Source organism: Amborella trichopoda, chromosome 6 (genome assembly GCF_054954075.1).
Source record: "Amborella trichopoda isolate Santa Cruz 75 chromosome 6, AtrichopodaSantaCruz75HAP2 v2.0, whole genome shotgun sequence".
NCBI lineage: Eukaryota > Viridiplantae > Streptophyta > Magnoliopsida > Amborellales > Amborellaceae > Amborella > Amborella trichopoda.
In genome coordinates this window covers 7459111-7603289 of record NC_142341.1, presented here as the reverse complement: position 1 = coordinate 7603289, position 144179 = coordinate 7459111, and the positions used below count along the sequence as shown (strand labels likewise).

The 144179-nt window shown below is 35.4% G+C and overlaps 4 protein-coding genes and 1 pseudogene across 31 annotated transcripts; 3 read left to right on the top strand and 2 right to left on the bottom strand.

The window, feature by feature from the left end:
- Window positions 1-2047: 2047 nt before the first annotated feature.
- Window positions 2048-9770, bottom strand: LOC18434285 (E3 ubiquitin-protein ligase At3g02290). Of its 5 annotated transcripts, XM_020667248.2 has the most exons (6): window positions 8834-9032; window positions 8194-8259; window positions 7226-7599; window positions 4064-4502; window positions 3084-3193; window positions 2048-2264 (listed from the first exon to the last, which is right to left on the bottom strand). In XM_020667248.2, the coding sequence occupies exons 3-6, from the start codon at window positions 7343-7345 to the stop codon at window positions 2238-2240; spliced, it is 696 nt and encodes a 231-aa protein (XP_020522907.1). In that variant the 5' UTR covers window positions 7346-7599; window positions 8194-8259; window positions 8834-9032; the 3' UTR covers window positions 2048-2237. The 5 variants fall into 5 exon arrangements, with proteins under 5 accessions (XP_020522907.1, XP_006844419.2, XP_088725706.1 ...); XM_006844356.4 differs by lacking the exon at window positions 8194-8259 and having other exon boundaries at window positions 8834-9770; XM_088869580.1 differs by lacking the exon at window positions 8194-8259 and having other exon boundaries at window positions 7226-7575; window positions 8834-9028.
- Window positions 9771-23570: 13800 nt separating this feature from the next.
- Window positions 23571-37309, bottom strand: LOC18434286 (Major facilitator superfamily protein). Of its 2 annotated transcripts, none has more exons than XM_088869578.1 (4): window positions 36832-37309; window positions 35162-35392; window positions 33834-34414; window positions 23571-24839 (listed from the first exon to the last, which is right to left on the bottom strand). In XM_088869578.1, exons 3-4 carry the CDS (start codon window positions 34382-34384, stop codon window positions 23963-23965), a joined length of 1428 nt encoding a protein of 475 aa, XP_088725704.1. In that variant the 5' UTR covers window positions 34385-34414; window positions 35162-35392; window positions 36832-37309; the 3' UTR covers window positions 23571-23962. The 2 variants fall into 2 exon arrangements, with proteins under 2 accessions (XP_088725704.1, XP_006844420.1); XM_006844357.4 differs by having other exon boundaries at window positions 35175-35392.
- Window positions 37310-40415: 3106 nt separating this feature from the next.
- On the top strand, window positions 40416-42159 carry LOC148781526 (transcription factor GTE3, chloroplastic-like; annotated as a pseudogene).
- Window positions 42160-49717: 7558 nt separating this feature from the next.
- LOC18434282 (uncharacterized) lies at window positions 49718-120001 on the top strand. 23 transcript variants are annotated; one of them, XR_016057607.1, is made up of 29 exons: window positions 49736-50116; window positions 51553-51727; window positions 57606-58304; window positions 65700-65843; window positions 67722-67820; window positions 67983-68108; window positions 69890-69952; window positions 70692-70784; window positions 75072-75182; window positions 78450-78613; window positions 82225-82303; window positions 85059-85160; window positions 88287-88343; window positions 90200-90244; window positions 96293-96383; window positions 97643-97714; window positions 97933-98007; window positions 98084-98171; window positions 103724-103796; window positions 103927-103986; window positions 104996-105089; window positions 107669-107767; window positions 110595-110705; window positions 111144-111212; window positions 111287-111463; window positions 117867-117947; window positions 118808-118867; window positions 118955-119044; window positions 119669-120001. XR_016057607.1 is itself a non-coding variant. In XM_006844359.4 (29 exons), the coding sequence occupies exons 1-29, from the start codon at window positions 49938-49940 to the stop codon at window positions 119777-119779; spliced, it is 3498 nt and encodes a 1165-aa protein (XP_006844422.2). In that variant the 5' UTR covers window positions 49736-49937; the 3' UTR covers window positions 119780-120001. The 23 variants fall into 23 exon arrangements, 6 of the variants coding, with proteins under 6 accessions (XP_088725701.1, XP_006844422.2, XP_088725700.1 ...); XR_016057610.1 differs by having other exon boundaries at window positions 98081-98171; window positions 103724-103789; XR_016057608.1 differs by having other exon boundaries at window positions 98081-98171.
- Window positions 120002-125101: 5100 nt separating this feature from the next.
- Window positions 125102-135473, top strand: LOC18434288 (protein neprosin). Its single transcript, XM_088869927.1, has 7 exons — window positions 125102-125122; window positions 125215-125298; window positions 126954-127193; window positions 131427-131588; window positions 132299-132352; window positions 132437-132565; window positions 135039-135473. Exons 1-7 carry the CDS (start codon window positions 125102-125104, stop codon window positions 135402-135404), a joined length of 1056 nt encoding a protein of 351 aa, XP_088726053.1. The 3' UTR covers window positions 135405-135473.
- The last annotated feature ends 8706 nt before the right edge of the window (window positions 135474-144179 follow it).

Here is a 144179-nt window from a genome sequence, read left to right as displayed (position 1 = left end):
CAACTGTTTCTCACCAATCAACCTACCAAAGGCTGGTTTCCAATCATTTCTATTAACAAGTTTGTGAAACATATAAAACAATCGGCTCCCGATCTTGATCGTCAAATTCTAACTCTAAACCACATTAGTGCCTATAGAGCGAGCCTTCCCCTTCACCTTACTATTTCCACGCGATTATGAGATAAATCTGACTACTCAAAGTCCAAATTGTCTAAGATCGTGTCGAAACTTAACATTTTAAAATAGGTCAAGATGGGTTTCAACAATTTATGATTTATGAATAAATCAGTTCAAAGAACATATTCTTCACAAATCATGGCTAGGGTGGGCTTAGGTTTGTGTAAATCCAAAATAAAAATATATATATAAAATTTTAAAAAAAAAACATATTGAACTAATTAAAAGAGATTTTCTAAAGAAACAAACGATCACAATACAGTAAACGAGAGATAATAGAGAAGACAAAATAAAAGAGTGAACATACCTGAAGACTGGGCCTTCAAGCTCGGTACCCGGAGTTGGGGCCAGATCAGACAACAAAGATTATAGAGTTTTTCCTGCTTAGTCTTTGAGATTGCATATTCCTCATTTATTTTACTCTAGGGAAGAGAGATGCCTAGGAATTTATATATAGAGCTTTTAACTTGAACGAAAATGTTGTTTTTGCTCTCTGAAGTGGGCTAAATTAGGATTCTTATATCTAGGTTTACAAAATTGGAGTTAGGCTAGGGCTTAGATTGCTTACTGCTTGTACATGTCTAAGAAGTCGCATATTTATCGAAAAATTCATCCCAAAATAAGCCGATGGCAGTCTGGATTAAAACTGTGTTGTCCACATGTCGATGACATGGGGCGGTTCCAACGATGAAGTCTATCTCGCTAAACCAAATCTGGTCTCAAATGCCATGAAAATCTTTGTATTTGCCATTTTTTGCGATATTTCTGTTTTAATTGAATATTTCCTCACTCACATTGAGACCTGAAAACATCCACTTTGTACATAAAAAACCAAAAGTTAAGACCGTTTCCAGGGAAGGGAGCATAGGTGGGACCAACACCAGGTTACAGCCCTTCATCGCCTTTACTCACATTGAGACCTGCCTATTTGAGATTATTTTCTCCTAAAATTGGTATTTCATAGCAGTATGGAAACATTTAGGAATATTCTAAGCTGGATTATAGTCTGGTTTTGGACTACGGTTCAATGTATCCTATGATGTAAGAGGATAGTGTGCTTCGGGGTTGTAGACTTCAAAAATGAACATAAATTCGGGGGGGGGGGGGGTTGTCTACTTTTTGGGTGCCAAATTATCAAAATAGTAATACAATTAAAAACTCTAGAAAAATAGTAGCAGTGGTAATGAGACTGGTAATTCATTGAGAGGGAGTAAATGCACATATTACTCCCACAGGAGTATAAAATCTTTTGGCAATTGGCATTCGTGGGATTTGCGTTTGCATATAGCTACTTCAATATCAAAGGTTCTAGGCAACACAACATCAAAGATGATTGACATATAATATACAAAACATTATTATTAATTACCAGGGTTTAAAAAGTACCATTTGAAAATAAAATGATAAGAATAAAATTGTTTCCAATTTTCATACTTCACGCCAACACACACACATGAAAAAACTACCAAAAGGCTGCGCCTATAATGAATAGTAATACGAGTACAATCCCAGTTGTCAGATCTTAATCGAGTAGTTGAAAATGTATGTTACAATTTGAATTTTAATCTTTTTTCTATAAATCAGATCAATGAAATTTTGGATATATATACTTAACACCATCGCACACCATATAAAGATAAAAAATATTTTTAAGATTTTAAAATGACCAAATATCCCATCATTTCAAATTTTAGAACACACACGCGCACACACACCCACTTCGACCAATGGGAGAGCTCCAGACTAAACTATATAATTCTTCGACCAATGGGAAAGATCCAGACTAAACTATCTAATTCTAAGGTAACTACTAAAAATAAATTTTTAGCAAAATAGATGAAAGCCACCTCCTAGAAAAGCAACACAAAAATAAAGAGAAAATATTCATATAAAATCGGACATAATATAGACTTTTTCTTGGTTGCTACATGAACAATGGATGGCCCAAATTTATTCACAAGCATATTTAGAAGACACAAAAAACAAATATGGTTCACTCTTGACTTTTATTCACAGAGAGGGCGCAGGAAGCTATTCAGCGCGACCTTACCCATTTGCAGTCAAGGGCTTTCACTGAACACCATCTCCTGTAAATCCAAAGAGAAATGGAAATTACATCAATGAAAACTAATTTGTTTTACGGGATAAGACATCCAGATGTATCAAAAAGCTAAGCATATCAATCACTAAATTATCATCGTTGAGTAAAAATAATTTTTAAAACATATTCTGGAATAATTAGTTATCATGAAATAAGGTGCTAAAGACTCGTAGTAGGTCTAGAAAATTACACAAACTCTTCCGATTAGAATAAAATACAGTTACTTTGTATTTGAGCAGGAGTGCTATATTTTACAGGACATTTATCGAAATTACCCATAGGAGATCAACTATATAACATTTTATTCATATCTTATTGGTCTAATTTCAAAACACCAATCAAAAAGACACAAGGCTTGGAATAGTTGCAAATCGGTAAAATGTTGAATAATTCATCTTCTTACGGGAATTTTGATAAATTTCCAATATTTAATTTAAAATGAACCAAGAACTCAAAAACAAACAAAAGTTCATTGTACTTAAAATGGTATAAATTATGTATAGGATGCTTAAATATGGCAAAGATATCTCCAATAACCGAATAGAAAAAAAAAAAAGCTTAATTATAAATGGCGAAGAGATTCCAGCAATATCAGAAATAGAGAAAATATTAAAATGGAAAATGCTAATCAATAAATAATAAATAGATTAAACAACCAAAAGTTACTTCATTTTAAACCACATAGGCCACACACTTCAACATCAAGATACACCTTTTAGTAATCCCCAGAGCACAAAAAAAAAGGAGGTACCGTGCAAAATGATGAAACGCTCACAAAAAGTACTTAGAAACATCACAAAGATACCTTGCCACAGATTGGACAACTTTCACTTCTCTCCATCCACTCGTATATACAGCCCAAGTGAAAATGATGAGAGCATTGTGTTGTGATCTTGGGGTTTTCAGGAGTGTATTCTGCACAAAAAAATAAGAAACCAAGAGCTGCTATGAAACAAACAATTTCTGTAATTCACATGTCCAAATTTCTTCGCCTTCAGTTAACCATAAAGAGATGATGGTTGTTATTATGTAGGAAATTTTAACCCAAATCCTTATCATAGGGAATTTTGACTCAAGGCCATTACCAAGGCCCTAAATATTGGGTTGGTCAATTTAACCTTCATGTCAATAATTAAAGTTAAAAAATAGTGTATGGAATAATATAAATATTAAAAAATTACAAGATTGCAACTTTTAAAATTAAATTGAAGGAATTCTATTGCCCTTAATGTTTTCAGCCATAATGGCCACAAGCAAAAGAAGACAGACAGTAGGGAGAAGACCCAGGAAGAACTGCCTGGATCCTTTGGAGCTTGTCTTTGGATCCAGAGGTCAAACCTATCTGATTTGATGATTTCAACCCAAGAGAAGTGAATTATGCAACACTGCACAAAAATTCTATTTTTATTTAGAATAAAAAAGACACCAAGATCGTTCCTTATTCCTTCAAAATAGTGAAATGACTCATAAAGCAGCAATTACTTGAGTAAATATTCAAATCTAAAACTATCTGTAATGGCCCTTGATAAAGAAGAATGAAAGAACATGATTCATGTAGCCGACCCCAAATAATTGAGAGAAGGTTGGATGATGATGATGATGAACTATTTGTAATTAGTTTGAAGTCGCAATGAAGAATGGAAAGCAGGATCCAGCCAACAAAAAGAAGCAAACTCACATGACATCCTCTTTTATAAATTATGCCTCGCGAAAATAAAAATTCAGATAAGTTTATATATTTGTGCCTTCCGTCTAACCATATTCTCTATAAAAAAAGCAATTTACCATCAAGACAAGTGGGGCAGACATCTTCATCTTCAGCGGAAGATAGACGATAAGCTATTCCACGTGCTGCTTTTACAAACAAACTCTTCTCTGCAGACTCAGAATGGCAAGACATAGAATGTCCTTCACTTTCCAACCCATTCACTTTGTCCATTGAACTCATAGTTTCAACACCAGCACTATTGTTGCCTCTTCTGAGTGGTTGCAATTCTTCGTTAAAACGGCTTGCAGATTTTTCACGTCTTAGGACCAATCCATCTCGTGGTAAACAAGAATACCTAGAATCAGCATCATAAGGCACAGTTCTTGAAGAAGAGTGATAAGAATCAGATGAACTTTCTGGGAAATTCAAGTCTGAACCAGCTGGTGCCAAAGAAGTTGCGCTGTGTGGGGATAAGGAGACACTCCTACCCTCAATCCTTCGAAACACAGCTGCATACTGCACATAAAAACACATGAATAAGGATAAATTGTCTATAAAAAATTGCTATTGCGTACATCATATAAAACAACTCAATGGATGACCATTCATTTATTTAAAATCATTTTATACGACTAGAAGTAGTTACGCACCAATAATTGATCTGGAAGCTAATAAATCTTTCTAGAATAATTCATTAAGTTTACATAGACAGAAAAAAGGCATATATGTAAATCCAGCTCAAAAGTGGAAAAAAAAATGAAAAATAAATATTACTAAATTGTGGATCAAACATCATCACACTTAATGTTGAAACAAACATGTATGCCTAGTTATTTCAGATTCAAGTTATAGCTATAGTTGTTTTAAATTTCCTTTTAGTTAATTAATTTGTCACAATAAAATCTTGAACAGCAAGAAATGCAATACCAGAGTAGAGAGCATTTGGGAGCTGGCAAAAACCATTATGTCAGGTGAAGCATCCTTTCCTGACTAGGCCAACAGAGGATTATAAGCCCTCAACAACTAATCGTGTGGCCAGGCAGGCACCTAGACAGCAAGCAACCACTCAACATTCACACACAGGCACACACTGGCATTCATGCACACAGTGCGCATGAGAGAGAGAGAGAGAGAGAGAGAGAGTAGGCAGCCACTTGACATAACCCACCTAGAAGTTAGGAGCAAAAATGTTTGAGTTCCCAATCAACACTGCGGAGTCACGATGCCAAGCATGGGTGTGTATGGATGAATGCTACTTTCAATTCTACTTCCTAGGGACCTCAGGCCTATTAGTTTGGTGGGAGGTATTTACAAGATAATTGTCATAATGGGTGGGTGAGAGAGAGAGAGAGATTGGTGGGGGTGGCAGCCACTTGACACCAAGGCATTCACCTAGAAGCTAGAAGCAAAGTACTTAAGTTCCCAAGCAGCACCGAGGAGGTCAAGATGGCAAATACGTGTGAACGTTATTTCAATTTCATGAATTCCTAAGGACCTCAGGACAACAATTTTGGCGGGAGTTGGGATTGTCAAAATTCTCCCATGGATTCAGAAGAAGTCATCACCAAGTTATCTCCCATTATCTAGGGGGTTGTGTGAGAAGCACACAGATTCTAGCTGGTTCCTGAGTGGCCCATGAGCCACTATATTCTGGGATTGACACGTTTAGCATTACACAATAGGAGAAAACTGGAGAACCCTTGTGTGGCTTTGGACCTAAAAGTGTTACATGATGAATAAGATGGATTTGGTAGATACTAGGGGCCTTTTTGGATGAGAATTAATTTTAACTGGAATAGACTATTTTATCTGAAATTAGTATACTTTGAATAATATGATTCTGTTAGTTTTTTACCTTGTATTTAAATAAAATATAATTTAATTATTTAACATTTTTGGGGCAATTTTTGGCTTTTTTAGCTATTCCTGGATAATAACATATGATTTTCAACAAATTACTTTGAATAAAGCAAAAGCAGTTTTTCAAAAAGATAAACTTATGTGTAAAACTGCCTATAAATTTATCTTTGATCATTTTATAATGGACACTGTCAGACACCAAATAATTCATTATTAGGATTCATTTCATTGAAAGAGTGAATTGTGGTGATAGTAAGTACATCCAAACATCCCTAGATGGTATGTTGATTGGCTTGATTTTCCACAACATCCTTCAATTCTGTGCTGGTGTTTGCGGTGCACCCATAAGGATCAAAATTGAGAACTACAGGCATAACCCCAATGGAATGTCAATCGACATTATATCCTTGACCCAAACTCTGGGGGATTATAAGAATCAAGGTAAGGCCCACCAAAATACAATTTTAGAAATGGATTTCCCTGGGTACATGTAACTGACCCATGAAGGTCTCAGGCAATCATGTACAAGTGTGATGAGATAATACAATAATGTAAAAAGAAGTAGGGAGCTGATACCGTTTACTTGTTCTGATAGGTCAACAAGATGAAATAATTTATAAGTAGAAAGGGTTCAACAGAAGTTCTAGATATACATGCAGCAGAAGATGCAAATTGTAACAGAAAGTCATAAGCAAATATTTCTTTAGATTCTTAAGTCTTAACTCAGCAAACTAATAATACAACCAACTAGAGATTGCCAACTAGTAACTACTACATGACAATACCAAACATTCGTAACATAAAAAAGCACATGCTTGAAACCAATTTATGCTATGGCATTTCTATTGTTTTTGTAATATTTCTTACTGGTAATTCCTCCCATTGCTCCCCGGTTTTAGTTCTTATATTGGAATAAGTATAAAATTTGTTCCCAAACAAATGGCCAAATAAATTGAAAATTATCCTTCAACTGGGAGGTCCTTTTCTCTAACCTCAACCTGTTGCTGGTCCATCACCCTATGCATGCTAAGCCATGCCAAATTTAAAGAAGTCCATAATTTTGAATAGAGTCATTTCTTTGTGTCAATGCGTCTCGCAGACCATTACAAACTGTTTGTAATATTACTTTTATAAGCATAACCACACATCACACAAGGTTACAAGATATAAAAAGCATGCATAAATTAATGGTTAATTGCTGTGTTTTCATAAAACCTAAACAAATATCTAGAAATTGGAAAGAAGATGGTATGATGGAATTCTTGAAGTTACTGTAGCAGGCAACACAAAAAGATTGGGCGCTTTAGAAAAATCAATCTATTGCCCAAAGAAATTTCGGAGAAGAAAATGACTAGTAAAAAGAAATTATTTAGCCATACCCCATTTAAGAGCTGGTGCAGGAGGTATGTGAGGGAGATGCAATGCCTAGATAAGGAACCATTGGAGTAAGTATATTCTTCAAACTCTTCTCGACTTGGGCAGCAGCAAAATGAGCCCATAACGCTATTTCTCCTACTGAGCAGTAACCCAACAAATCTTATAAAATTTGACACCGAATGATCAAGTAATTTTGCGTCCTAAACAAATTTCCACCGATTCTTCAGTAGCCAGATCTTCTAAAATAAAAGAAATCCACAACAAGCAGCTTCCACTATGCAAAACTCGGCTATAATCACATTTAGAACCTAACATTTCATAAAGTTAACAATTTGCTGGTGTGGAAGATGACCTAAAAGAAATCCGTTGCAATTGCCTGTCAATAATGAATAGCAGACAAAGGGCAGAGCATATTCAACCAAAGAAGTTAGCCAAAAATAATCAGATTGCCTTTCAAATTCAAAAAATAAAAGTTATAAACCAACTTCTTATCGATCAAAAAGGCTTACAAAACAACTAATGAGCTCATGAGATTAATAATTAAACACTAGATACTAAACAATACTGTTCTAAAATCCATCCAAGAACAGAAAATACTGCTACCAAGATAAACCTTAGAGGGTGAAAGAGATATTGCAGCCAAATTTGATATAGAAAATCAAGAGAATAGACCGAAACTAACCTGAATCAACAAGGAACCGGAAAATATGATGAAAAGGACGAAGAATATGAAACAAATCAAATAAAACCTAAATTTACAATAATAACATAAATTGAGCATCCACAACAGCCATGCAGAAGTTGCTGAAAGAGAAAACATGGAGGTAAACTTAAAAAAAAAGGAAAAATGAAGGAACCAAAAGCAAAATAAGAATAGAAACAACACAAAAGCACAAACCAGAAAACCCAAATAAACCCAGGACAAGTAGGATAAAGTACTAGCTAAAAGATGTTAATTATAGAAAATTACCTCAATTTCGTATCATTGCAAAAGGATGTCATTTCGATACGGCAATCCGAGAATTTGGAAGCAAACCTAATAATTAAAACTGTGACACCCCATCCTAGTCATAGAAGAAAATCCAAAACTATGCTTCTTTGCAATAAGAAATACAAAGTTTCTTTTTATTCACTAAGCCATATACTGTTTCCACCATAAATAGTGGGATTCAGCATCAAGATTCCACCATAAAGAGTGGGGTTCAGCATTGAATTCCAGGTACTTAGTCCTGACTCTTCACCACAGTAATGAAAAAAAACAAAAAAACACAAAAATAAATTACAATTTATAAAATAATCAAATTAAGGAAGTTCATATCCTGTTTATCGTTCAGATATACTTGTCGAAGGTTCTCCGTTTAATTAGAAATTACCTGAGTAATTCTCTCTCTTCCATTTCAACCAACAAAAACAAAAATGCAATCCAAATAACACAACAATGGATAACTAGCTAGAGAAATAGATACATAAAGAGAGGAGAGAAAATAAAAAGAAGCACCGGTGTTCGACAAGTCTAAACAAGCAAGGTCAATAAATGTGAAGACAGAGAGACCGCAAATTAAACATGGAAGAGAGATGGGAGAGAGAGATAGAGGCATGGATCGGCTCACCTGCAAGTGAGAATTGAGATTCTGCTCGATTTGAAGAGAGAGATTGGTGTTGCAGGTGGATGTGGGGGTAGAAAAGAAATAAAGGAGTGGGAAGAAGACTGAGGAAAGATGGGTGGAGATTTGCTGGGCAGCTCTCGCCGAATATAATATGGAAAATTGTTTCATGCTGGCTGGATCGCATGACTACGTGCTGTAAAAAAAAAAAAAAAAAATGTAAAGCACCTTAATGGAAATTAATGGTCCAAATATTTTTTAATATAATTATTATTTATAAAAGAAATGATTTTATAAGACCGATCACCATTAAATTTGACACGAAAAAATTCAAGTCCCATACCCATGTGTCAACTTTTTTAAATATGCATACCACTTTAAATGGTGATCCTTTAGAGTCCCACACACATGGGGGGAGGAAGCTGCTATAAAATCATTACTCTATTTATAATTCTTAAAATTTACTTAGTTTTTTATATTCATGATATCTATATTAGAGATTATATGTCTTTAAAATTTCAATCTAAACATCCATCTCAAAATTAAATTTATTAATAAGCCTGTATTTCTATATATACGGGCTTTGTCTACATAGAAATCGAGTCCATATAATATGACAAATTTAAATAAAAATTTTTTTTATAAAAGATTGGAATTTTAAAATGCAGAATTAAAAATACACTTCAAAAGTCCATCATAAAAAGCTGTTTGTATTTTGAAAAACTCTCTAATCGATCATCTAGACATCGAGATGTATGAATATGAAAAGACAAAAAGATTTTCAATCCGCAAAATAGTGTATCTTAAAACAAATTATATAGACCGTCTATTTTCAAGATTTACATGTATTTAAAATTATATAATAAAAAATAAAAATAGATTCTCAATCTATCCTAAAAAAAAAAGTTATATCAAAATTATAAATATAATAAAATTTAGGGGTGCGTCATACTTGAATTGTTTAAGGTTTAAATAAACAAAACACAATGACTCTCTCCCTTTATCTCTATAAAATTGCACTCGAGCGACATAAATCCATATCTACCGTCAAGTTGTTGTAAAGAAGAGTGTAAAGTAGTGCCCCTCCTGTTGCGGCGCCAGCCGGCCTTTCCCTGGAATATTCAGATGATGATGATTCCCCCGAGTCTTTCGGCAAAAAGCCACTGGTTTCATCAAAGTGGTCTCGAGTGGTTCGGTCGAGTGTTGAAAAGATAGACTCGAGGCCCAGTACTCCGCTCCGGGAGCTGGCCTAAGTCCGAGCACTAAGTTCGAGTTGGGCTGAGTTTTGGACGAGCTAAAAAGTGTTAAAAAAAAAAAAACATTTTAAAAATAAAAAAAATATATCATCTCAAAAAAATATTTAACTAATTGAAGTCAGTTATATGAATCTTGGTGTGTTATTCTCCTCTGTTATGGGTCATACCTTCAGTAAAATCATAACCCCCTCACTCTTTTTTAGTCTTCAATTTTGAACTAACTAAGACCTTTTAATAGATATTGTATTGGGTCTGCACTACACATGACTAGTCCACATAAGTCTACTATCTCTCTTCTTATTCTTTATTGGTGTAATATCAAACTTTATCCATTCTTGTCTTGCCACTCATCCATCTCAACATCCTCATATTTGCTATACTCATTCTATGAGTATATTGCTTTTTGACAGCTTAACATTCCGCTCCATAGAGCAAAGTTGGTTTCACAGCTACCCTATAGAACTTGTCCTTTAGCTTCATTGGTATGTGACGATCACATAAAATTCTGGTTACACATTTCCACTTCACCCACCTAGCAACTTTGCTCTATGGGGCAGAATATTGGGCAGTCAAAAAACAATATACTCATAGAATGAGTGTAGCAAATATTAGAATGTTAGACAGTCGAAAAACAATATACTCATAGAATGAGTGTAACAGATATGAGAATGTTGGGCAGTCAAAAAACAATATACTCATAGAATGAGTGCAGCATAGATGAAGATTATAAGATGGATGAGTGACAAGACAAGAAAGGATAGAATTCGAAATGAATACATTCGAAAAATTTTAGATGCAATATATTTAAAGTACAATTAAATAAACAAATCTAAGGTTAAAAAAATAGTGGCAAAATAGATTTTAAAAAATGAATTTGTAATGAAGGTATTTTAGAAATGATCTTTAAAAAAAAACAATGTAAAAATAAGTATGTATAGCCAAAACAGTTTACAATCTTTGCCAAAATGATAGAAAGCACAAAAAAAACATATTACAAATAAATATTTTATTTAAAAAATTTTTGTAATTATTTTGATTTTTTTGAAGAATTTTTAGTTGAACAACCCAACTCGGTATATTCAAGCTTGCGGTGACGAGTCCGAGTTAGCTCGCCCGAATAATCAAACATTGATTCAGTCTCTTTCTAGAAACTCTCCATCTAAAGTACTCTCTTTTATCTCTCTCTAATAACTGCTTTCTCTTAACAACTAATTCCCTTTAATTGCTCGCTTTATCTTGCAAACCCAAAAAAAATTGCTCCCTCTCTCTCTATAGTGATGTAAAAACTTCAATCCAGTTTGTGAAATTTCTATCAACTAGCTGCCAAGATAGTCACTTTTCGCCCAGTTTAACATCACTAAGAAAGTTACTTTTCACCCTGCGTGAAGCCTCCATGAGGTCTCAACTGCAAGCCCTGTTTGGGAAGACTAGTAAGCTCACTAATTTGGGAATTGTTCCGCAACAATTTATCTTCACCGATTTTTAAACCCCAATTGTCCTAAAAAAGGCCACATATATATCCGCTAAATCGATGTACGGTCGCACCGAAACATACTTTTTTGCTTTTTATTCGTGTTTAATGCTTGCTTTTATTCGTGTTTAATTCTCATCCACAATGTTAATTTCCACGGCTCCGGCAAGGTACTTGGCAATCAAAGGCTTGGGCTAGGCAAAACCCAGTCGAAGCCGGATTTTTAAAAATAATTTTATATATTTTACGTTCAAGTTTTACATTTGATAGCGTGTATTGTATTTTATTTTATTTTTTATGTACATTTGGATGAGCGCAAAATAGCAAGAGCATGTGGGTTCCACGTGTTATACAACAATATAACATGAGATAACATGATAACAATTTATATGATTTAAAGTAGGGATTGTACAATGTGATCATTTACTTTTGAAACAATGAGGTCACGATTATTGACAACCATTCGATGTGAAATTTGATAACTTGGATGTGTCATAAAGTTCGAAATTTTATTTTAAAAGTTTGAGCTTAGTTGATAGAATAAATGCAGCCACCTAATTTCAGATCCAATGGTCAAGATCAATGGTTTAAAAAGCGAATCGGTGACCCTGATCGGGCACCTCAAAAACCGATCCGGATCGGCGAATCGACGATCCAAATCGGGAATCTGCTGAATCGGTCGGATTAAAGCTTCAAAAAAATCCGAAAAAATTATTAAAATTCATTATAAATGTTGTTTTTTAGGAATCCAATAAAAAATGAGGGTACTACATTATTAACTTTCATTGTTTTATCAATTTGTGAATATTGTGATGTTCTTTCCCTATATAAATTTATTTTAACTATTAAATTTGCATCACATAAAAGAAAAATCATAGAATTATCATAGATAAAATATATAATTATATATGGACTATTATAAAGAGTAGACTAATCAATGAAAGAATGGCCATTAAAATCTCGTTTTGGCGAAAAACCCTAATCCGTTAAAAAAACCCAAACTATTATAGCCTAACTAACTATTATCCAAAATTATTACAACCTCACTAATTATAATATTATATATTGAAATTATAATTATTAGTTTACATTTTATAATTATTTTATTAGATAAATAATAATAAATTAAAAATATTTTATAATATTATCTAATTTAAAATGTATTATTGACAACTGTAAGAAAAATAGTACATTACATGATTTATAATGTAAAAATTCATAAATAAAATAAAAGATTTGATTATCAATGTAAAAATTAACAAAATGCATACAAATTTTGGAAATAACACTTCAATTTTTCAAAAATTTATTTTTTTAGGTTTCTATAATAAATTTAGTAAAAGATATTGTTAGTAGAAAGATGGAGATTTCAAATAGAATAAACTTTTTATTTTTATTTTTTTTATACCTTTCATATTATTTACAAAAATAATTATACCATTATATACAACAAAAATTAACTGTTATATAAAAAATTATTTTTTTTATTTTTTATTTTTTTATGTCTTTTATATTATTTACAAAAATATTTATATTTATACCAACCACTATATACACAACAAAAATATTTATATTTATACCAACCACTATATATACAACAAAAATGCAACACATGCCCAAGGGGATTCAAATACAACAAAAATATTTAGATTTATACCAACCACTATATACACAACAAAAATGCAACACATGCCCAAGGGGATTCGAATGCAACATGCCCAAGGGGATGCGCAAGGGGATTCGACCTTGGGACCTCAAGTAAAAAAATCAAAGTCATAACCATCCAACCATCTAACTACATGTAATTATAAATTGTTGATTAATAAACTATATTTACATTTCGTTTTCATTTAATGATGTTTGAGAATTATCCCACATCGAAAGATGAGTATTCAAATTTGGTATATAAATACCTATGCAATATGATCTATAAAATGTGTATAAGAATATTAGGGCAACCTCGTACGTGCGCTTGGACACACGTGTGTACGTGTGAGTGTGCGTGGGGCACACTCGCACTTGCGCTCGACACATGTGTGTGCGTGTGAGTGCGTGGGGCATGCTCGCACGTGTGCTCGGACACACGTGTGTACGTGTGAGTGTCACACACACTCACACGCGTGTTCGGACACACGTGTGCACGTTTGAGTATGCGTGGGGTGCGCTCGCACGTGCGCTTGGACACACGTGTGCCCGTGTGATTGTGCGTGGGGCACGCTCGTACATGCGTGTCATGCGTTACGTGTGTGAACCGTGCGAAAACCGGCGGTTCCACTCTAGAACCGGGCTGAACCGGATAGAACCATATGGGAACCGGCAGTTCCACTCTAGAACCGGGCGGTTCTCGATTTTTGGTTGAAACCGGTACAGGCACGCGTGTTCTCGCCATTTTTTAAAACACTAGTCAAGATTAATTGTACCACCTTGTATCAAAGGTAAATAGCCTCATTCTATACTTTTCCTATAAAGTAATACATGTCTATTTTTTCTTGCATGCCTATGCTTTTGGCTTGCATTGGATAGTATGTGGTGATTCAAGCTACCTCTTGAGATTTAATCTTTTATGATGAATAGAATGTAAGCAAAGGTAAATAGCCTCATTCTATACTTTTCCTATAAAGTAATACATGTCTATTTTTTCTTGCATGCCTATGCTTTTGGCTTGCATTGGATAGTATGGGGTGATTCAAGCTACCTCTTGAGATTTAATCTTTTATGATAAATAGAATGTAGGCAATTAAATACCAAAAATTTCGAAAAGAAATGACCATTCACTTGAATAATGTACATTATGCACAAATTAAAAATAAGCAATGTTGAAAAGAGTTGAATTTGAAAACATAATCAAGTTAAGATCTGATCTTGCAAGACTGATCAAATTTGCAGGACTGATCAAATTTGTCTATTTATGCTTGAACGCTTCCAATTATCCTTAAAACTTTTTGACAAGCTTCTGAAAGTATTTTTTATTTGGAGTTGATTTTGTTAGGGTATTTTGGTTGGTTACATGATGGAAAAAGTTTACATGAAGTGTCAACCTTGTACTATAGATGTAAGACATACCTTAAAAATCCATAAAAAATCTTCAAATTGATAATCTCAACCTCGATAAGTATAGATAAGAAAAAGAAAGGATTTCATGTTTTGAAAATAGTGAATTTTGGGTTTTTAAAACGCATGAACTTAGATTTTCAGGTATTATAGGGTTTCCGACAACAAAACTGTATCTTTTGGCAAGGGTACTCAAAATGGAATTATTCAATTCATACAACTCTCTCTCGTATCAATGATGAGCAATTTCTATGAGTTACCTCTTGTATAATATGATCTAAGTTGAAAAAGTCACATTGCCAAATTTGAGATTATAACAAAACTCCTAGATAAGATTTTGCTCCTGAGAGCGAGTGTACTAGACGCTCAAGCATGTTAACATCTTCTTCTTTTTTTTTCTCTAAATTCTTCAATGGGTATGGTTTGTATAAGGCCGAGGCCCTAAATAATCAAAGTAATCATCCAAACATGTAATATGCATTGTTTCCAAAACTTGAAATCTATTTTTTTTCGCATGTCTATGCATCTTGAGGTCGAGATGATCAATTTGAGAATATTAGCAACCTTTTCTTGTGAATTTTTTGAGGTGTGCCCTAATTTGATTGTTTAGAGCCTTACACTTATATAAACGTTCTCCTTCTTTGAATTGTTCTGACTGTGAATATTCAAAAGCAATACTTCAAACATGAGAGCTCCTAAAAATGGTCGGTCTCTTAGACCTTTGTCCTGTGGGAAGGACACGTACTTTGAATGAGGGAAAAGTGTGAAACCTTGAATTTTCTTCCTAAAAGAAGCAACATTTGTTGGGTTTATGTAGCATTTAAAGGCCTGATGAGTGTGTATTGAAATACTTTTATTATAGTAAAACATAAATTCAATGGGAGTGTGGTCCCTCGAAGACCATACTAAGCGAATGATATTTGCTTATACCGGACTGTGCTTATCGATCTAGGCCAGTCGGTTGGAAAACCCAAGGTACTTGGGCATAAAGAGAGAACCGATGAGGGTTTTGGGTTAGCCCTTGATGAGGTCGGAGCTTATGCCTAGATGAGAGAGCCGAGGGACTGTGTGATTCTTGTGTTCGATGGTAGGCATATTGAGATGGGGGCCAAAACGTCATCTATGTTCCACCACACGGCATGCATATTGATAGATCGTACGGGAAAACCAGATATTCACCTTTGGGTGAAGCGTATGCATATGCGAGAGATACTCTTATGTGCTATAGAGCTGTGGTCACATCAGGTCGTGGCGACCTTGACTCGTCTTTAGAGGAGGATCTGTAATCCACAAACTGGGATTGCGACCCCTTGATTTATCGACCTGACTTTGGTGACCCGCTAATGAGCCCCGGCTTGGACTGTGAGTCATGGAAAACACTGAGTCGGTTCGATAAAGCTAGTGTGGTCTGTAATCCACAGTTGAAGGTGGAGTACCCCATTATTACAGATTGAATTCCTAAAACCATATGGATCATTTTTCTATCATATTAATTTAATTGTGTTCATTTTATTATTGAAATGATTTTAATTTTATTATTCGAATTTTTATGAATCTCTCAATATTTTGATTATGATATTTGGACTTACAAAAATACACTTATTGATTTTACAACGTTGTAAAATTCAAATATATATTAATTAGTTTTATTTAATTTTAAATTGTTTTTATAAAATTTCATGGGGGCCCAAAGTGCACATAGGCCCACCATGTGGCATGTGGGTGGAGGGTCCACATGTGCCACAAAGGGGTGGCACGCCCCACCCTTTGGATTCTCTTTAATTGCGTTGTGTTCAAGACTTTAAGTTAAGGTAAGTTTGATTTGTGGCATGTGGTCAAATCTTGGAAGGGAAATATTGACCATGGCTTTATTTGTTTTATAGCAAGTTTGCTTTAAAGAAATATGGTCAATTTGAATATTGACCTTATCTTATTTATATTTGGTAGTATTTATTTACTTGATAATATTTGACATATCCTTATGGAATATGTGACATGGATCATGCAATTTTATGGAATGCATGATATTTATTTTATTTAAATATATTGATGAGAAAATAGTTTAAGAAAAAAGGGATAATGGTTCAAACACCTTCCATAATGTTGATGGCCCATCGATGAAATAGATGACTCAAATCTCTCACCTGACAAATCACCTTGATCAACGGTTTAGATTCAATCTCATGAAAGTATCAAACTATGGGAAAACCCTAAACGTAAATATCCACTATAAATAGGGATACTCTCTCCCCCAATCTCTACATACAACCTCTCTCTCTCTCCCATAACCTCTCTCCCTCTTAGAGGGGCACGCCCCACTCTCTCTCCTCTATATTTCTCTCTCTAATTTTCTCTATCCAAAACCTTAGGTAGTACTCTCTGTCCTCTCTAGACCTAAGTTAATTTTAAGGGTTAGAAAAACTAGAAGGGGGCCTAAGTTAATTTTGGAGGTTAATGTTTAGTAGAGATTTTAAAGGGTGGTTACCTAGTTTGACCGAAATCAGCTATCCCGATTCGAGATTGAAGCTAGACCACAAATCCCGCGCTATTGGATGTGATGACTCGGTGTGGGTTGTAAAAAGTCCGGTTGAGGAAATCTCCGGCATCTTTTCTTTTATTTGTTTGTTCTTTTATTTTATATTCTCAAGCACAGTATTAGGTTGTATGAATGGCATCAAGTAGTTCAGATTTATTTTATTGATGTGTTATTTTTTTTTGGAAATTCTATTGTTTGTAATAAGACCATCTGTGAGTGATCGTGTTGCCAAATTATATATTAAATAAAAAAATATCTTTATTTATCTGGCAAAAGATCACATAGGTCTTTCTTCCATTGGTATCAGAACTAGTTTTACTTGATTGCTATTAGGAATATTTTCTTATTTTTGCTTGAGAATAGAAATATATGGCTGCACGTATCTTCATCTCTGAGATCCTGAAAACTGAAAGGTTTGATGGGACCAACTTTGCTTCGTGGAAAAGAAAAATCAAATTTGTGCTCTATGAAGAAAACTTGCATGAGGTTCTCTTTGAGGACCGACCTCGTCGTTTAACTGATGACTCATCTCAAATAATCAAATATGAGTACGCCACTTGGAAGAGGAGGAACTTGATGTGCAAATACATTCTTTTATGTGCCATGACTGACTCGTATGCTTCTGAGTACGAGTCAACCTATACTGTAAGTGAGATTTTTGATAAACTTGAAAGAGAGTATGTTATACCATCTCTCATGAAGCAAACTATGGCTATGAGAAGGTACAATGATTTAAAAATGATAGAAGGTACCAAATTTGCAGATCATGTGTACGTATTTCGTGCGCTAGTCAGAGATTTGGAAGATACAGACATGAAGCCAAATAAATCTATGCAAGTGATTCATTTAATGAATTCTCTTCCTAATTCATATGAGACTTTCGTATCTTCTAACTCTGTTAGAAGAAAGACATCAAAATTGGAGGAACTCATCACGACCATCAAATCTGAAGAAGAAATGAAGAGTTCAAAGCAACCCAAGGGATGCTGTGTATGGTAAAATCTCAACAATCTTTTAAATTTAAGAAAAGAAAGGGAAGAAATACTTTTGAAAAGAAAAGATATTTCAAACTACGTGATTTTGGAAGAAGGTGGGCCACATTAGCCAATAGTTGTCAGTTCAACAAATATGGTGGAACTAATAAGGAATTGGCATGTGTGGTTTTCGAGTCCATGCTAGTTGACCCCAAGGGAGCTTCTTGGTGTCTTGACTCGAGGGCTACGACCCATGTCACAAACACTAAGGAAGGTTACCGTTCTTTTACTCCTATGGGGCTAGGACAACAACATATTTATATGGGAGGAAATCAAAAAACTAATGTCCTTGGAGTTGGAGATTTTGAGCTGAAACTGAAGCGTGAGAGCACGTTGATCCTAAAGCAAGCATTTTATGCTCCTGATATGAGGAAGTGCTTGGTTTCAGTTCCTAAGATGTCATGGTTGTATTCATAACCACTTTCATTAGGGAGAAAATGCTGGTCCAAAAGGGGAACGATGTGATCATGACTGGACGACTTGTAGACAAGTTATTTATTATTGAAATAAAAGAGAACGTTGTTTATGTCTCGTCCCCTAATGAATTACATGCTACCCTATGACATATGAGGTTATGACACATTAATATCAGACGAATGGAAATATTAAAAAGAGACGGAATTATTCAAAATTATAAGGGAGATTTATCGAACGTGTGCGAGTCCTGAGTGCAAGGAAAACTAATAAAGAAAAATACCACCAGGGCAAAAAGAGTTACAAGCATATTGAAAATCATTCATAATGACATATGTGGACTTATGAATGTAACCACCAAAAGTGAAAAAAGATATTTTATCTCTTTTATAGATGACCACTCGCGATATGACCGTGTGTACCTTATTCATGTAAAATCAGAAGCCTTAAAAAAATTCAAAGAATATAAGGCCTAGATAGAGAATCAAATCAACCTGAAAATTAAATTCCTTAGAACTGATAGAGGGGGGGGAATATTTATCTGACTTTTTCAAAGAATTGTGCATTGAAAATGGGATCATCCATCAGTACATCATGCCTTATACTCTTGAACAAAATGGTGTAGCTGAGAGAAAGAATAAGACCTTAGTGGAGATGGTAAAGAGTATGATGGGGCATGCAAATCTCTCATTGGAGTTTTGGAGAAAAGCCGTATTAACGGCATGTTACATCCTTAACCGGACTCCCACAAAAGCTGCCCCACTTGCTCCTCACGAAATTTTCACAGGTTGTACTCCCTCCCTTGAACACCTGAAAGTTTGGGATTGCTCAGCCCATATCCTTATCCCACATCAAAATAGAATCAAATTGCAACCCAAAACTGTCAAATATATTTTCATTGGTTACCCAGATCATGGTAAGGGGTATCGATTCTACAACCTTGAAACATGTACGGTTATTGAAAGTCACGATGCTCACTTCTTTGAGGTAGAGTTCCTTGAAGCAAGGTTGAGTAGAAAATAAGCCAACTTTTATGAGGAGGCTAAAAACAAAGATGTAGTTCGAGACCCTGAATCTGAAACTTCTAAACCAACCTAACTTATTCCTGTACTCCATAAAGAAAGTGAACATTTACCTGAATCAAGACAAAGTAACCGAGTCAGTAAACCACCTTTTTACTTAGAACATTTTGTCTACCTTGAAGAACATTTTGATAAGGTCGGGGAAGATCCAAATTCAAAACCTAGAACTCACCATGAAACATTGACCTGTCTTGAAAAGGAACACTGGGTAGAAGCCACGAAAGATGAGTATGCTTCCATTAACGAAAACCATGTATGAGAATTAGTACCTCTACCTAAAAAACGTAAGGCTATTGGTTACAAGTGGATTTTCAAAAAAAAGGTGAACTCTGAAAAGAAAACAAAAAAATACAAAGCTTGGTTGGTTGCAAAGGGTTTCACCCAGAAGAAGGGATAGATTATGAGGAAACTTTTTTCCATGTTGCTAAATTTCCATCCATCTGAATCCTTATAGCTATCGCAGCCCATTTTGACTTTGAGGTTCATCAAATGGATGTCAAAACAGCCTTTCTAAATGGGGATTTAGAAGAATAAATTTACATGACCCAACCTGAAGGATTTGGAAAGAAAGGGAAAGATAACATAATATGCAAACTTAATAAATCCCTTTATGGCCTGAAACAAGCATCGCGACAGTGGTATATAAAATTCTAAGAGACCCTTGCTCTTGCAGGGTTCTCCACAAATAATGAGGATTATTACATATATCAAAAGGTCAGTGGAAGTGATGTGGTCTTTATATTGTTATATGTGGATGATATGTTAATTGTTAGTAGCTCAATTGCCTTAGTAGTAGAGACGAAAAATTTTCTTGCACAACACTTCGATATGAAGGATCTTAGAGAAGTTTCATATGTGTTGGGCATCAAGATAATAAGAAACAGGAGAGATAAGACTATCCAACTTTCCCAAGCAACCTACATTAAGAGGATTTTGGAAAAGTTTGATATGAGTAAGTGTAAGCCCATGTCTACCCCAATTGACAAAAAAACGAAACTTAGTAATAAGATGTGTCCTACCAAAGACATGGATATAAGAGCCATAGAGGGAGTGCCATACAAGAGCGTAGTTGGGTCCCTTATGTATGCCATGAAGGGAACAAAGCCTGATTTGTCTTTCGTCATGAATCTGATGAGCCGTTTCCAAAGTAATCCAGGAGAGGTGCAGTGGAAAGCTGTAAAAAGAATTCTCAGATATTTAAAGGGGACCATGAACTATGCGCTCACATATAGGGGGGAACTGAAATAGCAATAGAGGAATATTCAGATGCAAGCTATCTCGCAGATCCAGATGATGCGAAGTCTACATCTAGGTATGTGTTTATGCTTGGAGGGGATGCGGTTTCTTGGAAGTCAAAGAAACAAGATATTGTGGCCTTGTCTACCATAGAATCCGAGTATGTGGCATGTTGTTTAGCAACCAAGGAGGTCATGTGGATTAAAAAGTTTCTTAATGAACTTAATTTTCATCATGTACGTTGTGAGGTAGTGAGAATTTTCTACGATAACACTGTGGCTATTTGTGTCTCTAAGGAGCCTCGGTTTCACAAGAACTCCAACCATATTAAGCTTTATTTTTATCACCTGAAAAATGAGGTGAGATTGAAGAGATCGAGATCAGCTACATATCTACAGATTTGATGATTTCATACCCTCTGACTAAGGGAGCTGTCCCTATTGTTTTTGTAAGACATGTGAGAGAAATGGGGATGAGAGAAAGCAAGGAAGAGAGAATGTTAGGCCTTCAAAGGCCAAATGGAAGATGTTGGGTTTATGTGGCCTTTAAAGGCCTTATGAGTGTGTAATGAAAAACATTTACTATAGTGGAACATAAACTCAGTGGGAGTGTGGTCCTTCGAAGACCAGACTAAGCAAATAATATTTGTGGATAACGGACTGTGCTTGACGATTTAGGCCAATCAGTTGAAAAACCCAAGGTACCTGAGCATAAAAAATTAACCGAGAAGGGTTTTTGGATTAGCCCTTGATGAGGCCGAAGGTTATGCCTAGATGAGTGAGCTGAGGAACTGTGTGACCCGTGTGTGTAATGGTATGCCTTCAGAGACGGGGGCCAAAACCTCATTCTTGTTCCATCACACGATATGCATATAGATAAATCGTTCGAAAAAGCTAGATATTTACCTTTGGGTGAAGCATATGCATGTGCGGGAGATACCCCTATGCGTCATAGAGCTGTGGTCGCATTAAGTTGTGGTGACATTGACTTGTCTTTAGGGGAGGACCTGTAATCCACAGACTGAGATTGCGACCCCTTGATTCATCGACCTGACTTTGGTAACCCGCTAATGAGCCCCTGCTTGGACTGTGGGTCATGGGAAACACTGGGTCGGTTCGATAAAGCTAGTGTGGTCTGTAGTCCACAGTTAAAGGTGGAGTACCCCCATTACATATTGAATTCTTAAAACCATATGGATCTTTTTCCCATCATATTAATTTAATTGTGTTTATTTTATTATTGAAATGATTTTAGTTTTATTATTTGAATTTTTATGAATCTCTCACTATTTTGATTATGATATTTGGACTTATAAAAATACAGTTATTGCTTTTACAATGTTATAAAAATTCAAATATATATTAATTCGTTTTATTTAATTTTAAAACTTTTTTATAAAATTCCATGGGGGCCCAAAGTGCACATAGGCCCACCATATGGCATGTGGGTGGGGGGCCCACATATGCCACAAAGGGGTGGCACACCCCACCCTTTGGATTCTCTTTAATTGCTTTGTGTTCAAGACTTTAAGTTAAGGTAAGTTTGATTTGTGGCATGTGGTCAAATCTTGGAAGGGAAATATTGACCATGGCTTTATTTGTTTTATAGCAAGTTTGCTTTAAAGAATATGATCAATTTGAATATTGACCTTATCTTATTTATATTTGGTAGTATTTATTTACTTGATAATATTTGACATATCCTTATGGAATATGTGACATAGATCATGCAATTTTATGGAATGCATGATATTTATTTTATTTAAATATATTGATGGGAAAATGGTTTAAAGAAAATGGGATAATGGTTCAAACACCTTCCATAATGTTGATGACACATCTATAGAATGGATGGCTCAGATCTCTCACCCGACAAGTCACCTTAATCAACGGTCTAGATTCAATCTCATGAAAGAGGCAAACTATGAAAAAACCCTAAAAACCCTAAACCTAAATATCCACTATAAATAAGGGTGCTCTCCCCACAATCTCTACACATAACATCTCTCTCTCCTATAACCTCTCTCTCAGCTCTCTCTCTACTCCATATTTCTCTCTCCAAAACCATAGGTAGTACTCTCTCTTCTCTTTAGACCTAAGTTAATTTTAAAGGTTAGAACGATTATAGGAGGGCCTAAGTTAATTTTGGAGTTTAAGGTTTAGTAGAGATTTTAAAAGGTGGTTACTTAGTTTGACCGAAATCTGTTACCAGTTCGAGATTGAAGCTAGACCACAGATCTCGTGCCATTAGATATGGTGACTCGGTGTAAGGTGTAAAAAACCCGGTTGAAGTAATATTCGACATCTTTTCTTTTATTTGTTTGTTCTTTTATTTTATATTCTCAAGCACAATATTAGGTTGTATCAATGGCATCAAGTAGTTAAGATTTATTTTATTGATGTGTTATTTATTTTTGGAATTTCTATTGTTTGTAATAAGACCATCTATGAGTGATCTTGTTGCCAAAATTACAAGTAGTGATTATTATTAAAAAAAAAAAAATTATATTTCCCTGACAAAAGATCACATAGGTCTTTCTTTCAACATTAACCTACTCTTTTATTGCGATTGAGGCTCTTAGCTCGGTGGTTGGGGCATTGGATCCGGATCAATGGCATTAAGAGCTTCTCATTTTTACTGTTATCGTAAAAGCAACAATCATCGAGTAAAAGTACCCTTCATATTGATGAATAACTAGGAGTCATATTCAACCACTTAGGGACCTACAAACATTAAATTTTCATAGTGAAACAGTTGGGAGTCAGCACCCTTTGTATAACTAGAAAATTGCCCAATAAGCCATTTCCATCATATCAAAACACATTGCTGGGGGGACATGACCTCCTTTTTCTAGTGTTACAGCCTGTTAGAGTCATATTCAACCCTTTATGGACCTACAAACATTAAATTTTCATACTGAAACAGTTGGGAGTCAGCTCCCTTTGTAGAACTAGAAAATTTGCAACACCAGAACATGGCCCAGTAAGCCATTTCCATCACATTAAAACACATTGCAGGGGACGACTTACCCCCTTTTTCAAAGAGTGACAGCCTGTTATATATCTTCCACTATCTTCACATGGGCCTTGGACCACAGCACTTCTGTCTCCATCGCAGGATGAGCCCTATACTTGTATCTCTTTGCTACGTAGACGAAAATCAAGAAGTTAATCAAGTTCAAAACAGCCAAGACCCAATAGAAGTAATCAAACCTCCCAAGATTTATGTTCTGAGTTAACCAAGACTCCTGTGAGATCTTCTTCGAAACCGAGTCTACAATGTTATTCAATAAAGTGGCAACAAAGCACCCCAAACCTCCGGCTATTGCGGCATAGGCAGAGCCCACGCTCCTCATAGCATCAGGGGCCTCTTGATAGAGAAATTCAAGCAAACCCACTAAGCAAAAAACTTCAGCTAAGCCAATAAAGCAATATTGGATCAAAAGCCAATATGAACTTAGATTTGGCATGGATTGTAAGAAATTGAATTCAAACCCATGTTGAATTGCATAATTCCTTCTATACCTCTCAAAAGCACCAGCCCAAGCCACTGATATTGTTGATAAAACAAGCCCAAACCCAACTCTTTGAAGCTGAGATGCTCCATGGGGGTGGCCAGTTATGCGCTGAGAGAAAGGGACGAAAGCCCAATAATAGAAGATTATCAGAAACAAGATGCTTAGACATGGGAATACAAGCATGCAAGGGATTGGGAGTTTGAAGTGGCCCAGATGGGTGTTAAGGGTATAAGCTTGTTGGACTGAGAGAGTGAGGTATTCTGTTAATACTGTGCTTAGAATGATTGTGCAGGTCGGTATGGGGATGATTTTCAACAGTATCTTCACCTCCTCTACTTGGGTTACAGTGCAAAGCCTCCACGGACTCGGATTAAATCCATCTTCTTCCGTCCTCAGTGCTGCCTTGTCTAGAAACCTGGATACCAAGGAAAGAAAATGGTTATTTTACTGGGATTATATATTCTTTCAGGCATAAAAGACAAGTAAGCTAAAGAAGATGCATGGTGAGGTAAACATAAGGCAAGGATTGATTCTAAAGGGATGCTAATGCATTTAGTGCACAAAGAAGAAAATGCAACTCTTGATCTGTGAATGACAATTTGAAATTGTATAAAGAGAACCGCAAGAGAAAAGATTTAGTGGAAGCTTCGACGATGTCAAACGACCAATAAACATAAGAACAGCGGAGAGATTATAGTAGAGCGTATAAAAGAAGTGCTTCCACTCTTAATTTTCATGAAGAAAATGCAGGTCTTAAATGTAATGTAAGAATTTAAACTGCATGAAAAATCCAAGAAACAAAAAAGCCATAGTAAAGCTAAACAAGAGAGAAAATGGTGGTAAGTGAGGTGCAAATAAAAGTATGGTAACAGCAGATACAAGTGGGGCACAATGAAGATATGCAGCTATTACAGAAGATAAGAAATTCATGCTATTCAAAAGCTCCAAGCCAGGACAAGGACATCATAGATTATGGAGAAGATGGTGTAAAGGAGAAAATAGAACAATGGTAACAGCAGTTATAAAGAAGTTACTGTTGTGAATTTCCATGAAGAAAATGCAGTTCTAAAAGAGGATGCAAGAGTTCAAACCATATCATAGCTACATCTAGAAAAAAATAAAATAAATAAAGCTAGACAATAGGGAAGATGGTGGTTTGGAAACCTTTAGTTACTTAGATAATTCAAGCTATACCAAAACTGCATTTGAAGGGAAAATAATGTAATCCCCCTTCTCCCTAATTAATAGGCCAAATAAACCCTTGGGTCCACCAAACCCCATGGAACCCCTTGTTGGGGTCACCCACTTAAAGCCCTCTTGCCCAGATGCAGATATGCACTGTGGAAACAGGATATATCGAACACAAAATATGCCAAAGTCGATGTGTCTGTTTGAGTGGGAAAACAAGCAATAAAGCAAATAACGAAATAAATCTTGCTGACACTGGATTTATGTGGTTCACCTTTTCAAGCTACGTCCACGGGAAAAAGAGACGCATCCACTATCAATTCAAAGGTTATAATAGTCTTCCAAGAAACAACATTTCTTGGGATCACCGATTTGTGAAGAGTCTAAGGCTTCTCTGAAGAGACTCCGTGTCCATTAATCGTATGAATATACAGATTTGTCTCTTATAGACAAATTATAGATCAGAAAATATAGAAATAAATCACAAATTCCTATATTATACCCAATTTTACCATAAATATAAGATATTGTATCTAACTTTTCCAAATATACAGATTACAATATACACCTTCCATATTAACCTTATAACAATATATACTTTCCTTTCATACTCCCCCTCAAACTCAAGATGCTATGAGAGAGAGCTGCTGGAGTTTGAACACTAATTCCGAAAGGTGTATAGCATGACTAGTAGATGCAACGGTTGTCATGCTCAGATTGCTTGATCAATAAGCACAAAAAACAACAGCGGATCAACAAGCCTCAGGAACATATGGCCTCAGGAACTCAAGGCCATATCAAAGTAGGCTCGATCAGACAAAAACTCCAAACAAAGCAGTCGAGACAGTTGAGAGAACAGAATGACACTTGGAACAGCCAATAGAACTTGGTGTGGATCTGAGACGGATTCAGCAGCTCGTAGACCAGAACAAACATGATCGAGTAACATGACAACAAACTCAATCAAACAACACAAAGACGAACTCAGAAAATCCACTCTCTTTTTTTACAAATTTAGAGGGGTTTACTAACAAATTTAGAGGGGTTTACTAACAGATCTGACTGGGACTGGGCGAATGGCTGATTTTAAAAAAAGGTTGTTCTTCAGAAGGGCAAAACACCTTATTTTATTTTTCTTTTTCTTTATTTTTGTAACAACGAAAATTGGGCGCCACGATATACAAAAGTGGTTCGTCAAAATTTCCACAATTTACCGACACAAGCATAAAGATTCAGACTTTTCATTGGGACGAGCAAGAAACCATAAGAACCATCAACAATTGCAAGACCAAATCAACATAGCGGACCACCAAGAAACAATAACGACACCAACACCTTTCCTTTAAGATATATGACTTTTTCAAAGAAACCCACTTTTTGATGGAAACGTACAAGCAAAACGTCCAAATATGCTCCAACAAAGACGGAGAGAGGCGATGGTAGTGGAGGCCAAGTGGTCGCATGACGAGATGACATCAAGACGGATCACAAGCAGGGGTAGAAAAATCCATGGAAGGGCATATTACAAGGGACTACTTCAGCAATTGGCACAACAGAATCAACAACATGTTAAATCAGAGCATGTAAAACCACCGCAGCTTGGTCGCAACAACAGAACAGAAATGCCTCCGAACCTCGCAACAACAAACAAAACAGAAATGCCTTTGAAACACAGCTGGCAGTAGTAGAATGTAGTCTTCAATCGTATGTCGAGCTTTGAGTTGGAAACAAAAGAACATACACCACTTATCTCTTACAAATCAGTCAGACAATCCCAGAGAGACAGTGGATCTGAGAAATTACTGAGAAAAAAAACTCAGAAAGAAAAACAGATAAGAGAGTCGAAAATGACTCGACAGAGAGACAGATCCGATAGTTGAAACACGACTCAACAAATAGTCGAAACACGACTCGACAGAAGTTGCACCAATTGGGTGAGCAACAGACTCGTCTTGAAAATCGGCGACAATGCTTCAGAGACGAGAAATGGACACAATGCTCTGATACCATGTGAAGAGTCGCAGGTTTCTTTGAAGAGACTCTGTGTCCATTAATCGTATGAATATACAGACTTGACTTTTATAGACAAATTATAAATAAGAAAATATAGAAATAAATCACAGATTCCTATACTATATCCAGTCTGACCATAAATATAAGATACTATATCTACCCTTCCCAAATATATAGATTACAATATACACATTCCATATTAACCTGATAACAATATATACTTTCCTTTCACACAATTTCATCTAGAGACTTCTCTCTCTAGGATTTCCCTCTCTGATCTCATAGACTTCTTTTCTTACTAGATGCTTTCTCTCTCTAAAAGAGAAAATTCTCTCTTTCTCTCCTTTTTCTTCCTTTCTCCCTCTTTTCTTTCTCAATAAAGAAAAAACTAGAGAAAATGATCACTGGCGCTCTTTCATCTTCTTCTCTCTAAGAAGAGGGATAACTCTATCTCTCTTCTTCTCTCATAGAGAAGGATAACTCTCTCTCTCTTCTTCTCTCACAGAGAACTTTGCACCTCTATCTTCTTCTTCTCCTCTACAAAAGGAAGCTTCTTGTATTTTTCAATACTCCAAAAAGAATCCGCCCAAAGAAATGGCCCAGAGAGATGCCAAAAATAGCCCAGAGAGATGGCTTTGGTCCAACCATCCAAGAGCACACAAGTAGCCTCTCACATATTCCTTTTTATGTATAGGCTAAGAGATAACAACCATATTTAGAAGTCTATCACATAACCTCCTAAAAGGGAGGTCCAACTCTATCTCCTTTTTAAAAGAGATAAGAGGAATATCTTCCCATACCAAAACTATACGTGAGATCCTATTTTTGTGTGGGATGGTGAGTTGGTCAACAAGTCACCCTCTTCCATTTCTCAAACTACCCTATAACAAAGAAAACAATTCCATTGGTGTTCCTCCCTCATGGGAGGGGACCCCAACACCCCTCACATTGTAATTTAAAAGCCAAATACCCCATTCCTCTTTTTGGTATATACAAATTATGTCTATAACCTTGTTCAATCCATAAAACCCAATTTGGTCCAAGTTAAACATAATAACCCATCTTTTCCTGTTCTCTCTCTCTCTCTCTCTCTCTCTCTCTCTCTCTCTCGCTATATATATATATATATATATATATATATATATATATATGCCAATCCAGGTCTCTCTTTTTCACTTACACTCTCTTTCTCTCCCCCAAACCAAGCTTCCTTCTCTTCACTCACTCATTTTCTCTTTGCTGAAGTAGGTCTCTCTCTGAATTAGAAAGAGATATGAATCGGTCGGGAGAAAGAGTGAATTGAGGGAGACCCGGTGCGGTAGAGAGAGAAAGTTATTATAAATTTAGTTTAGATTAATGGGACTTAATGAATTGAACAGGGTTGGAACTATCCATTTTACATACCAAAAGAGGAAAGGGGTGCGTTTCATCAATAAGTTATCAAAGGGTTTTGGTGGACCCAAGGGTTTATTTCGCCAATAATTCAGGAGAACGGACAACACACCCCCCCCCCTTAAACAAAAAAACAAAAACAACCCAAAGAAATAAAATAAATAAATATAAAATAAAGATTCTTAGAAAATAAAGAGGATAGTTGTTTTGAAGCACTGAACAACAGTAAAGCAAAGCACTAGAAGATGTGGTTTAGCAGCTGCAAGTTAATTCAAGTAAAAACCCCAATTAAAAGAATGGAAAATTATGAAATTATTCATGATAGATGAACAATTTAACACCTTACTCATATCTTTTGATTTAATTGCAAAATACTCATAACAAAACACAAGATATCTTTTGATTTAATTGCAAAATACTCATAACAAAACACAAGATATCTTTTGATTTAATTGCAAAATACTCATAACAAAACACATTATCTTGAGTGCGAACAGTTGCAAATGAGTAGAATGTTAAATAGTTCGTCTCTGATGGGCATTTTGATCTTTCCTTAAAAGAAAAAAATGGTATCGTAAAGTTAGACAATCAACACTATGATGGGTCCAATACTCACCTCGGGAATGCAACAATACAAAAACACTTGAAAAAGAAAAAAAACTAGTGCCAATTGAAAAAGGACACCATTGACGGTGCAGTGTTGGGGTTATGTGGCCACTTAAAGGCCTTATGAGAGCATGTAAAACTATGACTATAGTGATATGATAACTCCAATGGGAGTATGCTCTAGAGGGACCAAAGGATTATGATCAAGATGGACCAAAGGTGGCAATTTTGATGCCGAAACTCAAACTAGGATTGACGAGCTAGGCCGGGTTGAGTTTAAAACCCCTTATCTTTAAGCATGAGGCACAATCATGGAGGGTTTAAGGATGAGGTCGAAGAGATGGCCAGAATGGTTGGCCAAGGGACTAAGTGACCCTTGTGTGCGATTGGAGGGCCTGAAGGGGCAAAAGCCAAATCCTCATCATGACCATCGCACAGAATGTACATATGATAGCCGTATTAAGAAGTAGACACCATTAAGGGTGCGACATGTACATGTGCGAGAGATAGCCCTCATACACCAATTGCGATAAGAGTGCACAGGTCTGTGTGACCTAGGGTTGTCCCTATGAGGAACTTATAATTCATAGACTAGGAATATGTTCTCATGACCTATTAGCTGACTTTGACAGTCCACTCATGAACCCTTGTGATGGGTTGTGGGTCATGGGAACTATTAGGTCAGTTTGCAGTGAGTGTGGGACATGGTCACTTACGTAATCTAGCCGGTGTATATATTCTTTGTTTTTCTCTCTTTCTCTTTTTTTTCTTTTTCTTTCTTTTTTGGCTTAGATCACTCACAAGTAATCCATCACAATAAATTGACTTGAAAAGAGATAAAATAAATAAGTCTAGGATCTAAAACTTGATGCCACTAAAACCAACACTTCTTTAATCAAAGAAAATCACAATGCTATGCTTGGGAATAACAAAAGGCATAAGAAGTAAATATGGCAAGAAATAAAAAAGTGAGTGTAGGAGATTACCTCAACCAGGCTCATTACACCCCACACCAAGTCACCATCCTCCAATAGCACGGGATCATTGGTCAACCTTCAATCTTAATATTGGGAAATCCAATGGAACATGAACTCTTTTAAAAACTTTGGATCTCAAACAAAGGCTTAACCCCTTGATAACCTAGTTGAAAGAGATAGCATCCTTTTACTAAACCCTAACCCTTTAGGCCATGAGAGATGGAAGATGAGAGAGAGAGTCTTTCTATGTAGGGCACATCCCCTAGTTTGATCAAGGGAGAGAGAAAATCTCAAGAGATGGACCGTGCCACCTTTTTACAAACTAGAGAGAGAATCACTCTACTAGGGGCATACTACTCTATTGAATATGGGAGAGAGAAGAGAGAGATTTTAGGTGTAGGAGACATGGATATCGACACCCAATTTTTATAGTGCTTCAAGGAGTTTAGGGTTTCTTAAGGTTTTCATGGCTTGCCTCTTCTTGTAAGATTGAATATGCATCATTGATCTTGGGTGACTTACGGGGTAAGAGATATGAGCCCTCAATTCTATAGATAGACCATTAAGATCATATGGAAGGTGCTCGAACCTTTATCCCCCATTTCCTAAACCATTTTTCTATTAATTAATTTAAATAAAAAAAATCTAAAATAACATTGTGGTTTCGTATTTTTATGTACAAGCCTTTTCACACTTTCCTTATTCAATTTCAAAGCTTCCTTCAAACACAATCTTTCCAAAACATAAGCTTTCTTCACCCTCAAGCCATGAGCTTGATACAACAAAGGAAAGGTTCCATAAGGTGGGGCATGCCACCCTAGGTGGCACCTCATGGGCCCCACCAAATTGCCATGGTGGGCCCATATACATATTTGGGCCTCCCATGCAATATTAAATTATTTTAAAACAATATTATGGCTTTTAAAAATTCATAAAATCATATTTGAATAATTAAATCAATATAAAATCAATATCTTTGTTTTTATAAATCCAAATTTCATAAATAAAATACCCAGAGATTCAAAAAAACTCAAATAACAATTCTAAAAATCATATAACATTAAAGCAAACATAATTAAATATTTTGCTTAAAAAATGATCCATATGGTCTAGGAATAAATAAATAAACACTAGGGCACTCCACCTTCTACCGTGGACTATGGTCCACACTTGCTTTCTCAAACTGACCCAACGTTTCCTATGACCCACAGTCTATCGCAGGGGCTCATTAGTGGGTCACCAAAGTCAGCCAATGGGCAAGGGGTCGTAATCCCAATATGTGGATTTCAGGTTCTCCCTTAGAGAGGTACCAAAGTCACCTAGACCTGATGCGACCACCGCTCTATAGTGCATAGGGGTAATCTCTCGCACAGGCACAAGCTTCACCTTGAAAGATGGTTCACTTTCCCAAAACGGCTATCACATATGCATCTAGTGTGATGGTATGAGGATGAGGCTTTGGTACCCGTCTATGAAGGCTTCCATCACTTACAAGGGCCACACAATCCCTCGGCTCACTCATCCGAGCATACTCCGACCTCATCAAGGGATGACCCATTATAGCCCTTATCAGTTTAATCTCTATGCCCAAGTAACATGGGTTTTTCCCAACCAACTGACCTAGCACGTCAAGCTTAGTCTGGTATCGGTAAATATCGTTTACTTAGTATGGTCCACACAAGACCATTCTCCCACTGAATTCATGTTCCATTATATCAAAAGTTCAATTACAAACACTCATAAGGCCTTTAATGGCCACATATACCCAACAGTGTGGGACATGGTCACTAGAGGAGATGGAGTGCCTCAGCATATTCGCATTTTCCTTAATGAAGTTGGATCCAATTCTCATATAATAAATTTAAAATGTTTAATTTTATGTTAAATGATTTTTTAGAATACTAATATGAAGTTTCATATTGCTCTGGATATTTTATTTTATCAATGGATTTTTAAAAGGGCTAAAATTGATATTTCAAGAATTAATATATTCAGTGAGAAAAATAAAATATTTATGTTTTTATAAAAATCATTTTTATCGTTTTAAATTTATTCAAGTATGTGGGGGTACAAAATTCATTGGGGCCCACCACATTAGGCCCATTGAGATGGGGGTGTGGGGCTGACAATGGCCCCCATAAAAGGGATGCCCCATTCTTTCCTTATTTCCTTATTTTCTCATAATGTGGCTTGTTGAAGAAGCCCCATAGGTTGATTTGAAATTTAAAGGAAAGGTTTATGAAAAGAGGATGATTGTTTTTTTTTTTTAGAAGAAAAAGAGGATGAATGTCTTCAAAATAGGAAAGTGTAGAGATTGATTGAAAGTAAATAAGAAATACATAGTATATTTTTCTACACAAAATATTTGATGGGATTAGGTTAAAGAAGCTGAGAGAAAAGGTTCTAGGACATTTCTTTTAATCATGACAATGATCTAACGAGTGGATGGCTAACATCTCCTACCCCACAAGCCACCTACGATCTACAGTCAAGATCAAATCTCTATAATGATGGCTAACCCTAATTCCCAAAACCCTAAACTCCATACATACATCATATTCGAGGGTCCATTCTCTACACCCCAAGCTTGCTCTTCTCTCTCCCTCTGTCCCTCCTAGGGTGGCACGCCACCTTTTCTCCACTCTCATCTCTCTCTCTCACCATCTCAAACACTTAGAGAGAAAAAAAGAGGGGCACACCCAAGTATGCTTGTGAAGGAGGGAACGCCCCCCATAGATGCGATCAAGAGAGGCCCCATGTTCTTGTCACATGCTCTCATATTCTAAGAGAAAGGGTTTAGCCAAACTTCCCATTTGTTGAGATCCAAGAAAGACCAAATGTCATGTGCGCTATCGGTGGAGGAGACCCGGTATGGGGTATACAAAGTCCTTAGGAGTAATATGAGGCCAGGTATTCATAATTATATTGGCTCCATGTTTCTTAATTCTTCATCTATTGTAAAAAAAATTATTCTATAGAATTGCAATGGTATGCAATAGAAGATCTTGGATTGTATTAAGATTTATTTATGTAAATTAAAGTTGGATTTGGACATATGTAAGTGTTCTGGCCGGTAATGCAAAAGAAAAAGAAAAAAAATTTACAACTATACATATTGTACTAGATCACAGCATGCACTTTCATGGAGAAGGTAGTGGTTTGAAACTATATAAAAGTTACAAATGGAAATTTGATATGATACAGATTAAAGCTAAAAAAGAGAAGATGGTTACCTGAAATCATCAGTATGAGGTATCTTGCAACTTCCCTTAACAGCGGACTTCTGCCCATGAATCTCATAAAGGCCAACTAACTCAGTAGAGGAGTAAGGGGTGTTCCTCTTTTTAAAGGCAGCAACCAACACCTGAGTAACACGAGTCAATGGACTACCCCCTGGTAACCTGTGTCTATATAAAGGAGTGCCCACAAAGAAAGCCATGTTTGAGAGGGCCATGGCTATGGCCAATGACCCAAAGGCAGGGCCCCAACCATGCTCCCTTTGAATATACACCACCATAGTAAAAGCCAAGATTGCACCAGTAGTCACAGAAAGATAAAAGAAGTTGAAGAATCTATCAAGAAGTTTTTTATAATCAGGGCTCCTCTCATCGAATTGATCAGCTCCAAAGGATGAGACGCAAGGTCTTATCCCTGCTGCCCCAAAGGCTGTTATGTAGAGAGTGGTGTATATGTAAAGCATTTGCCATGGTTTTGGTTTCTCACAACCTCCCAAAAGAAGCATTAGTTGGTCACAATTGGCCTGGCTTGGTTTGAAAATGCTCATCGTGGCAGTTAGGGTGATCGCAGTTAACCCCTGTAGTAATAAAACAGTGAGCAAGCATTAGTTTAGGGGCTTAGCTTCTTGGTCGAGATCCAGTCTTCAATTCATGAATTACCCACCCAAAAGAATGAGCACCCACTTTCTTGTAAGAAAAGCATGATAGGCAACAGGCTACAGAGAACTGTAAGTCATCAGCAAGACCACCATCGAATGGAATGATGGATGGTGATAGAGAGAATGGGAGTGCCTGAGCAGGACATAAGCCTAATGGTCGATTCCACTCTCTCTGCATAAACAGCTATCATTTCATCTCATGTTGATGACCCCTGCTGAATATGGTTTTCCATAATCCATTGGAAAGTCTAGTCATCCCCTAAATAAAGAGTTAACTCTACAACTAGCCTCAGTAATCAAAGATATTGAGATCAATTCTATAAATGTTGGTGTAGAAACCTCAAACCACCCCTTCAAATCTCTTAATGTGTGAACAGGGGCAGAGAAGCCTCCATCCTCCCTGGCAAGGTGAGCTTCGCTGGAGCTCCACCCAGCCAAGAAGGGACGCCAAGGCCTCCATCCCTTGTTGCCGGTACACAATGTCCACCCACTTCACATTCTTTGGTGTATGCGAGAGAGAGAGAGAGAGAGAGATCATTTGACAAATTATATGAACAAGAGTTACATAACTCCCGTAAATAGCTTTTGTGGCAGTCATTGCATATCCAACTATCATATAGCTATGAGACTAGAGAATAAAATATGGAAAGAAAGAGCATGGATTACATTTAGATCTTACTGCAAGATAGAGTGTTGTGAAGATTGCTATAGTCCAATATCGACCAAGATAGGCATCTGCGAGGAATCCACCTAAAATGGAGGAGATCTGAGAAATGCCCAAGAAGTTGTTCACTGTGTTTGCAGATGCCGTGAATGGACGGTGCATGACATTGAACAAGAACAGTACCATGTTCACTGAAAGCCCAAAGTATGCCATTCTTTCTGCCATCTCATTGCCTGGCAGGAAAATTAAAAGCGTAATTCAAACCCAAACCCTATATGTACCCAAAAAAGAACATCCAGATCGAATTTTATCTCAAATAGCTTTATTTTTTTAATCTCATGAACTTACCATAGAAACAAACAGAAGCAAATAAATTAAACACCAAAGCTAACAATAAAGAGGCACAGTCCTAGTACCTAAGCAAGCCATCAAACAGAACTACAATATACTTAATAAAAACCCTCAGATTAAATAAATAAGGGGATTAGCAGCGGCTATCATGTTCCAGATTATATAAATAAGGGGACTACCATGTTATTGGAACCAAAACATGATAGGTAATACTAGATATTTCAAATGTGAGACTGTCACTCACTGAGTTGAAATTTAAAAATACAAGGTCAAATCTTTTAGCACATAAGAAGGTATGATCCGCTTATGGAAATTAGTGAATAAAACCAGTACTGAATTAAAGAAATTCACAAGCCATTTCATTGAAATAGTGGCAAAAAAAAAAAAAAACACAGATCTATTCCTCCTTAGGAGCAATTAAATTGAATAATTTGTACAAGAAATGAGGTTACATCGAGAGAAAATTGTCAAAAAAGTATCTCTTCATACCACAAAAATGTCAAATGGCCTTGAATTAGTTTTTTAAATTACTCTCGCCAAAAATAGATTACGGTATAGATGCTTATGACCCCCCCTCTATGCCCTGCGGTAATGATTCCTCTGGCATTACGACCTTTACCACAACGATGCTGTCCATAGATCAAATTCTTTGGTGGATTGGATTTTACTTGACTGTCTACGGCGCCATTGCGTCCTTTTAGGCTTGCTTGGCTTATCAAGTTACGCTTTCGGAACATCGACTACGTTTCCTTCATCGCGCTGATGGATGGCCGGCCGGAGGGAACCAACAACAAGTCTTTAGCAGATTATCTCTCCCCTTTTTTTTATTGACATCACATAAATATTTCCTAAAAACCATGCTACATAAAGGTAAAAGGATTTATTATTAGTTGAAGTTAAACTTTAAAATAAGTAAATAACCACTTGATAACAAAGTTACAAGATATTATTATGTCCATACCAATGTCAGCCTTAAAAATCAAGTGAAATTTGATTCTAGAATAATAACATTAAAAACCTACAAATTAAAAGCCAAAAGAATTTTATGCAATAACCAATCTATAAATTTCTTCTAAAAAACAGTTTTATAATAAAAAGTTAGAAAAAAAGGAACAAGAAAAAAAAAAAGCCAAAGAAGAAGAAGACAAGTGACTGTTATAGAAGGCATCAACATAACATACAGTACAGAACTACTCTTCCAACATTCCAAAAGTCGAAGACTTTGCAGTTTGTCCCCATCAAAATAAACTCTATAACATATCACACATGAAAAAATGAACTTGAATACAACTCATGGAACAACAGAAAAAAAAAAAAATACCAAAAATGAAGAAAGCAGCAATCCATCCTCCAGTCTTCGAAAAATCACGAATTGGGTTGCCTCGAATATCGACTGGTGTGGTTCCCACAGCCATTCCTCGACCAAGATCCCTCTCATCACTCTCAGCAAAGAATGCCTCAAGCTTCTTCCTCTGAGACGAGCTCAAAACTCCATCTCCCTTCCCCAAATTCAGCGGAGTCGAAGGTCTTATACCTCCCACCAAATTTAGAGGAATCGAAGGCCTGATACGCGAATCGCCCGCCAAATTTGTCGAAGGCTTTTCATCTCCAGAAGCACCCTCACACCCCATTCTCACAACCGAAACTGAAAAAATTAAAAACCCAACTCCAAAAACACATCAAAATCCAAATTTCCAGGAATCAGAGCTTCAGCTTCATATATGTCAACATGGGTTGATTCTCCATGACCTGGAAAACCAGATAATTTATTCGTTCAGTGTCTGAGTATTAATGGCCATAATAATGGGTCACTTTGTTCGAGTCTTCACAAGGTAAGAGAGAGAGATAACATTTCGACCAACTAGAGTTGCCAGTAATGGAATCGGCTCAAGGCTAAAAAAAAAATGCCATTAATGCGGACTTGGTGTGGGGTTTGGGGTTGATAGATGATGTAAGTGCACCATTACTGTCATCCCCCGGGTCGCTGTACAGAATTGGAGTCATCCCTCGGGTCGCTGTACAGAATTGGAGTCATCCCTCCGGTCGCTGTATAGAATTGGAGCTTCCAAATTGGAATTAAAAGATCAAATATCACCAAATTTGGTGAAATTTTGAGTGGTAATCGTGAGTTCCCCATGTTTTAGGGAATTGGTCCAGTGATTAATAGGAAATTGGAAATCATTAAACCTAGAAAAATATTTCCTCCACATAGGGAATCTACTATCCATTTCCTCCTCAGGCAAAACCAATATAATAATCAAGGAAAAAGTTTTAAAGAGCCGAGGCTCTAAACAATCAAATTAGAGCCTACTTCAAAATTTTCACTACAAATATTGTTTTGATGCTCAAATATCCTCAAACTTATCATTCCGGCATCAAGATGCATGAACTTGAGAAAAAAATGAATTTCAAGTTTTGAAAATAGTGCATCTTGTAATATATTTTTTTATGGTTAATTTTCAAGATTATTAAGTTTTTATATATCTGCTCGATCCACACTATTTTTTAAGCTTTAAATTTTATAATTGAAGATAAAAATATATTTTAAGGCTAACATAAATATTTCCAGTATTGAAACCATATTTCGTAATACTATTTGATGGTGTGTTTTATTGTGATTGTTTAGAGCCTTGGCTCAATAAAAAGTGCACCTTTAAGGTATGACTCTTAAAACTGAATTTAAAAAAAAAATAACTAAAATGTTTCCAACTACCTCGAGAGTATGTTATTCATTTACTCCCTCCGGCAAAATACATGCTCCGGATATTGTTAACTATTTAGCTCTCAAATTGTGAGATATAAATCTCTACACCCCCATAAACTAATCTCAATAATAAATAAAAAGTAAAAAATAAAAACTATATACTAGAAAATACTACTGGTTCAATATTGAATAGAGGCCGTCGAATTTTTGAAGGGCTAAATCTAAGTGTCACATGACTCAAAATTCAAATTTTTTCATTTGGAAATATTCATCTTGCAAATCTCAAGTGGCCGACAAAAACTTAACCTAAAAAACAAACTCCTATTTTGAGAGAGGAAGTAGACGCATAATATGCTCCTACATGCTCTTAGCAATAATGCTCTAGTGGTTGTTATACAATTTAGTGATTGTTATATGGTTTCTAAATTATTGTACCTAGTTAAGTGCCATGACCACGGGTGTAGATGCACAGTATGCAACAGCGGGAGAAAAGTATATGCTCTCACCGCTAAATTGGGGGGAAAGTTTGGTGTCGCTAATGGACATGAGAAATTGGGGGATTTTTTAATAGTTTCCCTTGCTTAGGTTTGATTTTATGAATGCTTTCACTTGTAGAGCGGAAGTCGCTATCTTCACCAATAGTTACCCGATATGTTTTTTTTGTTATGATTACAAACTCTTCTCTCTCTTGCAACTTGCAAGGACACAGGAGAGGTGAAGGGAGATTCTCTCTCTAAAATTAGGTTAAAAGGCCTTTCTCTCTCTAAAATAAGGTTTGCAAGGACAAGGACACAGGAGGGTTGAAGGGAGATTCTCTCTCTAAAAATAGGTTTGCAGGGGATTTTCTTTCTCTAAAACTAGGTTCGAAGGAGATTCTCTCTCTAAAACTAGTGCACAAAGTTAGAAAGACGTCTCTTTCTCTACCATTCTCTCTTATTGTCTCTCTCTCCCTATATATCTGCGTTTCATTGTTGCTCCCCAAATACTCAGGTCTCAAAGCTACTCCAACTTTCTCTCTCTTTTTTTATTTCTTTTCTTAGTAATTCTACAAAAAGGAGTAATGGAGCTTTGAATCTATAATCAAATAAATAAATAAATTATTACGAAAAACAATATTACGCTTATTTTTTATTTTTTTCTCCAAAATACACTTTTTATGTAAATACCTCTCAATCAAAAATATAAATAAAAAATACCTAAACTACCCTCCTTGACTTTTACCTTACTCATGTCTATCTACCACTAAAAAAGTACACATTTCTCTCTTCCACTAAAATAGGACAATGGTATTGTGTAAGTGCAGTGAGACAATAGGGCCACGGCATTCTATAAGTGTTGTCTCACAGTAGGACTTCCACACTCTAGTTCGGCAGTTGCAAATGGCATCCGTCAGTAGATGTTACTGGATTACAGGAATCTGACACTATATAAAGAGTGGTTTAGCAATAGTAGTTCGACAGTTGCAAACGGCGTCCGGCAGTAAATGGTAGTTGCCTTAGGGCCGTCCGGCACTTGTGCCCTCCGATTAGTTATCTTAAGGCGGTGCAGTCCGGCACTTGTGCTCTCCGATAATGTGCTACTGGGTCTAAAAGTCAAATATCAAATCTGCCCAAAGTGATTTTTGTGTACAAATCTGGCCAAACTGATTTTTGTGTACAAAAAAACATTTCCGTTTAAAACTGAACTTTTTATTTTGGGGGTATTTGCATAGATAGTTTGCTTCGGGAAAAAAGTGAGAGAAAAAGTTAGGCCAAGGTAAGTTGCATAGAAAGTGTGGTTATGTGTTTTTTTTTTGTAATTTTCCCTAGAAAAAGCTTTAGATTTTACTTATTTTCATCACAATTAAGATCTAATAATAGATTTTATTAATGTTACATTATAAAATCTCTATAGATTTTACTTATTTTCATCACGATTAAGATCTAATAATAGATTTTACTAATGTTACATTATAAAATCTCTATATTTTACTGTGAGGAAGATGTCAATAGATTTTATAAAGATTTACATAGTAAAATTTTTACATTTTATTGAATTTACTTTTCAATGACCGGTTTGGATGTATCCAAAACTACAATATTTTAATGACCAGTTTGGATGTATCCAAAACTACAATATTTTTGGATTACAATCCAAAAATCTTGTGAAATTAATTTGAGCTATTTGGACAGGACAATAGATTTTTTATTTGGACAACACAAAATTTTACTAGAAGTTTATATTGAAATAAAAAAAAGTCTGCAAGTACCAAGCCAAAAGTTGCCATAAAAAAAAATTTTAGATGAAAACCCTGGTTCTGGTCGCCCACCTCCATTGAGCCTCCAAACCTTAGATTTATAGGCTAGGGCCCAAAAGACAAGAGAATCCCTAAAGCAAACCAGTATTATGGAGCCTCTGAGTTTGTTATGGGGAAAGAGAAGATACCCGCGCAAGAGAATAAGAAGGTTTATGGTGGATCCAAGAGGCCAAATTAAGAGGCCAAATCCCGTAACAAAGGTTCCTGAATCTGGTAAAAGAATGGCAATTTCTTTAGATCTCAGATTTCATGAAGAGGTGCGGCCAAATCTTGACCAACCTCATGAAGCATACGCATGGATTGGTCTTCAATGTCCCTGTTGATGTAGTGGGAATGGGGTTACATGATTACTATACCCTTGTCAAGAACCCCATGGATCTTGGCCATGCGAAAACTAGGTTAAACCATAGCTTTTGGCAATGCGAAAACTAGGCTAAACCATAGCTTTTATTCAACCCCATTTGAATTTGCAGCTGATGTGAGGCTCACCTTCCACAATGCCCTAACATATAACCCCAAGGGCCATGATATGAACATAATGGTTGAGCAGCTTCTAGGTTTTTTCGAAGAGTTGTGGAACCCTGCTTTTAATGGGTATGAGGAGAGGCGAAGGGCTGTTGAAAAGGCTCACCGGAATTCCTTTTCTGGTAAGTTTCCAGTACAAAAACCAGCAACTTCGCCAGAAATTGAAATGCCGTAGAGAAGAGGCAAACCCCAAAGCTCAAAGAAGTCGGATCCATGGATTCTAAAAGACCAAAGGAGGGGAAACCTAGTTGGAATAAGACCTGTTCAGCTTGGAAAGCAGCCCAAGTCTTAAAGCAAGAGACCCAAATAAAAGAGAGATGAGTTTTGAGGAGAAATAGAAGCTTAGCGCAAGTTTGCAGAATTTGCCTCAAGAGAAGATGGACCAGGTTGTTGCAAGGTTTTTCTCTCATGGTCACTGAATTCCAGCGATTTTTGGCCTGAAAATGGCGAGATTTGGCCGGAAGTTATGATAACAGAATTGGGTCCGGCAAAGCGAAGATGGGGTATGGTTGCCGACATTTTTAGGGAACTAAGATTGGGTCGAGGGTTTTTTTTTTTGTTTGACAAATCAATTAAATTAGACATCCAAACCAACATAATGATATAAGATGTGAATGTTTTCTAATTGAGGTAGAAAAACTTACATTTTTTTTTTTTCACTGTGACATCCAAACTGGCCCTTAGTGTTTATTCAACATCTTATTTTACTTCGTATTTTATTTTATATTTATGTAAAAAATATAATTTTAGGGAAAGTTATGGATATTTTTTCGAATGTACTTTGTAGAAATCTAACCCCCCTTTACTTTTCATATCACACCTTTAAACCAGTTACAAATTTTATTTGTTTTTACCTTAATCATGCCTTTAACCCAATTACAAATTTTATTTGCTTTTACCTCAGTCAAAAAGATAATATGTTAAAAACTAAACTACCTTTTTCAATCCTCTCTCTCTCCACCCGATCTCTATCCTCTCTCTCTTGGCCTTATCAAGACATTTTCCATTTCAAAATAAGTACTTAGCCTTGGCAGATTTTGATGATAGTTTATCATATCTGGAGTATACGATCTTATATGAAACTAATGTATTGTGCATAATATAATTTTGTGAGCTCTTTGCTATATAATATTAGAGGAATGATTCTACGATACCTTTTCATACTCATGTATGTAAGACCTCAAATGATCGTCGTTAAATTTGACACGAATCTTTAAAAAAGTGAAGTTTCAAATCTATATGATAACTTTTCTAGAGATCTGTGTCAAATTTAATAGCGATCATTTGAGGTCCTACATACATGAGTATAAGATCATTATTATAATATTATTTATTGATTTAAAATCTTGTGATATTCTGCTATTGGTCATTATCTCTTACTAAAATACCGAATAACAAGTAATTCATTATCATGATTAATTTCATAGACAAATTGAATAATCAATAACAACATGTACATGTAAGGGACTTTATACTATGACACAATTTATTATTATTCCATGGATGTCACAGTTACTCCTAGTCATTAAATGTCAAATTAGTTGATTTATAATGTGTGACAAACTTCGAATTTTTTTTATTTTTTTTTAACTTTTAACTCTAGTCAATGACACTTAAATTATAGATGATTTAGAATTTATAAACAAGACTGATAATTATAGATGATTTAGAATTTATAAACAAGACTGATAATTTTTTAGCCATTCAAATAGGGTCTAGGCATTGCTAAAAATCTTTTTCTCAATAATATTTTTTACTAAGGGTAAGTAGTGAGAACGTGGGCCTTGCCCTATTTTGGGGGCATTTGGGATTTGGTTCCAAATTTGGCATGCAAAGCCGGTGAGAAAGGGAAAAGAAACACTAAAAAAATCTCAAATATGATCTTCTATGGGAGCGAAAACTGCAATATCCCGGTTGGACCGTATTTCTACATCTGCTGTCTAGAAAGTGTAAAGCATCCATCTTAAAGATGGATGCCAGTATGTGTTTCATCTAAAAACTATGGAAACTAACTATCCGAATGTTTTCTCACCATAATTGCTAATTATGGTTTTAAAAATTTATTTATTTTGTCATAGTCATGATCGCTATGTTAGAGATTAATGTCCTTAAAAATTAAGCCCCAAAATCCATCTCAAAAGTAGATTTATTAAGAGGCCGGCATTTCTATACATGCAGCATTGCCCTTATCTCTACATATGCGGCGTTGACCACATAGAAACCGGGTCCATAAATATATGCCATCAATTTTAGAGAAGATAAAAAGGTGCTAGCTTGATATTCTTAAGAATGAATGTTTTGGTCTACATATTTATGTGCGTCTTTTAATAATTACTAAATTAACAAATTTAAAATCAGAATTCATCAAAATACTGATAGGAGATGAACCATTCAACCATTTCTATTAGTCTATATAGAAATGAGCCCCCTATTAAAAATATATTTTTTAGATGGATTTTTTGAGCTAATTTTTAAGGAAAAAATTTATATAGAGCCGAGGCTCTAAACAATCAAATTAGAACCCACCTCAAAATTTTTACTATAAGAAGTTATTTTGAGGCCCAAATATCCTCAAATTGATCATCTTGACACCAAGATGCATAGACATAATAAAAAAATTGATTTCAAGTTTTGAAAATAGCGCATCTTGTAATGCATTTTTTTACCGTCCATTTTCAAGATTTTCAAGTTTCATAGATCTGCTTAATCTACACCATTTTTTAAGCTTTAAATATTATAATTAAAGATGAAAATATATTTTAGGACTATCACAAAGATTTTTAGTATTGAAATCACATTTCTTGACACTATTTGAAGGTGAGATCTCGGCTCTATACAAACCACACCCAATTTTTAATGACCTATAATTCTAACATGGAGACATTATATAAATTTAAAATTTATAAATAGTAATTTTTATAAAGAAAACATTTGAACTGTTAGTTTTCAACTTTTTTTTTTAGATGGACTGTTGGGTGAGTGTGGCCTTTAAGGCCTTATGAGTGTTTGTAAAATGAAATGATATAGTGGAACATAAACTCAGTTGGAGTGTGGTCCCTCGTGGACAGTACTAAGCAAATAATCTTTGCTGATACCAGATTGAGTTTAACGAGCTAGGCTAGTCAGGTGGGAAAAACCTATATTACCTGGGCATAGAAAACTATCCGATGAGGGTTCTGAAAGGTTATACCTTTATGAGGTCAGAGTATTCCTAGATGAGTGAGTCGAGGGACTGTGTGACCCTTGTATGATGGTAACCTTTAGAAACATGACCAAAGCCTCATCCACGAGCCACACAACATGTATAATGATAGTCGTTTCGAGAAAGCGGACTACTTTTAAAGGTGAAGTTTATGCATGTGTGAGAGATACACATATGCATCGTAGGAGCTGTAGTTGCATCAGGTTTAGATGACCTTGATACGTCTCTTGGGGATAACGTAAAATCCACAAACTGTGATTACGACCCATTGACTTATCAACCAGACTTTGGTGACCCACTAATGAGCCCCTGCATGGACTGTAGGGTCATGGGAAACACTAGGTCGGTTGATAAAGTAAGTGTGGACCGTGTCTACAGTGGAGTGCTTCAGATTATTTATTCATAGACCATATGGATCATTATCCAATCTAATAAATTTAATTGTGTTTATTTTATGATGATATGATTTTAGAATTATTAATTGAATTTTTCTAGATATCTAGAGCCGAGGCTCTAAACAATCAAATTAGAACCCACCTCAAAATTTTTACTATAAGAAGTTATTTTGAGGCCCAAATATCCTCAAATTGATCATCTTGACACCAAGATGCATAGACATAATAAAAAAATTGATTTCAAGTTTTGAAAATAGCGCATCTTGTAATGCATTTTTTTACCGTCCATTTTCAAGATTTTCAAGTTTCATAGATCTGCTTAATCTACACCATTTTTTAAGCTTTAAATATTATAATTAAAGATGAAAATATATTTTAGGACTATCACAAAGATTTTTAGTATTGAAATCACATTTCTTGACACTATTTGAAGGTGAGATCTCGGCTCTATACAAACCACACCCAATTTTTAATGACCTATAATTCTAACATGGAGACATTATATAAATTTAAAATTTATAAATAGTAATTTTTATAAAGAAAACATTTGAACTGTTAGTTTTCAACTTTTTTTTTTAGATGGACTGTTGGGTGAGTGTGGCCTTTAAGACCTTATGAGTGTTTGTAAAATGAAATGATATAGTGGAACATAAACTCAGTTGGAGTGTGGTCCCTCGTGGACAGTACTAAGCAAATAATCTTTGCTGATACCAGATTGAGTTTAACGAGCTAGGCTAGTCAGGTGGGAAAAACCTATATTACCTGGGCATAGAAAACTATCCGATGAGGGTTCTGAAAGGTTATACCTTTATGAGGTCAGAGTATTCCTAGATGAGTGAGTCGAGGGACTGTGTGACCCTTGTATGATGGTAACCTTTAGAGACATGGCCAAAGCCTCATCCACGAGCCACACAACATGTATAATGATAGTCGTTTCGAGAAAGCGGACTACTTTTAAAGGTGAAGTTTATGCATGTGTGAGAGATACCCATATGCATCGTAGGAGCTGTAGTTGCATCAGGTTTAGATGACCTTGATACGTCTCTTGGGGATAACGTAAAATCCACAAACTGTGATTACGACCCATTGACTTATCAACCAGACTTTGGTGACCCACTAATGAGCCCCTGCATGGACTGTAGGGTCATGGGAAACACTAGGTCGGTTGATAAAGTAAGTGTGGACCGTGTCTACAGTGGAGTGCTTCAGATTATTTATTCATAGACCATATGGATCATTATCCAATCTAATAAATTTAATTGTGTTTATTTTATGATGATATGATTTTAGAATTATTAATTGAATTTTTCTAGATATCTAGAGCCGAGGCTCTAAACAATCAAATTAGAACCCACCTCAAAATTTTTACTATAAGAAGTTATTTTGAGGCCCAAATATCCTCAAATTGATCATCTTGACACCAAGATGCATAGACATAATAAAAAAATTGATTTCAAGTTTTGAAAATAGCGCATCTTGTAATGCATTTTTTTACCGTCCATTTTCAAGATTTTCAAGTTTCATAGATCTGCTTAATCTACACCATTTTTTAAGCTTTAAATATTATAATTAAAGATGAAAATATATTTTAGGACTATCACAAAGATTTTTAGTATTGAAATCACATTTCTTGACACTATTTGAAGGTGAGATCTCGGCTCTATACAAACCACACCCAATTTTTAATGACCTATAATTCTAACATGGAGACATTATATAAATTTAAAATTTATAAATAGTAATTTTTATAAAGAAAACATTTGAACTGTTAGTTTTCAACTTTTTTTTTTAGATGGACTGTTGGGTGAGTGTGGCCTTTAAGACCTTATGAGTGTTTGTAAAATGAAATGATATAGTGGAACATAAACTCAGTTGGAGTGTGGTCCCTCGTGGACAGTACTAAGCAAATAATCTTTGCTGATACCAGATTGAGTTTAACGAGCTAGGCTAGTCAGGTGGGAAAAACCTATATTACCTGGGCATAGAAAACTATCCGATGAGGGTTCTGAAAGGTTATACCTTTATGAGGTCAGAGTATTCCTAGATGAGTGAGTCGAGGGACTGTGTGACCCTTGTATGATGGTAACCTTTAGAGACATGGCCAAAGCCTCATCCACGAGCCACACAACATGTATAATGATAGTCGTTTCGAGAAAGCGGACTACTTTTAAAGGTGAAGTTTATGCATGTGTGAGAGATACCCATATGCATCGTAGGAGCTGTAGTTGCATCAGGTTTAGATGACCTTGATACGTCTCTTGGGGATAACGTAAAATCCACAAACTGTGATTACGACCCATTGACTTATCAACCAGACTTTGGTGACCCACTAATGAGCCCCTGCATGGACTGTAGGGTCATGGGAAACACTAGGTCGGTTGATAAAGTAAGTGTGGACCGTGTCTACAGTGGAGTGCTTCAGATTATTTATTCATAGACCATATGGATCATTATCCAATCTAATAAATTTAATTGTGTTTATTTTATGATGATATGATTTTAGAATTATTAATTGAATTTTTCTAGATATCTAGAGCCGAGGCTCTAAACAATCAAATTAGAACCCACCTCAAAATTTTTACTATAAGAAGTTATTTTGAGGCCCAAATATCCTCAAATTGATCATCTTGACACCAAGATGCATAGACATAATAAAAAAATTGATTTCAAGTTTTGAAAATAGCGCATCTTGTAATGCATTTTTTTACCGTCCATTTTCAAGATTTTCAAGTTTCATAGATCTGCTTAATCTACACCATTTTTTAAGCTTTAAATATTATAATTAAAGATGAAAATATATTCTAGGACTATCACAAAGATTTTTAGTATTGAAATCACATTTCTTGACACTATTTGAAGGTGAGATCTCGGCTCTATACAAACCACACCCAATTTTTAATGACCGATAATTCTAACATGGAGACATTATATAAATTTAAAATTTATAAATAGTAATTTTTATAAAGAAAACATTTGAACTGTTAGTTTTCAACTTTTTTTTTTAGATGGACTGTTGGGTGAGTGTGGCCTTTAAGACCTTATGAGTGTTTGTAAAATGAAATGATATAGTGGAACATAAACTCAGTTGGAGTGTGGTCCCTCGTGGACAGTACTAAGCAAATAATCTTTGCTGATACCAGATTGAGTTTAACGAGCTAGGCTAGTCAGGTGGGAAAAACCTATATTACCTGGGCATAGAAAACTATCCGATGAGGGTTCTGAAAGGTTATACCTTTATGAGGTCAGAGTATTCCTAGATGAGTGAGTCGAGGGACTGTGTGACCCTTGTATGATGGTAACCTTTAGAGACATGGCCAAAGCCTCATCCACGAGCCACACAACATGTATAATGATAGTCGTTTCGAGAAAGCGGACTACTTTTAAAGGTGAAGTTTATGCATGTGTGAGAGATACCCATATGCATCGTAGGAGCTGTAGTTGCATCAGGTTTAGATGACCTTGATACGTCTCTTGGGGATAACGTAAAATCCACAAACTGTGATTACGACCCATTGACTTATCAACCAGACTTTGGTGACCCACTAATGAGCCCCTGCATGGACTGTAGGGTCATGGGAAACACTAGGTCGGTTGATAAAGTAAGTGTGGACCGTGTCTACAGTGGAGTGCTTCAGATTATTTATTCATAGACCATATGGATCATTATCCAATCTAATAAATTTAATTGTGTTTATTTTATGATGATATGATTTTAGAATTATTAATTGAATTTTTCTAGATATCTGGATATTTTATTTATAAAATTTGGATTTATCAAAACGAAGATATTGATTTTTAATGTTTTAAATATTCAAATTAATTCTAAAATTATTTATTGATTTTTAAATAGCATTGGGGGCTATTGTACACATGGGCCCACCATGCTCTAAATTGGTGGGCCAACAAAGCCACCACATGGGTGGCACGCTCTAGTTTTTTGGGCTTCCTATTCCTATGGGGTGGCACGCCCCACTTTTATGGGTTTCCTTTCTTTTATTGGATAAGTGGTTAAATAATATTTGAGTGAATCATGTTAGCTTGTGTATAGTTTTGGATAAAACACAACATTATGATTAATAATATTTTATTTGATTTATATTGATAAGATAATGGTGAAAGGAAATAAGGGGATGAGATTAATGATTCATATTCAATCTCACAAAAAGATGCAAGTAAAAAAAAAACCCTAATATTATTTAAAGCTTATAAAAATAGATTGTCTCTACCAAAATCTCTACACTTTATCTATCTCTCTTCTAAAAATGATTATCTCTCTCATGAAAGCCTAAAGGGGGATCGCCCCACTCTCTCATCTTTCATCTCTCTATCCTACATTGTAAAAAAGAGCCAAGGGTTTAGTTATGGGGTTCTTCTCTCTCTTATTTCTAAACTATATATTTATAGCTAAGGGTTTTAGGGTATAGCAAAAAGAGAATCTATCTCTCTCAATCTAAGTTGCCAAGGGAATTTACATAGGATTCGAGTTTGTGATCACATGAGTTCATGTTCTAATGGTGTGACTTGGCTTAAACTTGCTTTCCCAGTTGAGATTAAAGGTTAATCATTGATCCCGCGCCATCGAATAATGGTGACTTGGTGTGAGTGTAATAAGTTCGGTTGAGATAATATCCGTCACTCTTTCCTGTTATATTTAATTATATTGTTTTTTATATTCTCAAGCATAAAATAATGTGGATATTTTATTTAATTAAAAGAAATTTGGTTTAGTGGCATCAATGTTTTTAAGATATTGGATTTGTTAGTTTTATTTTATTTGAAGCAATAGTTATTGTAATAAAACTACTTGTAAGTGATCTTTGCGAAAAGAAAAAAAAAAAAAAATTTCTCCAGCAAGATCACATTAGTATTTCTTTCATAGATCACCTATTGGCGTTCATCTTTAAGTTGGATGATATATACCTTGGGGGATACATTTTTATAAATATTTTAAAATAAAATTTTTAAAATATAAGTAAGGTGTTAAATTGCTAATTTCTTATTACACATTGGATAAATTTCCAAAGGTTTGAACTTATTCTACATTTTTTCCCATTTTACTAGTTCTTGCCAGTATTTGTTTGGTTTGATTTGAAATTGTGAATTGCAATCGTCCATATCTCAAGTAGACGGTGATCATATACCGAATATAATTTTAAGTGAAAATGGTTTGTTCAGTGCAGAACAGCATGTCTACCATGAAATAACAATGGCATAATTTCCCTCCATTCTCTCTCTCCCACATTGCAAGCCTGTTCGCGCTTGTAATAACCGTAATTCGCCATTAACTGGTCTTTGGGAGCTGGTTATGGATTCTTCAGAGGATGGTGATGCACTGAAGAAAGGGGATTCTGATGGCTCAATTTCAGAACTCCTGAACTTCACCTGCTGTGCTCAAACCCTAATTTCGGAGCTCCTGCTTTTGTCTGGTAGAGTTCCTCATGAGTTCGGTGATAGTCGCTTTGATTCCGTGTTGTTCGATCTCAGGTGAGACACTTTTTATTGATTTCATGAAATCTCTGTCTATCTTTCTTCAAAATTCTCTATACACTGAACTGGATGGTCTCTTTCTCTCTCTCTCAACCCAACCCGTCCCTCCGTGCTGCAAACTCATAATCTCTTGTTCTGAGTTGCCTTAATTTTGATAATCAGAATATTAAGCTTTCAATTCCACTGTTATCTTATTTGGAATGTAATAGGATTTACAGCATGGTGGTTTTATTCATTCTCAGGTAATTTTGTCCTGTTCATTTGCTATTGTTAAATTATTACGCACCACTCAGAGTTTGTTTGTTTCATTTTGGCATTAAATGTGAAGGATGAATTATTACTATGTGATATTAGTTTCTCCTTTCTATCTGTATCCTTTCATTTTGACCCTTATGTCCAATGATTAGCTTTTTTGATCCTCATTCTATCTGTATCCTTTCTTTTGTTTTGCTGTACTCTTGATTCTCTGCATCAGCAATACACAACACATTTAAGTTGTCTCATTTTGATGTAAATTGTGAAGAGTGTTCGATATGTTGATATTAGTCTCTCTCTCTGAACGCAGGTTGTTTAATCTCAAGTGATTTTCCAATATATATTTTTTTCGATTTCATTAGTCACACTTATCCATTTTATTTGTTTCAATTAGACAGCATAATATATTGAACAAATTGAGGTGGAAAATATAACTCACTGAGAGTACCCTATGGATTGAATCCCTTACATAAGAGAGTAGATGCTATTGAAGTTGTAGTAGAACACATCGAGGGTTATTAATTTGGTTGCTGACTCCTATCCAAGGGAGGGTACAAACGGAGTCTACAATCTGATAAGGGAGAATCTACCCTGGCATTGATGTTGGTTTTGTCTCTCCTTTTGATTTGTTTTGTCTTCAATTGTGGCTCAATGCGATCTATCCTTGTGGCATGTCAATGTGCACAAATTCCTCTTGTTCATTAAAAGTTACCCATCAAAGCAATGCTTTCAATATCCATTCAGAGTAAATAATGTTTCTAGTTGTACTTTTTCTTTTATTTCGCTTGCAATTTTTGGATTTTGATAGAAATATAGAGTTCCTTGCAAGGGGGTTCTTTGTTCAAAATTTTTTGAATGCATGTCCCATGGTAGGAATGCTTTATGGTCTTTGCTGTCTATTTTGTACAACTGATTGTTTGTTTGTATGTTATTAATGAATGCTTCTATGCATAGTGTCTATCATTTTATTGATCAAATAGGCATGTCAAGAACAGGACTGTCCGAATAATCAGTATTTTATTTTCCTTTGTTTTAGTTCTTATAGGCATGTTTATATACTCTGCACGTCTTTCCTTTGTCACCTTTTGCTCAAACACTGCTTTATGCTATTTTTCTTTTGACTTCAAAAAAAGGGTCAAATTTTGAGGTGCTTATAGAATGATATTGTCTATTTTCAGATACTTGGATTCTCCAGATGATTTTGAGGAGAAAATCGAGTCAAATTCACACTTGGCAGCACTTGATGACCAACTTCGTGAAACTTGTTCTGTTTTCTTGCAAAGGTTTCTCCTTCTCATGAATGGCATTGCTTTGTATTACAGAGACCTGGTCAAGTATCTGAATGATTTGCAGGTATGCAAGCATACTTGCAGCTCGCGTGTGTTTAAATCTTTGATGTCACCCTTCTGGGCTTTATGTTACATGGTCAGCATAGTGCCCCCCTTTGAGGCCACTTTTTTCTTATTGCAATCACTTGTTTATTTTCTATCCCTGGGACTTAGGTATGTCATTTGAAAGCCAAGGTTCCTAATAGTTGATGCCATTTTTTCCTTTTCATTTCAGACTTAATATTTTAGATTGGATGCAATGGAACCATTGAATTGCATGTTTGAATGGTTAGGAAATGTCAACGTGGAGGATGATGATTAACTCATGTTGGTTAAATGAACACTGGGTTCCTATGTTTGCCCCCCCTTATATTATTGGATATCATGGTGCATTAAGAGGTGCGGCTTACTTATAAGGGGCAGAATGATGAATAAAGTAGGCATGATAGGTCTCTAATAGAAAGCCTCATCTATAACGGATATGAGATAGTCAAGTTTTACCTACTTAGAAGGGAGTTCCTTGACCCAATCAATAAATAAAAGGGAGTTCCTTAACTTACTAGATATATGGTCGAACACAAGCTGCACATGTCCTTATTCTCCATCCAACATGAAAATCCTATTTCTGAATTGTGTAATTGAGAGATTTTTCCTTGCTTTTTGTGCACAAGGCTCGATCTGCCTTTGTTCTTAGTTTGTTGAGAGGACATAAGCCAAACCTTTGACTTATTGAGTTCACTCACAATGTATGCACCATACAATCGCATTGGAAGCTGGTTTGATGAAGTTAGATCCCCTGAATTAGAATTGTGCACACATGCAGGGAGGAGCCCCCGCATCCACAAGAGTGCATGTCCTCGGGGGTGGACCAATAATCCATCGTAGTCTCGGAGATCGAACCGCCTATTAGTTAGCTGTGATGGGTCCAAATATGTGCCTTGGCTTAAGACTGTGCACATGGGGGCCTATCTGGCTGATTTATGAATGTGGTATGTGTTTTCGGGAATAGCCCAGTGGAGTACCATTCGCCCAACCTCCTAAGGATCCTAATTCCCTAGTTGGATTTTGCTGGAGAGCTTGGGTGAAAAAATTTAGTTAAAATATAATTGAAAACTGTGATTTTTTGGTATTTTAATAAATTTATTTTGATGGAAAATATTTTATACAATCCTTTTTATCAAAAATACCATAATTAAGACTCTCATTACGTAAAAACAATAAAGTGTTGAATTTTGTGTTATTAGTTCTTATCAATGATCAATGATTGAAGAAATGAAAGGGATTATAATTCTTACAATTCCAAGTCTTAAATGATTGGATTAGATTGAATTAATGGGATATGGATAGCGAAGATAGTACGGTAGAAAGAACTAGATAGTACGGTAGAAAGAACTATATGAATCTTTCTACCAGACTATCTCTTTATCAAGATATAGGATTGATATAGATCAATCCACATCACAATATGTGGGAGTGACACACAAGTGGCCAATGTGTGTCACCCCCATGGGGGCCATCTTGCCACATCACTGCCCAATGGTAGTGATGTGGACTATCTAGTTAGGGCGTGCAAAGGTCCACTTGTGTGGTAGAGATATTGAGATATGTGTGTTGAGATTCATGTGAATATTATGCACATGTGTGCATGTATGACATTTACAATATTTTCTGAATACTATTTTTAATGACCCAATCATATGGCTAGGTCAAATGGTCTCATGGGGTTGTCAAATATGGATTGCTTAAGTATACTAAGATATTGACATGTGCTACGAGGAAGAGGAATGAACAATGACACTGTGTCATAATGTATTATGGTGATAGTGAAAGTTACTTTTGACACAAGTTACCTTATTGGCTCTATGAGAGAGTAAATTTAAATTAAGAAAAGAGGGGCACACCCCACCTCATTTACATGTTATTGGTCACTCAAAGCAAGATTTTGTTGTTTGTTAAACCTAAGGTGATTACACACATTTTATGATAAAAAGGCATTTTGATATTTAAGTGAAATTAGAGGCTTGTTAATGGGTAATGGCAATTAAGGGTGTAATATTAGATCGACACCATCCAATGATGGTAACGCATGATGTAAGAGAGAGGAGCCCCTGCATGGCTGCATATGCGTGGGGAGCTCACTTCACAACATGGTGGACATGACGCTAAGTCTTGTCAACTACAAAATGAATGAAAAAGGGTTGGTGTGTGGGGTTCTAGTGGGCTGACTAGGTGGCTCAAGTGGCAAGGATCTCTCACTAAAATGTGCTTAAAAGGCACAGCTAGCCCTAGGCCTCAACGCCCTTTTATAGAGTGCAAGATAGAGTGGTGATCATAAGATTGAATCCGAGCCCTCTGTTAGATGATCAAAGGGTTGAGAGTGGCTAAATCACCATAGCCTAAGCTTGCAGTATGAATTGTCATCATTGAATGGTGTGGATCTAATATTACACCCTTAATCACCATTGTTCCTTTACATGCCTCCAATTTCCCTTAAATATCTGCCATTTTATCATAAAATGTGTGTTATCACTGTTGGTTTAACAAACAACGTAATCTTGTTTTGAATGACCAATAACATGCTAACGACGTGGTGTGCCCCTTTTTTCTTAATTTAAAGAGTAAATTGCGTATGGACACTTTTCCCCCCAATCGCGCGCGACGTTTTTTTTCTCCCTAAGTTGCCCTCCTGTCCGGCAATTCAAATGCCAGACAAGGAGAGGGCAAATTTTAAAAGTTAAAGAGCTTTCCAACATTTCAAATTCTGGACAAGGGCTGTTCGATGTTCAAAATACCAGACATCTCTTTAAAAAAAAAAATTTGAAAAAAATAGGGGAGCATTGGTTGTCTCTACCCAATTCCTGTTTATTGAGTCTCCCACAAAGATCTAAAAAACAAATCTCTTTCTTTCGCTTTCTTCTTCTTTGTAATGGACGTGTCATGTTCATCTTCTAAAGGCTCCCTGCAAAAATATTTCCCCAACCTGCACCTTGTAAATGCTTCCTGCAAAAATATTTCCCCATCTTCCCCTTTCAGAATAGATCTTCATTTCCTGACCATGTTCTTAATCTTACATAGGAATTGGGTTGAATGCTCAAGGACTAGTTCAAATAGTTGGGTTCTCACAGGTTAGATCCCATAGTAAGTCGCTACCCTTCGTTAACATGGGCCAATTGCAGTGGAACACAAAAGACATTATTTTTCCCAGCTTTGAAACATGAGGCACAAGGCGATGGTGAGGTTAAGGTGGTGGAGAAAGTTGGTGGGAGAGCCAGTTCATTGAGTGAGATGCCAAAGTTTATCCTTGGGTAGAAAGAGTCCCAATTTATTTTTTCATAAAGCTATCTAGTATTTCGAATACAAGACATCAAACAACTAAAATTGCCCTCTCCCTGTCCGGTATTTTAAATGCCGGACAACTCTTTTACTTTAAAATTAGCCCTCCCTCTGTCTGATGTTTGAATTGCCGGACATGAGGGCAACTTAGGGAAAAAAATTGGGGGGGAGGGAGGGGGTGGAGTGCTTGTAATTTCGGGCAAATGACTTCTCATTTGGTAATTGACTCCCCCTAAAAGTGTCCGTACGTAATTTGCTCCAATTTAAATTTACTCTCTCATAGAGCCAACAAAATAAGTTGTGTTATAAGCAACTTCCATTATCATCATAATACCATATGGCACATAGTGTAATTGTTCGTTTCCTCTTCCTTATAGCACACGTCATACATGCACACATGGGCAAACAATCCACATGGGTCTCAACACACATGTCTAATATCTCTACTTCACAAATGGACCTTTGCATGCCCTAACTAGACAGTCCACATCACTCCCACTATGCAATGATGTGGCAAGGTGGCCCCATGGGGGTGACACACATTGGCCACTCTTGTGTCACTCCCACATGTGCAAGAGTCCTAATTATGGTATTTTTGATAAAACAATTTTTATAAAATATTTTCCACTAAAAGAAATTTATCAAAAATACTCAAAAATCACATTAAGTCATTTTTAATTATATTTTATTTGAATTTCTTCATTCCTACTATCCAGAAAAATTTAACTCGGGAAATTAGGATCCTTGGGAGGCTGGGCAAATGGTACTCCACTGGGCTATTCTTGAAAACACAAACCACGTTCATAAATCAGCTAGATAGGCCCCCATGTGACACAGTCTTAAGCCATGACACGTTATTGGACCATCAAAGCTAACGAATAGGTGGTTCGGTCTTCGAGACTACAGTGGATTACGGGTGCACCCTCGAGGAAATGCACTCTTGTGGATGCAAGGGCTCCTCTCTCTACATGTGTGCACAGTCTTGATTCATTAGAACGTCTTCCCAGTGCGACTGTTTTGTGCATACGTTGTGACCGAACTCAATAAATCAGAGGTTTGGCTTATGTCCTCTCAGAGGCCATTTCACTTACATAGGGAAAACCAAATCACAGAAATACATGATCGATTCACAGTCACACATGCCCTGGCCACAACCGTCATGAGGTTCTCACACTGACCCTGAATAGAGGGAACCCTCAAACCTTTGGTCTCAAACAAAATGGCCCAAGAAAATCGCCTCATGACCCGGGGTTTTCAGGCTTTAACCGAATCTCAATTTGCACAGACTTCAGTAGCCTCATTGTTCTCGATCATTCCCTTTGGAACTGAGAACCATGCTGGCAAACATAAGGCCTTGAAAGGTTAGGTCACTTGTAAGAATTTATGTATTTGCATCTAGACACTAGCCTTGTGGAAAAGATTTAATAATGTCTGACCATCAGTACCACAATAGACAGTTAAAAGGCAAATTTTGATTGCTAAGTGTAAACTAAACCCAGCTTGGCTGTTGTTGGTGACATAGATATCCACTCAGTATACTCACAGAGAACTGATTTTTATTGTCACAATACAACATCTATAATTTATTTTGAAGTTGCTATGCGTTTTGAGTATTAGCATGTGGTTTAAATATTTTTATCATGAGTGTTTCAAAGGAAATGGGGATTCTCTATTTTCATAAAAGTAATTTGCACATGGATATTCCTCGTACTAAAGATGGATTTAGTAGTGGTGGAAAGCATGCCTAGGAATCTGGATTTGCAAAGAATGTGCATTTGGAACTAACTGAACATGTTAAGCAAGCACCTAGATCCATCCAACTCTCCTGCTATATTGTGTAGATTTTATGTGAACGACAGAGTTGGAAGCATTCTTAGGCTCTTAGAAAGTTGAGTTCGCAGTGTAATGGGTCTTTGTTGGACTTGTACACTTTGGAAATTCATGATGGAGGCATACCATGTTCCTCTTAAGTGCTTAGTTCCTTGAAATTAACTGCACCATGTTTGCTGATATTTTCAACAAATTGATTATAGAAGATTGTAAGTAGAACTATATTAGGGCAAAATGCTTTTTCCTGCTTTTACTGGCTTCACTCTAAACTTTGCATTTACAGGAAGCATTTTTGTTGGGACCTTGTTTATATCTATACAAATACTTATTTGCAAGCGGATGTGTATATGAATTTTCTCAAATAAAATTCTATTATCATCATTCTAGTGTTTCTGACAGCATGACATTTGCTTCTGTTTTTTAATTGCATGCTTGCATCACATGGATAACTTGGTGCAGAGCATCACAATGTTCTCTATGGGGGACAAAATACCTTTTGGAGTTTAAACCCTTCCAGGATAAGCCCCCCGTTTAATGTTAAGGCATGCTTCTTTATCATAGTAAAGTGTGCCGCATCAAACGTTATATGATAGATCTTCCTATATGAGTCTGCTGCATTGATGACTTATAGACAATCCAAATAAGCCATAAATTTCATATTTTTAACTTTTTTGTTTTAGTATTTAAAAACTATCATCTTCCTTCTCCCTATCAGTTACTTATGCTGTGTATATTGGCAGGAAGGTGTGTATGTACAAAGTACTCTGGATAGTGTCTTGGAGATGCAGCGCTGTCGGCAGTTGTTATCAGAATCGTTAGTGCTTTTTGGAGTTCTATTGCTCCTACTGGAGCATCGTATGGGTGGCACTTTGCGGGAGAAATTGCTTGTTGCATTTATGCGCCTTGATGGTTCCTTTGGGACTTCTAATCTTGATCTCATACGCTTGCTTTGTCGTGCATATGCACCAGGACCTGGCTCCTCATTCCCCTCTTCAACTGCTTTCATACCTTCTCAATGTGTTCTTTTAAAGTCCTCATTTGGCTCTATGATTTCAGTCCAGAAACCTGAGGATCTTTTTGCTAGATTCCCTTTCCCCAAAACTGTTGTGGATTCGATAGTTTCTTGCTTGCTGCATGATGACCTCTATTCTCAGATTTGCCATTATCCAGACCCTGAACATCGCACTGTGGCATTGGCAACTCAGGCTGGATACTTATACATTTTGTTATGCTATTCCCCTCACTTCTTACATGATGCCTTTGTAATGCGTGAGATTGTTGACCGCCTCTTTAAGGATAGCTGGGTGGTACCTATATTTATGTACTTTACAATTGATCTATCTTTGTCTTGGGAGAAATACAAGGTTGCAAGATCTTCACTGTCCTTTTGTCTTTCTCCGGCAAATGTTCGTGATATCTGCCAGATGCACTATGCTAAGGTGAATACTAGGAGATACGTTTGCAACAGTTAAATGTGAAAGGGTCGACAAATAGAAAGGGAATGGGGATGGATGCATTTTTGCATTTTTGAAAGCCGAAGAACATTTGAAATGGACACCACTGCCATCATTTTTATTCAACTTCACATTTTTCTTGCCATAAACTTTCCTGGCATATCAAATAGAAACATGATAAATGAAGTCTTTAGGACGGCGGTTCCTTTAGTGGACATCCCATCCTTGCTGCTGTTGATACCTGTTTTCGGATGCAAACTGCCAGGTTGCAGTACCTGGATGCTAATTTTGGGTAGTCGGGTTTTGTAGGGATTTTAGGGGCAGCTTAGGAAATATGGGAAAGTAGTTAGGGTTTCTAGTGAGTCTAAGAAGGGTGAGGACCATAAACTTTCCCTTAACCCATCCCAAGCCTAGGTGAAAGGGGTGGGTCTAGGTGAAAGGGGTGGGTTGTGTTAGGTAGGTAACAAACGTAACCTTTTCATAAATCAGGAATCTACGATATCTGCCTATGCTAGGGCTTTCCCTATAAACGACGTGCTATACTAGAACTCAGATCTAGTGCGAAATGAGCTAGGGTTATCCCAAAAGCGACACGCCACAATGCTGCCCGGTTGAGGTAAAAAATAGGCAAGGGTTCTTGCGACGAGTGTAGGTAAAGAAGCTAGTCCAAGAGAATATGAATTACCTAGCCACATGAATGTTGGAACGCCTATAGGTAAGAGTATGGAGTTAGTGGATAGAATGAGGCAAATGAGTGCAAATATAGCTTTTCTACAGGAAACTAAGTGGAAAGGAGAAAAAAAAGGACATAGATGGGTATAAACTTTGGTACACAAGAAAGGATAAATTAAAAATGGTATAGGCATAATAGTTGACAGATTTAAACAATCAAGTAGTTAATATCAAGAGAGTAGGTGATAGGCTCATATTAATTAAACTTGTATTAGGGGAAGATATAATTAACATAATTAGTGCTTATGCACCACAAGTAAGACCATAGGATAAACTTAAGAGACAATTTTGGGAGGACATGGATGGACTAGTGCAAGACATACCAAATGGAGAGATGGCCTTTTTAGGAGGGGACTTAAATGGACATGTAGGGAAGGATAATAGAGGATATGAAGGGGTATACGGGGGATACGGATTTGGTGAAAGCAATGAGATGGGTGAGACTATTCTAGATTTTGCTATGGTCCACGACCTAGCAATAGCAAACACTTTAAAAAGCGCGGTGAACGTTTAATAACTTATAAAAGTGGATCACATAAAAGCCAGATGGATTTCTTCCTAGTTAAGAAGATAGATCGACTATCATGTAAAGATTGTAAGGTTGTCTTAGGAGAGAGTTTGGCTATCTACATAGACTCATGGCTATGGATGTCTACATAAAGACATGGAAGATAATGGGTGAAATTAATAGGTGTTCAAGAACTAGGTGCTGGAATTTAAGCGGCTATGGATGTCTACATAAAGACATGGAAGATAATGGGTGAAATTAATAGGTGTTCAAGAACTAGTTGCTGGAATTTAAGCAGTGCAAAAATAGACTTATTTAAGGATAAAGTAGTTAAAAAAGGAGAATGGAACTCTAGGCATGAAGTCAATGTTATATATAATAACATGGTATTAAGAAAGTGACTAAAGAAATTGTAGGAGAAAAGAAATTCCGATAAGGAAACTTGGAGGTGGAGTGATGAGGTTTAAAAAGTTATTAGCAAAAAACAATCGTGTTATAAAACTTGGCAATATAATAGAAATGATCAAAACTAAAAAGAATATAAAAATGCTAAGAAAACGTTAAACAAATAGTACGTAAGGCTAAACTTAAGGCATATGATTATTTATACGATAAACTGAGAATAAGAGAAGGTGAAAAAGATGTCTTCAAATTAGCAAAAGTGAGAGAGAAAAAATATAGGGATGTAGACCATATTAAATGCATTATGAGTGAGGATCAAAGAGTCTTTGTGAAGGATGAAGGGGTCAACGAAAGGTAGAGAATTTATTTTCAAATATTATTAAATGATGAACACAATAGGAACATAGCAATAGAAGGAACGGTTGGCATAAATAAGGGCGAAGGTCATAGATACATTCATAGGATTAGGATATTAGAAGTGAAAGAAGCTTTGAAGAAGATGAAGATAGGAAAAGCTTTAGAACCAGATGGTATTTCGATAGAGGTTTAGAAGTGCATGGGGGAGATTGGCATTGACTGGCTGACCAAGCTGTTTAGCAATGTGTTGAGAACAAAGAAAATACCAGACAAATGGAGTAAAAGTACTATGGTATGTATTTTATTTTCAAGAACAAATGAGGCATACAGAATTCTGCGAAATATCGAAGAATTAAATTTATGAGCCACAATATGAGGATGTGGGAGAAAGTGATTGAGCGACAACTAAGGCATGAAACGGGTGTATCAGAAAGCAAATTTGGTTTTATGCCGGGGAGGTCAACAACTGAGGCTATTTTCCTACTAAATCAACTGATTGAGAAGTTTAGGACGAAGAGAAAAAGTTATGACCTTACCCCTAATTCCTTCAGAAGTGAGGGGCAACACTTAAAAGAGAAAAGTGACGGGACCCCAAGTTCCTTCAAAAGTGAGGGGCAACACTCAAAGATGTATATTTATATTGGTTCAAACCTACTTAATTGACGGTTAGAGAAGGATACAAATAAATCTAGTTATTATATGTTTGTTCTTTACAATGGATATGAACTACAATTACAAGAGTAAGTTTAGCAGTATACAAAATTGCAAATATAATTATGAACAATTATGCTAACAAATCCTACACTTCTTAATGTTCCATTGGAAATCCTACCCTAGCAAGGAAATTCACTTTTGAGCTTGTTTTCCATGTAGAATGGTTAGAAATGAGTTTTTTCAAAAGCACTAAGGCCAAAAACCTTGTCCATTAGATCTCTAGGAGTGAGGGCCTGGGGGATTTCTCTTTGAAGTTTGAACCAATCTAAAGATGTTAAGAATCACATTCCACCATCTATGGTGTTGAGCAAAACATGGGGAAAACCTTTAGGCACCCATTGAAAACCTTAGTTTGCTTACCGGATTCCGATCAGCAGATGAGAGTACGATGGAGACTCTACCTGGATGACATGGATTTCAAAGAAAATGGCTAATCAAGAGAAGTCAAATATAAAAATACTTTATGATTGGGTCCTAAATGGCTTGTTTTTGGTTATTCTCTTTCTAGTTGCGTGTTGCATTTTCTAGATTTCATTTACTCAACTTTTACATATTTCTCACTATTGAATCCTGATTAATGGATTATGTTCTGTGGAGTTGTTTCTTGGTTGATTTTTATGAAGGGAAATGAGTCATTCAACAATATTTTATTTTTTAAAGAACAAAACATTTCTTTAGTTAGAGCATTCTTGCACTTGTGTTTGTTGTTGCATGATGAGTGGTTGATGGACTGAACTCTGCCATTGTTCAATCAATGTATTTTGATTTCAATTTGTTTTTTGAATGTTAATGAGCCTTGGTACAGTGAGAAATGAGCAAGGGGTAGCTAGGGTGTTTCCCAAAAGCAATGCGCTGTATTGGACCCCGAGTACAGTGAGAAATGAGCAAGGGTTAGCTAAGGCATTCCTCAGAAGCGACGCGCCACAGTGCCGCCCGGTTGCGGTGAAAAATAGGCAAGGGTTCCTACGACATCTTGGATGAACACGGGTAAAGAAGCTTGTCCATGAGAATAGGATTCGTCTAGCCACATAGAATGTAGAAACGCTTACAGGTAAGAATATGGAGTGGATACAATGAGATGAAAGAGAGTAAATATAGTTTGTCTATAGGAAACTAAAATGGAAAGGAGAACAAGCTGAAGAAATAGATGGGTATAAATTTTTGATATATAGGAAATGATAATGATAGAAATGGCGTATGCATAATAGTAGATAAATATTTAAAAGATAAAGTAGTTAATCTCAAAAGAATATGTGATAGCTCTTATTAATTAAACTTGTACTAGGGGAAGAGATAATTAACATGATTAGTGCTTATGAACCACAAGTAGGATTAGATGATAGAATTAAGAGACAATTTTGGGATGACATAGATGAAATAGTCCAAGACATACCAAATGGAGAGAGGGCCTTTTTAAGAGGAGACTTAAATGGTTATGTAGGGAAGGATAGTGGAAGATATGAAGGGGTACATAGGCGATATGGGTTTGGAGAAAGAAATGAGATGGGGGAGACTATTCTAGATTTTGTTATGGCCTATGAGCTAGCAATAGAAAACACTTACTTTAAAAAGCGAGATGAACATTTAATAACCTATAAAAGTGGATTACATAAAACTCAGATAGACCTCTTTCTAGTGAAGAATGTAGATCGACCATCATGTAAAGACTGCAAGATTATCCCAGGGGTGAGTTTCGCTAGCCAACATAGGCTCGTGGCTATGGATGTTTGCAAAGACATGGAAGAGAAGGGGTGAAAGTAATGGGTGTCCAAGAACTAGGTGGTGGAATTTAAAAAATGAGAAAATAGGCTTATTTAAGGATAAATTAGTTGAAGAAGAAAAATGAAACTCTGAACATGATGTTAATGTAATACGGAATGAGATGGCTGACTAGATCAAGAAAGTGGCAAAAGAAGTTTTAGGAGAATCTCGAGGGAAAAGAAACTCCGATAAAGAAACTTGGTGGTAGAGTGATGAGGTTCAGAAGGCCATTAACAAAAAACGATGATGTTATAAACCTTGGTAGTGTAATAGAAATGGTCAAAACTTAGAAGAATATAAAAATGCTAAGAAAAACGCTAAACAAATAGTAAGTAAAGCTAAACTTGAGGTGTATGATAATCTATATAATAAATTGGAACAAGAAAAGGTGAAAAAAGATGTCTTGAAATTAACAAAAATAAGAGAGAAAAGGTGTAGGGATCTAAACCATATTAAGTGCATTAAGAATGGGGATCAAAGGGTGTTGGTGAAGGATGACAAGGTCAACGAAAGGTGGAGAGTTTGATAGAGAAAGCTTATGATAGAGAAAGCTTATGATTTGGTGGGTGTTGGAAAAGAAACCTCCACATGGTCTTTATTGATCTAGAGAAAGCTTATGATAAAGTACCTCAAAGATTTGATTTGACGGGTGTTGGAAAAGAAATGAGTTTTTAGACACTACATCGACTTGATGAGAGATATGTACGATAGAGTTCTAACTAGTGTACTTACAACTTGTGGAGAGACGAGCGACTTTTCAGTGACAATAGGTCTACATCAAGAGTCAGCATTGAGCCCGTATCACTTTGTTTTAGTTATTGACGACTTAACTGGCACCTATAGGATGAGGTACCGTGGTGCATGTTTTTCGCAGTTGACATGGTTTTGATTGATGAGGCTCGAAACTGTGTCAACACAAAGTTAGAACTTTAGAGGGATGCTCTAGAATCCAAAAGTTTTAAAATTAGTCAGACTAAGACAGAGTATATGGAATGCAAGTTTAGTAATAAAAGGAGTGGAGACGAGGAAGTAGTTAATATTGACAGAAAATAGGTCAATAATCCTGAAAAATGGAGAGATTGAGGAAGATGTCGCACATGGAATTAGAGCTGGGTGGGCTAAGTGGAGATGTGCAATTGGAATTTTATGTGATTGCCGTATGCCAATGAAGCTGAAGGGCAAATTCTATAGGACAACTATGAGACCAGCTTTGCTCTATGGGGTGGAATATTGGGCAGACAAAAAACAATATACCTATAGAATGAGTGTAGCGGAGATAAGTATGTTGAGATGGATGAGTGGAAAGGCTAGAAGGGATAAAATTTGAAATGAATCCATTTGGGAGAATTTAGGTATGGCACTAATAGGCGATAAGATGAGAGAGTAGACTAAGGTGGGCTTAGTTCTAGTGGAAGGACGGAAAAAGGCAAGGGGTAGGCCCAAAAGGACATGGTGGGAAGTAGTCCGAAAAGATATGAGGGATTTATGGTCTCACTGAAGGTATGACTTTTGATAGAGCAAAATTACAGATCAGGATTTGTGTAGCCGACACCAATTAAATGGGAGAAGGCCATGATGATGAGGATGATGATGATGAATGGGGTAGAATTGGAACTGTTGACATCTCATTATGGCTCTGCCGCTCTGACCTTGTGCCTACAACACCTCTCCCAATATATTTTGATTTCATTAATAGCCTAAAAGATGCATCTACTAGTATCAAATTATGCAAATCACAAAACTTAATGAAGAAAATGTTTGAAAAGTAAATAACAACCGGTAGTAAATTGATGCCCAACAAGAGAAAGAAAAATGTAAGCCTTAGTCAGTGAAGACAAAATAGTGGAAAGTAAATTTGTAAACTAGGAGAGTGAGAACATATTCCTCCCATATAACCATTCCTACCCTCAAACATCCTACTTTAACCATTCCTACCCTCAAACGTTTTGCAATATCATATATTAATGTTCTGCCAAAGAGGAAAAAACCAATTTTACATACTGATATGGACCAGACTTAATTTATATCATTTTGAAAAATGCAATTGGGGCCAATATTATGGGGTTAAATTTTAGCGGTGGTCCAATTTGTTATTTTTGTCCTGCATTTACGATTCTAAATTCAGAAATTTCATGTTGAAAATTTACGATCTTGTGCTCCTGTGGGAGTACTTCCGCCATTCACTCCCTTGGGTAAAAAAACAATCTAGCTATGCTGTAGAGGCCCCACAAATTTTCGGGATGTAAACTCTAAGAAGACATCTACAATGATTTCATTAGTTTATTTTCCTTTTTTGCTATTTACTTCAATTTAGATATGGCTTCAAAAGTCAATGGTAAGATGAAGTTCATAAGGGTGCTTCTTGGATACCTACATAAGCTGTTTCATATAGATCTTCAATGAATAACTAATATGGCTTCAGTAAAGCTGTCAAATGCACTTCATCCTTCATCCTGTCTTTTTTTTTTTGTGTGTGCGCGCGTGCACGTGCATTTTCATGTGCATGTGCATGTGCATGTGCATGTGGTAGCTGTCTGTTGTATAAATATGTTTTTGTTTTGGTATGTAATTATGTATATCTTATGCTCTATATGGTGACAATATTCACCCTATCTACACTTCCCATACAATCTCTACGGTGGCGTCGTGTTTGTCTCAGGCATAAGATGATAACAATAGAGTAGTATTAGAATTTGCTCACTTACATATGTTTTACTATTTGTTTCCTCATATTTTATTGTTTGTATAAGTGATAAGTTTTCTTGGCTTCTTATCATAGTTACACCATGTCAATTTTAGCATTATTTTGATTGATCAAGGAGTATATCAAGTTCCCATAGACGTTATTCCTATTGCATATATTATTTTTCAGTGCATATTTCTTGATTGATGTACTTTTTGTGCAGGTTAAGGATCTTTCGTCGAAGATAACTTCTGCCAAGTCGGACATTACACATAGTGTAGATTATGTTTTGAGTAACTCTCAAACTCTTCTTTCTTTGGTTAGGAATTGCAATGTTTCACTCCGCTGGCTCTTTCTTCATAGATCTGTAAGCCATTGTCTCAGACTTTTTCAAGTTTCTTGTGCTAAATGTTATATTTGTTCAAGTCAACAAGAATGAAACAAATTACAGAATGTAGGCAGCAATAATAGTGGCAAAAATTCTACTATCCCAATACCTTCCTAATGACTAATGAGATCATCATCCCCATCATCATTACGAGAGCCTTTTCCCAATTAATTGGGTCACATAGATTAATCGAACTTACAAGGGCCATTAACTTCTGTAATTACTCAGAAACCTGATTCTTTGTTTGTATGGATCCCTTCTTAGTCATTTAACTATGCAAATGTAATCAATGAAAAAACTTTAGCATAACTGTTGGCATAAATATGTATTCTGTGATGTTTTGGACTTGAGTTTTGATGTTAGATGAGTCCACTTCTGGGTAGTGATAATATTTAACAAGCCCAGAATCTCCATTCATGTGGCTGCTGGAGACAGTTTGCTTTTCAAGCTTTTACCAAAATTCAGCCTTAATGCACCAGTAGGTAATGGGATCCACTACCCGAGCTATATGTAATGGGATCCACTGCACCAACAGTGTTGGCTGGATGCATATTAGTTTCTGTTATGACTTCTTAATGTAGTTCGCACATAATGATATCTGTAAGGCTATCTTGTACATATTTTGCACATCCAGAACTTTGACTGTAAAATCATATTTGTTGCTGCATACTAGTTGCACCAAGTTATCAACTTGCACAACTTCACTAAAAAGAGATTCCTCTAGTTCAACTGTACTGATTTCGATGCCTACTCCACACTGTCAAAAGCCTCACCTGTCAGCCATAAAAGTTAAAAAGTGCCTTTGAGAATGATTCAAACTTCCATTCAGAGTATGTAGAAAAGTTGATCCAACAATTTCATATCATCCTTGAATCACAAGAAAAAATGTTTTAGAACAACACTGAAGGTCATTCCCCTGTTAAGATTCGTTCTCATAATCCAGCCAAAAGATGTGATTTATTCATCCAAAGAAGGATTTGCAATTCTGGTGGGATTTCATGACATCAAACGTCTTTTCCCTCTCATCCATTGCCATGCTGGGTCTCATGCATCATGCATCTTTTGTGCTGAGAAGATGGTTGAAGGCTCACAAATCATAATTATGCACTATCGGTCTTCCTTACCAACTTTTCATGCATAAGCCTCTTTCGTCCGATGTGGTGAGACATATTGAATAGATTTCCTCCTCCCCCAAAACAGTTCCACATTTTGTGATTCCTATTCCTGGCAATATTTTTATGATTGTTAGAAAGTCAAGGGGATAACAATTTCAGACTCTGGGTGGATTTTGCTTGCCTCTTATGATTCTTGGAAAGTGAATCTCTGGAAAAAGATATGCTACCTAAACATTCAAAATATGAGTAGCTTTCCTTTCCTTTTTGAAACTGTTCTTTCCCAGCACCAATATTGAAACATCTCAGGAATGCATATACCAAAAACCTTGGACTCCTTCATTTTTCAAAATTAGTTCTATCCTTTTCATTTTCCATACACAACACGCTTTTCTCCAATTCTATCTTACCGATAATGAATCCGATTGCTGCAGCTTAGCTGTTAGAAGGGAAACCGTTCTTTGTACCAGCACTCTAGCCAATTACTATATCTCTCCCTTCTCTAGCCTTTCACCTTTTCTCGTCCAAAGTTCTACTACACCTCCCTTGGGCATCTTATCACAAACTTTCGTAGTGAAGTTTGCTTCACTGGTACATGCCTAAGCATCATAGTGTTGTCCGCAAACTATGATGGGGCAAGCTTCTGTAATCCACCTCTAAGGAGAAGAGAAGTCTTCCTCTTGGTATTTTATGAGTTTTAAGGTAAAAATTTTCAATTGAATACCTCCACTTTTTTAACATGCAGACTTCAAACAAAAAACTGCGGGACATTGTCATTTCTGTAGGAGATGCTCAGCAAATTGGGGAAGATGCAATGATAATACTGTTTCTTGAGACGTCCAAGGTGATTTTCTTTCAAGCGAATCTTTGTAGATTTGATTTTTGTTATTAATCAGTAATCTACTTTGAATTTAATTTAACATTCGAGAAAACAAATTCACTGTTGAATGCATTCTTCAAACCTACACCCTGGAATCAAGCTTATGAGTTTCATATGCATTTGCAGGTTGAATTTGAGGTTAAGAAATTATACTCAGAGCTTTTGGGAGGAAAGGACAGTCAGTGGAAGCAGAGTAAAAATAAAGCTGCACATAATATGCTACAATTATCTGAATATTTGTCAAGTTCTGGGGTAACTATCCTTATAATTTCGTTGACCCCTCATTAAACTTTTCGTATGTTTCTAGTTTTTATGTCCGTCTAAGGTTTTACCTCGTGGTATTTACTTCACCTGAAAGGCCCTTTGCATTTTGGTGTGATGTCGAGTGGGCTTACATTCCTTAGTGAACTTGTGAGAAGATGCTTCTTCATACTGATTATCTTATGTGCTGCACACAAGCTACTTGAACTTCATGATGGATTTTTCAGTTGGATTGGGGTCTGCATATGCTAGGTTGGTTTCAACACCCCATGTGGATGGTGGGCTAGGTTGCTGTCATTGCCTTTAGGCTTCTTGTTAGTATCTTTATTTATGTGCCAGTCAGCCCTTTGTGGGAATTATGGTGGCCTAACTTTATCTAACCAACCTTTCTATCTTATCCGCATTTATCATTCTATTCTGATTTATCTTTTACATGACCGGACTTGGATTTATCATTTTTCAGGGGAGCGATGTGCCTTCATTATTTTCCTTCCTGGCCTAGGGCCGAAATCAGGGTTCTAACTGTCTTTGTTTGAGTTTGGGAATTTCCAACTGATTGTAACTGCCTGAATGGGTTTTCTTCCTCCTTCCTCAAATTTTGGTTGTTGGGAAATGGTTTTGGGGAATGCCCATTCATACCAATAAAGTGACCAATGTATACATTGAGCTCAGTCAACCCGTCATTAACCAGAAGACATTGGTGCTACGATGTATGTGAGTATGTGTGAAATATGCATGTGCAAGGGAAAGAAATATAACACCACCTCCCCTTGCTGCTCAGGGTGAGTTATTTCCCATTGTTTCCCTGGTATTAACAAATCAAGGAAACAGAGATATAATAATAATAATAATTTTAGTGATAGGTCATTTTCCTAGGAAATTCTGATGAGATTCATAAAAGCACAAAGAGAAGTAGAGTAGTTAAAAAGGAGATGCACCGAAGAAATGGATCAGAATTTGGGAAAGTGGCAAATGATCCTTTGTTTTAGAGAGGGAAAGCACACTTTTCAGAGTTATTCCACAAATGAAATATGGGGTTTGGATTGACAGAACGAAGTAATCTGAGGGCTACTCCTGTTTTGCACTGAGTTGCATAATTCTTAGGAATAAGATGGACCACAGAATAGGGTCCTACAGAGATAAATTTGTTAATGTGTTGTTATCCAATAGCTGGCTTTGTAAATTTGAAGTCTTCCAGAGAAGCCACTTAGTTCTCTCAATTGGACGTTGCTGTTTTGTATCCAGTGGAGGAAAAGTTTTGTGTTCCATATTGTTTTTCTTGTTTACTTGAAGGTCTTAAACTTAGAAAACAGAGATTTTGTAAAACAGTAAAACTTGTTTCTTTGCGAGCCTCTTGCACTCTTTTACATGACATGCTGTTCTTCCCACAAAGGCTTCATGTACTCTTTTCATTTTCATGATGAATTGTATCTTTGTTGCTAGTAAATATAGAGCAGCACACATAGTCCATAAATACAAAACTTCTATGGAATGTTGTGGGACATCCCACGTTCACAACAAAAAAACAAAGTCGTCCGAACAGAGCGTCATATCCCCCTCCATCATCTGAACAAAAAGCGTTCACCCATCCTCTGATAAAGTAATTTTGCTTGTATCTTCTATGAGATTCTTGGCTTAGATGTTTCTCCAATTTGCTTATTAGCTTGTGAATTTGTATTATGATTCAAATAAGTTTGTTTATTTAATTTTGAATTATGTAATTTTCTTGATCTCCACAGCAACACCCTTACTGCAGTTTATTGCTAATGCAGAACCTGTCAAGCGAGTTCAAGGATGAAAGTCTAAAGGGCTGGTTTGGGGATTTGTCTTCACAGGTTTACAGTCATTACCATGTGCTTTCAATAGTGTACCACATGGTGTTTGGCCTTTATGTCTCTGTCATGTTTTACCCTTAATCTTCTGAGTGCATAATTTACTTTATTTTACCTAAGAAATCTTTACATATGCAAAAATTTAACTGGTAGTGTCCAAATGAGAAAATGCAGTATTAGGTTTTGCAGTAATTGAGGAAGAAATTATGAAACATGGCTTGCTACAAATACTCTACTGATTTTGGAAATACCTTAGCTTTTTTGTATTTTAACAATGTAATGATCTAATGGCAGCATATAATAATGTTTTGTCAACTGGCTATTGCCTTGCGCCATAGAAGAGTGAACAACCACATTTCTTGGTTCTCAAAAATAGTTTGTTTATTCTATTCAAAGAATTTCTTCTGTTTTTATGGGTTATACTTGGATTCCGTCTGAGTTGTCAATATGTCATGTTCTTCAAATTTATCATCTATTTGGGATTCTTATATTTATGATGCTGTTTTTTGGGCCCTATAATTTACATAATAGTGCATGCTTTTGTGGATGGGCCTATTCGCCATGTCGAGTTAGAAATAGTTAATTTATTTTTATGCTTGTTTGGCAATTGCCTATGAGCCATGTAGATTTCGGATGTTTTTTTCTGAATTTTTTTTAAAAGGTAAAAATTAGTGCATATTCTGTCCAGTTGGAATGGTCTTTGGCATTGCTTGAGATGACTAAATCTGTTTTATGTATGCAGATTAATTCCCTTGATTATAAGACAACCACAAACGTGGGTCAGAAATTGAACCATATGATATTTGCATTAAAAGAAGTAGGAAGCTTTCATCAGGTATTAATTTAGAAGAAATTAATTATCTTTTTTTTTGTGTTGAAAAATTAAACCCAGTTTGTTGTTCACTTCTTTACTTATGAAGGTTTGATAAAATTTATTTTTTAAGTTTTGGGGTGTAGCTCTCTTGGCTTGGCGGTTAGGGTTTTCGGGTCTTCACCACAATGTCCAAGGTTTGAAACCTGATCGTATTCCCCTGTCCCCACCAAAAGAAAAGAAAAAAGAACCTCCATTGGGATTCGTTAGCTTCATCTGGTTTACCTGCATGTGGGCAATTTATCATTGTTGCCGCCTCATCTGTTGCTTAACTTTTTGAAGCAATTGTTGACCTTCCTTTTCTAGAAACATTCTGAAGCTTACTTGGGCTTAGTCTATTCAAACTTATGTGGTAGGAAGTGTGTAGTACTTTGTGGGGTTTCCTTGTATTTCTACACTCATGGTGTTTGTTCAATGAGTTATAGTAGAAACTAAGGTTCTTTATAAAGGAGCACGAGGTGAGGTTGTAATGGCTCTTTATCAGGAACCGGATAACATTTCATTATTTTGCTGTAAAATTTTCTTCTAAATCTTTTGTGTTAGTCTGTTGACTGTCCAATATGAGGGATCTGCTACTCTTTTGCCGCCAGTGTTTCAAAAAGTGCTAGGCGGGTCTTACGCGGATTGGGGGGTCTAGGCCGCCCAGCACCTAGGCGGGAGCCCAGAACTTGGGCAGCTCAGTTGAATCCAAATAAGGATTCTGCAGTTATTTGAGTATCAGACTATCAGTTATATTCAAATTATACTACATATTAGCATTTAGCACACATTCCATAAGCATAACCATAATCCATAAGTCGGTTCATACTCCATAATCCATATCCAATTAAAACTTAAAATATGCCAACCAACCAAATTATAAAACTATGAAAATAATACTTGAAGACTTAAAAGAATCTTCAATAGTTCAAATGTTCAATACACAATACTTCAATCAAAGTTCAAACTTCAAATTAACAAAGTTTAATAATTATTCAACAATCAACATTCATTCATCATCAGAAAATCTTGGGTTAGCGGCATTGGCATCGTATTCATCGGAGTCAACGTAGTCGTCACCCTCCTCGACATATTGCGACTTGTCTTCCTCCATCTCTTGTGAATCTGCCTCTTCTTCCTTCACCCTTGTTCTCTGCGCAGAAGCTTCAGTGGCCTTAGGAGGGTCAGCTGATGTCCCTGAAGCATCCATGACCATGTCCCATATCAATCCTTCATGCCCCTCGACCTCATCATCGTCAACTAACCACTCCATAACATTGTCCATATTTTTTGATCTGATGGGGTCTCTAATATCTCTTTTAGCAAATCTGTCCTTCAAGAATCGATTGTACTTGACATAGACAAGGTCATTGAGCTCCTTTGATTCAAGCCTGTTCTTGTTCTTCGTATGAACCTAACAAAATAAAATGAACATGAACTAATTAAAATCTAATATCTGTGGTTCATGTATTATTTATAAAATTATACAAATTACCGTTATGGCCTTACTCCTTCAAAAGTAATCCAATTGCGCTCACAACCGGATAAAGAAGTGGTTAGGTTTAAGATCCGAATGACCAACTTTTGTAAATTTGGAGAACTATGCCCATGTTGGCTCCACCAATGGGTTACAAAGAAATAAAAAAAATCATAAATAAATAATAGAAATACTTGAACAGTTGAACTTGATGAAGATGAAGTGATGAACTTAAGACTATTATTAATATAATAATATTTAATACCTGGATTAATTTTGGTCTTTTGCCTCATCGCCATTGGACTCCCAAAAGACTTTAATGAGCACTTGTAATTTATCAGCTCATCAACGCATATAATAACCTGCATCTCAAGATCAGGGACTAGCACCTCTACACACTTATTAAATCCATCCATAATTGTGTCATTTGTTTCTATATCCTTGTCAATTTAAAACAACGTTGGGTTCAAAAAATAACCAGTTGCATGTACCCACTTCTCATCAATAATCTCCCAAACATGCTTGTAGCGGGTTTCTTCATTATTGAAATTTTGGGCTATCTCTCTATTGCATTTCTTCATAGCATCATATATATAGCCTATAGAAGGCTTGTCACTATCAACCATGCGAAGGACTTTGATAAGAGGAAAAAATACCTTAAGAGCGTCATTCACCTCTCATTAAAAAGCCTTAAAAAGTATAATATCTTTCACCTTCTTCCCAACCTGAGCCTTTGACCACTTGCATGCTCTCCACTCATTCGAAGTAAACATTTGCCTCAACTGCACTCTCTTCAAATGTATGCTATCTAGGCATAAGTATCAGGTCGCAAATCTCGTGACCCCAGGCCTCACAATCTCTTTCTTCTTTGTAAAGGTACGCATCATGCTGAGGGTGATATGGTGGCTATAAATGAAATTCGTAACATACTTGGCCTTCTTCACTACACCTGATATCTCGGTTAAACCGCCATGAGCCTCAAGCATGAGGTTTATACAATGTGCTGCACATGATGTCCAAAAGATTATAGGATAAGCCATGCGCAACAAATTAGATGCAACAACATTAGGAGCAGCATTGTCTGTGACAACCTGTACAACAAGATGCTCCCCAACCTCCTTGATTCCCTTCTCTATCACTTGAAATATGTAATGGGTATCATAGATATGATCAGAGGCATCAATAGAGTTAAAAAAACTAGTCCTTATTGGATAATTCACAAGCAAATTCATTTGACTTCTTCTCTTCCTATCACTCCAAGCATCAGTCATAAGATAAAACCCATATTGAGCCTATGCATCTTTCTTAAGTTCTACAACTTCCTTCGTGGCACTCATTGCCTTTTTTAAAAAAGGCTCTGAAAGCTCATATGGGGTTGGGGGTTTCATCCCAGGCCCAAATTGGCCAATTGCCTCTACTGCAGCATAAAAGTTGCTCAAGCGAGCTGTATTGAAAGGAATGCCCGCCTCATAAAACCATATACCCAATTAATACGCAGCTCTATCTCTCTTCCTTCTTGATTCTATTTTCAATAGTGGTTTCCTTTTTTTTTTTCTCTTGCAATCTCAGGGTCAGGTCCAGGTAAGAAACTATCCATAGGGCCTCTATCCCAAGGCTTCTTAGTCCCAGAACCAGAAGTAATTACAACTCCCTTCCCCTTTCCCCTAATAATGGATTGCTCAACCGCTTGACATCCCTCCCCAATCCTTTCCTCATCACTATCATCATTATCAAAATTAATTTGAACCCCAGACCTAATCTCTACTATAGAGGCTAATCTCTCATCTTTTGTCATTTTCACCAAGTTCATAAAATTCTTTATTTCCTCTTTAACAGTATCAGGAGTCTTTTTACATGGGGCAACATACCCCCTGATATCGGCAAGATGTTTCTTGAACCGGTTTATGCCCTTTTGTATCATTTTCACAAAAAATTTATCGTATGCAATTTTTATCATTAGGATCTGGGCCATATTTCCAATTGGGATCACCACTCCTATTAGATCTCGAATAAGACATCTAAAAAATAATACAAATTACTAAAGCAATAAAAAAAATCACCTACTTTGATTTTGATTGCTCAATCTTCAAACTTCCACCTCAAAGATGTTTCTAAATACTCAAAATCTTCTAAGACACCCCCTAATAACTTTGCAAAACATCAAAAAGTAAATATAATACCAATGGGTGATGTTTTGATCAATTTTGGTTAAATTTGAGTAACCCTTCGATCTTAAAAAGTTCACCACAATCTAGTTTTTTGATGGTTTTCCTTCTCTAAATTTGGCTCAAACAAGGTTTATGTTTCAAATGTTTGGGCCTAAAAAAAAAAAAAGGGCGTAAAATGCCCTCATGAAACTTTTTTCCGCTCTTGGGCGGGGCGTTGGCCCTGGGCGGCCGCCTTGGTGGGTTCCGTACCGCCTAGGCGGCCGCCCAAGGATTGGCCGCCCATGTTGGCCGCCTAAGTCTGGGCGATGCGCTCATGCCTTTCAGACCTCCTAGACGCTGGGCGGTCCTCTTTTTGAATCACTGTCTAGATTATATAGGTGTCCAAGAGTTGCTCTGATTTTCAGAATGGTTGGTCTTTTTGTTGTACCTATATCAGCGCTTAATTATAGGGTCGTTCTTCTGTAAGCTTTAATTCATTTTTTTGTGCCATAAAGATTAATATGGTTTGATTTCTGAGACTCTTCTTAAGTAACCTTTTCCTTGCACTTGCTTATGTTCTGCTTCTTTCCTTAGATTGCTTCAAGGTTATTCTTTGTTTTAACAAATTTTACATATCTAATTTTGCAGATTGAAGGGGATTTTCAAGTCAAGCAGCACCTCTGTGAAATTGAGACATACTTGCAGGATATGCTTAAAACACTAAGTTTACAAAAGAGGACTCTTGATACAATCTCTGTGGTATTTCTGATACTTCTGTACTACATTTGAAATTTTTCTTACCTAATATTATTCTTTGCAAGTCAAATAACATGGTTCTTTTACTGTTAATAACTTAACATTTCTTGTCTTTCAAAAAAAAAATTACTTAGTATTGCTTGTTCGTCCCATCTTTGACTGATATTGAAATACTTTGTGAGGCATACCCATTGATGTGTGATTTAGTCATATTTAAAATTACGTGCAGTTTCGTTGATTTTTAGGTATTATTGTTTTCTCAAAATCGTCTGTTCTTTCTGTCTTCCTTAACTTCTATACTTAGTGTTCTTGACTTCTCCCTTGATCCTTGTGCCTACAAAACACTAATGCCTGATGCTTTAGTAGAAGAGTGACTTGCAAGTCTGCTTTACCATCTCTTTGTAGAACTGGATTTCAATGTCTAGCTTGGGATCTATCGGACTTTGACATCGTCCCTATGTCATTATTCATCTCCACCATGGCTACCCCTGGATCTGAAAGATGGACTAGGTGACTGGGCAAGTCAATATTGATTAAATTTTTATTTACTCTTTTATACGTATTGCCACCGGGATCATTTACAAGTGTCCAAAAATACAATTTGACTTAATGAAATAGTCAAGACCTCTCACTTGCATGCCATTAAAAGAAAAACTACATTCATCATGTAAAACGGAAAATTACATAAGAAAGAAATGGAAGCAACAGAAGCACGGAATATGAAACAACGCGTACTTTGCCTCAGGTTACCCCCAAGGACTTCGTACATCCCAAACTGGGTCTCCTCCACCAATGGCGCACGGGATCTTGGTTCAAGAAAGCTCCTCACAATTAGGGAAGCCTAGGCAAAATTCTTAGAGAGCATCACATGGGATTTCCTTGACCAAGGCTCAACACATGAGCATGAGGCAAGGACCTAGGGCTAGGGCTTGTGTGGCTTGGGCGGGCCACCCCTTAGGGTTAACTCTTTCCTAAATCCTAATTTGGATGAGAGAAGAAGAGAGAGAAGGCTGAGTGGGCCATGGCCCCTTTGGTTGCTTATAGAGAGAGAGAGAGAGAGAGAGAGAGAGAGAGAGAGAGAGAGAACCCCAATAGCTATTATTTATAAACAAGAGTCTAGGGTTTATAGGGCTAGGGTTTTGCCATCATCATGAGGTTTAAGCTTGACCTTTGATCTTGGAGGCCTATAGGTAGGGCTGCAAATGGACAGGACAGGGCCGGGCCTGGTTTCGGGCCCATAATGGCGTATTTTTGGGTTAATTTTGGACTCCAGGCTCGGTCGGGCTGCAATATGATCACAACAATATGGGCACGGGCCGGCTCGAAAAAGCCTGTTTTGCTCCAAGCAGGCATTGAAACCCACATCATGGCCCCGGCCCGGCTTGGCCCAATTAGTAGATTTTTTATTTTTTTTAAAAGTCTTCAAACTCTTTTTTATTTTTTTTATTTTTTTGTATTTTTATTTCAAAATTTTTTTTTATAATAAGAAAAAAAAACTCTACTCTCTCTCTATCTCCCTTTGAAACCCAAAATCTCTTGCTCTCTTAGTCTCTCTAGACCTTTTAACCCAAAAAAAGGACCTAACCCTCTCTCAATATCTTTCTTTAAAACCGAACCCATAAAAGAAAACCCTCGCTCTCTCTCCCTCTTCCCTCTACTGTGACTCATAGAACCCTCTCTCTCTCTCTGTAAACCCCCCTCTCTCTCTCTCATGGGCGTGGAGGTGAGGGAAAGTCTGTTCTTCTAAGAAGGGTAGAGAGATGATGAAGATGGAGTAAAGATTTTGGGGTTTTACAGGGGCATGAGCGAGGAGCAAGGAGAAGGCTTTTCATACTTAACATGGCCCTGGAGTCAGAGGCTCAGCCTAGAAATACGGTGATGACAAAAAACAGGGATTGGTGAGATTATTACACTAATAGGTACAATGAGATGATTACATTAATGGGGTTTGCTCAGGATTTAGAGAGAGAGAGTGGAATCATTCTACGATTACTAGAAGGAAAAGATGGAAGTTTCTGATGATAATGGTATTTATGATGTTGTGTATTAGAAGGAAAAGTTGGAAGCCTCTGATGATAATGGTATTTATGCTGTCTTTGTTTATTTGGATTTTTAGTGTTCGGGTCCTTCTTTGTTTATTTTGTTTCTGTTTTATGTGGGTTTTCTCACCCTGCCCAATTCAGTGCTTGTGGTGTTTTGATGCTTCTTTTATTTTAATAATTATTTAATTTTATATTGAATGTCAGATTTCTTTGGACAGTTTGAGGAGAAAGTTGAAAAAAAAAAAAGGTAATAATTGGGCCAGGCCTGGATTGGGTTGGGCCAGGCCCAATAGGCCTACATGGTCTTTTTCAGGCAGGGATTGGCCTTTTGTACGCATTTTCGTCTTAGCGGGAGGTTCCGGGCCACACATGAAAGTTTGGGCCTATTACGGGTCGGGCCTTCCCGGGCTTCTTTTTTGGGCAAGGAGCGGCTGGCCCGGCCCGCAAATATTTTCGTGCTTTCCCCCGGCCTGCAAATATTTTTGTGCTTTTCGGGCCTCAAGTCGGGCCAGCCTGGAGCCCGCTCGTTGGCAGCCCTACCTATGGGGTGAAGAGATTTCAATCATTCGTTTTCTAAATCAGCCATCATGATTAAAGAAACGATGTGGAATTTTATCCCTCAGTTTCCATAACTCCATTCCCATCAAATATTTTGTGTAGAGAAAGTAATCAACCAATGTCTCATAAGGCCTTTAAATGGCCACAAAACCCCAACAAGATCACCTCTAATATCACTAGCTCTTGCTTCATTGAGCTGTCCAACAAAAAGATGCTTTAAGGACAATAAAAGTGTGGTGCTTTGAAGTTTAACCTATCTTCATTGAGTTCCCAACAGTCCAGAATGAAGATGAAAAAAGCTATATTGTAAGTGTGCTTGGATCCATCTTTGGAATGGTTGCAATATAGTTATTTTGCTACAAAGAGTCTCAAAGATTAAAAAACTCTCCAGTTTCTTCTTGTTATACATATAATTATGGAAGTCTGATTTTAATGTTACTTGTTGAACCATGGACATGCATGTTGGGTAATTTGCTCAGTAGATTGCATTTTCCTGAATTTGGTAATTATTTTTATTTTTATTTTTTTGTGTGTTCTCTTGTTTAAAATTAGGATGTCTTATAGGTATATATAAAAGTTCAATTTGTATTAGATAGTATTTTTGTAACAGAATGAAATTGATAAAGGTGATCATGCCTATATGCAATAATTTTTTTTGTGTGATTTACAGATTAGTAATTCGACTTATGTGTGGGGTTTTGTTGGAAGTTTTGTTGAAAAGTTGCACAAAAGCATTGAGAAGGATTCATCTACTGTATTGAAGCTGCAACCATTCTTTCTTAAACTTCATTCCATGCTTGAAGCGCCAGTGTTTCGATTATCACAAGGGAACAGGTGTGCTATTGTTCACTTTGGCTCCAAAGTAATTGGTTACTTGTTTTCCTTTTATCTTCATGATTTGTACAAGTTGTTAGTTTTCCTATGCCTACTAGATATAAAACACATTCCTTCATTATTGGTTTGGGTGCTCCAAAGCCAGTATCTATGAAGACATGATGAAAATATCATCGTTGAGGTCTTTTGTAGCAATCTGCAATTCGCTATATAATTGACGATCTTAAATCTATGGGTTTTAGACCCCTTCTTTTGTATGATAGAACTGGGAATTCAGTAAATTCAATGATAATATTTACTATTAATCACCACGGTTTGTTTCCTTTTGTTAAACCAAATTATAATTTACCAAAAATTTTTCGAAGTATGAGCGATGATGCATGGTGAAAGAGCAAAGCCTAGGTTGGTAAAACAATCGCAAAACCCCAATCTGTTCCGTAAGAAACTCAAGTTTTCAACTGAATATTCTTTTGTGGTTTATGAGAGAGGTCCACAGTATTTGCTAATGTTTAATTTCAAGATGACATCCTTGTAATCTCTTTGGGATTGAAGAAGTTCTCCTGAGACATAGGATTTAGTAAATCGCTTTCAGTGACCGCAGTCACCCGAAATCTTTGGTTGAAATATGCAGCTGCCAGAAGTGCTTATCTGTTCGCCCAAGTTTCATCTTCAAAGGTCTAACCCCGTGGTCCTGCGTAGCACTTTTGTATGGCTCTCTCCACATTCCCTTTGATTCTGCCATACTCCAAGGGGTTGGGATTTTTCGGATGCACCATTGAAAATCAACTTGATGGTGTTCTGGATAATTATAATGAGGAGGGCCCTTAAGGAACCATAGGAGCTTCAACTTTTGATGAAAATCTTGGGACTGAAAAAATGAATGAAGTAACCCTTTTCCTAGGCTTCAGTTATAGAAATGAAAGAGTGGACAATGTGGGGAATCAGAAGCTACTAGAGTCTACCATGTTGCCATGCATTTCAAGTTCTCTTTTGATAAATCATCAATTTTTCCTCCTAAGAGGGTGAGAGAAATGAAGCTTGCGTTAATTCTCAATATCTTTACTGCCTTCCTGTTAGGACTTAGGGCATATTTCTCGTAATGGCATCACATGATCCTATGCGACATGTGCCCACTATGTAGAGTGTCGAGGGGTTAGTTGGAGGCTCAAAGCTCCCCCTCATGTTTTAGCCTTGGATGGTTGGCATACCACATGAGTATGTTGATGATTGAGTGCCTTCCGAGGCAGGGTGTGCTGCTTCCCATTATGTGTAGGTTATGGTGACCTGAGGAGGAAACAACAAACCACCGTCTTATCCATCGTAGATATTCTATGGGTCTATGTTCTTTGCCTCTCTGTCATGCAATGGGTGATCCCAGATTTTGTGGAGGACTGTGTGTCTCTATGGCAATTTGACCTAGAGGCTGACAGCTGTGGCAATTACAGATTATGGCCATTATCTGTGCATTTTGAAAGACCAGAATGGTCTTACTTTTCGGGATCAAAGGGTGCAATAGTTGGTCTTGAGGGAGTAGATTACAAATATGATGATCTTGTGGATTTTGCTTTGACTGAATCTCGAGTTTAATGCCATTGAACTTGGTTAAGGATTGTTAGGTTTTGGACTTATCAGGTCCATCCTTGCTTCAATCTAGGACAGTTTGGGTTGCTGCGGTGGAGGGTGCCTAAGAAGCGAAGTTTTGATAGATGCTGATGGGGTAATCCTGGATTGGCAGGTACGAGTGAAATTTTAGAGATGAAGAAGGAAGGAAGCTTAAAAGCTTTTCAGGCCCTGTATAAATATGTGATTCTGCAATAGGTCATGCATTGCTTACAAGTCTTCATATCTGTCCTTTCCATTTAAGGAGTCCATTGGTAGAAGAAGGGGATTCACTAAATGTCAAAAGATCTATCAGTACAGAATGCTATATTCCATAGAGGTTCGCTGACATATTTGGTGGGATCTTTACATTTGTGATACTAAGAATGTGACATGTGGGCATTCTTAGGAAAGCTAACCAAGACGATGATACCCTTGCAAATGAAGGGGTTCCGCAAAAATCTCTCAACATGGTATGGTGTGTTGGAATCTTGAGATGCAGTCTTCACAACTATTGACCTTGGTATTTTTTTTTTTTTTTGAGTCTCTTTGTAATTTTCGTTTAGCAGTAAAATCTTTTGTTGATGATCAATGAGAAAAAAAGCTCTTTTAACAATAAAAAAAAGAACATGATGAGTAACTTTTCTGTTGTAGCACGTGGAGAGAAAGGAAGAACACAGTTTTTTGAGACACAATGTGGTAACCTTGACTGTTATCACTCAACAGTAAATTGTCTCATGGGTTAGATATAGAACTTAAATGGTTGGAATTGATGGTGAGAATCGATATTGAAGTATTGGAAGTCATATTGGATGAAATTTTTGTGCATGATCCATGAGTCAATGGTGAGTGCCAGGATACCAGAATATGATGGAATGATAAAAGACATGGGGGGATATCATCCTCAAATGTTTTGCGGGATGATCTTGACAATGTTACTTAGTGAAGGCAATTTTGACTTTGGGTTGGTGTTAGTATATTGATCAAAATTTTTGTACCAGTGGACATTCAGAGAGATTCACCAAAAATTGTTTCATGGCTCAAAGGGGAATGGCATAATTTGGTGGAGGCGAATATGACCACTCGTTTTGGAGGTATCACAGAGCTCTACAACGCCAAAACCACTTACGCCGGTTTTGCCCTCTGAATTTGGCCCAAATAATGCCTCTAAAGAACTCAAATTGGCTTACAAAATGCAAATTTAGTGGTGAAATTGTCTTTTTTTTCATAGATAGAGATGTCTTTACGTAATTGAGTTTCTTGGAGTCAAAGTTAGATTTTAGATTGTTAGTAGAGGTCAGTGAGGAGATGTATTAAGTTTTTTGACACATTTCTTGCTTTGAGATTCCTGGTTCAACCATATTTAGCTATTGAAGCTTGCTTGTGAGCTTCCCCTTCTCTGTTTTGGCCAATATATTAGATCTTTGCTTTGTTTTTTCTCTGTTTTTAGTTCTTTTCTCCGTCACAATTCTATGGAGAATAGATGAAAATTTTTCTGATATCCAAAATGTAATATGTGATCTCAATATATGAATATGTCCTATATCAAGGAAAGCAAATGTGATGGCACATTTAAGTGGAACTAGTTGCATCTGCAAATTTGGAATTTATTGTCACAATAGTTGCTCTTTTGCTTTCTACCCATGTCTTGTTATCTTTTAGTTAAATCATCATCATCATCAGAGCCTTTTGCCAACTATTTGAGGTGAGCTACATGAGTCTTGGTACTCCATTCTGCTCTATCAAGGGCGATACTCTCATATAGGTCATAAGTCCCATAATCTTTTCTCACTACTTCCTACTGTCATCTTCTAGTTAAATAAAGTTCATAAATTTCGCATCATAAGTATTGGTATGCATTTTTTTTCTAAAGCAGTACATTCTGGAATTGGTGTTACTCAAATAACTATTTGTTCTTAATTTATCTGGAGTATTTTTTTCTTATAGGTTATTGGAGAGTTCTGTTCTTATTTTGTGTATCTAGTGACATGTCTTTCTTAGTACACATGCAGTGTGGACCTTCAGTTTGTCTCTGAATATTATTCTTCAGAGTTGGTGGCTTATATATGTGCAATTTTGGAAATCATACCGGTGAGTTTCCTTCTTGTATGAGTTACAATCATGCTACTGCTGGACAACATTATAGTAGAAAGAAATTGTAGCCTATTTAAGAAAATGAGCTGTTAGATTCTCTTTTGTTGTTTAGTTATGAATAAGAACATTTATTTATTCCTATAGAATCTTAATTCCATATTTACGTGCACTTGTATATGTTTGGGTTGCAGTAATTTATAACTTACATCTTATGCTGAAATAGCTTTTCATGTTTTCTTTCTTGAACAAGAATTTAGTTTATCACCAGCTACTTGCTTTCCACCAATGTACAGTTGGAGAAACATCTTGTAGTGAGTTGGGATGTAAGAAGTTGCGAAAAAACACCATGCCGCAATGTCAAATATATTCTTCAGTTATTAAGAATTTGCCATCCCAAACTGCAAGTGCGATGGTCATAACACAAATACATGTATATGAGGCACTATTGTATCTTGAGCGACTCAGGTAAGGTGGTTCTGATGGTTGAAATCCCCAGAAAAAGTATATCGCTCTCTGATTCTTGGTTTCACCATTCTATGGATATGGAAATCCTAGTATCTGGGAGTCAAATAACTGTCAGTTTGTGGTCAGATGATCTTGGCAGCCTAACTTGTAAGATTGGCCAGTTAGTGTACTCTTGTGATCTGGCTGGTTCCTACCTTTGAAAGAAGAAACAAGAACTCTGAGTAAATGTACGCATGTTTCCAGTTTGTCAAAAAAAATGTAGGCCTCTTTCCAGTTTGTCGGTTCCTGTACTTTGGCCTAGTTCAATTTTGTAGGCTAAGAGAAAACCACTCTAATCAATTGGTCTGATTGCTTATTTTGCCAAGTTCCAGACATCGTTGAGAAGATAGTGTATAGAAAAACAAGAAAAAAAAAATCTGGTCAATAAGATTGATTTTCAATAACAAGTGAAGTCCCTTGTCGGTTTTCACTTTGGTTCTTCACGCTTGCCCATCTTGAAATCATTTCGTATGCCCTAATGCTATGTAGAGAATCTGGCCTTATGTGCTATTTTTCTTGTCTGAATGTTAAGATGATTTCTTCTGTTCACTCAATATCGATATTGGGCTCCTTGACATCTGCAGTTGAATAAGATACAATAATGCTAGCAGTTATTGATATCTTATTGTGCTGATAACATGAACTAATCCTGGGGGATGAGAAGCCGTAGTCTAATACTTTGATCAGCATTTGCTTCCACCAGGAACACTTCTGTTCACTCAATGTTGGATATTGGGCTCCTTGACATCTGCAGTTGAATAAGATGCAATAACGCTAGCAGTTATTGATATTTTATTGTGTGATAACATGAATTAATTCTGGGGGACGAGAAACCACAGTCTAATACTTTGATCAGCATTTGCTTTCACCAGAAACATGAGGATGTACTAGATAGACTCTGACTTATCACCTATACCTTCCTTTTGCTTGTGCCACTGCTGCGAAGCCAAGTTAATGATACGACAAAGTCAAGCTAGCGTGTTACACCGGGTTTCTTTCTAATAATCCTACCTGATGTGTTCCTTTGGTGTGACTACTAGATGCATCTGTTATCTGTGATCATTTGTCGTGACAGAGCAAAACATTCTTATCTCGGACTTGGAAATTGGTGTTGTATCTGAAGGGTGTCGCAATTGTTAGACATGTTGACAAAATAATGAAAATCTGTGACATGTTCTCATGACATGTTCTCAGAGTAATTTTTATATTTTTGATCGATTATGTTCTTAGAGTAATTTATGCAAAATAATGAAAAGTAAATAAATTGTTAATTGCACAAAACTATGTACAATGTGTGAAAAGTTTAAATTTGTTGATATTTTCTATTATTTTTACTAGATTAATTAGAGAAAAGATAACTAAGAAAAATAATGTGCGTTCAAGTGTATGAGTCTTGTCTTGTGTGGATGAAGGACGTGTCTGGCTACTGAGCAAAATGCCTCAGATTGATGATTTAGGAGCTAAAGTCCATACAAAATGTTCTTGTTTGGGTGCTTTTAGGGTTTAGCAGTTACAGCTATATGGTTAGCTTTCTTGGGAGGTTGTAATGGAGATGACTGACATGGCAAAACATTAGGACGGCATCTTCTGGGAGATAAAATGGACGAATGCAACTTAAAATTAATTTCCATGAAGGAAATGTGTCTACAGGCCTGCTCTTTACATTTTCCTTTCCTCTGGTTTGCGTTTTAAGGTAGTGCAGGGGTGGACTTGCTGACAGTTCAAAAGATAGATCTCATAAAGCTTGGGTCCCTCTGCCAGAGGGTATGATCTTCTCGTCTGGATTTTTCTTTGACAAAACTCATCATGCTGGATATTAGACATGTGCATAATGAAACTATAACAATTCACAAGTACCAGTAGTTTGACCTGAAGTTTAACTTCAGTTTCAGGATTTATCCTGTAGTGAAATTTTATCAACTGACGATTGAGACACTGAATGCCTTTCAGTTGCCACTTGTTTGAATTGCATATTTGCGATCTCTTTGATTATTTTTTTGATGTTTTTGTTAATTTATAAATTGGTTTGGGCAATGCATTAGTATTCAGGTGGAGCCAATGAGACATGATAGAAACTGGTCCTGAATAATCACCATTTTGCATGTCCATGTAGTCATGTGCATATATGAAGTGTAGTACTTATTTTCCTGATCATTTCTTTATTTGAAATGCATCTTATTTGGCCTAACTGTCTTACAGTGATGTGTGGTCCGGATGATACTGTTTTGATATCTCTTACTTGTTGCAGGTCACAATGTTTAATATTCTGAATGATGATTTTGCATGCAATTTGCAACCCTTGAATTTTCAGCATCGAATGGAAAAGGACAATCTCCAGAATCTTTTGGTGGTATGAACCTAAGTGATATATGCCCCTGTTTAATTGTATTTTTCTTTGCATTGATATTTGATGTCGCATTGGACCGCAATTTGCACTTAGATGTACCTGCTATTTTTTACTTTGTAATAGTATTTCTATTGGTTGTTTTCCTTGAAGAGTTGTAGTTGTCATATGGCAAGTATCCAAGTGTTATCATAAAAAAAAGAGAGGCAAGTATCTCTATGTTTTTGAACATTTATTAGTATTTTGACATTGCTCTTTGAATATCCACTTGTTACCATTGAAATGGAATAATATTTTGAACATGGAATGGTATTTTGTGAAATGGCAAGTATTTCTTTTGTTGGAAAAATGGGGTTTAGCTTGTTTTATCGTAGTGATACACTGATACATGATTACCTAAATATATTCTCTTTGAATTTTTTGTTGGTTAGAGTTTGTTCATGCCATCATCCTTGAGTTTATTGCATTGCTTTTTTTTGGTGGCTTGGAATTTGCAATGTTTAACATCCATCAGTTTTTGCTAGTTCACATGTAGCCTTCCAAAATTGTTCATTGTGATGTAAATTAGTTGCGGAGTTATTACGTGTGCACTGTTGACTGAGACTCAGATGTCAAAGTTGAAGAAACTGGATCCTTTGTGCTAATTCTTTCACAATGTCACTGGTTAGCTGAACTAATTCCTTACCATTCTTTATTATTTATTTTGAAAGATATAAGCTAAGCTGACAATTGAGACTCAGTTTAAGCTAACAATTCTGGACCATATCCGAGGTGTTGTTCTGTGTCATCCCAATTTGTATTAGACTTGTTAGATTTGTGGATTCAGCCCATGGACATGATTTGGAACATGTGTGAAGTTGCTAAATATGATTGGTTAGGTTGATATAATAGGTGAAGACTCTGACATCATTCTACTATTGATTTGTTATGGGGAATGTTTCTATCAAACATCTAGAACTCATCCTGTTACTCCCTATCTCCTGAACTTTCTATAACTCATCCTGTTACTCCCTATCTCCTGATCTTTCTTCTCTGGCATTTCCTAGTTCAGTAAACTACATTAACATCTTACATTTTGACTTAAAATTCTGGTGACTTAAAATTCTGGAGTCTGACCTGTACTTCCATGTTCAGATCTTTTGTTAGTGCATATGGCTTTGAAAGCCATGATACCAGGATCACCAACGCAGGTGGCAATTTCACTCTTGAATCTCGCTTTGGTGCTTTGGGCGAGGGATCTTCAAGGATATCAATTTCGAATTTTAATTGTTTTTTTATCTCAATCCCCACTGTTAGGGGTCAATATCCCAAAAGGGTGTGAGCAATCCTAACCTTTTGAAGATTGCAATGTTTAATTTTTACAAAAAATTAGTAGTGTAATCTTAAAATAGTTCTATTTATTAAGGTTGCACTATTTAATTCTAGTTCTAAGTGCAATTATTATAAAATTAAACAGTGTGGTCTTAATTTCTTGCACGATCCCATAACGTTGGAAGCGAGATCCTCGAAAGATTGGGAACAAGATCCCCAAAAGGTTGGATCGAGATTCCTAGCATATGCATTGTACAGATGGCACTCCCCAACATTGGAATTTTCTAGTCTTTAGTTATCCTTCACTTCCAATCTGTGAATCGTTTCTGATACCGCTCCCAAATCCAACAACTATGTTGTGAGCAAAGAATGTGATTTCAGAGTGGATTTTAGCATTTACATGTACCATTTTTTGCATGTTTGTGTTTGAATGTACTTGAGTACTTTTCATCATTGTTGGCAATGGGAGTGGGTGCAGAAACTGGAGCAGGTTTGGGAGCTTGGGCCCAACCCCTTTTTGGAGCTTCCTACCTTGGGAGCGCCTGAGAGTATTGTTCAGGGAGCAGCCTGATGTATGCATAATATGTATATGGGAGTGGTCGGGGGGCAGTCGTTTTATATATATTACATATATGGAGCTCCTGAGGGTATTGTTTAGGAGCAGCCTGTTGTGTGTACCATTTATATGGGACCTGTTGGAAAGCAATCTTATCTCTCTCTCTCTCTCTCTATATATATATATATAAGTAAATATCAAAATTGAAAAGTGTATAATACATATGAGAATCTGTACCATTAATCTCTCTCTCTATATATGTAAGTAAATATCTCTAACTCTATCTCTCTTTCTATATATATGAGAATCTGTGGCCTGAAAGTCCCATAAATATTTGAGAAAATGAGATTGTAGGTTGATGATAAAAGCTGAACTTAGGAATTGCCTGAGTTCCTACAGTGAAGTAGGGGTACGATACATGGGGATTTACTATAGTGAGAGCTGCTTGGTTCTAAACAACTTGGTCAGTTCCTTGATTTGGGACTATCTGCGACTGGGACAACCCCCACCCCCACGCACAACTAAATAAAAGAACAGCCCAACCAACCTAAAAGAATGTCCAAACCTACTTGGATGTTCCAAGTTGGCTTGCCAGGTTTCTACCACTGATGTGAACCACAATCATGATAATGGGGAAGGAAAATCATCAACAGGTAGTTGTCAGCTAGAAAATCATTAGAATATAAAAATAGAACAAAATCAGAGACATTGCGTTGAAAATTCAAAAAGTTTTGAAACTCCTTTGGGGATCATGAACTCTTTAAACCCGGATTATACCCATTTTCAAGGGGGTTGTGATATCCGGATTCCTTGCAGATAGGGATTGATATTCCCTGCTGGGAGGGGGCAATTTCCGATCGGGCTCCGGCTCAGGGATAGCTGGAGCTATTCCGAGGGGGGAACACGGCTACCCAACAATGCTCCCCTCCCCTCATCTATGGCAATTTCATCTAGTAGGTTACATTTGTGTCTTGGCCTAATCAAATAGACTGTATGGTTGAGGTGACTTGGTGATAGTGTTTCTGTTAGTATGTTATGTAATTTATTGTTTGGTTGTTCTATTGGCTGCAGTAGTTTTCTTGTTCTAAATTCTCTTTGCAGCAATTTTGAAATTAAAAAATTTTTAGATGCTCTTTTGTCTTTTCTCAAAACAATCTAATAGGAGATGTTTTGGCACATCTTTGGTTAGCTTGTTCCCTGTAAATGTTATTGTTTCTTGATTCATAATGAGTCTTCAAAATCTGATGGACATTGCTTGCATGTAGATAGGTACACAGTATCAACTTGCAAAGGCAGCAACCAGGATTGCGACTTTGTCAAAGGTTTGTTGGAGAAGTTGAAGACCTATAATTACTTAACTTTTTGCTTGAAGTTTGAAATCATCATTTTGTTTGTTCCATTTAAGTTCATGATATTTAACTGTAATGTGAAAATTCTCCATTTTCTTATTGCACTCCATATGTGCCTTTGTTCCTTTATTTTTTGGATCTACTAATTGAGTTTTCTAAGTACAAATCAAGTAAATACTGACAGCCGTTTGACCTAAAATGGTCCTCAAGTTACTGCAGGGATGTCAACCAATCTCCTGATCAACGGCAAAAATCCTGTCCTCCAATACTTACGTCACCTTCCAAAGATACCTCTCCTCTAGAACCCTATTGTGTATAAGATATTTCTTGTATTCGTGATGGCCAACGCCATGCCTTCTTGATTTCCAGCTCTCTTTCGGGAAAAAGCATAAAATCCTACAATGGGTTCTGATCCATTTCTCTACCTGAAATCTCTTCTTATCAATATCACCAAGAACTTCCTATAAAGTATAATAAAGTATGAAAATCTTGGTAAATTATTTCATGTAAAGACAAAAAGATGTAGGACTCGAAACAAAAAAATCCATCTCATATTGGAGAGAGAGACAATCTGGAGAAATTGATGTGGTAGTGAGTCCTTGCTTTGTGAATTACTGGGAACTTTCTGTCATAGAAGTCCAACTGTAGTTTTCCTTTCCACATAAGGCTTCCACCTCCAGGCACGAAGAAAGACCTTCCCACTCCCTTTATTGGCCTTTTCTTTGTCCATGGACTCGCTAAAATAGTGTCACACTTCCCTCATGACTAAGTTACTGTAAGCAGGGACACAAAGGATGTCCTACCTCCTGAGAAGTGTTTGTATATATATGTATGTGTATGTATCTTCCTAAGCACATCTTCCTGAGCACATCATTCTCTTTCATTTCTGCTATTTGTTCCATCATGAGAAGAAAAAGTATGCAAAGACTATCAGGTGGAATCTAAGCCGATTCTTTTTTAGTAACAATGGGTTTACATGCTTTTAGGAAGCATCTTACTTGTGAAAGCAGGAACAATTCTTGATATTGATGTTTTCATTGGTAGCTTTAGGTTAAAATATCTAGTAGGTTTTTAAAATGTAAGCAAATTACACAAATGAAAATGTTCCTTTAGATGCTAGAACTTATGAGGTTCTACCATTTCGAATGGTGTTCGTTTCTGCTTTATTTTTGTCAATGAAAACCGAATTATTTTTCTTAAGCATTCTGCACTTAATTTTCTTCTAACTGAAGATTCCTTTATTTTCCGTCCAATCTCTAATTATTTAACATCAACTGGAGTTGGTCCAGTGAGGTCTTTGATTTCATTAGGAATGGTGTCGGGAACTAACGGACTTAGATGAATATTTTGGAAACTATCTAGTCATGTTGGGTGGTATCCTCTTTGTTGACAACAACAGCTGGAACTGGGTGATATACCATTTCACATCTTAGAGCTAGTGCATGAGCCTCTGCCCCCATTGCATGTGCCATTCCCTGTTCAATCTGCATTTTTATTTTGGTGTTTGAGCAATGCCGCATGCTCATATCTAGTGACAATGAAATCTTTGATGAACAGACCTTTGGGTAGGGAAATCAGTGTCTCTTGGACTGATACAATATTGTATAAATAACTTTTGACCCAGTTTTCATTTTTGTAAGGAATATGCCATGCTAATGTAGGATAGATCGTCTATTTGTTGCGTTCTGCTGATAAAATTAATAGTCAACTAAGTGATGACAATATCCATTGATTTTACATAACCATGGTGCTTAGTCATTCTTGGAATATCATATTTCATACATATGACTTGTATTGTTCAATCATTTTTTGTGTATGTGACCTTTCAGGGTATCTTGTGCATGTCAAGGACATTTCAGGGAATCATTGATTTGGTATGCTTTCTTTTTGATGAAAATGAATGCGGATTTTAAAGTTTTTAGCTAAGTTAATAGAGGCTTGCCTGGCTCAGCTATCAGTCTCCTAGATTATCCCATGTGTGCACTCCAAAAAGGATGAGCTCCAAACAACTTGGACACTTAGAAATTTTGTGGCTTCCATTTGTTGTTGAGAAGCAAACCTAGAAAAATTAATAAACCATGATTTTGCTCTATTTTCTACAACTATGATGTCCATTATATATTAACATGTAGAATTGCATTGCTATTTTTTTTTATCGCTGAAGAAAATTTTTATTACTACAATAAAATTACACAGAAAAAGAAAACGTGAGCAAAGATCAAGAGATGTCAAGACAACACTAATGGTGAAATTTTGTAAACCTAGAGTGGTTCTTGAAAAGAACCCCTACATTGTGAAGTTTATGAGCCTCTTTCGTAGCTCCCTGAAAATGTGCATAAAAAAAAAAATCACTTTTTTATTATCTCAAATGTCAAAGATCTCACCATATATTTTCATCAACCTCCATGGAATACTGTTTTCAGGTCCATCTTATGAAATTGAGAGAATCCCTTTGCACTACCAATTGATTCCTAGAATTGAAGGGACATATCCATAGACCTACCAGTAAGTAGTGCATGACTCTCTGCTATTTTAGAATCACATATACTCAGTTGGCTTGGCTTGTATGGCTTCTAAGCTTCCTGCCCTCTTCATCTCTAAAAGTCCCACCTATACTTGCTGGTTCTGTGTCATCGATGAACATCAATTAAAATTTAGCTTCATAGTATCCTCCACTGAAGCAGCCCAAACTGTCCTTGGTTGAAGCTAGAGTAGACCGGATAAGGCCAACATCTTCCAATCCTTGACCAAGTCAATGGCTTTGAAATATCAAAATTCTGGTCGAAACGAAATCCACAAGATCACCATATTCCTAGTTCTCTCCTTGAGGAACTTGTGCACCCTTCGAAATTCATAAGAATATGGCCATTCTTCTTTACCAAATACACCAAATAATGACCATAATGTTCAATAGCTGGAGCACCAAGCCCCTTGTGGGGTTTCCATATGGACACACCCCACCATAAGGTCATCCACAAAAAGTTGAGGTTGCTCATTGCATGCCAAAGAGAGTAAGAACGTAACCCGATATGGTTGTAGCATACTTACAGTGAATAAGAAGGCAACATGCCATTTCCTCCTTATCTTGGCATAAAACACCCATATTGGAAACTGCATACCCCGCCTTTGAAGGAGTTGACAGCAATAGACTCCCATGGCATGCCAACCACTGCATGTTAAAACTGAATCACTTTGCAACTTGTCTAGTTTGATGCTTCCCTATATTGGACATATGCTTATTTATTCTTACAATCATTCTTGGAAGCATATACATAATAATAAGACACACTGTTACCTACCAAAAAACCTATTCTCAGGACATGACATCAGGCCCACTCATACTTTTGTCATTTTTATTTCCTTCTATTCTTCTAACCAGTGAAGTGACAAGTTTTGCCTTGTCGGACTTTTTCCTCTTAAGTTGCATGCTATTTCAAGGTGTAGTTGGACAAAGGATATATGTACAAGTGGTAAAAAGTGGAATCTTTGTCATTTTGTTCTTGTTGAGTACTCCATTATTCCAATGTTCTATTTCAATTTGAAGGTGTGTTTTATTCCATTGTTCTATTTCAATTTGTTTCTGGCTACAGAATTGGCATGGGATAGGCCATTCTCCTTCCTTCATTGGATAGCTATAGTTTATGCTATTTCACTCTCTGAAAAAATGATCTCTATGTGCTGTACTCACATGGAGCTTGTGTTTTGCCATCGCATGATAGAGAGTTAAAGAAATTATTTACCTATTCTTTTTCACTTATGATATGAGTGACCTTTCTCCCTCTTAATTTTGTTATGTTGGCTAGATATAATTAGCAAGTTGCTTTGTACAACGAGAAATGGATGTATATCTTTAAGTGTCTCTCTTTATCTAAATATGATATGGTGTCTGATGGTTCTTTTGCCAAATTCGGGCCAGTTTTCCTGAACAAATGGATTGATTTTGTTTCATGATCCCATATGTCACCATATTAGCATTTATGTTTATGTTGAGGTGACGGGTGATACTGAAGGCTCACATTCAATATCTAGCTGGGATATGTTTCTTGGCTTTCGTCCACTGTCATGGAAGAGAAATAAACTAAAGTCGTTTCAGAAAATTTAGCATAGAAATCGAGATCTGAGTTGTGCCAGCTTGGGATGTGATGGATTGGTTTTGAGCTCTAATATATAATCTGGGTCTAGAAGTTACTAATCTGCTTATATGCTTATGACACCATTGCCATTCAGATCATGAAAGATGGGCTGCCTTACCACTAAAAGGAGATTCATTTTAGGTTTTAATGATCCTCCTCATACACATTGGAGTATTTCTTCTTTTTATATCGTCTTACTAACGGGAAGGGTAGATGTATACCTCTGATATTAGTTCAGAAACTGTCATGGGTAGATCTTAAATGGGCCGCTTGAGAGGAAGAGTGCTGGCCTACTCTAGTTGGGATATTTTTAGTTTCTATATATAAGGTTAGCAAGGTAATTCTGTATTTAAAGGACATTTGGTCTTCTGGACTACTATGGAGTTCTTAAATAGATTTTGACTACTGCTGTCTTAAGGTATACATTAGCGTTCACTTATGCATTCTTTTAGGAATCTGCATACCTTTGCCATTTCAATTTTCCTCAATTTCTTGCGATCATTTGTCAATGTTAAACTTGAGAGATAATAGTTTGGCTAATTTAATGAAGTTTTTAATGCCAAATAATTAGTTAATTCCACTATTCTAGAATTCAGATTAGGCCGTCTAGGTTCCTAGGCGGCCCAAGAGAAGAGGAGAGAGAGGGGGGAGGGGGGAGGGGGAGGTTGGTTGGGTTAAAACTCTCTCTCCCTCTTATGGTTTCTATTTGTTTAAAAAACTAGATTAATTCCAGGCCATGTGCATCTGTATAAAAAAATGAATGTCATGGTCATGTTCATGTGTTATTGTGTAAATATACCACATGAATGCTTTTTTAAGTACCACACTGTCTCTTCCAAAATTACAGAAAGATGCTTTTTCGCACCAACATAAATAAAAAGATTACATCTAGGATAAAGACTCTCTCTAAACACCAAATTTTCTCTCTAAAATAAAGAACCATACTTTCTCTCCTAACAATTACAAAAGGATACATTTTCTCTATCTAAAATTAATGAAACAAAAGTACAACTACAATAAAGACTCTCCTCTCTAAAGATCAATTCTCTCTCATAAAGAAATGAACCATTTTTTTTCTCTCTACCCAAAATCAAAGGGTACTTATTCTATTTAAAATAAATGAATGGAAGTACACTATTATAAAAAATCTCTTTGTAAAGACCAACTCACTCTTCCTAAATAAAAGAACCATATTTTTTCTCTCTAAGACCAATGAGCAAAAGTACAACTACGTTAAAAACTGATGGAGGGCAAAATTATTCTTATTTTTAATTTTTATTCAATTTCAAATGATGTATATTATAGTTCTAGTTTTGGGATTTATTTATAGGTTTTTAGTTTTTTAGGGGTTATGAGGTTTTTATATTTTTTATTTTCTTTATGAGTACTAGTCACAAGTAATGTTGACTGTTCATGGCTACTGTTCACAGGTGTAGAACTAGCTTTACTAATTTTGAGTTTAAGCTAGGATATATGGTTTAGTGTATTATTTGTTTGGACACTTTTTGTCTTGGAACATTAGATGATATTATAAACAGGTGGTGAGGGCCTAGGAGAAAGCAGTCGCATGATTTTCCAGAATTGAGAAAAAAGAAAGCTTGAGTGTGGAGAAGAAACCCTATGCTTGTGTTTGGCTTTGTTTTTGCTAATTTTACAGTTTTCTCAAAGTTTCCTGCATCAATTTGGAGTCAGAGCTCAGGGTTTCTTCAATAACAAGGCCAAGGAATTGCAACCAAATCTAGGGTTTGCTGATTATGAACCAAGCTTTGCCAAATCAGCCTAGATCTTGCTGATTTCAGCAGGTTTTTGTTGATCATCTGCCTAGGATTTGTGATTTGGCGAACCCATGGTGGCAAGAAGGATTGTCGGAGGAGAGTTTCGTAGATCCTCTCCGTGATCTTTGAGATTATAGAATCATGGAACTTGAAAGGAAAGTTCAGTAGCTGATGCAGCGTTCACGAGCCTCAATAATGGGCAAGATGGTGATCTTTCAGCCCAAGAGGATCTCAAGTACAAACCTTTTCACTTCTGCGCTCCGCGTGTGGAGTCGAGTGATGAGGATAGTGATAGAAGATGTTCCCTAGGATTTTCTGGTTAAAGGATGAGATTTTTGATTTTGACACAAATTGCATCATAAATCAGGAAGTTGTAGATTGGAATTCACCACCAATCTTCGATGCATCCTCCGACGAACGATAAGATCGTTTAGGGGATCTAGTCTATGATGATGATCAAGATGATGGTGAAGAGATTTGGAAGATGGTGAAGAATATAGAGAGAAGGCAGCAAGGGGACTAATCCAAATCATGGCCTTTGAAGATCTTATTAATATCAAAGATGTAGAACATTCAAGAAATTTGGGGTATTGGAATCAGAGTAGTGCAGACGAAATATTGTCAACTCATAAACCTCAAATTGTGGCCTTGATTTTAGTAATTAATGAAATGGATGTCAAGAAAACCTCTAAAGACCAGAGAATTGGGTTTGAAGTTTCCTTCACGATTTTCAATGGGTGTTCAAGGATAACCGTATCTGATAAATTTGCATTGAGTCCTCTATATACATATCAGGATCCATTTTTTAGGAATTCTTTTTACCAAAAATAATATTTGAGCTGACAAAGAAAAAGAAGTTGAAGATAGAGGTTTTGATTTTGAATTCATGTCAGCACACTTCAAAATTCGAGGACGAGTTTTCTCCAACAAGGGGATAATGATGGAGGGCAAAATTATTCTTATTTTTAACTTTTATTTAATTTCAAATGATGTATATTAGAGTTTTAATTTTATGGTTTATTTCAAAGGTATTTTTAGTTTTTTAGGGATTCTAGGGTTTTTATATTTTTTATGTACTTCATGAGTACTATTTAAAAGTACTGGTCATGAGTACTGTTCACAGGGGTAAAACTGTCATTACAAATTTTAAGTTTTAGCTAGGATATTTGGGTCAATGTATTATTTGTTGGGACACTTTTTGTACTTGAAATATTAAATAGTATTATAAAGAGGGGCATGGGGGGCCTAGGAGAAGGCAATCGCATGATTTTCCAGAATTGAGAAAGAAAAAGCTCAGGCTTTTGCAACCTACATTGGGTGTGGAGAAGAAACCCTAGTTGTTGTTGTTGTTGTTCTTCCTCCTTTTTTTTTTTTTAATTTTGCATATGTTTGGCTTTGTTTCTTGCTGATTTTACTATTTTCTCAACTTTTCCTGCATCAAAAACTCTCTCTAAAGGCCAAATTCTCTCTCGAAGTAATATAACCTTGTACTCTTTCCCAAGACGACTGTGTTTTTTCCTTTTCTTTCTTTCATTTTTTGAACACTGGTTAATTCTAGTTGATGCATGTTTTCTTTTAATGTGTGTAGTGCCGGTGATTATATTGTCATTAAACGTAGTAAAAATGGCTAGAGTGACTAAACATAATGTTTAGTTTTGATATGTACTCTCAGTGATATGGTAGGTGCTGATAAAAATGGGAACCGAGAAGTTTAGTACTTGTGTGTTCATGAGTATTTGATTTTCTTTTCACGGTGTGTTTGTTGCTAGTGAGAAAGATGATGTCTTACGTTCTTTCTTTATCAGTATGATGCGACTTTCTTCTTTTTGCATAATGATAAGCTTATTGTAAAATAATTTGAACTTATTGGTCAAATTTCAAGATACAGATATTCCTGCACTATACTATACTATGAAATATCCCATGTGTTTGGGAGGTAGAAGAAGCTTTCAAGCTACTAAATATTCCATTTTCCCTAGAAGCACTGAATGTCGAGATGTGTTTTGTATTACAGGATGTGGCAAAATGGTTGGAAAGGGAAATCCGGAAGGAGCTTTCCAAAAGGATTAGCAACATACTAAACTCTTTTCGGTTGCTTCCTAGTGGTATGATAACCAATTCCTTTGGTTACAAGGGGAAGGAGTTTTTGTATGGTTATATGATAATGATTGTGCTGCTAGTGGGAGTAATACTACATATATGCACTGATGGTTGCAGATAGAGATAAGTGGTATTGTTTGAAAAATCTTAAGTTAGAGGATTGGATGGTTGTCATATTGCCCTTTCATAAGTATGTGAGAAGTTGTAAATGAAAAGAAGTTTGCATGGTTATACAGGATATTTGCTCTTTCATTGGTCTCACGCAATGTCCTTTGGGTAATTGTTTTACTTTTGCTTAGTTACTTTTGGTCGTCTTGTAAAGGGTCTATATATAGTTTGCATTTTATAGAACTCCATTACATCTGCTTCGTCAGTAATACTTATATTCTTTATCATCAACTTATGTATAGGATGTGAAAAGCTAATCTCTTAGCTCATATGTCATACTTTACAATTTTGTTTTAATAAAACATTTTGTTGCTGAAAAACCTTATTGTTTTGACATGGAATATATAAGAAAAGAAAGAACGAAGATTCTTGAAATGGTTAAACTAGAGTTAACATATTCTAAATGGGTTTTCTTTCCCTATCTAACTTCCCTCTAAAATTGGCTTCGGGGTTGGTGCATGAAAGCTACATGAAGGGCAGTTTTTCTGCTGCTAATAAGTCTGGTGAAATTGTTTGTTCCCTGGAAGGTGCAATTTTGGTTTATTGCAACATAACATCCAAGGGTTGGAACCCAAGTCAAACCTGCCCAAAACAAAAAAAGATATCACCCAAATTGAGAAAAGGAAAAGAAGAACTAAAAAGCAAAAATAAAAAGAAAAATAATGAATGAATAGCTGTTTGCTTCAGTTGAAGAGGGTCTCTTTGGATTTGTTGGCTGATCTAACTTCTCTCTATAAAGGGCCTGAAAAATGAACTGAAGAGATTTCTCTTCAGCCAGGAGGCAAATTCTGAAGTCTTCAACTAAAGTATGCTCAATACTGTTTTGTTGAGTTAGTATCATGTCCAATGATTGTTTTTACTATCTTTTTTTATTAATTAAATGCTCTTTTGGCTTTACTTGTCAACTTGCAAATCTCCTTACAAGAAATAAATGCTTAAACCACTGTTAAAACTTTAAAGCAGTTGAAATTGGTTTCTTTTCCTGCATCATGTTTCATGAAATTTGTGCGTTGGTGTGTTGTTTTGTTCTATTACCTTTTGTGATTTATTCTTTGAATTGAGTCAGTGGTTTGCTCTTATTGTAGTTAAATTGCAGGAGCTGGAGGAGAATGTGCGTGCATTGATGGTCTCTTTGCACACACAATTTCAGTTATTGGAAATTTTACTGGTATGAACTTCATGCATGTAGTTTTACTTACCGATTTCCTGCTTGTTTCTATGTGAAAATTTTTAAATCTAAATATCTGTTCTTCGTTGAGGGCATGAAATGTATTGCAGTTTTTCTACTAGTCTTTTAGAAGTAGAAGTACTCTATTGAATGTTTTAGCGCATGAAATTCGTTTCATTTGTTTGATTGAAATAAATGTTGTTCTGTTGTGCATGCAGGGTTTTGTTCATGTTCAAGGGCAGCATATTTGGGAAGAAGAGCTGACCTTCATTTTGAACCATAGTTTGCAACAAGTAGGCAATCTGCTGTCTGTCTTGTCATCCTTGCAATCTATGACTGCATCTTATGTTTTATGTCGATATCTAGTAGGAGTATTGCAAATATGTGGAAAGAAGAAAACAAGATTTGTGCTGTATGCAAGAAATCAACAACCTGTCCAATCCTGAGACTTTCTTGGGTAAGTATTCACATGACTTTACAAAGCCTTGACAGAACACATTGTAATAATTAGAATATAACACAAATGATGTTTACGTTAATATCGTTATTCCTGCAGAAAACTAATTGTATTCCCACAGAGTATATCTTTCCCCCTTGTACTCGCATAGATTGGTTGAATTTCTGCGGTTTGCGTGCTCTCTCCACTCAGATAACAATAGTCAATTAAGAAATGTGATGCCCATTATATGCTTTCTCTTTATGTATAAATTACCTCTTGGTTTGAGGCTTGACCTGTGTAATGATTCTCAAAGACAGAAAGCCATCTTCTCTTATAGACTACATAGCAAATAGGGGATGGGTTTAGATTTGCACAATTTTCTGTTTAAATATAAGAGTAAGTTTTAGCTAATAGCTACTCTTTGGTGATTAGTCCTGCATAGAATTATATCTTTTATTGAAATTTATGAGAATAAACATAGATGGTGTCATTTTGCTCCATAAGATGGCTGATGTAAGAGAAGATGCCTCCTATTTTTAATATTTCTTATTAAATTTTAAGGATGTTTTTTGGAATTTTCTTGGGTTATTTTTTTATTTTATTTTTGTATTTTTTAGTATTTTAAAAAATGTTTAGAGAAGTTGTAAAATACTTATGGAATTACTTGTCTTATGCGGGGTAAAGTGTCCTCAAGAATTTTCTTTTAAGTCCAGACTTTGGGGGCCATTTTGATTGTTGTATGGACATTTAATGTCCTCGAGAGGGTTCATTCATCGTGATTTTGTTTTCAGAAAAGAAAGAGCGAAAGCTCTAGGCTTTTGAACCCTAGCTTGGGTGTGAGGAAGAAATCCTAGGGTTTCTCCTAGTTGTTGCTAGTGTTTGGCATGATTTCTTGCTAATGTTACTGTTCTACCAATTTCACTTCATCAATTTGGTATTAAAACTCAGGTTTTCTCCATCAACAAGGCCAACAAACTGTAAACAAGTCTAGGTTTTGATAAATTTGGGCCAAGATTTGCTAAATCTACCCAGAAGAGGTTTTGTTGAGCCTCTGCCTAGGTTTAATGATTTCAGCAAACCCATAGCAGCGAAACGTGGCTGTGAAAGGGGCTTTCACATATCCACTTTGTTTTACTAGAAAAGAAGTCAATGTGAAAGGCAAGTTCAATTGCTAATGCAGTAGTTCGTGAGTATCTATCATGGGCAAGATTGTGATCTTTCGGCCCAAGACGATCTCGAGTATGATCCTTTTCATCGTTGCGCTCCCTGTGTGAAGTTGAGTGATGAGGACAGCGACAGGAGTTTTAGACGTGTGGAGTGTTGCTTTAGGGATGTTGGTTTGAAGGTGGACATACCTGTATTTTTGACAATAAGCCTGAACCCAATGAGTTTATAGCTTGGTTAAATATTGTAGAAAGGGTTTTTGATTATAAGGTCTCCAAAAAGAAAAGAAAAAATTACTGCATAAGATGGAAAAGAGACGCCTCAGCATGGTGGGAACAACTTAGGGTTAGAAGGGAGAGGATGGGAAAGTTCAAAATTAATACTTAGAAGAATATGAAAAAGAAATTAAAGGAAAAATACCTCTCTGAAAATTATTTGAAATCCTTTATTAGAAGATGAATTATTTTCATCAGGGTGAAAGAGTGAGAGGAGCATATAGATGAAATTTATGAGTTGATGGCTTGTAGTGATGTGATTAAAAGAGATGAACAATGTTTAGCTCGCTATGTTGGTGGGCTGAGAACTTCTAAAGATGTGGTGGTTTTGCAGTATTACTGGACATTAGATGAGGCTTACAACCTAGCAGGGAAGGTTGAAGCTTAATAGACGTGTCTGTCATCAAGGTGGGGTATAGCCTAGGGTTATACAAGTGGCAGTGGGAGTGAATTTAAGGGGAAAAGGTGAGAATTTTGTGGCTGGACAGTTTGCACAGCGTGCTAGCCTGTCCAAACAACTGGATGCAGTGGGCATTGGGGCCAGTTCTAGGCGTCCAAAGTACCCAAATTGTTGGTCATTAAAAGTGTTCATGAGTTAAACACGTCTACTTTCAGTGCCTGAATAGAAAATTTGTGAACCTTGCAGAAATGTTTCTTGAAGAGGACAACAAGCTATCTTTTGATGGAGACCTTGTTGTGATGAGGAACTAAGGTAGAAGAGCCAGAATTTACATTTAATGACCACGGAGAGGCTTTGGTGTTCCGGTGATTACACTCCGAGTAGTAGACGAGGGAGATTGGCTAAACCCAATTTCACATTAAATTGTTACCAAGCAAGTCATTGAGTGGAATTTTGGCACTCTGGAGCTTGTGTTTGATGAGTGTTCAGATGAAGGAGGTAGTGATCCAATTTTTGATGAAGAACCATGTGACAAGAAGGAAGGTGACAATGATATAGATGAAGATGGAGAAGTTTTGGAAGAGGAACTTGCTGATTTGATTAGTGAACTAGGGGATGGAGATGATCATTTCGAAGATGCTCCCTTGGTCTATTATAGGGCTGAACAAGGTAATTTCGGCAACTTTATATGGCTGAATTGATGCAATTTCAGCTAGTTATTGCGATTGAACTGAGCCTAAATATCATCTACATGTAGTGACCCTTTCCTCGAGGGGTTTTCAGAAGTGTTTATGGATATATCAACTGATTGCAAGGACTCAGTTTAAATGCTCAATCATCGTGTTTTGATTAGTCCAATAACCCATAAGTCAAGTCCCATGATCGTTTTTCAATGTTCGGGTTGAAGAATGTTGCATGACTGATGCAAAATTCATCTTGGCTTATTTCAGAACTCAAGAATGAGTTTCTCCAACCAGAGGAGAATAATGCAAGAGAAGATACCTCCTACTATTGAATTTTTCTTATTAAATTTTAATGTATTTTTGTAATTTCTAGGTTTATTTTTAAGTTAACTTTTCTCAAAAAAAATTTCTAGGATTATTTTAAGGTTTTTTAAGTTTTTTAGGTAATTTAGGGTTTCTATATTTTTTAGGTGGGCAATGTACCTATGCTTGGGCACCCCATTTTGAGCGGCTGTACTAGGTGGGCGCTTACGTGGGTGCCCAAGGCCATGGTTTTTTTTGTTTTTGTTTTTTGTTTTTGTTTTTTGTATTTGTTTTTTGTTTTTGTTTCTTTTCAAATTTTTAAGATGCCAAAAGGTGCCCAAGGCCATGGCATTTTTTGTTTGTTTGGTTTTTTTTTTTAATTTTTTTTTAAGATGCCAAAAAGGGCAATGAGGTAATTTTGACCCCCATAAAGTTTAAATAGATTATGGGGGTTATTTTATCCCCCAAAGTCAAAAGAACACTTCCATAAGCCCTAAATCTCTTTAGCTATACCTATTTATGAGAATCAAAAGTATTTTTTATGGTTTGAAGAAGCATCCTAGCCTTTACTTTTCTCATTGGAATTATTTTTAGTATGCTATTGGAGAGTTGGAGTCCATGTTATTATGGAACATGGAGAGTTGGAGAATATTACTGATACATAGATTATCATACTTTTAACTTTTTTTAAAGTTTTTGTGATTTGAATTTTGAAATTTCGAAAATGTTTATTAAATCTTAACATGTGATATGTTTGTATTGAAAAAAGTATGTTACAAATTTACAATATATACAAATGCAATAAATCACAAAATTGACACAAATATATGCATATGTGCATTTGGACAACACATATGTTATACCTAAGGAATTTGCACTACGGGGCGCCTGAGGTTATGGGCACCCAGGTGCTGGGCGCCAGGCCGGCTGCCTAGGGATCGCTTAGTGTTTTTTGAAACCTTGAAGGATAGTGGAAGTCATTGTCCATGTTTATCATGAGAAGATGGGAGTTTCCTCATATCTCACCCAAAAAGTGATTTCACCTCTCAAGAGTTATTTGTGAGTTGGAATCAGATTCTATGGTCTTATTTGATAATCTAGACTACATGGAATCATGATGAAACACTATTGCTAAAGAAAGACCTAGAAATTCTCCCAAAATTAATCTACAACATGAGTGTATTACCTTAGTTCTGAGGTTGCTATAACTAAGGTCTAGATTATTGAAGGTCAATCTAGCACCACTCTGTTTTCGAGCTCGAACTTCACTTTTCTTCATACTTGCACAAAGTTGCTGTGTGATAATGATTAGATGGGTTGGACTGAGGTACTTCTTGGTGTCCCCATGAGTCATACTATTGACATATCAAGCAACTGTTTCTTTTTATGGCCCCCCTTGATCATTTACAAACCTATTTGTGGTGGCATTTGGTTACTTGTTTGTTCCTGAGCTGCTGTACAACATTTCACTGTTTTGGTCTAAATCTGGGGTTGTGCATAAAAAGGCTAGTTGGGTGCTTATTTCGGATTATCAGGCTTTGAGCATTATATGTTGCATTTCTCTCTATTACGAAGTTGGTATTTTGCTGCTCCTATTTTGATGCAGGACAAAATTATTCATATTTTTAGTTTTTCTTTAATTTATTTTTGTGCCGTTCATGTGATTTACATATTTGAAATAGAAAGAAAAGCTCAGGCTTTTGGTGTCCTAGCTCGGGTATGGAACAAAAACCCTAGGTTTCTTCGAATTGTACTTGTGCGGTGTGTTTATTTGCTGATTTATACTGTTTCATCAATTTTCCTACAGCATTTTGGTGTCAATGCTCATGTTTTCTTCAACAACAAAGCTAGCAAACTATATCCATGTCTAAGTATGTGTAATTTTGGGCCAAGTTTTACCAAATTAGCCTAGATCTTGTTGGTTTCAGCAAGGTTTTGTTGATTCTCTGCCAAGGATTTGTGATCTCGGTTTTATTGACCAACCCTAACCTAGAGACAATTTGCACTGTCTATTACAAACTCTAATGAGAACCTTAATATAATGAATGAAATAAAAAGGGTAATTCGGTCATTGATCCAAAAAAGATGAAAATACACCATTTTTGACCCTTCAAAGGCCGTTTCTGATGAAATCAGTTGCCTAAATCAGAATGTCTAGCTACGATTAGTGTCCACCAGTGAGCCTCATACTTGGTCTGAGCTACATTAGGTGGCCACGAATAAGCCCTATACTTGGGCTATGTTTCATCACTAATTCTTTTTGAAGACCTTTGATGAGATCTCGCATGATATCAAGTTACCTAAAAATCTGAAGTCAGTATTCTAACATTTCTTTCCTCTTCCATCAGGCATATTCAACGCTATTGAGAATTACCAATGCAGTCAATTTCGTCCCAAATACTCTATTTATGTTATTTGTGTAGTTGCGTAGTGATAAAGGTACTTTTTTTGTATGGTTTGCCTTATTTTGGGGATTTTATGGTCATGCTTCTATGTTTTTGAAATCTTATGCTATGTATCTATTGGAGGATCACAATATATTCTGTCATTATAATCTCCATTATCTGGTAGTGTTTGCCAACTCTTTTTTCATATTATTTAGTACGGCTTGTATGTTATCGGTGATAGATATTTCTACCTTATTTGTAGGAGCTAGACCTACAATGTCTATTACGTATGAACTTTCAGCCTTGTCTTCTATAATCATCTAACTATATTTTCCTTTCCTCTCGTGAACCTTTCCAGGACGGTTGCTGCATCAGATTCTTCTTTTGACTCATCCTTCTCAATCCATGTTCCTTGAACCTATGAGTGGGTGGTAGATATCATTTTCCTATTTACAACTGGACCTGTGTGTTCAAAAGATGTATGCATGCATCTTAAAATGTGTGTAATGCAATTTGTCAAAATTTCCTGTTACTATTGATGACAACTTGTGTGTCTTACAGGTTTGATGCTGGAGGTCACGAGCTATTGGGACTACATTTCTTTGATCTATTTGAATCGTGGTATGGTGCTTGTCTTTTATATATGTCTTAGAAGAGTGTTCTTTCCTTGGGAGTCGTAAAGGGTTTGAATCATGTTGACACTTTAATAGTCGAAGTATTAAACCTTCATGAACGTGTTTAGAAAACACAAAACATTTCCAATTATGATTGGGCGTGAATATTTTCTTTTTTAACTTTTAAGCAATTCTATTTCTATGAAATATTTGATTTCAAAGGAGGGGTCATGAGAGGTTTCTCAATTCAGTGTTATTTAACGTTGAAGATGCCTCAAAAGGATTTTTCCCCAACTTGGATTTGAGGGGTTGGGAGGGATCTGAAGCGTTATAAATGTCTCCAAAGCCCATGTGGGGAAATGACAAATATGTCTCCACTAGTGGGCGAAAAAGATTTCCTTACCCCAATCCCCAGGGAGTAGGGCTACATCAGATGGCTGTTTGGGCTCAGGCACCCAGGTGACCACCTAAAGTCTAGCTACTCTGCAGCAGACCTGGAGTTAGGCATGACCCGCTTGCCTATGCTATTATTTATTTAGTTTCCTAGGATATGATGCTGATAAACATATTTACATATATTTCTGTAAAAATCAAGAAGGGATGAATGAGGTAACTGAGCTGCATAATTCTCATAAACCTTCCCCATTTTGGGACAAAAAACATGAATTTTGTGGTCTGTGAGTAGAGGCAAAAGTACACAAGTTCCATCTATAATGTACTATTTCAGTATTACCTTCGTAATAGTACTTAGATACAGCCTATACAACAGAACATTTATCACTTACAATCCTGTCAAAATAGATGTGGACTTGAGACAAGTAGCAATTTGTGGACTATATGAAACTAGTGGTGGCGTGTAAGAGATGAAAGTTATGTGCTATTTTGCACTAATAGTGGTAGCTGCATTTCATATAAGTATCTGCAATGCTGTTATCAGGAAAAATGCCTGTACTTGCCTATAAATGCATGTCCTCTCTGTGCACACTATTGATTTATTCAAATGTCTTTTGTTGCAGTGTCGGACCTTTTGGACTTTCCAGTCTGGATTGTGCATTATATTTTCTTATCGTGGGGCATCTAGAGCAAGCGCTCAGTGGTTTGAGAAGTCTAGTAAGTGCTTATAAAAACATGTCATGCACTCCTATTTACAAAAGTATATAATACTCTCAGAGAGTTTATAGATTCGGTTATCTGTCCTTTTGTCCCTATGTTTGATACCCATCTATTTGTTTGTGGATGGCACATATATATTTCATGTTGCATTTAAGAGATGAAATTGTTTACAAACTACAAAAATACGTATTTAATTTGCACAAGGTGGATGGAGTATTGTAAACAAAAAAGAGAGAGAAGAGAAAGGTTTTTGTGCTTTTTTTTTTTTAATTAAGCTCTCCATGTCCCCTATCACAGTTATAAATATCCTAATTACGTTAGATTACTAGTGTACATATCAGAGAATTCTTGCATTCATGCCATCACTGGATATTGTTGCCCTCAAAATTCCAAAGATATTCCACCTGCCTTTGATGCATGGATACCGTTATCAAGGCTTTGGAGGCAATCACAACACCATTATTTAGTAATTTTACATATGTTTCCGAAGCAGGGGGGATGGGTATGACTATAGTTGTTAGAAACACGTGTTTCTAAATCATTTCAGGAATCAAAATCACGGAATCGCGGGTGTCAGGTGATTCCTATAGTCGAAATCGTCGCCCGAGCAATGCAAATCACCTGTTGCATGATTCCCTCTATATTGGAATCACGATCCACTAAATAGGAATCGTGTGTCCTATTTTGTTGGAATCCATATCCCATCATTTTGGAATTGAGATCCCTACCTTTCAAGAATCACGTACCAATCCACTCAGGACCATGCCAGAATTTTTAATTGAGAAAAGATTTGAAGTATTACATTATTTATAAGCTTGAAATCTTTCTAAGGTTGCACATCAATCCACTCTGATTGATTCCATCCAGAATTGCGATCCAATAAAATAGGAATCATGATTCCTATACTGTTGGAATCACTGCCTTATCACTTTGGAATTGAGATCCCTATCATCAGGAATCACGCACCGATCGACTCGGGACCATGCTAGATGTTTCAAGTGAGAAAAGATTTGATAAGTTCTATATTATTTATAAGCTTGAATTCTAGACTTCAAATATTGAGTACAATTATCCAAGGCCCATTTTATTCAGTTGGTGTCTTTGGTAGCCCTCCACTAACAATGGTCTCTGTGTATTGAATGCCCTTTTAACTAGCTCTCCACAACTAAAAAAACAAGGTCGAGCTCCCTTAGGTATCTACTTTCTTGGAGTATCTAGAACTCCAAGAAAACAACATGTCGTATGTGTTTCTCATGCTTATTTTGGGAATAAAACGTGGAATTGCATCTTCTACGTCGGGGTTTATCGAAGGTGAGAAAACAAACAGTATGTTGTATGTGTTTTTCATGCATCTTTTGATGATGAAAGCACGATATACATCTTCTCCCTTGAAAATGAGTTGTTGTTATCTGGACCTTCAGCTCATAGAGGGCTATGTCGTTTGACTCTTTATTGAAAAACCGTCTCAACATCGGGGTCTATCACAAGGTGATGAACCGGTAAAGTACTTACCAATGACACCCTCAAGGCTCAAGTTGAAAGTTGAAGATTCTGGTTGACGCTTACCTACAAAAGACATTACTATCATAATTTGCTAATAAATCAACAGATTTAGAAATTTGCATTTGAATCTTGATTTTGTATTATTAGAACTTTGACTCCGTGTTGATCGAAATATATATATGTATATATATATATATATATATATATATATATATATATATATATATATATATATATATATGAGTTATTGGTTGCTGATCAAAATATTGTTCGGTGCTTCTTTGAACCCCAGATTTTGATGTTGAGGGTCTAGCTTCCATAAATCACTAACTCCTGGTTCCTAAAAATTGGGATCAAGGTCTCATATACGTTGAATCCCGTTCTTGTGCATCTATGAATCGTAAATTTTTGTGAGATGGAGTCTAGATTCCCTACTTCCAGGAATTTGGGTTTAAAAAAATATTTGGAACGAGATTTGAGAAATTTGGTATCGTGATTCCTATCTTTCGATAATCACGATTCATCTTGGGAAACGTGGAATTGCAATTGTCATTTGGAATTGCAAGCTCCGTATTTGTGGTAACTATAAATATGACATCATTTTGCAAATATCCATGACAACCATACAACTTCATTTGGATAAGTTTTGAGTAGCAATTGATTTCCTTGTAGAATACTAACACCATATTTTCTTGTAAAAAACCCCTGGCATTATTTTTTCTCGTTTCCTACCTTATCGCATGCGAGATGCTCCTATCAGCCATATGTTATTATAAATTGAATTAACTGAACTTCCATTTTTGTTTTGCAAATCGATTCTTAATCATCAGACTTAATTTTAAAATTTTCTATTTCCATGGTACCAGATCATACACTAGAACCATTAGTTGTGCAATTATCAAGGTTTAACATCCTCTTAGTCTTCATAATTATGGTATGATATGGTGTTATCTGATATATTAAGGACGTGTTCATCATCATTCTTAAGTTCTACTATAAAACTAATTTCCACCATCTATTTTATTTGAATGGAGCTTAACCATCGGAATAATCTCATTGGCTCCTCATTGCAGTTGGACACACGATTCATGGAAGACTTTGAAGCCTTGGGTAATGCATTGGGGCCTGCTACATCAATACCTTTGCTGGGATTGTCATCATATGATCGGATTGTATGAACCTCCTGCTTGGAATAATTCCTCTTATTGTTCATTGGTTGGGTTTATTTTCATTTCACTGATAAAGTTCCTATGAAGGTTCATCCCTATTTTCCACGATTTGAATTACTATAGATGCTGTGTTAGACCATCACTTGGTCATGGTTGCTGTTATTTGTGTGAGCATGGATGTTCCTCTATCAAGATTTTGCTGGATTGACTAAACCATGTAGGAAGCTCCTAGGAGTTGGGAACTCTTGGAAGTGGGGATGCCTTTGTAACAAATTTCTATTAATCTAGGAGATCAGATTGCTAAGGAAGTGTTAGTGTGACTGCTAACTAGCCGCTAATAGTGCCTGAACTAATGACTAAGACTCAATACTTGAAGGCAGTGTTTAAAAAAACGCCGAGTCGAACCGGACTCGCCCGGTTCGACTCGAGAATCGCCATGAACGGATCGAATTGGCGAAGAAAACGGGAATCGTCCGGTTCTAGAGAGAACCGGACGATTCTGTACAGTGACTCGCCGATTCACTGTACGGAATCAGCGAGTCCGTACAGTGAATAGGTAATCCATGATAGATTTTTTTGTAATACTTGATCGATTTTTTTGTAATCCATGATCGAATTGTTTTTTTTTTTTTGTAATCCATGATCAAATTTTTTTTTTTTTTTTTTTTTTTTGTAACCCATGATAGAATTTTTTGTAATCCATGATCGAAATGTTTGTTTTTTTTTCTTGTAATCTATGATCGAATTTTTTGTTTTTTTTTTTTTGTTTGTAACGCATGATAGAATTTTTTGTAATCCATGATCGAATGTTTTGTAAATACATGATCGAAATGTTTGTTTTTTTTTTGTAATCCATTATCGAAATGTTTGTTTTTTTTTTTGTAATCCATGATCGAATTTTTGTTTTTTGCTTTTTTTGTAACCCATGATAGAGTTTTTTGTAATCCATGATTGAATTTTTTGTAATCCATGATTGAATTGTTTTTTTCTTTTTTTGTAATCCACGATTGAATTTTTTGTTTTTTTTTGTTTGTTTTTTTTTGTAATCCATGATCGAATTTTATGTAATCCATGATCGAATTTTATGTAATCCATGATCGAATTTTTTCTAATCCATGATTGAATTTTTTGAAAATTTGTGACTTTTTTTTTTTAATCCATGATCGAATTTTTTTTTGTAATCCATGATAGAATTTTTTGAAAATTTGTGATTTTTTTTTTTTAATCCATGATCGAATTTTTTTTGTAATCCATGATAGAATTTTTTGAAAATTTGTGATTTTTTTTTTTAATCCATGATCGATTTTTTTGAAAATTTGTTATTTTTTTTTTTTAATCCATATTATTCAAAGAGAAAATGAGAGAGATGATGATTCTGAGGCCACCCTATCCCAGCCATATTATTCACATATCGAGTCCCAACAGCAACAGTGTAGGGATGAACACGACAGTGCAGGTGAGCATGAAGGATGGACAATCTTCGGGGATTTTAGATTGGGAACACAACAAAACACTAACACTCAGGATTTGGGAATAGTCAGACGCCTGCTAATATCGATGATTCGTTTTTAGATCGAATCAATGAATTGTTAAACGAATTCAATCAATGGCACTAGCGTGACCAAGAAGAACAATAACGTCGTCTATCATTTTATTTTTAGATCATATGTTACTAATTTTATGCTTTATTGTAGTCCATGTATGTTGATATACTTATTCCATGATAATTATATGTTTATCCTTTTGTGTGATGTAAATTAAATGCTGAATGGCGGTTCATGCAGGGAAAGAACATATCAATATTCGCATATTCATTCAAAAACATGAAAATTCTTAATGGAGTACCCTCATTTCTTATTGAATTTCTAAAAAACAATATTTATAATGAATTTTAATAATTTTTTCGGATTTTTTTTAAGCTTTATTCTGACCGATTCACCCGATTCCCGATCCGGATCACCGATTCGCCGATCCGGATCAGTTTTTTGAGTGCCCGATCTGGGTCACCGATCCGTTTTTTAAACCATTGCTTGAAGGTGCTTTTTTAAGGGTCTGTTTGGATGTACTCATTATCTCTGATAATTCACTATTTCAATAAAATTAATTCTGATAATGAATTATCTGCTGTATGGTAATGTGCACTGTAAAGTTCTAGGATAATCTTATGGGCAGTTTTACAGATAAGCTTATCTTTTGGAAAAGCAGTTTTTATTTTATTCATATTAAATTGCTGAAAATTTCATGTTTTTGGCCAAAAATAGCTAATGATAGTTGGAACTCTCTAAAAAATTAAATAATATTGTACACAGTACAAGATGCATACCAAATAGCTAGCAAGATAATATTTTCAGAGTATATTAGTTTTAGATAAGATAGTTTATTCCAAATAAAACTAATTGTCATCGAAGCAAGCCATTGGTAATTGGGGTAATCTTGCCATTAGTAGCAATTTCCGTAACGGAACTTTGCTGTAAATTATCTGACCCTTTAGTTTTTCTCCTCTTTATACTCTAGAGTGGCTCATTGTTTTCACATTTGTATGACAAAATATGAGGGATTTTTCTCGAATTAAGTTAAGAGTGCTTTTTTGTTAGCTAGACAGCTATGTCAGCACCTAAGTAGTTTTGACCTTTATTTTTGTATAACTGTTTCTGTTTCAGGAGTTTCATAACTGATTCTATTCTGTTTATGAGCTTCAAATAGGCTTGGTGTTAAAATGACTAGACAATTTGGAGATTGGAATTTTATGCATGCTGTAGAGCTTTTAGTGGTTACAGTGTGCTTCCAATTCCTAATAATATACTAGTGCTATCCTTATTACGATTGACAGATCAAGATGACTGAGAAATCATGGGAGCAATGGGTTGTTTGTTTGGCTTATGTTGGACAGCTACAGCTGTTGCGTTGCGTGATTTCGTCAAAGCTGAAGTCTGCTTGTAAGGTATTTCATAAAGAAACTTTCTTGTGAATATAAGAATAACTGATATATTATTACTGGCGGCATCCTTTTTTCATTTCAGCCATCTCTATGGCATGTTATGGCTACTCCTATGTTATTATTGTTTTTCTCCAATGAACTATTTTCATAAAATGATGGAGAACTACTGTTTATGTAAATAAGTAAATGAATAGAGCACTGGTATAGGTGGCCTGACTTACGGAAAAGGCTCTCATGTGAAAAATCTTCTATGTTATTTGGATGATTGAATTCTATTTTTTTTTTTTTTTTGTTTTGAGAAATTGGATGATTGAATTCTATTAGTCTGAGCTATCAGGCATTCTTCCATCATATCCTTAAAACATCCCAGGATGTCGTGGTAATTCCCTTTCTTGGAAATATATATGTTTTTTGACATTAATAAATCTAATATGCTGTCAGGTTAATGCGGGCGCAGTTTCTTTTGCTGTTGAACAGCTAGTAGATTCCCTTTTCCATTGTAATGGCAAGGTGAATAGATGTATGTAATATTTCATGATTTAAATCGTAATGAAAAGCAGGATTTAACTGTTGAATTTGCACAGGATGTTGATCACGAACGACCGTCTCAGGAAAAATACACTGATATGGAATCCTTTTTGCATCAAATGAACAAGCAAAGAATGCTATGTGGGTCTCTCAGCCCATTGCGTATCCAATATATTGCAGGGAGCCCACCTTCTCAAATAGGGCGTTTTGCATCCATTGTTACAATTTCGCAAGTAAGAACATATAAATATTATTAGACATAAGTTAAGAAGGACACTATGTGCAATTGTCGATCAATTTTGGTTTTCTGTTCTGTGGTGGTCACTCAAGTATTGGTGATAAGTTAATTGTTCATGCATGACTCCCAAAAGGAAGCAATATTGACTCTGATCCATGTCTTAGGTTAGGCAAGATACATGAGTGACAAAGTAACCTGCTATCTTGTTGCGTTTGCAAGTTCTTAACATAACCCAATTTTACAAATTGTTCTGGAAAACTACCATTATCATGGAACATCCTTGTCCTTGTTTTTCAGAGAAGTGGAGAAATGTATCACGCTTGCAGTCCATAAGTTCACACATGATGCAGGAAAATTTGAGAAAATAGTATAATCAGCAAGGAATAAAGCTAAACGCAAGCACAATTCAAAGAAACCCAGGGTTTCTTTTCTACATCCAAGTTATGGTTCCAAACCTAGGCTTGTCTTTCTCTTTCAATTTTTAAAAATTGTGGAATGACCCCCTCAAGGCCCCACATACCGCTTATATAACATTATAATGTTACAAATACAAAACGTGTTCAAATAAATAATACAGTGACCCATATATCCGAACTTAACTTTGAATTTGTAATGATAGTACCTGTGAACAGTACTCATGAACAGTATTTGTGAACAATACTCATGAAATTAAGTAAACAAATATAAAACCCTAGACTTCCTAAAAAACTACTAGAAACAAACCCTAAAACTAAAACTATGATATACATCCTTTGAAATTAACCAAAAATAAAAAATAAAAATAAAAAATATTTTTTCCCTCCATTAACACATGAGAAGCTTATGAAGAAAAGAGCTTGGGCAAGTTACTGGTAGTCATCCGGAGCCACCACAGAAATTTTGAGAAGTGGGAGTAGATGTTAGAGGAATCACAGAGGTTCATGAGTTGTTGCAACCAAAGTTTTTCATGAAAAAGATGCATACTGAGGTCCCTGTTAGTTGTTTTATGACTGCTTGCAATAGTTGCCACTGAGATATCCTGTTTCCTTGCAATACTTTCACATTAGTTGCTTCTTACACGATGGTAACAAGTTCCCAAGTTATTCTCAAGTAACATTGCGTTCTTGAGAAACCTCCGCCACATATCTCATAGAGTTTCCACGAGTGCGGACTCTCTGGTGCAGTGAAATGTCCAAGTTGTGCCTTGGTGTTTTACCTATTCCCAGTTTTACCAGTTTTATTAAAACTAGACTTGATGTAACTGAACATTAGCCATGCACTAATCTTCGATTACAACAGCCTAAAACACATTTGAAGAACACTTTAAATTCGAGTAAGGCTAAATATCTATAATATCAGTAGGTAACAAAACTTAATGAACAAACATGTGGGAATCAACGTGCAGTTTAGGAAATTTGTTTATAATGTCCGGAGGTGAGATTTCAAATACGTAAAAATTGAACTTTGTCCTGAAACAAAATCAGCCCAAATGAAAAATTGATCCTGATCAAATTTAAAGCTAGCATACCGTCTAGAGAGAAGAATGGAGTACAAAATAACTTTGAATTGATTCTGGAATTTTCCACAGCTATTTATGAGCTTTTGAGTTAATAAGGTGTAAACAATGAGGGTTTTGACTTTAGACGTGAAATCTGGGTTAAGCTTTCAAAGGATTTTATCTAGGATTACTTCTAGGGAGAATCTATGGGTTAATTTAATTGTTCCAATGGATTTTTTGATGGGGAATGTTCGCTGATTTGGAGAGTTATGATAAAACCAAAAATTTAAATAAAAATAAAATAGGAAAAAATAAAAGGGAAAGAGAAAATTTAGAAAGGATGAAGAATACTAAAGAATTCAAGGGAAGAAAATAAGTAAGAAAGGAAAGAAAAAAAAGAAAGTAACTAAGAAAGGAAATAATGGAAATAAATCAAGTAAGAAGGGAAGGAAAAGAAAGAGAAGAAGTAATTGGGGAAAAAAGGAAAGAAAAGAAGTAAAAGAGAAAGAAAGGAAAGAAGAAATTAAAGAGTACCTTGGAAGGAGGTACCTTAGGAGGTGCTACTAAACCTTCTCTATGGTTTTCATTTAAAGAGTTTAAGAGGCCCTTTGTAGGATGCCTTTCTCAATGTTCTCCCCAAAAAAGGGGCAAAAAAAAAAGAAAAAAAAAGAGAGAAGAAAACCCCAAGGTTGTGGAGTCCCCTCTCTCCCCCTTTTTAAATATATCGCTTAAACAAGATGACCTAAAATACTTCTAACTAAATAAAATAATAAATGATCGAATTTCCCTTGAGTACTCTACACCACCTAAAGATATAAATACCCTAACGTAATTAAAATAAATTAAAAGGCCAAATAACCATAGTTTCACCCTAAACAAAATACAACTAAAAAAATTAAAACCCTTAATAGAAAATAAAATTAAGCTGGTCATGAGAAGACTACGATGCTCTCATCTAGATTGGAATGGCTGGTTGAACTGGTGTGATCAAGAGCCAGTCAAAACTAGTCTGGTCTGGTAAAAACCAGTTCAATTGGCAGGCTGAATCGATTTTAACTTATTTTTGATTATTTATTTTCTCCTTTTTCTCCAGGCAGATCTGCCACATGGATTGGCTTGGGCTGGACCAATGCCGTCACCAAGTTGATGATCGAGGTCTACATAATATTTTCTATTACCACTGCAATTTAATTTGGTAGAGCTTAATTTGGTGTGGGTGGCTCAAGTACGTGTAGTGGTAAAGCTTAGATGTTTTTGACCCTAGATGCTACCTCTCCTCTTCAGAAAGTGTAGAAGTCTGTGTCATTTCCTTTCCTCTTGATATGCTCGTGGTACATGGGTTTTTTGGATCCAACTTCACCCCATAACAATGATATGGCTTAGAACTTTCTTGAATAGATTTGTCCAAAGTTATCAAGACTGGACCGGACTGGACCGGCTGCTTTGACTTATTTGGACAATTGGTCCAAAATAAGAATCAAGGTTGGTGGAAACGTTGTTATACAATGTTTGGCCAATTTTGGCCAGTTAGATTGCTTAATCTTGAATGATTAGGTTGGTCAAACAAATATGGACAACTTTTTTGTAATATATTTCATAATTTAAAACTATCATTTATATATTTTTTTTTGTATTTTTAAATCTAGTTCAATCGGTTTAAGTAATAGTCGGACCGGTTTTGACTGAATTAAATCCCTCACCAGTTCGGTGGCTCTGGTCTGATCCTAATAATATTGTTTATCATATGGGGTCGTTTCTTTGATTTCCTGTTCCAATAGTAAAGACATTCTTGTTGAACTTGTTAATAGTATGGAAATCAAATTATTTACCATCGTGGTGAGTTTTGCAATGTTTAGTCCTTGTAGGCATTTTTTAGCTATGTTTATTCAGTAGGAGATATTGGAATTTTTTTAAAGAAAATTGGTATACTGGATTAATGAGCTTTCTCTCTCAGGTGAAACAACCAGATGTAGATCTTAGAAAAAATAAAAAAAGAAAAAAAAGGAAGAAAAAAACAGATGTAACTAAAACTCGAATGAGACATAGGGATCTGGGATGAAACATTTTGATGAGGGACACCTCTAGGAACTGAAATGTGGCTACTAAAGGAGAGAAAAACCTCTTTTTAGGGCGTACAAATCAGGTTTTTGCACATATGTGGTTCAATTTTCACAAAAAATGTTCCATGGGATTTGAAAAATACATTGAATATGATATGGGTTTCGTCTAAAAATCTCATAGGGCTCGTTTGGCAACTAGAACCTGGAATTGGAATTGGAGATTTCGAAATCTGAAATCTGGAAAGCAGAAAATTAAGTACCTTGTAAAGGAAAATGCTGAGTCTGGAATTTTGGGAATTTTGGTAAACTATGTTTTGTTTAAGCTGATATTTTGAAAAGTAGGATATCTGAAAGTTAGCCAATCTCAATCGTTCATTGAAGTTTTTGTTAATGAGATGGAAATATTTGTTAAATCAATGAGATTTTGATATCATAACTCATCCATGGTAGGTCAATTTTTTTTTTCTATACATCAAATTGTGCTAAAATTTTGGACTTCTCACCCTCAGGAACCTATAAAAAATATACAAACAACAATTTGGAAAAAATATAATGATCGAAATACCCTCACAGACGGCTGAGAGCATTGCTGAGTATTCCAATTTTTTTTTAGTTTCTCTACATTGGATTTTTGGGCATTTATGCTTTTTCGCTCACATGCTTATAAATAATATAAATATTTTTTTTAGAAAAATAGAATGACCAAAACGCTCTTGAAACTCCATATAATAGATGACCTAAAATACTTTCGATCTCTGCCTTTAGATCTTGATTGGACGGTCTAGAGCACGTTTTAGTATTTCTTGATTGAACAGCTTAACAATCCCTTCCCCATCAGAACATGATTGGACGGTCCAGAGGTTGAATGAATATATCTTTATTGAATAACTTAACAATCCCTGCCCATCAGTGGAACTTTCTTAGCTAGGGTTGTTCATATTCCTCATCACAAACAGTTGCCTGATCTAATATTTAGAATTTGTTGAACAATAATGGATTGATTGATCTGAACATCCTTGGGACTTATCGTAGATTATTTGTTCTTAATTGCCCCACAATCACTTGACTCGATATTTTGCTGGTGGTAATGGCAAGCAAATTTACACTGGACGTTTTGAGGGCCTCTTGATTGATTTTTCATATCAATTAATATATCTGATCCCCCTTTATAATAGGCTCTGTAGTCTTTCTTTCCTTCGGCCCTCGCATTGTTGCCAATGAGCTATGCCTCTTAATGGTCATAACTTCACAATACCAGCTGGTTCTCATCTTTATTGCTGTTTCATCTTTGAGAAAAGCAAAAAGAGTTCTACTAAATCCAATTTCAGAGCTTGAATTGTACCGCAGATTTACTTTTGCTGAAATAGTCCATCTTTGGTCTTAATATTCATTTGGTTCTCCCGTGCTTCATTGTGAGGAAACTAGTGTCCAAATGGCTTGTAGTATGGTTAGCATGAGCGTGCTAGTCATATCAAGGAAAGTTCCATAATCATAGATAAGCTATCTAGTGGAGTTATCTCTTTCAAGTAATCTAATCCAGACCCATACAAAGAATATGTTTTTCCTCATTCCTCAGACCATGGATCATCTGAACATAATCTTTGATGACCTTTGAGATTCCATTTTCGAACATAACAGGCAATGTGGAATTCGAGGGGTGAAAGGATAGATGGGGCCTTTGCCAAGGTTTCTGGCTTTCAATAACCTTACACTCTCTATGTTTGTGTAAGGGGATGTACCTTTTGAGGGAGTATTTGTTCCAGGAAGGAGCCCGCTTCATTAACAGGTTAGAATTTGATCCAGACAGTTCAAACTTGGCAATTTCTTTGAGCTTCCCATCCTATTTGCTCATGAGCCCTTCACCCTGTGGTCCCAGCATTAATTTTATAGCAAACTTTTACATTGTTTTCAAAAATAGGTCTAATGTTTTAATTCCTTTGTTTAGGGGTTTAGTAAATTCTTTATCACTTGTGCATTTTTAAACCCTCGGCAGTTATGTTCACATTGTAGTTTGTATCTCCTGGTTCCTCCATATAAAGCTTTAGCATGATATTGCCTTTGACACCAGCCTTCTGTCCTCAAGGAGCATGAAATATCTGTCCTAATCTCTTTTCATGTTTCATGGTGTGTTCTAAATGCTTGTCGAATGTTTGTCTATGTATGTTCATCATTATGTATATCTAGCCCAGTTAGATCATGGCTATATTCCTGTAAATGATGGGTATGTACATAGATCTGAGGTTCCAGTGGGATCCGTTATAATATTCTTGTTTGTTGTTTTTGTTATTTCATTGGTATGAGCTGCTTGTTTAGTTCAATGTGGTATAGTGGTCTGGATTATATTTATAAGAAAAAGAATGCCATCTCCTAACCGATGGATTTGTTGCTGTCAAAGTTAGAGCTGACCTACGGTAAATAACGCACTGTGGCATTCCTTTTGCAGTTCTGATTTAGACTGCACTAGTAGTTTTGCACAACTGCATGCTGTATTCTTCTAACTTTTAGCCTGAATACTACTAGTCATCAAAATGGAAAAAGAAAGAAAAGTTCTTGTTCATGATTTAGTTTTAGTGATGAAAAGTCCATAGCATCCTCAAATGTATTGGTTGTGCTTCCATGTCAATCTTGCAAAAAGCAACGGATGATCCTTGTCTGTTGTTATTTAAGTTTTGTAGCATTTAGCTCTACAATGCCATAAATGTATCTCAAAATCCCATGCATTCTTATTGGGCCTGTATATTAAATTCTTGGAGTTTCATGGTGCTATTATCGTTAGTACTTTTCTATTTCACGTGCATTCATTTTTTTCTAGGTATGTGGCATTGAATATTTTCTGACTAACAACTTTTTGGGATTTACAGCTGTCTCGATATGTGTTGGACATCCACTTGGGTGCATTAACTTGTCGAACGAAAAAACTTGTTTTGGATTTCTGTCCTCTGGTGAGTATCAAGTCCTACAGTCTTAATTACTTCACTGTCTGTTTTTTGTTCGTCCTATTTGTGTTCACATCATTGTTGGCAGGATCTCCCTACTTGGTGGCAATCCTGGCAATCCACGCACCAGGAGCTAGACCTTGGGTGTATCTCACTCCCATATGGGGGACCACTATTCCAGTCCATTAGGGATTGGTTGATAGAAATATAAACCATGCTTATGTTCGATTAGTCTTTTATGAGGAAACAATTCTTAAATGCATATCCATTAAAAAAGAAGGAAAAGGTTTATATGCATGCCCGCATATAAAGGATGGTAGTGATTGAAAGATAGTCTTTCAATCACCACTGTCCAACTAAGTTGAATGGTGGGATGCTTGTGCGGGCATGCTTGCATAGTAACCACGTTCAAAGAAGAAAGTAATTATGTGGCAAAATTATGTTCTATATATACTTTAAAGAGAAAGGAGATACTTCTACCAGAGATGGTCTCGGACCTTTAGAATTTATCATATGATCCCAAATAGTTGGGATCCAGCTCCCAAATATGTTGGAATCGATAACCCAAGAATTCTCAGTGTACGGATAACGATACTGACCATAGGGAGCTCCTAGCCTATTACGATCTTCCTATCCTGTTACCGATCCCAACAACTACGATTCACATGCACTGAACTAACATTTCCTTTGTCTGAGAGTTGGTACATATCTTCTATCCTGTCCTCACCACGCTAAGGTGTGGCAAAGATTTGTATTTGCATACCACAATTTTTCGTAACTGAACTTTTTTCAAAGCAAGATGTAATGTGGCTTGCTTCTAACTCATAGTCAACAAGATTTCATTTGTGCAAAATGTTCCGTTTCAGATCCTAGGGCTTGGAACTTTTCTTAGGCAGAATGACTCATCCATGAGAGATTATGTCAAGGTACATTTTCTTCCTGACTTGGATTTTATTTTTTTGGGATTTTTATTTCTATGGTGGTTGAGTATGTCATTCGTTAATACGTTGCAGTACATGGGTCAGTATGTGCGGACACTCGCTGAGACGACCTTGGGACATTCAGAAAATCCTTATAAGAGACCAGTTGACCCAACATCAGAGGTTTGTTTCTGTTGTAACCAAGGAAATTACCAGGAAGTGGTAAATAACATAAAATGACCAGTGTTAATATAACATTTTGACTTAAATTTCTTTGTAATAAAGAATCTCTCTGCTGCATTCTGAGAGACCAGTTGACTGAATGTTAGATGTTCGTTTCTTGATGTTACCAAGAAAATCACTAGAAGTGTTTTTGAACAAAAAAATGACCAATGTTAACATAAAATTTCATCATAAAATGATTTGTAACAGAGAAATTCCTATCACAGGCACGACTTGACAAAGCTGGCTTCGTCACTTTTAATGTTTCTTGCCATTTTTGGCAAGTTTTACCATATTTTGTAAATGGATACAATTCTCATGGAATGATCTTTTCAAAGTTGCAGATTTCTTGGTAACATGTGGCTCACATCATGAATATGATTCATTTTTAAAAAACCATGGGGCAATTCTTGAGTACTTCTTTAAAACCATTGGCATAGGGTATTACTTCTTTAAAAAACAGCTGTTAGTGTCGGTTTCTTTTGGCCATTTTCTCAGAAGGGGATGCATTCTAGTCACAACCTTATCTAAGACTTCATTTGCATCTATACACTGACATTCTTTACACCTGTTGCGTTTTTGCAGGTCTTGAAATCAGCATTTTGGCTCATGTACTTTTGCAAATATATGGAGGTGCCGAAAGACTTGCTAGACTCATGCTTACCCCCATCACTGTTGAGCATTCTTGAAAATTGAAAACAGCACTCAAAAAGTCATTTTGAGTTTTTGGAATTCATACGAGTCGAATAAGATTATGGTCATTATGTTATTATGAAAAATCAGTTTGTCCGAGTATCCCTGAAAACACAGTTTGTATCCTCTGAAGAGATTTCTTTTTAAAGGTTTTTCTTTAGGGAGGACTTTCTATGTGACTCCACCCACATATATAGTATATGTAACTCCTGGTCTTAGCCGTCAGATTTGAGTCGATGGTTGAGATGGTTTGAGTCTAACTGTCAGATCTTGATCAGGCGGCTCATAGTTTTTTTATCTTTTATTTTTATTCTACAAATAGTTTTGAAGAAAATTTTTGGATGTACATAAAGCGAATAAGGGTGCACATGATAAAAATAATAAAAGAATATTTTTTGTGGGAAAAAATTACCAGAATACCCCTTAAAAGTATAGGGGAATTTTGGTCATTTATTTTTATAGAAAATATTTTTCTTTTGTTTTTTCCAGTTTTGCCCCAACTTTATGATGGGACGTCCAAAATTTCATCAAAAAATATTTTGTAAAAAAAAATGAAAAATAAAACAGTGTTTGGCGTAACATTGTGGTATAAACAGTCGCAGCCATTCGATTAAGATTGAATGGCTAAGAAGTGGGGTCGCATAGTGCTGATATGTTGTGTTACAAAGAAACATTCCCCTTTTCGGGAGATGTGGACTTAAGGGCAGTGGCATATTATAACTGATGACTATTTATGTAATGGTTTAGATGCTTGCACAAGATGAAATGGTACCAAATAACTCAATTTCTTGAAACTCTTTGAGAATATTGTGAGATTTTAGAAAAGATCATTCTATGTTCCTTATTGCCAGAATCCTTTAATTCATATCAGCGATGCGTAAAAAATCGATTGATGGATGCAATTTATAGGTTTATGACTTAATTATAATTAAGAAGATATGTCTTGATGAGCACTTAAAGTCTACAGTGTGGTTAACTTAATGCTTAAATGCTATTGCCTCGATAAAAACCATATCACTTGTCTATCTTGTTGAATGGCTATTTTCAAGCTTCTAGAGGCTTAAGGAAGGGGGACGCCCTTTGGCTTTTTTTTTTTTTGGGAGGGGAATCTTTCAATTATGCGATCTATCCTTATAAAAGGTCTCAAAATTCATGGTTCTGAGCATCCAGCCTCCTATATATAATATGAGATGATACGTTGTTTTTCACTTTGGGATCCTTGGACCAAGTCCAAAATATTTGGATTTTCTTTTAAGTGTTATGAGCTCAGGCGCAGAGGTCAACCTTACGAGATCCAAACTCATTGGGATCAATTGCTTTGGTGAAGAATGGAATGGTTGGGCATAATGGCTAGGCTGTGGAGTGGAGAAGCTTCCATCTAAATACTTGAAGATTCCCTCTTGCGGATGGGAGAATCCCTAAATCTGCATGGGATCTTATTATTGAACTCTTCAAGTATAAGTTAGAGGGCTGGAAGGGGAGATACCTATCATTTTGAGGAGGAATAACACTGATCAATTCTTCTTTGGCCAGCACTCCTATCTATCTTCTCTCTGTTTCGAGCATCCATGTCAGTTCTTAAAAAACTAGAAGCCTTAATGGAGATTTGGCATTCGCAGATTAAAGCACATGAATAATGCAACTAATTGATGGTGGAGAGTTAGTCAAGTGCCTATGATAAAATGGAAAAAAATGGTCATTTTTAAATGGCAAAGACCAAAATGGATCATTCCTAGCTTCAATGATTAGATGAAATCCTCTTATCCACACCAAGAAAGGAGTCGACCTTCTGTAATATTAACAGAGAAACAAATCGAGATGCTGATAGCCTCGCTAAACTAGCGACCATTTGAAGCACTCTCGTCTCTTATACTCTCTTTTTTCTTTTGTTCGTTCCTTCTCTTTTGTAATATTTCATTTACTCAATGAAGTTACCGTTAACATTGAAAACAAAAAGAAAAGTAAAAGATAATTTTAGACTTTTCCTTGTCATATGCCCCATTTTTATACTATCATCTTCTTTTATATTTTTTTAATTGCCTTCAACGATAAATCATTTTTTTAAATCATGTGTTATATATATGGAAAAAGTTTATATAAGGTTGCAACCTTAAAATGTAGAATTACAGAGGCAGATCAGAACTCCATAAAAAAAGGTTGTTTTAATGATGAAAAGACATTTAATTGATCATCTTGACATCGAGATGTATGAATATAATAAAAAACGATTTTGAGTCTCAGAAATAGTGCATCTTGCAATACATTATCTAGACTGTCTATTTTTAAGATTTTCATACGTTTATAGATCTACTTGATATTAACCATTTTTGGAGTTTAAAATTTTATAATTAGATATGAAAATAGATTTTGAGATAATCTTAATAATTTATTTCACCAAAATTACATGTTATGATACAATTTGGAGGTGCACTATAATTGGATCGTTTATATATATATATATATATATATATATATATATATATATAAGATTATTTTAAACATTTTATGCTGGTTTTCTTTTACTTGAAATTTTTATTTTTATTTTATTTTTAAGGCCTTTTGGACCCTATTTCTTTGGCTTGAAAAAAGGCTGAGTCCAAGACTCGATGCGAGTTTAAAAATAAGTAATTCAACACCTAAGTTGATATATATTTGTTAGTAAGAATAAAACTAGGGACCGTCTACGAGGTGATCATCTACATTTCATGAAATAATTAGATATTATGGACTACAATTACAAATTTGGTCAAATTAGGAGTCGATTCAAAGGGTTCACTAGAGAAGATAAAAACGTAGTCTTGAAGTATGCTTTTCCTTAATAGAAATAGCTAGTTTATAAATTTGGAATTGTATATGATGATACCATTTACCTTTTGGTACAAGGGGGTCACAATTATTTACAACCATCCATTGTAAAATCTGATAACTTGGATGTCACAAAGTTTGAAAATTTTTTTTTTGAACTTTGAGCCTGGTCAATGAAATAAGTGCAACAATTTGAATTTTACATATAATGGTCAAGATTAATTGTGACTCCCTTGTACCAAAGGTTCATGGTATATACTTTTCCATAATGTGTGTGTGTGTGTGTGTGTGTGATATATATATATGGGAGTGGATCCTGTCAGCTCACTGGTTGATTGCTATAGTGTCAGCTAATGACCCAGATTCTATATGGGCTGATCTGATAGTTACAATCTCATTTCGTATTTGAATTTTTATTTCTTTTTTCTAAAAATCCAAATCACTTGAAATTTTAAGCATTCATTCTTTTCATAAAAGCGCACCTAATAAAAATATATAAAAACTAATTTCTAAAATATAAATTGACCAAAATACCTATCAAATATTTTGGGGGTATTTTGATTAATTTATATTTTACGAATTATCTGTTTTATTTTTTTATTAGATTATTATATTTTTTAAGAATAGACGCTCAAAATTTCAAATGATTTGGATTTGAAGAAAAAAAAGAAAATTCAAATACAAATTGAGGTCGTGACTGTCAGATCGGCCCAGATTCAATTTGGGTCATTGGCTGACACTGTAGTTATCAGCCCATGGGATCACAAGATCTTTTCCCTCATATGGAAAACTCTTCTCAATTCCTATAGGTGAAAATGAACAGTGATTTCGCCTACCATCATCACCATCCAAACTTCATCGCACGGTCACAGTTATCAGATAGTGTTTCAATTTTTATTGTTTTTTTACAAATTTAAATTATTTAAAATTTGGAGTGTGTGTATTCTTAGTGAGGCATTTTGTAGTATCTTCCATATATATATATATATATATATATATATATATATATATATATGGGGGTACAGTTTGTATAGAGCCTAGGCCCTAAACAATCAAATTAGAGCCTACCTTCAAATAGTGTCGAGAAATGCGGTTTCAATACTGAAAATCTTTGTGATAGCCTTAAAATACATTTTCATCGTTATTTATATAGTTTAAAGCTTCAAAAATATTGTAGATCAATAGATCTGTGAAAGCTTGAAACACTTGAAAATTGACGGTCGAAAAAATTTGTTACAAAATATCCTATTTCCAAAACTTGAAATCCATTTTTTTTCATGTCTATGTATCTTGATGTCAAGGTGATCAATTTGAGGATATTTGGGTATCAAAACAACTTCTTCTAGTAAAATTTTTGAGGTAGGCTCAAATTTGATTGTTTAGAGCCTCGGCTCAATATAAACTTTTCCATATATATATATATATATATATATATATAGAAAGAGAGAGAGAGAGATTTGTAGTCCAATATGTAAATATTCCTGCTATGGCTTGAGAGAGAGAAACATAGAGAGAGAGAGATTTGCGGCCCATTGTGTAAAGGAAAATTGTTTCAGGTGGGTTGGACTGCATTTTTACACTGCGGTTCAAAAAATGGAAAGCATTCATCTTAAAGATGGATGTAAGTAGGTGTTTTTTCTAAAAACAATAGAAACTAGTGGTCAAAAGTTTTCTTACTAAAATTATTGTTGTCAAATTTTTAAATTTATTTATTTTTTCATATTCATGATAGAGATTACATGTCTTTAAAAATTAAGTCTTAAAATCCATTTCAAAAAGTAGATTTATCATGAGGCCCGCATTTCTCTATGGCCGCATAGAAACCAGGTCATTGTGTAAATATTCCATCTATACTGATATGTTTTTGAGAAATTACAGGGGAAAAGATACGATCAACCTTGTCAAATTAAGGAAGTGCTCCTTCAAATAGAAATACAACTTTTAATTATAATAAAGGCTCTGAGTCTTACCTTATGGAGAAAGGAGATTCTCATGCCTGTATAAAGGCTGCTTGGCTTCATAAAGATACAACTTCCAATTGTAGGAAAGGCTCTGCGTTGACATTTCATATAGACAATGTACATTAAGCTCCAAGAAGCCGTGCATTTAGGAAAGCATTTATATGTCATGATTTTTTTTGGAAAACAACTCCCATTTTTTCTATAAGAAATTTCAATTTAAGTTTCCTTTAAATACCCTCTCAAGAGTGAGTATCAACACAAGGTTGAAGAAAATCACAGATTAAAGTCTGGCCTTTGGTTTGGTTACACGTGTTAGTCAAAATAGTTTTTTGCAATGTCTTTCTATTTGTGTCAATGTTATCCAAATTGGTTTTTTTATTTGTTCTTTTGTACTATGATATTTTGAGTTTTGCAGAGCAAGATTCTATAGTATGGGTGAGATTACAAGGCAGATCATATGGTTTTTGGTGATTATTTTACTATCCTTTGGCCATGGAGTCAAAGGCAGGAGAACAAGCCCTGGCAATAAAAATGCAGTTAAAACCATCCATGTAATGAAATGCTTTCCACGCTTTCTTTTGTAAAGTTAAATATTTCATGAAATTAAAGATTTTTAACAAAAAGTTTTTTGTGAAGTTTTGATTATGGTTATTTTCGATTTTGTTGTTGCAGAGTGAAGGAGATATAATTGATTGTGTTGATATTTATAAGCAACCTGCCTTTGATCATCCTCTCCTCAAGAATCATACTATTCAGGTTGGTTTGTCTATTTTTTAATATTAATTTTTAATCTTATTTTTTTTTTTTAAAAAACACCAGTTATCACATTCTCAAGACAACGTTTGGCCCTTTCTGAGGCTTCAGTATGGATCATAGTTCTCTATATGCGAGTGTTAAAGTGTAACGTGCTCCATATGACTCTTCTCTCTGCTTAGTTCTTAGAACACTATAGAAGAGGATATTGCCATATTTAATCTTGATTTAAACTCCATTTTTCAAAAAGGAATTGAATCTATTACCTTTTTTTTACAATAATGTATACTTTTACTTTCCAAAGATAATGATTAGAAAGGATATTGTTTTGAAGTAATTTATATTATGTTTTCAGTGCAAAAATAAAACAAGTTTTTCATTATCTTATTGTTTTTTAAAAAAATACTAATAGGGTGTAGTTTGTAAAAGGCTGAGGCGCTAAACAATAAAAAATAAAGCCCATATTCAAATAGTATCAACAGAGGTTGTTTCAGTACTGAAAATCTGTGTGATAGCATGAAAATTCATTTCAAGCTCTAATTATAAAATTTAAAGCTTACAGAATAGCAAAAATCGAGTAGATCTATAAACACTTGAAAATTTTAAAAATTGACGGGGAAGAAAATGATTTACAAGATGCATTACTTACAATATTTTAAATCTATTTTTTTCATGTCCATAAATCTTGAGGTCAAGATGATCGATATGAAGATTTTTTGGGCATCATAGCAATTTTTTTTAATGAATTTTTGAGGTGTGCCTTTAAATGATTGTTTAGAGCCTCACCCTTACAAAAACGTTTCCCTTACAAAAGTCTCTCCAAGTTTGACGATCCCTCATAATGCCCCCATTTGAAAAGTCTGTCTCACCAATGCATGTTGTGGAGAGAGAGAGTAGTTCATTACCTATTTCTTTTGAATTTGGGGTATATAGAGAGATAGCATTTGCTATCATGACCTGACCGGATTGGTTAATCGAACTAGTTTGATAGCTTGTTTTTTGGGTAGTTTAGTCTAAAGTAGAACACATATTTAATCCAAAATTAGTTAAAATGAATGTGGCTTTCCCAAGATAGGGAGCAAAATTTGATAAATTGGATTGATTTAACAAGGTTGAATAAATTCCTTTTATAATATATGTTAAGTCAGTCTAACTAATCAAAACTAGCTTTTGCAAGCAAAAGCCCTACATTTGTTTTAACTAATTTCAATTAAATCTAATTTTTTCTTTGGGCTAAACTAATTCAACTAGTCCAATGGTTACCATACAATTGCGACTAAATCTGAGAATACATGAATTCATGTAAATAACCCTCTAAAATAGATGGCAAAGGATTACTTGGGAGGTGTTGAAGCCCCAAAAAATCTACTGTTGAGGTGTTTAAGCTCCAATTACTCACCTCATACTAAAAAACAGTTATGAAACAATCCTTTTCTTCAACTACCCTGAAATTAGATATGGACAATCCAAACCAAATAAAATTAGGACCAGAAAGGGTCTAGAGATAACAATTTATAAGTTTTTGTACCCCAATACCAAAAAAGTGGTTTTGATATCGGCTAATGACAAATGTCGTGTTTGAGAGGAACACACTCATTCTTACGCATGGAACACACACTTGTATATTTTGATTTCAATTCTCCATTCTAATAAAATAGATGAGACCTAGCTGGTATCCGAATGAGGCATCAACTGAGCCTAAGATTTCAAGCAAGGAAAGGGTCGTGAGCTCTCAAGTATGGAATAAATTCGAAAAGTGCCCAGCAGGAACAATTCCAATATACAGAACTCAAAACAATGACAATGTCGTCCCTGAATTTGTTAGGGCTTTTGGGGAGAAAAGCACGGAAGGAATTCCTTTTCCTAAGAAAGACAAGTATGGAGATCAAAATGCTGAGGTAAAATACATAAACATGTCCATATTTTGTTTGTTTATGTATTTGATTTTTGTTTCATGTCATAGAATTCATAATAGGAAAACTTTTAGTTGCCCTTGATTAAAAGTAACGAAAAAGAAAAGTTATTCTATTTCTTCCAAGAATCGATTTAGTTGAAAGAAAGGGCAAAATTTTCAATGGAATTCATACCTTATTTATAAGGAAAATTGTTCCATGTGGCGGGGACCGCATTGTTACAATTTGCGATCCCCGAGGTATAAATCATCCATTGTAAAGATGGATGCAAACATGTAGTCCATCTATAAATGATTGAAACTAATGGCTTAAATATTTTTTAATAGAGTTATTATTTTTAATTTTCAACATTTATTTATTTATTTATTCACATTCATGATCTGTCAAAGATGACATGCCTTTAAAAATTAAGTCAAAAAATCCATCTCAAAAATAGAGTTTAATGAGGTGACTCATTTCTACATGGACCAATAGAAACCGTGTCCAATTGATGTTTACTATAAGTCTAGAGGTCTATTTGGCAAGTTCTAGTACATGCAACCAGCATTTTATGTCATTAGTCCTTTTGTTGAAAAGTTTTTAAAATGTAAGTAAAATAACCCTCCCACAAGATCTCAAGGTTATTTTGTTTTTAGCTATGTCTTTGTAAATTTTTTGAATATTTAATAATTAGTTATTCCACCGTGGTGTTAGATTTTAGAGGAGCTCATAACTACTTTGATATCTTACTTTTTAATTCCATAATATTATTATAATAGTTTAAATCAATGGTTTAAAAAACGGATCGGTGACCCGGGTCGGGCTTTCAAAAAACCGATCCGGATCGGCGAATCGACGATCCGGATCGGGAATCGGGTGAATCGGTCAGAATAAAGCTTAAAAAAAATCCGAGAGAATAATTAAAATTCATTATAAATATTGTTTTTTAGGAATTCAATAAGAAATGAGGGTTCTCCATTAAGAATTTTCATGTTTTTGAATGAATATGCGAATATTGATATGTTCTTTCCCTGCATGAACCGCCATTCAGCATTTAATTTACATCACACAAAAGGATGAACATATAATTATCATGGAATAAGTATATCAACATACATAGACTACAATAAAGCATAAAATTAGTGACATATGATCTAAAAATAAAATGATAGACGACGTTATTGTTCTTCTTGGTCACGCTGGTGCCATTGATTGAATTCGTTTAACAATTCATTGATTCGATCTAAAAACGAATTATCGATATTAGCAGGCGTCTGACTATTCCCAAATCCCTGAGTGTTAGTGTTTTGTTGTGTTCCCAATCTAAAATCCTCGAAGATTGTCCATCCTTCATGCTCACCTGCACTGTCGTGCTCATCCCTACACTGTTGCTGTTGGGACTCGATATGTGAATAATATGGCTGGGATAGGGTGGGCTCAGAATCATCATCTCTCTCATTTTCTCTTTGAATAATATGGATTAAAAAAAAAAAATAACAAATTTTCAAAAAAATCGATCATGGATTAAAAAAAAAAGAATCACAAATTTTCAAAAAATTCTATCATGGATTACAAAAAAAAATTCGATCATGGATTAAAAAAAAAAAATCACAAATTTTCAAAAAATTCTATCATGGATTACAAAAAATTCGATCATGGATTACATAAAATTCGATCATGGATTACATAAAATTCGATCATGGATTACAAAAAAAAACAAACAAAAAAAAACAAAAAATTCAATCGTGGATTACAAAAAAAGAAAAAAACAATTCGATCATGGATTACAAAAAATTCAATCATGGATTACAAAAAACTCTATCATGGGTTACAAAAAAAGCAAAAAACAAAAAATTCGATCATGGATTACAAAAAAAAAAACAAACATTTCAATCATGGATTACAAAAAAAAAACAAACATTTCGATCATGTATTACAAAACATTCGATCATGGATTACAAAAAATTCTATCATGGGTTACAAAAAAAAAAAATAAAAAAAATTCGATCATGGATTGCAAGAAAAAAAAACAAACATTTCGATCATGGATTACAAAAAATTCGATCATGGATTACAAAACATTCTATCATGGGTTAAAAAAAAAAAAAAAAAAACAAAAAAATCAATCATGGATTACAAAAAAATCGATCAAGTATTACAACAAAATCTATCATGGATTACAAAAAAAAAAAAAAAAAAAAAAAAAAAAAAAAAAAAAAAAAAAAAAAAAAAAAAAAAAAAAAAAAAAAAAAAAAAAGAAAAAATTGTACGGGACTTGCCGATTCATTGTTACGGACTCGCCGATTCCGTACAGTGAATCGGCGAGTCACTGTACAGAATCGTCCGGTTCTCTTTAGAACCGGACGATTCCCGTTTTTTTCGCCGATTCGATCCGTCCATGGCGATTGCGTTTTTTTAAACACTGGTTTAAATACCTCAAAAAAATATTATAAGATTACAACAACAAAATGAAAGATCATCCTCATCCTCATTCGGGCCTTATCCCACCAATTTGGTGTTGGCTATGTGAGTCATGTTCCGTCATTCTGCTTTATCAAAGGCCTTACCATCTGTAAGACCATATGTGGACATATCTTTTCTCACTACTTCCATGTATGTCCTTTTGGGCATTCTCTTTGTTCTTTTCAAGCCTTCCACCTGAACCAAATCGTACTTCTTAACTGGTGCTGTATTGGATCAACATTGCACATGGCCATGCCACTGAAGTTTTCTTTTACCCATCTTATCACCTATTAAAGTCACACCTAAACTCCCTTGAGTGTATTTATTTACAATTATATCTTTTTTTTGTTTTGTTATCCTCCTCAACATCCTTATCTAAACTAATATCAACCTATGAATATGTTGTTTCTTGACCGCCCAACATTCTATCCCGTAAAGCATTGGTGGTCTTATAGCTGTTTTATAGAACTTACCCTTCAGTTTCATTGGTATATGTGACAATTACACAAAACTCTAGATCTGCAACTCCACTTTGCCTACCTAGCTCTAATTCTATATGTGACATCTTTCCTATCTCCATTCGCTTGGATTATTGACCCAAGATATTGAAAATAACATCTTTTAGGTATTTCTTCCCCATTAATCTTAACTACTTCTTTTCTACTCATATTATTAAAAACTTTTATTTCAATATTATGTCTTAATTCGACTAATTTTAAAACCTTTCTATTCAAGAGTATCCCTCCAAAGTCTTATTTTTGCATTGACACCACCCCTAGTCTCATCTATCAAAACTATGTCATCCGCGAATAATATGCATCACGGTACCTCATCTTATAGGTGCCTAGTTAATTCGTCTATAACCAAAACAAAGAGATGTGGGCTCAAAAAAATTACTTTGTAAAATTCATTGTCATAGACGGCTTCTCAGAGTAAGGCATGCCAATTTTATAATTTGGCACACTTAAGTCACCAAGACCCCTACTTGTTCCAATTCTAAACTCAGAACAAAGTTTTCTGATGTAAAATGTATCTAAGATTTAGAACCCTGAAAAAGCAGGTATATTCTGGCCATTTGGCTAAAGGGTCCAAATCACAACAATGTCGTCACTTTTTTAGGTCAAAAACCCAAAACATGGATTTTGTTCGGGTTTTGAACCCCTCTTCCTGTTTTCTTTCTACCAAAATGAATTCGGCAAGGTATTATTAAATGGGCAATCTTTCTATGCTTCCCCTACAACATAAATCTTATATGCTTCCCCTACAACATAAATCTTTTTATGCTTCCCCTACAACATAAAGTGGCAATCTTTCTATGCCCCAATCACAATGTCATGTCTCTACACTATTTTATTTTTAATTTTTTTCTACAAACTATTTTAACATCAAATTTTATACATCCAATCCTCTATTAAACTCGCACTAGTAAAAGATTCAAGGAGTAATTTGATCATTATATTTTATCGAAAAATTATTTTTAATATTTTTTATAGGTGCGGCCCAATGAGAAAATGGCAGTTCCAAATTTCATAATCATACATCTTTTATAAAAAAAACTAAAAATAAAATACTCTAAGACGTCGGATTTAAGATCTAACGGTTTGATCAAAATTGAACGGCTGGATGGTAGGGGAAGCATAGATCCTCTATGCTGTAAGGGAAGTTAAATTAGTTGATTCAATGACCAGAGATGGTTCGACTTTTTTATTGATATTTCCCCTATATTCTAGTTTCTTCTTTACTTATTTGATTCTAAGCTTCTTTGTGCACGATTAGTATGCTGGAATGTACGTGAAAGATAAATATTTTTATGGAGCATCACAACGTTGCAGCGTTTGGACTCCTCAACTTGAATCTCCTAGTGAGTACAGTGCGGCAGCAACTTGGCTCGTCAATAACGAAGGAAGTGAGACAGATGTGATTGGAGCAGGATGGATGGTATTTTGCCTTTTGCTGTTTTCTTTTTCGTTTTTCGTCGATTACTCAGCTTAATAAATATATCATAGTTCATGAACCTGAATATGGCTTTTAGATTCGCCAGCTTAATAATATTTACCGACAAACAACAACAGCTTAATAAAATTTACAGGCAAACAATAACGAAAAAATTAACCGTTTTATCTACAACCACCCCCTCCTAAAAAGATAACCATTACCAAGCCCTCCTAATAGAAACGTACCTTCCTTTTGCACCCACATAACTCCAACACAACCTAATAACCTTGCATAAGATCAAAAGCTAATCTATTCAACGGATTCTATCACTCATAAACTCTGGCTAAAAATAAAATGGGTTCCAAAAATCCTATTTTTAATAATTAATTTTAATAAATAAAATAAAAATTCTACCCAAATTTTCAAAAATAAAATTAACAAAAATAAAATTAAAATTTTTAGACACTACATTTTGTTCCGCGTGAGATGGCAACCACAATAAAAATGAATTGAATAAAAACAAGAACCCATTGTTAAAACAAATATGTTTTGACGGAAATAGATGATAATATACTCTACAAATGGATGGGACACTTACGATAATGCTTCGGGTTTGGAAAGAGTTTTTAATCAAACAATGTCTGTATGTTTAGGAGATATTCATCTTCATATATAAGATATTGGTATGAGTTTGATGGTTTATACGTGTATAGGTGAAACCATCTCTCTTTGGGAACAACGACACCCGTCTCTTTGTATCTTGGAATGTAAGCTTCATATTACTTGATCATCGACTGTTGGTACTTATTGATGTATATGATGTTAATCGGCCGATTATTTGTGTGTATCAGAAAGTAGCAGGTTCTCAGACCACTGGGTGCTACAACCTTTTCTGTCCAGGTTTTATTCAGACAACCACAAAGGTTGCCTTGGGGGACTTTCTCATTCAGGGGCTTGACACTTACTACGACATAGTCAAGGTAATATGCACCAAACAAAAATCCGAAAGGTCCATCGCATTCTAAAAGTACTTTCTTTATTCCGTCTGCACATTTAACACCTTCTAGTTCACAAGCTAAAAGCTTGGGCAGTGAAACATATTTCTGGTTTTGTTTCCGATAATTTTGTAGTGGTTATGCAGAAAAAGGAAAAACTCAATTCTGAAATTGAGAATTTGCTTTCTATATAAAGCTAGTTATTCTATAATATCCACCATCAAGCCTCCTTTTGGCACGATAATGAATTGTAGTTCCGTCAAATGTTTGAGAACTACACCTCATCTCCAATGCCCATCAAGTATTGGATGTCCCATGGTGTCTGCTATAGCATTTAAACTCTATGTATTGTGATCAGTATGCCGGGTCTCTCCTCCGCCACGGTACTTGGCCCTAGCCAAGGTGAGTTAGTTGATAGAAGACCAAAAGGCATATATAAATTAAAAAATATAGGAAATTTTTCGAAAAAATATAAAGTGATATTTGGAAAATAGAGACAAAAATGAATTTAAAAAATGGTGTGGTTTGCATAAGGCTGAGGCCCTAAACAATCAAAGTAAGGCACACCTTTAAATTGTATCATAATATATTGTTTCTATATAAAAAATCTTTGTGATAGTCTGAAAAATTTATTTTCATCTTTTATTATAAAATTTAAAAATTTAAAATTTAAAATTAATGTATATTGTGCAGGTCTATGAACACTTGAAAAATCTTGAAAATTGACAGTCTGGATGATACATTACAAGATACTATTTCCAAGACTTGAAATTTATTTTTTCTCATGTCCATGCATCTTGCGGACAAGATGATCAACTTAAGATATTTTAACATTGAAACAGCCTCTTCTAGTGAATTTTTGACTTGCACATTAATTTGATTGTTTAGGGCATCACCCTTATCTGAACTTTTTCCTTTAGAAAAAGGTGCGGTTTAGAAGGTTCAAGCTCTCCTTCTAGCGCTTTCCACTTTTATCCAAAAGCTAAGGGTGTGTTTTGCATATGGTTGCAACCCTAGGCAATCAAAATAAGGTGCACCACCAAATTTTATCATAAAATATAATTTTAGTATAACAAATTCTTAGGATGGCTTGAGATCCATTTTCATTTCAAATTATAAATTTTAGACTAAAAAACAGTTCAAAACAAGTAGATCTATAAACACATGAAATTCTTGAAAGTGGAATTTCTAGATAACGTGTGGTAAGATGTATTATTTTTGGGACTCAAAATCTTTTTTTTTCTTCATATTCATGCATATCGATGTCGAGGTGATCAATTAGAGGGTTTTCCAACTCCGAAGCAGTCTTTTACGATGAATGTTTTTGGGTGCATTTTAATTTTAAGGCTGGAACCATTTACAAAATTTTTCATTTAAGAAAAATTGATTTACAATTTGGGACATGGCATTTAAAAAATCCAAAAATATATAAAAATAGGGTTTATGGTAAAATATACTCACCAATCTTTGTTAAAAGCATCCAAACTATATAAAAAAATTTAAATAACATTTCTAAATTTTTTACAATTTTTATTTTTATCTTTTATATTACCTTGGCTTATACACCTAGCATGGGTTTACTTAGCCTCACACTAGTTAGTCACCCAACTTGGACTCGGGTGAGTCCAACTTGGACTCAGCTGAGTCTCGTCACACTGATTGTTCTCTATTTCCTATATCTGTCTATAAAGTTTTAAATAAGGGTTTATTTAGGGTACTCATAGTGTATTTCTTTAATGATTTTGGATACTCATTACTTTTTCTTTGTGATACAAAATTTTTCAAACAAGGGTATTTTTTGTAAGTAAGAGGAGTAGAATAAATATTTTTGTAAGCTAAATACTGGCATTATAATAAGAGTGTAGTTTGTATAGAGCCAAGGCTTTAAATAATCAAATTATCTTCAAAACTTGAATAACTTAAAAATTGATTGTAAAAAAAAGTGTTACAAAATGCACTATTTTGAAAACTTGAAATCCATTTTTTTCTCAATCCATGCATCTTGATGTCGAGATGATCTATTTGAGGATATTTGGGCGAAAGTTTTGAGGTTGGCTCTAATTTGATTGTTTTGAGCCTAGGCTCTATATAAACTTTTTTTTATATATTAATGGTTAAACCAATTAAGGCTTCATGCAAGTGATGTCAAACTTCACATGAATAATATCATTATCCACTATAATTAATAAATACTTTTCTTTTTAATAATAATTTCTATTTTAACTAATAACCTAAAATACCCCCACACAAATAGCTTCTACATTGTAGGGCAAGGATATTAAGTATCCGAAAATATTGAGAATATTAAGGAAATACTTTGAACGTATGGAATACCCTGACAAAACTCTTTAAATAATAGATTCAAGTGTATAACACACAGGAAACTGACTGCCCATAAAAATCAGATGAGACATTGCAAACCTCTCAGAGAATAAAGGACCCTCTCTTTCTCGCGCAGGACCCGAACACTGGGCACTGGTGGTTTACATTTGAGGACATTCCTATAGGCTACTGGCCTGCATCCATGTTCACAAACTTACAGGTAGCCCTAAGGGTGGTGTGGGCCGGGCAAGTTCTGAACACGAAACCTGGTAGACATCACACTGCTACACAGATGGGGAATGGCATTTTCCCTGGTGAAAAACAGAAGGCTGCTTCCTTCTATAATTTGAAAGTTCGAGACGGTGGTGGCAAGTGGGATCCTATCACTGACCTCAACAATTTCAAAGACAGCAGATATTGCTATGATTCTCAGATAATGTCTCTTTTTGTGAGTGACGCCTTCTACTTTGGAGGACCAGGTAGAGGTCCCTCTTGTATGTAATATGGAGAAATTCTTGGACTTATTGCCATAATTTCCAATAAAACTAATCAATAATGTGATTGTTGAAAATGTGCTTATTTTCCTGGGAATTTATTTTTTAATAATTGTACAAAATCAATATTTTAGTATATGAGAAATCTCATGTCATTAACGTGAGGCAATGCTAGGATTCTTTTTTTAAGCGTTTGGAAAACCCCTTTTGTTTGTTGGGATTCTTTTTGAAAATTGTTTTTCCTATTTTATATAAATATATATATAGAGAGAGAGAGTTTATTTAATTTCTAAATGTATTTTTATCAAATTGTAGGAATTCTTGGATGATATCCTATATTAATGGACTAATGATAGGTTTAGCTCATTACGCAAAATTAACAGTTTGGTGAGAGCTTGTTAATCCTAATTAGCTGCACTTATGGGAATTAAGGTTCTCAACTAATGTAGGCTATGAATGTGGGAGTTATTTTGAATGCGGGAGTTATTTCAAATGTGAGAGAAGGATTTCTTTTTATTTTATTTATATTTTTTTATGATCATTCTTATTAGTATCTCCTTTAGAGATCATATAGTAAATGAGGCTTTTGGTAACTAATTCAGAAAGCTATACCACCAAAAGAGAGAGGGAGAAGGCCGTTCACTTCCAATCTTGTATCAAGTAAATCCTCTTTATTTTCAGAATTTGAAAACACATATATTTCATAGTGTAAACTTAAGTCCCACTTTTCAATAGTACAGGGCGTATGTTGATTTTAACACTTTTATTATATATAAAATTAAGCTCAAATTTGGTATGTTCAACATCATACACCAATAAAAAAATTTAATAATAACATAATAATAATAATAATAATAATAATAATAATAATAATAATAATAATAATAATAATAATAATAATAATAAGAAAATGTGTATGAAAAAGCATACCAAATTTGAGCTTCATTTTAATATTATTTAAATTTTTTTAATAATGTGAAAGTGTGTATGAAAGAGTAATTTTCTCAAATTTTAAGTAATTTTTTGCTCTAAAGTTTTTGAGATAGTTTTTTGCTCTAAAATTTTTGAGATAGTTACTTTCTCTAAATTTTTAAAGTAATTTATCTCTCTAAAACTTGATATAGTTTTACTCTCTAAAGTTTTAAGATACTTTCTCTCTAAAACTTGAAATTTGATATAATTTCTCTCTCTAAATTTTTTGAGATAGTTCTCTCTCTAAAAACTTTCAGGTCGTTTCTCTCTCAAAATTTTGATGTAGTTTCTCTCTTTAAAACTTAAAATTTGACATAGTATCTCTCTATAAAAATTTTAAGATATTTTATCTCTAAACATTTAGGTGGTTTCTCTCTAGAAAATTTGATATAGTTTCTCTCTCTAAAATTTTAAGATACTTTCTCTCTCTCTCTCTCTAAAGCTTAAATATGAGATAAATTCCCTTTAAAATTTTTGAGATAGTTTCTCTATTTAAAAATTTAAGTATTTTTTCTCTCTAAAATTTTAAGATACTTTCTCTCTCTAGAACTTGAAATTTAAGATAGTTTCTCTCTCTAAAAATTTTGAGATAGTTTCTCTCGCTAAATTTTTTTAGATAGTCTCTCTCTCTCTCTCTAAAATTTGATATATTTTATATCTTTAAAATTTTAAGATACTTTCTCTTTTTAAAACTTGAAATTTTGAGTTGTTTCTATCACTAAAAATTTTCAGATATTTCTCTCTAAAATGTTTTAGGAAGTTTCTTTCAGTAAAATTTGATATAGTTTCACTCTCTACAATTTTACAATATGTATCGCTAAAAAAACTTGAAATTTGAGATAGTTTCTTTCTCTAAAACTTGAACTTTGAGATAGTTTTTCTCTCTAAAAAATTTCATGTAATTTCTCTCTAAATTGTGAATGGTTTCTCTCTAAAATTTTAAGATACTTTTTCTCTCTAAAAGTTGAAATTTGATATAGTTTTTCTCTCTAAAAATTTGGGATAGTTTCTCTCTCCAATTTTTTTTAGAAGTTTCTCGCTCTAAAATTTGATATAGTTTCTCTTTTTTAATTTTTAAAATACTTTGTCTATCTAAAACTTAAAATTTGGGGTGGTTTCTCTCTCTAATTTGTGTGGATGTTTTGGCATAATTAGTTATATTTTATAAAGTGGGCAGTTCTGGTATGTGAAAATAGTATATTCACAAGTTGTATTCATTCTTTCATGCTTACACAAAACAATGTTGGGGATAACTCAATTTTTTTCTTGGTTTTGTATACCCATGTTTTGGCCCTCTTTCTTGGTTATAGAAAACATGATTATGTATCCAAAAAGTCGTCAAAAGTGTTTTTTTGTGGGATGACATGGCTATACAAAGCTACATTTGTTTACCCTAGGATCCAAATGACCCCTAAATGATAAGTTTCTATAGGCTACGTAATTCCACATTATCTTTTGAAACTTCCAAGACATACATCTAAGAAGATATTTATGCTTTCTTTATTGATTTCGAAAATAACTAAGTCTTTGTAAAAAACGTGACCTACATCTTAAAAGAATTTCTTACCAATGCATCCCCTAATAAAATATATTCTCTATAAAAAATAATAATTAGAAAAATAAGATTTCTAACCCTAAAAATAGTGTATATTGTAACATATTATCAAGATTATCCATTTCACACTAAAAATTAGTGTTTATGGATCCACAAGATTTGAATAGTTTTTGGAGCTTTAAATTGTTGGCTATGTGGCATTTCATGGTAAATTGTTAGCTATCTTTTAAATTGATAAAACATATTATCAAGATTATCCAATAGTCTTTCACTCAGTGGGAGCAAGGGAGAGTGACTGAATCTGGTTACTTGGTGCACTGGGGCCTAGATTCTTATACCCTAAGTATTTGAGGCATTGAGAATTTACGTTTTGAGATTGTGAGCTCTCAAGGAGGTGTGAGGGTTACCTCCTAGTCAGGAATATATTAATTAGAATGCCTCATAGTTGATTTGATTAGCCAAGGATTGGAGAATCTAATCAAGAATAATAGAACCCGAGTATTTAACATAATATTCGCCCTGTATGGAATGGTCGACTAATGAGATATGTACCCGTATCTTGAAACGAGACTATTCCCGGACATGTGCACCCACAGTCATATGGGGAAGCCACTATTATATAATATTATTTGACTTAAAGGAGCTAGTGCACGTGCGCTTTGAAAGGACCCCTATAGTTGAGTAAGAACATGTCCCTATAGGGATTCACCAATAGTCCATTGAATCCCCAGTGATGGGAAGCTCTGGTTCAACGACTTTGATGTGACCAATTATGTATCCCTACTATAGATTGTGGAGCATAGACTCGTTGGATCGACTTGAGACACCGGTGAAACTTCATTTGGGTTAGCCCAATTGAAGACTCCGACTAGTGTTACATGTTGGGTTTATATGGCCTTTAAAAGCCTTATGAGTACTTGTAAAATGAAATGATATAGTGGAATATGAACTCAGTGGGAGTGTGGTCCCTCATGGACCATACTAAGCAAACGTGGGTTTGTTGATACTGATCTGTGCTTGACGATCTAGGCCAGTCGGTTGGGAAAAACTCATGTTACCTGAGCATGAAGAACAAACCGATGAGGGTTTACGGGTTAGCCCTTGATGAGGTAGGAGAACATGCCCAGATGAGTGAGCCGAGGGACTGTGTGACCCTTGTGTGTGATGATGGCCTACAGAGACTGGGGCCAAAACCTCATCCATGTACCATCACACATCATGCATATCGATAGATCATTCGGGAAAGAAAAAAATCCACCTTTTAGCGTGAAGCGTATGCATGTACGAGAGATACCCCTATGCTGTGGTCACATAAGGTATTGGTGACCTTGACTTGTCTCTAGGGAAGGACCTGTAATCCACAGACCGGGATTGCGACCCCTTGGCTTATCTGCCAGACTTTGGTGACCCACTAATGAGCCCCTGCTTAGATTGTGGGTCATGGGAAATACTGGGTCGGCTCCATAAGGCAAGTGTGTAGTTCACAGTTGAAGGTGGAGTGCCCCATGATTGCAGATTAAATTCCTTAACCATATGGATCCATTTCCCATCAAGGTAATTTAATTATGTTTGTTTTATGATAAAAATTATTTTAGAAGTATTACTTGAATTTTTATGAGTAATTTGATATTTTATTTATAATTTTTTTGGACTTATAAAAATGAAGATATTGATTTTACAAAATTATAAAATTCAAATAATGTTTTAGAATATTTTTTTGATAATTTAAAATTATATAAAATATTAGGGAGGGGCCCTTAGTGTACATGGGCCTACCATGTGTCAAGTGGGTGGGGCCCACATGTGCCACACATGGGTGGCACACCCCACCCATTGGATTCTTTTTTGGAGTTTAAGATACAGAATATTTCATAACACCCCACTCATAGTGTTATGACATGTGGTCAAATAAGATACAGAATATTTTGACCATATATTGGCTAAATATTGAAAGTGTATATTGATTTGATATATTTTTGGAATATTTTATGAAAGATTATGGAATGCATAATATTTTAATTATATTTAATTTATCTAATTTCCATTGATGGGAAAATGGTTAAGGAAAACGGGATAATGGTCCATGTACCTTCCATAATGTTGATGGCCCATATATGGAATAGATGACTCAGATATCTCACCCCATAAGTTACCCTTGAGCGACGGTCTATGTTCAATCTCACAAGAAGAGCAAGTCAAAGAAAACCCTAAGAAACCCCAATCTTGTTCAAGCCTATAAAAAAAAGATTGTCTCTATCCAAAATCTCTACACCTTATCTTTCTATCTCTCTCTCTTAAGAAAGTTTATGTCTCTCACGTTTGATCTCTCTCTCTCCTACTTTGTAAAAGAACCTAAGGGTTTAGGTTATAGAGTTCTTCTCTCTCCTATCTCTCAAATATGAATTTATGGCTAAGGGTTTTAGGGTTTAGCAAAAAGAGAATCTATCTCTCTTAAACTAGGTTGCTAAGAGAATTCATCTTGGGTTTGAGTTTGTGATCAAAGGTTCATATTCCATTGGTGTGGCTTGACCGAAATTTGATTTATCGGTTCGAGATTGAAGCTAGACCGTTGATCCCATGCCGGATGATGGTGAATCGGTGTGGGGTGTAATAAGCCAGGTTGAGGTAATCTCCGGTCCTCTTCCTTTTATTTACTGCAATCTTATCTTTTATTCTCAAGCATAGTGCACAGTTGTTTCAATGAGATCAAGTTATTTAGATCTTGGTTTTATTGTTATGTTGATTTTATTTTGAAATTTATCTTATTTTATATATATATATATATATATATATATATATATATATATATATATATATATATATATATATATATATATATATATATATATATATATATATATATATATATTTCGCAGTAAAAGATAACATAGGTCTTTCCTTCATTAGTATCAGATTATTGATACTTGATAACATTATTTGTCTCTTCTCTTTATTGAGTTTAGATCAACCTTGGGAATGAGATATAAGAAAACTAATGATCTTTGTGGTCAAGAAATACACCCACGGTTAAGAATTATTGAAATACTCCAACACCGAAAAGGCACTCTACATAATGAGTATTCTGGGCTATTTTGGAGTAGTGATATGAAAAGTATAATGAGGTATTTTTCTATTATATACCTTAGTGATATTTTGTATCTTTAAGAGTAGGATTTACCTACAAAATTTCAGTGGGAGATCCTATAAGAATTGAGAGTTATGGACTTAACAATGAAGGGTGTTAGTTCTGACCATGTAAAATTTAAGAACTGTCGCTTGAGTTCCATGATTTTTCTCACCATTCATATAATTTTATTTCTAGCTAAAATTAAACTGTGAGTCATAAAATTGAGTCTACTTTAAAAAAAAAAACACGTTTCATCAAGAAAGTCCTTGTGGTTTGAAAGATATGATCAATTTATTGAAGAATGCGCAAGTGCTTTTTTCTACAACGAAAATTATTTTCATGACTTGGAAGTTAAGATTTAATTTATATTCTTAACAGATGTTTTATGGTTCACACTAAGTTTTTAGACTTCCATTCTGAGTCTAATTTGTAATAAAATTTATTTGAGAGCGAAATATCTATGGGAAGAGAGGAATAAAAATTTTGGATTGAAGAGAGGTCATCCTGAATTTTCTGCAATTTAGTATGTCATTTATTGAAGATATGAATATCTATATTTATTAAGCATACTTAACAGAGTAATATAATGGTTGTGAAAATATATGTGTTACTATTATGTGTCTACTTTCAAAAAAAATTAGTTTGAAATGGAAACTTCAAGATTGTAGAGAGAAAAAATAATTTTACTAGATAGTGTTCATCCTAGAATTCTGCAGTATGATTTATTTTGTGACATGAATGTCACTTATTTATTTCTCTGAAGAAAAATATTATTTGGGATACAAATTATGATGTTATGATTTGGTTTTGAGTCTAGTTTTCAACACAAAATATTTTAAGAAGAAATTATTTGAGGATTGAGAGAAACAAATTTTTTTATTGAGAGTTGCTCAACCTGATTTTCAACTGAAAAAATTGTATTGTGATGTAAATATCACTAAAATGAATATTCACTAAATGGTATGATTTAAGGATGAAACTAAACACTATTTTATATTTTTTGAGTCTATTTCAATACTCAAAAGGATTCGTAGATTAAATCTTTATGAGTTGAGAGATATCATATTTTTATCATGGGATGCTTAAGTTCTATTTTGCAGTAAATTAAAAGATGTGGCATATTAAGATACATCTTTGGATTCTTAATTATGAAGACTTTTTTTTAGGGCTCATTTAAAAGGTTTTATAGTGTGCTATGAGTATGTTTTACTATAGTAAAACTTCAGAGAGAGGTAATACAGAGTTGACAAGATATGACACTCTATGTGAAGAGTATTCGACATGGGAATAGCAGAAAGAAGAAGAAACACAATACCTATAAAAACATCTTGGTTTCTTTAGAATGAATGAATATATAAAGAGACTTGGTGGTATCATAGAAACGCAAAAGATCCGTGGGAGAATCAAACTTGTGATATTTGAAATAATATGATGACGAAGATATTTTCTTTACTGTGTAAGACAGGAGTGCCGAATAGATGGACACTTCATGACATGTGAAACCAATGACAATATATTCTCCATCAGTTGTATACACTTCCAAGATCACAAAAGCTTGTCAAATAAGTAAAAGCGATGAATAAAAAAAGCCCAGGTGCCACACTATATGGTTTTGAGGTCTGAAACTTATCCCACATTATATGGTAAGATCATATAAGAAAAGGTCATATAGGGAAAGAGGAATCAATAACTTTCTTTAATGTGCTTTGATTATATTTTGGCTAATTGTTTTATGAATATGTATGAAGTGTATGGACATTAAGTGATAAGTGCTAACAAATTTGAAAGTGCCGGTTTTGAACACCTTGTGGTTTTTTGTGCCTCCTTGTGCTCGAGTATGAACTACTTAAGGTAGTGATACATATGGAGATGTGATTTGATCAAGGACTTTGAGCCCTAAGGATGAAATACGAGAGATGAGTGTAGCTCATTCAAAGATGTAAGCACAAAGGGAGTGTTCTGATGGAACTCGGTCTTGGTGACCATCCTCTCAATAATGTCTATAATATGATGTGTTGCATGTGATGATGATCTCTTGATAAATTCTCTATAATTGCCAAAAAGGAAGTATTTTGTCAAGGTTTTAATAGACATTATTTAGTCGTGCTTTATTTTGGATAAAATTATAAGATGTTATATATGATTTGTTTTTGTGGCCATGAACTTGACTTGGTAGGAAATTAATGGCGAATGCGGTAAAATGATTTATGAAGGCTAAACATTTATTTTATAATTAAATTGGATGATTTGAGAAAAACCTAAATCTATGAATATGGTTTTGAGAAAACCACATAGTCTTGCAACATCCATTAAGTCTTTATGAAAATCATTTTAAATTATCATACTATTATATAATTATTGCTTGTGAATGTATATATATATATATATATATATATATATATATATATATATATATATATATATATATATATATATATATATATATATATATATATATATATATATATATGTATATACCAAGTCAGTTTTTTTTACTAAAAAGAAAAACATTATGTCATGAAGTTATTTATAAAAGTGAGAGAAAAACTATCATGCACTGTTTTTTTGTTTTTTGTTAAATACCTATATGCCTTGACCCATGTTTCTAGTTATTTAGAATCCTTGATTACCTAAGACTTTGAACCATATGGAATGTTGTAGGAATGCCGTCATGCTGGGCTTCCCTAACACATGTTGTGTTGATTAGATAACTTGGTTTGCATAAATTTACTACTAAAATATATAGTGTGATTGAACCTTTGTGGTTCATGAAGGTTTTTGCATATTATGAAACCAACGGTTATTGAATTACATAGTTCATGAGACTTGATATGCTACCTCATGATATATGCATAAGAATGTTGATAACATATATGTTGTATGTGCAATAATTGAGTGGAATCTGCTACGGTCCCACATTTTTGTAGCTGCTTGAATATTCAATTATACAGGTGCAAGCTATCTCACAGATCCAGATGATGCGAAGTCTACATCTGGATATGTGTTCATGCTTGGAGGAGGTGCAGTCTCTTGGAAATCAAAGAAGCAGGATGTGACAAAATTGTCCACCATGAAGGCAGAGTAGGTGGCATGCTGTTTGGTGATCGGGGAAGCCGTATGGATTAAGAA

What these genes read in the sequence shown, in the direction of transcription:
- LOC18434285 (XM_088869579.1), bottom strand. Translation starts at nt 8,998, where the DNA reads ATGAAACAATTTTCCATATTATATTCGGCGAGAGCTGCCCAGCAAATC. An exon ending in ATCTCAATTCTCACTTGCAG is followed by an intron (nt 4,503 to 8,833) that starts GTGAGCCGATCC and finishes TTTTATGTGCAG; the next exon opens with TATGCAGCTGTGTTTCGAAG. An exon ending in CTGCCCCACTTGTCTTGATG is followed by an intron (nt 3,194 to 4,063) that starts GTAAATTGCTTT and finishes TTTTTTGTGCAG; the next exon opens with AATACACTCCTGAAAACCCC.
- LOC18434286 (XM_006844357.4), bottom strand. Translation starts at nt 37,141, where the DNA reads ATGGGGTGTGAGGGTGCTTCTGGAGATGAAAAGCCTTCGACAAATTTG. An exon ending in TCACAACACTCTATCTTGCA is followed by an intron (nt 34,415 to 35,174) that starts GTAAGATCTAAA and finishes TTATTACTACAG; the next exon opens with GGGTTAACTGCGATCACCCT. An exon ending in CCTCATACTGATGATTTCAG is followed by an intron (nt 24,840 to 33,833) that starts GTAACCATCTTC and finishes CTTGGTATCCAG; the next exon opens with GTTTCTAGACAAGGCAGCAC.
- LOC18434282 (XM_006844359.4), top strand. Translation starts at nt 49,938, where the DNA reads ATGGATTCTTCAGAGGATGGTGATGCACTGAAGAAAGGGGATTCTGAT. An exon ending in CGATTATCACAAGGGAACAG is followed by an intron (nt 78,614 to 82,224) that starts GTGTGCTATTGT and finishes GTACACATGCAG; the next exon opens with TGTGGACCTTCAGTTTGTCT. An exon ending in TGAACCATAGTTTGCAACAA is followed by an intron (nt 98,008 to 98,083) that starts GTAGGCAATCTG and finishes GATATCTAGTAG; the next exon opens with GAGTATTGCAAATATGTGGA.
- LOC18434288 (XM_088869927.1), top strand. Translation starts at nt 125,102, where the DNA reads ATGCTTTCCACGCTTTCTTTT. An exon ending in ATGGAGATCAAAATGCTGAG is followed by an intron (nt 127,194 to 131,426) that starts GTAAAATACATA and finishes GTGCACGATTAG; the next exon opens with TATGCTGGAATGTACGTGAA. An exon ending in GTCTCTTTGTATCTTGGAAT is followed by an intron (nt 132,353 to 132,436) that starts GTAAGCTTCATA and finishes TGTGTGTATCAG; the next exon opens with AAAGTAGCAGGTTCTCAGAC.